This window comes from Microtus oregoni, unplaced genomic scaffold, assembly GCF_018167655.1.
Source record: "Microtus oregoni isolate MIOR12 unplaced genomic scaffold, Mior012 000071F_ref0000514, whole genome shotgun sequence".
NCBI classification, from domain to species: domain Eukaryota; kingdom Metazoa; phylum Chordata; class Mammalia; order Rodentia; family Cricetidae; genus Microtus; species Microtus oregoni.
The window spans coordinates 4956513-5078408 of NW_024543978.1; the positions used below are offsets into that span (position 1 = coordinate 4956513).

The following is a 121896-nucleotide window of genomic DNA, read 5'->3' on the forward strand; positions in this document are numbered from 1 at the left end:
TAGCACTGGCACTCCTCAAATTATTCCACAAAACAGAAACAGAAGGAACACTGCCCAGCCCATCCTGTGAGGCCACAGTCACCCTGATACCCATACCATACAAAACAGAAACAGGAGGAACACTGCCCAGCCCATCCTGTGAGGCCACAGTCACCCCTGATATCCACACCGCACAAAGATCCAACAAAGAATGAAAATCAAGAAACCATTTCCCTTATGAACATATACTGAAAGGACTCAATAAATACTTGCAAACCGAATCAAGAACCCACCAAAAAGATCGTCTACCATGATCAAGTAGGCTTCATTCCAGAGATGCAGGGATGGTTAAGTATATGAAAATCCATCAATGTAAACAAACTGAAAGACAAAAACACATGGTCATCTTATTATATACAGAAAAGGCCTTTGACAAAACCCAACACCCCTTCATGATAAAAGAATGCAAGGGACATACCTAAACATAATAAAGAGAGTTTACAGCAGGCTCATAGCCAACATCAACTTAAACAGAGAGAAATTCAAAGCAATTTCACCAAAATCAGGGGACAAGACAAGGTTGTCTACTCTCTCCGTATCTAGTCAGTATAGTACTTGAAGTCTTAGCTAGAGCAATAAGACATCTGAAGGAGATTAAGAGGATATAAATTGGAAAGGAAGAAGTCAAAGTCTGTTTATTTGCAGATGATATGATAGTATTACATAAGTGACCTTAAAAATTCCACTGGGGAGCTCCTTCAGCTGATAAACACTTTCCACAAAGAAGCTGGATACAAAGTTAACTCACAAAAATCAGTAGCTCTCCTGTATACAAATGACAAAGGGGCTGAGAAAGAAATCAGGGAAACAATATCCTTCACAAGGGCCTGGAATAACAAAAAATATCTTGGGGTAGCTCTAACCAAGCAAATGAAAGACTTGTATGACAAAAACCCAGAATGGCTAAAATCCTAACAATGAAAGAATTGGGAAATCTCACCATTCCTGATATCAAGTTATACTACAAAGCTATAGTCATTAAAAAAAAAAAAAAAAAGCATGTTGGCGTAAAAACAGGCATGCTGATCAATGGAACTGGAGACCCAGATAGAAACCATTTTATTTTTTAATTAGTATCAGATGAATAGGTCTGGCCATGATAGGCCCACACAAAAATATTTATTTTCTTTTGCTGAATGATCAAGTGGGAGCTGAGGAGACAGCTTAGTGAGTGAAATGCTTGCCTCGCAAGCATAAGGCCCTGAGTTGGATCAGAGCCCAGGCATGATGGCATAGACTTGTAATCTCTGCACTCAGGAGCCAAAGACAGGCGGATCCCTGGACCGTCTTGGCCAGTCGGCCTAGCCTAATTGGCAGTCATTACCAGGCCAGTGAGAGATTCTGTCTGGGGGGGGGGGGGGTGGCCAGTGCTTGAGGGCATAAGGAATGCTATCTAGGGAGAAGGGACCGTGGAGGTCCTCACTCTGCACACTCTGACCCCTGAGGATGTAAATTATATGATGCAGTGGCTGCAGAGCGGCCTTGGCAATCTGTTCGACCACACACAAGGATAATACAGCTTAGGTGAAAGAGATAAGAACCTCCTAAGGAGCTGCAGCCTATCCCAGGGCCATCATGGTCCAAGTCACACCTGGGGACTCTTCTCCAGTGACATTTAAAGGTAAGGAAAGTGGACTGAATGATGAAATGGCAGAGGTGGCAGCCATGAGAGGCAGCAGAAGGAGAGAAACAGAAGCTCGGCGTTATGTGAATAATGTCTCTTGGAGAGGCTCTTCTGGACTCACTAGGCCAGGACAAGGCAGAGAAACTGAGGGACACCTCCCAGTGTCTGCTTCCCTCCTCTCCCAGGCTTCCAGAAACCCTGTCTTTAGTTACTGTTATTTATTTCTAGCTGCTCTTGCAGCTAGAGGCCCAGTGGTCCAGCCCACTAGAAGGACTACATGCGTCTCTCTTCCCTAAGAGAAGTGTGAACGCAGCAACCCTGGTGGGCCATGGAGATGAAGGTTGGGTCCAGGGATGCCACAGACAGAGGCCCCTAGAGAGGGAAGAATCCCACTTACACCCTCTGCAAGGGTGCTGTGGGAAACCCTGCCACCACAGTCGGGTTCATTCCCAGGGAGCTGAAGGACATGGGCATTTGGAGAGCCCCAAAGCCAAGGGGATGACAGGACACTCAGGTAGCCATGGGTAGAGGCGAGACTCCCAGAAAGGGAGCAGAAGGGAAGGGTCTCTGAAGGCTTTGAGTAGTAGAGGCGGACTGTGCATGAGGTCCGGGGTGGAGACGACTGGGAAAGAGTTCAGAGGACTAGGGACAATGACATAAAGAAAGAACATCACTGTGCAGGAGCTGCCCTGCCTTAACTCCCCTGGCATAGAAGACAGTGTGGCACTGGAAATTGCGGTTCCCAGGGCAGAGTTTGAGGCCCAACAGAACTCAGGGGCCAGTTTAGACACACCGTCTCCAAGCTCCTTCAGCCCTCCCTCCACTCTGCACCTCCTTTCCACCATATGCATCCCCACCCGCTTTCCCTAAAGCAGCAACATTTCCTCCTGCACAAAAGCCAGCTCAAAAAAGCCAAGGAGAGCAGCAGAATCCTTTTTTCCCCTGCTTTAAGAAATTATATCTTTGTTAATCGAGAAACATGACATCATCCCACCGCCACCCTCAGGGAAGCATCCTCTCCTGGCTTCCCAGTGCCCCGAGGGTCGGGTTAGAGAGGCTAACCGTTCAGCCTCGAGCCAGCAGCCCACCCCATGACTCTGATGGCAATGCAACCTGCTGAACAAATTTCCTCACTGAGCGACTGCATTTGAAGCTGGTTTACATTGTCTTTGCTTGGCTGACCTTGTATGCTATTGAATTGAAAAATGTGGTTTGTATTGTAAGGCCTCTTAATAATGTATTTTTAAAAAAAAAATACAAGAGACTTTTCCATTGCAAATGAGATATGGAACTCCATACTTAGCATGGAGAATGCCTCAGTCTGTTTTGAAACATATTTTTCATTAGCTAGACTTTTCACCGTAACAGAGATTTAAATTTTATTTTAAAAACAACCTGCCATCCCCTTCATGCTCATGTATTTATGTGTACTCTTTGAAGAAAACCATCTAGAAAGGTGCACAAGCCAACAGTGGCGGCGGCTGTGAAGGGAATGAGAAAACATGCTTCTGGCTACTGGCTTATTCTTTCAATATGAAAATTGTTCCTGGGTCTGGTGGCACATGTCTATAATCCTACACTTGAAAGGCTGAGGCAGGAGGATTTTAAGAGTTCAAGACCAAGCTGCACCACTGACTGAAGCAAATTCAAGGCTAGTCTAGGTTATAGAGTGGGACATTGTCTCAGAGAGAGGAGAAACAGATGGGAGAGAATCACTCAATAACTCTGTCGTTTGGCGGTAATACCATGGCTGGAAAAAAGCTCAGTGGACCTTCCCAAACTAGCAGGGTATGACTTCACTAGACAACAGAATTTCATGTCCCTGTCACCAAAGACTATGTGTGTGACTGTGTGGCAAGAGAGGCTGCCTGGAGCCACTCCCCACTAGCCGTGTGACCTTCACTAAATGAGCTGTCCCTGCCCTGGAATTCACAGGTGAAGGTTCTGACCCCAGGACTACAGGATGTGACATTGTTAGGAGAAGGTGGCTGTGTAGAAGCCAGAGCCATACTGGGTGGAACTCAAGAGTTCAGAATGATTCCACTGATCCCTTGACCTCCCCCTCAAACCTCTGCCTCCAGAACATGGGAAAAGCTATGTCTGTTGTTCTGTGGACACCAGGAAAGACTAATTCCCTGAGTCAAGCTGGCCTCTTCCCTGGCTGTGGGTTAACTTGGGGTAGCCCCGAGGCACCAGCATCCCTTAGCAACACTCTACCCTTCTACCTCCATCTTTCAACCAAGTGGTCCAGGTGCCTCTGATCAACCCCAGCTGCTGCAGCAGCTTCCTTCTCCCTCTGCCCTTTGCCTTTGGCCTCCTGCTCCTGAAGTCTGTTTGCTCCAACTTTCCACCTCCTAGGTCTCCTTCCTCTTGGGGTCAGGTTGACACTTGTAAGTTTAGACACACAAATATGCATAGTGACCTTTCTCTCTGTCCTGGTTTGGGAAAAACTGACTCTACATTTTACTTATCATAGGAGCAAACTCTCCTTCCTCAGCATGGCCAACTGCTCCCTCCTTGGTGCCAAGTCCAGACCTCTCACACTCTGGGTGACCACCAAGAGCCTCCAGTAGTCCCCCTGATACTATAACCCTCTGTCTACCACCCAGTCTATGCTCCTTCCCAGCTTCCATACACCCAGAGTCTCCCTGAATAAAGTCTGAATTTCCCCCACAATCGTTGGGACCCAGGTGAGAGTCACCAGGCTCAGGTGCTGCCCCTGGACTGCTGAGCTTGGCTCTCGCTGGGACCTTTGCCTCGGCTGCTTCTTAGTCCCACCAGACCGGTTACAAACAGTCTCCCTCCCAACCGTGTGCATGGACATCCGTGCCTTCCTCAATAGCTCTCCACCTTCTGCTTTTTGAGACAAGATCTCTCACTGAGCCTGAAGCTCACAGACTGAGCAAGGCTGACTTGCCAATGAGCTCCAGGGATCCCCTGTCTCCGCCTCCCATCCCTGGCATTACAGATACACACTGTCATGTGTGACTTTTCTGTGTGAGTGTTGGAGGTCAAACTCAGGTCCTCAAACTTCCAGTCCACGAGCTGTCTCCTCAGCCCTGAGTGAGGTCCATTACTCTCACCTGCCACGTCCCACATCCGTTCCCTGAGCCCCCACCTGTCTTAGTCAGGGTTTCTAGTGCTGTGAAGAGACACCGTGACCACAACAACTCTCGTAAAGGAAAATATTTCATGTGAAAGCTTTTTCTTACAGTTCAGAAGCACGGCAGCATGCAGACAGAGAAGGTGCTAGAAGAGCTGAGAGTTCTTATATCTTGACCCTCGGGCAACAGGAAGTGGTCTGAGAAGCTTGGGTGTGGCTTGAGCACCTCCACAATAATGCGGCACTTCCTCCAACAAGGCCACACCCACTCCAACAAACCACACCTCCTGATAGTGCCACTCCCTGTGGGCATGTGGAGGTCAATTACTTTCAGACTACCTCATTCCAACCACCACACCACCCTTGGGAGCCACCTTGTAGGTTGGCTCGAAGGACTCGGTTTTCAACCGTGAGATGCTAGACTAGGGACAAACACTTGACTTTCTTTCTTTTCTTTCCTTCCTTTCTTTCTTTCTTTCTTTCTTTCTTTCTTTCTTTCTTTGCAATACCCTTACACCCCACACAGTGCCTACCTGTGACAGAGGCTGGCTCAGCATGTGATAAACCAAGGTACCCACCCCACTGTGTCTGTGCGCTTGGGGTCGTGAACCCATCCTGGGCTTCAGGCCCCTCGCCTCTTTGGGTCCCTCCCACACCTGCCCCGGGCTCTGTAGAGGTTGCTGCTAAATAAAAGCACTAATTGCATCTGATAGAGTTCTCTTTCAGGATTCAGAAACCCAGGCTGCACTCATTAACCCTGGGAAAGCAGGGCTAACACAAGTGTGCCCTGCCCTCCTCTCCACATCCAAATGATGTGTGAGAACCCAACCCCTCCCCAGCCAGCAGTCTGCACTTCTGCTTTGGCCTCAGCAGAGCTAGGGAGGGAAGCCTGGTGCATCAGGCAAATCCAAGGCTGGGGAGACAGAGGCCTGGAAAGGTGAGATCAGGGTCACAGCGATGCAGCCATGATCTCCAACCCAGGATAATGGGGCACAAGGTCGTCTGCTCTGTCAGTGGCTGGGAGACTAGGGTGTGGGGACCCCAACTAAGGCAGCATGTCACACGCCAGGTAATGGGTGCATCTGATTCTCATTCTAAGTCATAACAAGGGAAAACGTAGGAGCTTTTCCTGTTGCCTGTTGGCTGTCCTCATATTAAGCCTCTGACCCCACTCTTTACAAAGAAGGAAACTGAGGATCCCAGAAGCGTGGGGGTAGGGCACTAATGTATCATACAGATTCTGCAAGGCAACTTCCCACCCGGACTAAGACCAGTCACAGGACCTAAGAGCCTATTCCCTAGAGAAGCCTGGGGCATGGAAAGAAAGGCAAGCAGACAGGGGAGGGACATGGGAAGTTAGCAAGTCTTTAACCCGGAAGCTTATGCACGCTGACAATCAGGCAGCCCTCCACTCATCCTGTCTATATGGCCCATTCTCAATTCACTGCCATTGCATTCCTGACGTATCCTGAGCCAGCGCTGGCGTTATCAGTGTGGCCTGGCTTCTTAGAGCATATGGTTGGCCCTGGTTACCACGATGGGCGTGTGACTCTAGAGACAGGGATGCCAGGCATGGAGGATCGTGAGTGGCCGGGCACGCACAAGGATCCCGTCAGCACTGGTGGCTAGAAGGAAGGTGGAAATTGGCCATACTCTCAGTATTCTCTGCAGGGAGGCCCTCAGGGGAGGCCAGGAGACCCACCTCATATGAAAAAGACCACGAGAGAGGTCTCTCTAAGTAGGTGACCCTTCAGACCAAGCATGAAGACGAACAAGAAAATTTAAAAACCATTTTCTAGCTGAGGGGACCACAAATGCCAAGCTCCGTGGTGAGTCACCTGCAGGTGACTTTAAACTGACAGCAGTCACAGGTTCCCAGATGTGAAGGGCAAGAAAGGAGTGCAAAATCAAATCATCTTTTCTCTTCCTTCTTTGAGACTCTCATACACGTTCAGTTACGGTGACCACATTTGTTGTGCCCCCCCCCACCCACCACCGTCTCCAAACCTCCCCGCAGCCCACACATTATCCCTGCACTCCCAACTTTACGGCCTCTTTCTTCTTTTTGTTTTTTTAACAACCCACTGAGTCTAATTAGCGCTGCCCACATGAGCATGAGTGTATCAAACGGATTTTAAAAAAATGTTTGCTGGGACTAGAGAAATGGCTCAGGGGTTTAGAGTATCGGCTTCTCTCATAGAGGACCTGGGTTCAGATTCTCAGTCCAGACGTGGTGGCTCACAACCATCTGTAATCCCAGTTCCAGGGCACCCAACACCCTCATCTCATCGCCATAGACACCAGGCACACATGTGGTGCACAGATGTACATGCAGACAAAGAAGCCATACACATGAAGTAAAATAAATAAATCTAAGTATACATACTCCACCACATGTCTGTTTGCTCACTACAACAACATACACTTTGCAGTACAACATGCAGAGACACGGTGAGCCCACCAAGAACTGCAGCCCCGCCTGGGCTCTGTTTGCCCACAGGTTCAGCCTTCCTGAATGCATGTTGCTTCCCCCACCCTTTCTTTTGTGGGTTTAGTGCTCTCTGTATGATGTTTTGGTCTTTTTTCTTTCGTTCTTTTTTTTTTTAGTAGTACACATTCTTGAGCTTCGTAACCATGGAAACTTCGGTGCTTACAGGCATGCACCTCTTTCCGGAGCTTGCTCTTCCTGCTTATCTCTTATATCTCAGAGGTGAGCTGCTGCTGGGTGTGGCTGCACAAAGGCCATCCCCTTTTAACCGCTGGGTAATATTCTGAAGTGGGGGGTAAGCTTTTCATTTTTCTGTCTACAACCACTCTGCAACGTTCTGGTTTCTGCTAGAATCATAAGCAAGACCATTAGGACCCTCTCATTCTTGCCACAGGGTGCACATGGGCAAGTTACCAAAACTGAAATCACCATCTATTAAGGAGGCATGAGATTACATTAACAGGGCCAAGGGTCTTTTTTTTTTTTTTTTTTTTGGTAGGAGACAGAGTACTTGAGAGTGGTTAGCTAGCTCCTACTGAGAGTTAACATTGGTTCCTGACACTTCTGCTCTCATCTTAGGCATGACCATGTGTGTGTGTGTGCGTGTGTGTGTGTGTCTATCTGTCTGTCTGTCTGCCTGTCTGTAAATGTTCATACAGCAGGTGATTCAAAACCTTCTTGCAGCTGAATGGCAGCAGGTGTTTGCAAGCTACTGGCCTCGCACTGTGAAACGACATAAAGTTAATTATCAAAAGTTGTTCTTCAATGCCATTGTCCCCATTGTCCCCACTTAGGCTCTCACCAGCAGGGCCCCACATACATCCTCCACACACATGCTATTTTGGGAATTCTGAACTTTTGTTTACCCAATGAGCATGAAGTACTATCTCACTGATTCTTAATTTGCATATATTAATAAACACAAAGGTATCTACCCTCTACTCTCTGACTTCCTCTCCTGGGCGTATCTTGGGCCTGTTTTTCTATCATATGCTTGGCCTTTCCTTGAAGATCTGGAGGGCTTCTGGCTAAGTCCTGTATGGAACACATTCTCTGCTGCATCTGTGCTGTGGAACTGCTACAGCTTGGGGCTGGGGACAGGGATCAGCTGGAAGAATTCTAGCACAGCAGGCATGGAGCCCTGGGTATGATCCTCAATGCCACATAAACCAAGTTTAAGTGTGGTAACTCTCCCCTGAATTTCCAGCTCTCTGGAGGTAAAATGGGGGGGGGGGGGAGGTCAGGAATTCAAGGTCATTCTTGGCTACGGGGAGAGTTCAAGGCCAGGCTGAGATACGTGAGATCTTGTCTCAAAAAAAAAAAAAAGTAATAATAGAAAAAAACAGTATGTGGTTATTCTCCTCGTCTTTTTTCCAGTGTCTCTGGACAACAGAGCAGCATGTGCCAGCTTGTCCTTCGGAATATGGGCACTCGACGCACTCTGTTTAAGGGATCTTGCCGTCCTGAGGTCAGAAAGACACTGTCTGACTCAACACGTTGCCTTCTACATTTCATCCCTTTATCCTTTGGAGATCGATATGGAACGTGAGCGAGGAGTGCAATCCCTTCCTCCCTTTGTTTCTCTCCCTTCCTTTGTTCCAAACATGGAGAGCCAGGTGTCTCGGCCCTCTTCGGTGGGCATCCTCCCTCGTCCCCTCCCCCATCACTGAAGCTGCACGGGCACGCTTCCTCTGGTTCCTTTGTTTCTGCCTTTGCAGAATCTGCTCTATGACAACTGCTACATTGTTCAGGCGCTCTTGGTCAGCTGTGCAGCAAACAGACGCTGCATCTTATTTCCCTTCAAATGTTGACGTCTCTGCTCTTTCATGTTTTATAATCATCTTGTCAGAATCTTAAAAAATAATAATAATAAAACAAGACGATCTTCGGGCTTATTTTACTGGAATCTATTGTATCTTGGTAGAGAACAGACGTCTCTCTTGGGATTTTATTTTCTGCCCCTGAATATATCTCCTTTCATTTATTTATATCTTCTTTAATGTCTTTCAATAAATTTTTATAATCTCCTCCAACTATGTCTTGCATATTTCCTTGCAATACATTCCTAGGCATCCGATACCCCTTCCTGCTGCTGTGAATGTCTTTCCCCCTAACTATTTGTTGCTGTTATGGAATGTAATTGTTTTCCATGCGCTGCTCTCTTTCATTCGTCTATCTTGCTAAACCCCTATTATTTCTAATAATTTGTCTATAGATAGTGAATTTTTACACAGACAATCATATCATCTCCAAATAGTGTCAATTCCATTCTTTTCCAATCTCTATGCCTCTGATTTCTCGTCCTCGCTCTGCTGCAGGGACCGTCCCTAAAACGTCTAACATAATTGGCATTCATTTCAGTGATATAGCAACCCCTGTCTTACTCTGCTCTCCAAAGTTCAGGATTTCACCATTAAAAAAACAGCATTCAGTGTGGGGATTTTTGATAATGTCCCTAATCAGCCTAAGGACACAGCGAACTCTTTTCTGTGACAAGGGCTTTTGATTGTGAATGCGTGTGGAATTTTACCAGATGCTCTCTCTGCATTTGCGAAGGAGCCTTTGAATCTGGGATGTGGTGAGTGCATTGACAGATTTCTCTGTCGCCACCACTTAAACCTGACACAGACATGGCTCGCTGTCTTTGCTGTATAGGATGGCACTCTACTAGCTGGCATTTTATGTAAGATTTTGGCAGCCTCCTCCATGAAAGAGACTCTTCTCTCAGGCTCTCCGTCATGATCCTTTGTCACCCCATCCTCCAGTGGCTTTAAGGTCTTTCTCGTCCAAGTGTCCCTTCCAAAGGAGCAGGGCAGGCCTGTGAAAACCCTAGCAATCTGTTCACATAGATAATGCAGACATGTCCAACCTGTGACCCACTGGATGCCCATGGCCAAAAACAGCTGCAAATGCCATACAACACAAAATCATCATTTACTTTAAAAACATTATGACATTCTTTAAAAATGTATGTGTATGTGTGTGTGTGGTATATGTGGTGCATGTGGTGTGTGTGTGTGTGGTACGTGTGTGTTCATATGTGTATGTGGTGCGTGTGTGTGGTATGTGAGTGTGTGAGTGTGTTGTGTGTAATGTGTGTATGTGTGTGTGGTGCATGTGGTATGTATGTGTGGTGTGTGTGTGCGTGCAGGCATGTGTATGTGTCTGTATGTGTGTCTATGTGTGTGTGTGTGTGAATGCAGGCATATGCATGCCATAGTCCTCATGCAGAGATCAGAATACAACACACAGGAGCTGGTATTCTCCTGTCTTGTTTATGAAGCAGGGTTTCTTTCATTTTTGCTACACACTGCATAGCCAGGTTAGCTGTTCCCTGAGCTTCTGGGGGACCCCCCTGTCTCGGCCTCTCATAGGATCATAATGGAAAATTCCATCTGGGGTGCTGGAATGACAGATGCTCACCACCACGTCCAGCTTTTATAAAACTTGTATTTGAGTATTTCATGTGTGAGTACACTTCGTTTGCATCATTCCCAAGCCTTCCACTCCCCTTCCAATTCTTCCGTGTCCTTCCAACCACCCCCTCCTGAATTTGTGATCTCTTCTTCTGCAATATTTTGTTATATATGTATACAGATAAAATCTACTGAGTCCAATTATTACTGTCCTTATTTGTACGTGTTTAGGGCTGACCACTTACGACTGGGGTCCTATCCTGAAAAAACAAATGAACAAAGTGGTTCTCCCTCCCTCGGCAGCTATCAGCCTGCAGCTCTTCCTCTCTGAGTAGAGCCTCCGGAGGTTTTCATGTCCCCTGCTGTGGCTCTGCTGGGCTTGTGCAGGTCACAGTCCTGCTGCTGAGAGCTCAGGGACAGCTTCCCTGTCCTGCGCAGAGGACACCATCACAAGGCCACCCTGGTCCTCGGGCTCTTACATCTTTCCACCCCCTCTTCCGTGATGTTCTCCAAGCCTTAAGAGCAGGGCTTGTGTTACAGAGGTTCCATTTGGGACTGGATACCCCGCGGTTCTTTATCTTCTGCATTTTGACCCATTTTGGATCTCTCTAGTAGCCTCTGTTCTGCAAAAAAGAAGCTTCCTTGGTAAGGAGTGCTTATCTCTGAGTAGAAAAATAAGTGTTTCAGGAAGCAGTATTTAAAATGTTCCTATATTCATTTAGGAACATGATAGCAGTATGTTCTCCTCTAGGATCTACATCCTGTCCAGCTGCAGGTTCTTGGTGAGATTTTCAGTACCAGGCATGAGTTCCTTCCAACTGAATGGGCTTTATGTCAGATTAGATAGTTGTTGGTTACCCCCAAGATGGAAGAACCACTATTGCACCAGTGGGGATAGTTTGCCGGTATCGTCTTGCATCCAGTGTTTCAGTGTGGGTTCCAGGGAACCAACTCAGATCGTCAGGCTTTAGCAGTTGGTGAGTGCTTCTACTCACTGAGATATCTATCTCCCCAGCACAAAGAATCATGGAAGAACTAAAGTATGGAGAGGAAGGAGGGGAAATGTTGCAACTGAAGTGTATTCGCACATAGAATCCCAAAATAAAAGTTTTTAAAAGCTGGACGTGGTGGTGAGCATCTGTTATTCCAGCGCCCCTCAGGTGGGATATTCCATTATGATGCCATGAGAGGCTGAGACAGAGGGTCCCCAGAAGCTCAGGGGACAGCAGGCCTGGCTACACAGTGTACAGCACATATCAAGATAACACACACACACTTACACAGTTCTCGAGGAAGTCTCCTGCGTTACAGTACCAAAGGTTGGACATACCTGATGTTTTGTAAACAGTGAAGATGTGCAATGGTCAGACATTCAATACTATGTCCGTTTCCTGCTGCTCTTCACTTTTTCTACTCTGACCTCTTTGCAGTCACACTTTGCCTTTTGCTATAGGTTTATGAAGTGACTCTAGGCACCCTAGTATTGCTGTAGGTTGATGAGGATTGCTACATGTTGATAGAGTGATAGTGATGTCGGACATTGGGGGATTACTATAGGTTGATAGGGTGATGTCAGGCATTGAGGGGGTGCTATAGGTTGATAGGGTGATGTCAGGCATTGAGGGGGTGCTATAGGTTGGTAGGGTGATGTCAGGTATTGAGGGAGTGCTCTATAGGTTGATGGAGTGATGTCAGGCATTGGGGAATCCCATTCAAGGAGTCACCGAGTTGAGAATCTGCCACCAGGATTTGCTAATGTGTTTGGCAGCCACTCCTTGCATGTGTTGAATCCGTGGTAGCTGAGACCAGCTGCCTCCCTTCTGTCGTGCTAAGATGGCAGCTAGGAGCTTATCCTCTGGTTCCAGGTCAATGGAGCACAAACGGCCAGAAGTACACTGAGTGGAAGGCATTGTATGTGACGTTTCTACTCGTATCTTACCACTCCGGGTGAGAGGAACTACATCGTGGCTGTGCAGACTGTAATAAGAGCCCCGCCTACCACAACATCACATCGTAACGAGCTGTATCTCAGAGAGCTTTCTCCTTCATCAATAACAGTAAAGTATTTTAAGTTGGGTGGCTCTTATCCCAGACGGATCTAACTTGTTAGAGCAAACACCAGTTGTGAATGTTTTTGTTAAGTGTGCCTGCTTTCTGGTGAGAGGACTCCCCACCAAACTGAATCAACCTGAGGCTTCATAGCTCCCACGTCTGCCCTTGGTCATAAGACCCTAGACCAAATGACAGGTTGTTCCTTCCCCTAACTCTTGGGAAGAGGTCACGTCAAATCAAGGGGCTCTGTGTCTGTTGTTTGATAGAGGTCATCCATAAACATCCTGTGACCTTTGGGGGGTGGGCGGTTGAAGTAATAAGGGCGGCAGGGCTGCGTTCTCAGCACCCCCGGCCGCCTGCCCGGCTAGCTTATGCCCAAAATAATTACACAGACACTGTATTCTTTTAATCACTGCTTGGCCCTTTAGCCCTAGCCCTTACTGGCTAATTCTCACATCCTGATCAACCCATCTCTAATAATCTGTGAGAACCGGTCTTACCGGGAAGATTCTAGCCTAGTCCATCCTGGGTCGGAGCTTCATCCCGGGAGCGGGGCATGGCGTCTTTCTCAGGCGTCTGCTCCTGAGAGGAAAGCTGTTGAGACTCTGCGCTCACTTCCTCTTCCTCCCAGCGTCCTGTTCTGTTTACTCCTCCCACCTATTCTCTAACCAATAAAATGGGCCAGGGCAGTGCCTTTATTAGCCAATGACCTTCCTCCATCATTTCCCCTTTTTCGGTTTAAACAAAAAGAAGGCTTTAACATAGCAAAATTACATATAAGAAAACAGTTATCAAGTAAAAGTTACAATAATCTTTATCATAACTAAGGAAAACTATAACTATAACTAACTATTCTTAACTCCATCAAAGACTCCAGAAAGATATATTACCTAAGTAATATACTACCTTAGTAATATACTAAGAAACTTCAAACTCTAGAAATGACAAAGACATCTCGCTGCCTGGACAGTCACCCAAAGTTCTTTTGTACCGTTGGGGCATCATCTTCAGCCTTCAGGCCCATGGTATCCAGCAGACATTTCCATAAAGCAGGAAAATTCAAAGTCAGTTCAGTCACTATCTGTTGTGTCCTGCAGAATGTCTCGCAGACTCTTTCATGAATCAGGAACCCCGAAAGATCATCTCACCTTAGGCAAGTTCAGTAGTCCTCTCTCTGCGGGTTCTCTGTGTCCAGTTTATTCAATAGTCCAGGCAAGAGCAGTTTCTTGCCCAAATGGCTATCAAACTCCATAACGAGCCTCTTCGACGCCCATCTTCCTCTTGAAGTACATTGGTGCTGCCAGGAGCAGAGTGTCTCATTGTCATGAAAAGTCCTCAGTTATTAAAACATTAAATGTCCTATTCTGTAATCTTTGAAAGACATGAAGAATGTCTATCTAAAATATATCTCTATATATCTAGAAAATCTAACTAACATGACTACAATGATTATCCATTAACAACCTATATTTCTTAATTATACATTACATATTTAAATGAACTACACAATCACAATACCTTAATCAAAATCAGAAACACTTATACATATAACAAAATTGACCTTAAATCTCTATCACTAAAGCAAAATCTATACTAATGCAAATTATTCATATCTATATCATATCCCCCTTAAAATGTAAAAGAACATTTATAAACCATATTTGGGAACATGGGCGTAGTTTTTTCTCTCCAAACTGCTTCCTGCTGAATGGGGGCGTCGTTAATTAGGTCTTTCATGGTATAACCTGTGTGCTAGTTTCATCTCAGTTGGCAGTTGAGCGAAGCAATTTTTTGAAGGCGTGCACAGGAACCATTCAGGAGGACGTGGTCCATCATACCAAATCGGAATAGAAGAAATGAACAGCGTCTCATCCTCTGTGAAAACAAAATAAGAAACTCTTTTCCAAAGTATCATATCCTTAGATACAAATTCAAAATATCTATGTTGGATTAGTTCAGCAGCATTTATAAACAAATATCTTTTAGCAGCTGTTGCTCCTTCCTCAGCATTCAAATAATTCAAAGAGAGCATAATAGCATACAGTGTCAAAATTCTCTGTGTATTTTCCATCTTTGTTCGTTTTATTTTAACCTCTATTTTATTTTTACTTTTAACTCTTTGCTTTTTGAGACAGGTTCTCTGTATCTTTGACCTGAAGTAACTCTGTAGACCAGGTTGTCTTTGAACTCTCAGAGATCCGCCTGTCTCTGCCTCCCAGGCATTTGGGATTAAAGGTGTACACTACTACACCTTGAACTCACAGAGATCTGTTTGTCTCTGACTTCTAGGCAGTGGGATTAAAGGCGTGTGCTACCACACACAACAACTCTCTTCCTTTTTTTTTGTTACTATAAGAACTTTAAATTTTAGTCTGCATATATTTTTAACACACTTCAAACCATTCAGAAATTTTCTCTGTCTTTGAATCTCTCTTTACTGTATATCTCTCTTTTTCTGACCACCACACGAGTCTTTAATTTACCAAGCAATATCAGTAGGATTAAAGGAGTGGCTTTGCCAGCTAGATCCAGTCCATTCCTTAGCTTTCCAGCCTCATGGCTGAGGTACTGGCTGTAGCCAGCAAGCGAGCTTCAGCAGCCTGTGCTAACAAACCGCACAAACCGCCTGCGTAAAAGAGTCAGAGTTTGTCCTGGCAGGACAGCCCAGAAAGCCGGCATTTTTAAATGGCGCAGCTTTTTTCCTGCTACGGCTGAAAACCGAAAAGCATGCATTCAACTTTTCGTCAACACCATTTAAGTGTTTCGTGGCAGGACCTCTTAATGAGCTGCAGGATTTTGCAGCTGAAGCTGAGTCAGGAAGCCTCTCTTAGATGAGGTGTTTTCTTGCCTCTAGCAGGCAGAGTAGAACCGAGAAATTGCTGCTACCAAGAAACCAGGCACAATGCTTTCATTTTGTTCTAGAATTATTTCCCAAGCTGTCTCAGGCTTTATGTGGAAGCAGTTGCCCACGTTGGGCACCATATGAAGTAATAAGGGCGGCGGGGCCGCTTCCCCAGCACCCCAGCCGCCCGCTCACATCCCGATCAACCCATCTCTAATCATCTGTGTATGGCACCCCAAGGTGCGCTTACCTGGGAGATTGTAGCCTATGTCCATCCTGGGTCGGAGCTTCATCCCGGGAGCGGGGCATGGCATCTCTCTGAGGCATCTGCTCCGGAGAGGAGAGCTGTTGAGACTCTGCGCTCACTTCCTCTTCCTCCCAGCGTCCTGTTCTGTTTACTCCTCCCACCTATCCTCTAACCAATAAAATGGGCCAGGGCAGTGCCTTTATTAGCCAATGACCTTCCTCCATCAGGCGGTGGTGATGCACACCTTTAATCCCAGTACTCGGGAAGCAGAGGAGGCAGATCTCTGAGTCTGAGGCCAGCCTAGTCTACAGAATGAGCTCCATAGACAGCTAGGTTACACAGAGGAGCAGCCCTGTCTTGAATAAATAAATAATAAAAACATCCCTTAGCCTGGTTTTTGTTTGTTTGTGTTTTTGTGCCTAAGAGGGATATTGGAAAGTACCTTGCCAAATCTTTTGCAGCTGTAGGATGATTTAGAATGGCTGTAGTCAGATATTACTTACAAACTGTGTTTTTGATCCCCCTTGAGGTGCAGAGCGGCCCCCCTTTCTCCCCAGTGCTTCTGCTCTCTCCTCCTCCTCTTCCCCCTCTTTGCCCATCTCTGTCCCTTCCGTTTGTTTTTGATGAGTCAGAGAACCAACATAGATCCCGCTCTTCAGAAATGTATTTCCTACTTTATTGCTATCTGACTTCCTTTCTTATTATCTTTTTCATTTCCACTTTCTCTGTTGTACTCTCTTTTCCTAACTCTTTATATTAGAAGATAATTGTCAGCCTTCCTCCTTGTACATAAGTACCTCAGCCCACAGGCTCACTTGAAAACGCCGCTCTCCACTCCCTCTGCATCCCACAAGGGTTGGTGGATGCTGACGTCTTTCCTGCTTCTACAGTCTGCCATCATTTTCTTTAGATTTGGATTTCTTCACTGATGCACTTCGGGTTTGGAACATTTTTTTACATTCCAAAGCACTTAAAATTTTCTGAATGTTTAATTTTTTTATATGTGTATTTTTATCTTGCCCACATGTCCACATGTATGTGTGTGCACCACATGTGTGCCTGGTGTCCATGGAAGCCAGAAGAGAGCATCTGATCCCCTGGTACTAGAGTTGCTAATGTTTGTGGACTGCCATATTGGTTCTAGAAACCAGAAAGCAGCTCTTAATCACCGAGCTATCTCTCCTGCTCATGTAAAAAAAAATAAATAAAATATCTTCCTTACCAACTTTTCACTGGCTTGTGCTATGACCAGAAAGGTATCCTGCATGAGTCTACCAATTCTTCAAGTCTGTGGGGACTTATTTCATGGCCTTTTGTGGGGTTGTTATTCATAAATGTTGTACAGTTTCAAATGCAGGAGAACTATGCACATTCTGAATAATGGGCACTGAGATCGTCTACCTGCCCATGCATATTGTCTTCACACTTTTTCCTGCTTCCCTGACAAAGGACCAGCAAGCTAAGGCAAGCAGGACTTGTAGAGGGGTAACAGATTCAGGTTACAGTCTGCCATGGTGAGAGGGCGTGGCAGCAGGAGCATGAGGTGGCTGGTCACATCCACAGTCAGGAAGCTTGCCTTCTCCTTTGAGCTCAGCCTAGGGAATGGTCCCGCCCACAGTGGGAGGGTCTTCTCACCTCAGTGAATCTATTCAAGATAACCCCTCACAGACTGTAACCTCACTAGTCTCTGACAGGTGTGCCTACAGGCTAACTAACATCCTAGGTGACTGTAGCCTTTGTCAAGTTGAGAATCAACACCGGCCATCCCACAGGCGCAACACATGGAGACAGACACAGAATAAAGTAAATTATTCTTTTCTCGTGTTTTAACACCTTTTATGTTGTTGTCAATCTTTTGTCTACTTGTTGTACACATAATTAAGAAGCTAGCCTTTCAGACCTATGGTAAGTGCCTGGTTTGTGTGAAGCCCCGGGTTAAATCCTCCCCCTTGAAATTAAGTGTTTGTTCTGAAATCTTCCTTGACAAGGACAGACTTGTTAAGATCTCCCTAGACCTGCAGTGATCCTCGTGTTGTATATTCTGATAATGTTTATGGCTTTATCTTCCTGGTAGATTGGACCTTTGGTCCAGAGACTACCACATGCCCGATAAAGCTGTTAGTTGTACAACTTACTTCCTCTGATGTTGATGCAGTCGCCTGCTCGCCCTTATGAGTGTTCAGTGTGTCTCTTTACTTTCTACTATTCTGGTCTCATGCGTGCCTGTTGTAAACATCACCAAACTGGTATGAGGAGGGAGGTGAATCTAATTTCATCGTCTCCTTAATAGCTGATCAAAACCATTTTCATTTATTTGATTTGTTTTCAAATAGCTTTTATCTTCTGCAAATTGAACCTTATACAATTTACATCTTTCTCCTCGATCTGGGGGCCACCTCCCCAACAGACTCTTTTAACTTTTTATTTTGAGACAAAGTCCCACTGAGTTATCCAAAGTGGCCTCAAACTCATTCTTTACCCCAGGCTGACCTTGAACCCAGGATCCCTCTGCCTTAGCTTCACGAGTAGCTGGGATGACAAGATGGAGTTCAGGCTCAGCACGAACAGCTTTTTTCTTCCTTTCTTATCTTTTATTTTTAATTGTGTAATATTTGAGGGGTTGGCTTCATTGTCGCCATTCCTTTTGTTTGTTTCTCTGAGTTCTGGGAGTCTAACTGAAGGCCTTATGCACACACAGCAGGTGCTGTAGCACTGAGCTGTAACTCTGGACTCTCTTTTTATCTTTTACTTTTTTATTATTGATTTTTATTGAGCTCTACATTTTTCTCTGCTCCCCTCCCTGCCTCTCCCCTCCTCCCTTCAGCTCTCCCCCAAGGTTCCCACACTCCCAGTTTACTCAGGAGATCTTGTCTTTTTCTACTTCCCATGTAGATTAGATATATGTATGTCTCTCTTAGTGTCCTCATTGTTGTCTAGGTTCTCTGGGATTGTGATTTGTGGGCTGGTTTTCTTTGCTTAATGTTTAAAAACCACTTATGAGTGAGTATATGTGATAATTGTTCTTCTGTGTCTGGGTTACCTCACTCAGAATAATGTTTTCTAGCTCCATCCATTTTCCTGCAAATTTCAAGATGTCGTTATTTTTTTCTGCTGTGTAGTACTCCATTATGTAAATGTACCACATTTTCCTTTTCCATTCTTCAGTCAAGGGACATTTAGGTTGTTTCCAGGTTCTGGCTATGACAAACAAAGCTGCTATGAACATAGTTGAGCACATATCCTTGTGGCACGGTTGAGTATCCTTTGGATATATACCCAAAAGTGGTATTGCTGGGTCTTGAGGAAGGTTATTTCCTAATTTTCTGAGAAATCACCACACTAACATCCAAAGGGGTTGTACCAGCTTGCATTCCCACCAGCAATGCAAAAGTGTTCCCTTTTCCCCACAACCTCTCCAGCATAAGTTGTCATCAATGTTTTTGATCTTGGCTATTCTTATAGATGCAAGATGGAATCTCAGAGTTGTTTTGATTTGCATTTCTCTGATGACTAAGGATTTTACCTTTTACTTTGAGACAAGATCTCACCAAGTTGCTCAAGCTCGTCTTGGATTTTCTAACCCCCTGCCTTTACCTCCTAAGTGCCTGGAACAGCAGTCCCAACACCCATTACCACCAGAACTGTCCTTTCTGTCTTCTTTCTTCTGGTGTGGGGGTGACACAATGATTGTGTGTAGTTTGTGTTTTATTTTTGTTTTGTTTTGAACATGATCTCACTGTATAACCCTGGCTGGCCTACACCTTGTTATGTAGACCAGGCTGGCCTCGAATTCAGAGATTCCCCTGCCACGGCCTCCTGTGTGCTGCAGGGAAGGTCATGCACAACTATATCCCGTTTACTTACATTTTAAAATTATTTGCCCATTAGCCTGCCTTAAAAATCAATCTTTTCACTCTATTCTAACTCTGACCTCTTAAAAGCCTCCCCTCAGCTCCTTATTTACTCCCTGGCTCAGGGGTATTCCAAATGAAGCACATGTGTGTGAGGATTCACAGCCGTCTCTGGGTCTGAGTTCTGTCACTCAGAATGTCACTCAGAATGACCGTCTCTAAATCCTCTGTTTACCTCGGGATTTCATACTTTTGTTTATATTATTTCTATTTTTAGACTTTTTAATTTTATTCTACGTGTACAGATGTTTTGCCCGTATGCATATATGTGCACCATTGTGTGTCTGGTGCCTGCAGAGGTTAGAACAGGGTGCTGGATCCCTGAGACTAGAGTGGCAGATGGTTTTCAGCCACCAAGTGGGTGTTGGGAATCAAACCCGAGTCCTCTACAAGAGCAAGTGCTTCCAGTTCCCAAGCCATGCCTCAAGACCCAATGTTGTTGTTCTTACTAACTGAAAATAGACCACACTTTCATTATCCATTCCTCAGCTGACAGGCATTCAAATTGGTTCCAGTTTCTGGATGCTGTGAACAGAACAGCAGCGGGCATGGATGAGCAAGGGTCCCTGTAGTGCGACAGAGTCCTCTGGATGCATGCCTAGGAGAACGGCCACACTGACTTGCACTGTGGTTGGAACAGTTTGCACCCAACCCCCCACTGCCAGAGGACACACATCCACTTTCCCCACGTTCACCTCAGAATTTATTAACATTTATTTGGGGGAAGATGATTTTGTTTGGTTGGTTGGTTTGTCTGTTGTTTGTTATCTTCACCATTCCGACTGGGAAAAGATGAAATCTCAAAGCAGTTTTGATTTGCGTTTCCCTTTTGGCTAAGAAGGACGAACATTTTTTAAAGTATTCCTGAGCCATTTGCATTTCATCTCTTGAGAGGCCTCTGTTTAGTTCTAGGCCTGTTTTTAAATTGGGCTGTTTTCATGGTTTTAAGTGTGTGAGTCCTTCGTGTATTCTAGATGCTGACCCTCTGCCAGAGGTAAAGGTGGAGTTTGCCCACATTCTGCAAGCTTGCTCTCCACGTGAATGATGGTGTCCCTTGCTATGCAGAAGCTTCCTAGTTTCATGAGGTCCCATTTATTAATTGTTAATTTTAATACTTATCATATCCTATTCAGAATTTTTTTTTTCCTGTGCCAAGGACTTCAGGTATATTCCTGATTTCTCCTCTATCAGATTCAGGGTCCTTGATCCATTTGGAGTTCAACTGGACCCAGTTTCATTCTTCCACATGTAGCTAAAGGTTGGAGGGGAATAATGGATCAGAAAGGGTTAAATTGGGTGGTGAATTGGAGGCCAGGGTAGAGGAGGAAATACAGAGAGGGATAAATAGCACTAAAGACCTTTCTAAAAATTTATATAAAAACCTACTCCCACAGAATATAGATAGATAGATAGATAGATAGATAGATAGATAGATAGATAGATAGCACTAAAATAGAGTTAGCTATAATGGTGCAACAATGAGCCTACTAGAAAACACGTTAACAAATAAAATGCCCAGGGCTAGGAAGGAGTTAATTCTTTTGGGAGTTGTTGACTAGCAAGGTTCAATAAACCTCCAAACATTTCAGACTATTGCCAATGTGCTGTGGAACCATGGTCTGCACCCTGTCACTTGTATTTTAATAAAATGCTGATTGGCCAGTAGCCAGGCAGGAAGTAGAGGCAGGGTGAGGAGAACAGGAGAATTCTTGGAAGAGGAAAGATGCAGTCTGCAGTCATCACCCAAACACAGAGGAAGCAAGATGAGAATGCCTCACTGATGAAAGGTACCAAGCCATGTGGCTAACATAGACAGAATAATGGGATAATTTAAGATGTAAAAATTAATTAATAGGAAGCCTGCACTAATAGGCCAACCAATTTATGATTAATGTAGACCTCTGTGTATTTCTTTGGGACTGAATGACTGCAAGACCAGGCAGGACAAAAACCTTGGTCAACACCAATGTTCCTGGTTACCCTCCAGAAGTTGATGGTAAGACCCTGTTAATGAAGGCACCATATGCTTGAGTCATAAGAACATGAATGTATCAAACTAGCTCTGACCTGGAAGCTTCATCTTAACTGGCTAGCTCTCATCATGCTGTAAGGGGCCGTGCAAGACCCCAGGGAAGAAAAGCAATCACCAATTTTATCCAGCCATGAACCTTGTAAACTCCAAATGGCGTGCCAATGTAGAACAACTACATCCACATAAAAACTGAGAGAGCTTGGGAAGGCATTCCAGACACAAAAGAACAGAGTTAAGCACAGCTTCTTGGTAGCTGCATGTTTTCAGATAGACTCTATGTTTGTTGGCAGCAAGCAGAGGCATGGCTCCTTTAAGAGAAATCTTCCTACTCAGTGTTAGCTGCAAAAAAACTTACATGGCTTCTTTAAGATTCAGCTTCCTGGTTTGTGCTGGTAGAACAAACTCTGGCTCTTTCGGGAGGTCCTGCACTTAAACGGATCTGTAAGCAGCATGTTACAAATTGCTTAATGGTAACATAGACCTGCTGTGTCCCTCCCTGGAGCTGAGGTGGTGTGCAAGGCTCACAGAGCGGTGAACACACCTCTGCCATGTTGGATGGGGTGTAGAAACTGACAGGGTCATGGAGCTGGTCCTAGCCATGCCCATTTAGCATTAAAAAAAATAAAAAGGGGCTCCTAGTCAGAAAATGATTACAGCTACACAATAAAGACAGATTCAGACAAAAATAAACCTCTAAATGGGTCATGGTATGTTTTTTAAATGTACAAAGGCTTGGGAGAGTAAGGAAAAGAGCATAGACAGTTATAAAAAGAAGTAAATAGTTTTAAAGAGACAGTAAAAGTAATATAAAAGAGTATAGGCAGTCATAGATTAAAGGAATAAAGAAAAATAAGCCACATAAAAATATAAAATATAGAGAGTCTGGATTATGTATATTATTGTATTTTCTTTGAATTTTTTGACTATGAAGGAGCTAAATACAGAGAGACATTTCATTGTATGGACTGCTAAGCTAAACTAACACAAATATTTTAAAGGTATCTTGACTTTAAAATTTGAGTCCTAGGATATATTACTTTGGAAAAGAGGTTCTGCTTTTGTTTCCACAGAATATGAAATCCTATAAATTCCTTCCAGACTAATGTGGTTTGATGGAATAAGAACCCCCTGAAAGGTCTTCATGAACCCTAAGAATACTTCGCCTAACAATCAGCAGGGAGTAGTCTCAAAAACTACTACCAAATTCCCAAAATGATTGTTTATAAATGTTTGTTTTCATTTAAAGAGTGATATGATATAGAAATGAATACTTTACATTGGTATGGCTCTTTTGGTCTATTGATAAAAATTTAAGGTCAATTTTGTTACACTGTGTATATGTCCTCTTGTTTAAGATATTGTGTTTGTGCAGCTCATTTAAAATATAATATATAGTTAAGAAATACAGATTAATAGATAGTTATCTATAATAATCAAACTTATAGTCATGTTGGTCAGGTTTTCTAGATATACAGAAATATATTTCAGATGGATAGGTATTCTTCAACTCTTTAAAAGACCTATATAATATGGCATTTAAAATGTTTTAAGATCTTAGACTTTTCTCAATAATGAGACATATCTGCTTCTGGCAACACCAATTACTTCAGAGAGGTTGATGGGCATTGAAGAAACTTGTTATGAAATTTGTCTTCAATGTGACAAGGTTAGGCATTTGGGTAAGAAACTGTTCTTGCCTGAACTGCTTGATAGTATTTGTATGAACTGGGTAGGCAAGATCCACAGAAAAGTGACTGCTGAACTTTCCAAAAGATGGGATTATCCTTCAGGGTTCCTGCTTCACAGAAGAAACTGCCAGACATTCTGCAGAACACAGAAGAAAGCAACTGATGAACTTTGCCATTACAAGGCAGAACAGATCTTTAAATTTCCTGCTTCATGGAAAAGTCTGCTGGACACTATGGGCCTGTAGGCTGAAAATGGATGCCCCAACATTACAGAGCTTTGGGTGACTGACCAGGCAGCAAAATGTCTCTGTCGATTCTAGAACTTTGGAAGTTACTTACAGTGCACTTCCTGTTTACTTAGGTAATATTATATCTTTCTGGGGTCTTTGATAGAGTTGAAGAATAGACAGTTATAATTATAGTTTTCCATAGTTATGATAAAAGATAAATTAGATATAAAACTTTAGACTCAAAAAGTAGGATAGATGATAGAGTATTTTCCTTAATTTGCCAAATAAATTATCTCAATATTGTCACTATAATTCTTGTTTGATAGCTGTTTTGTGTATGTAATTTTACTCTGTTAAAGTTAAAAACTTTCCTTTTTAATTGGACAGAAAAGGGGAGATGATGTAGGATGTCCTTCTGTGTAAGTGTTGCTTTTATTTGTTGATGAATAAAGCTTTTTGGGCCAATGGTTTAGCAGTAAAGACAGGCAGAAAATCAGAACAGAGATAGAGAGAGAGTAGGTAGAGTTAAGGAGACACTTTGTAGCTGTTGAAAGAGACAGATGCCCCAGAAACATTCCTGTAAGCCACAGCATCATGGCGATACACTGATTAATAGAAATGGGTTGATTTAAGATGTAAGAATTAGCCAATAAGAAGCCTGAGCTAATAGGCCAAGCGGTTTTGTAATTAATATAGTTTCTATGTGATTATTCGGGTCTGAGCAGTTGGGAAATGAGTGAGCAGTCTCCGCCTACACAGACCTTCCCTCTAGTTAAGTTTCTTTAATCATGAATTTCTTTGACTAGAGCAGCAATTCTCAGCCTGTGGGCCACAACCCCTTTGGGAATGAATGATCCTTTTACAGGGGTTGCAGATCAGATTTTCTGTATATCAGATATTTACATTATGATTCATAATAGCAGCAAAATTACAGTTGTGAAGTAGCAATGAAAATAAGTTTATGGTTGGGGTCACCACAGCACAAAGAACTGTATTAAGGGGTTGCAACATAAAGAAGATTGAGAACCACAGGTCTGGTGTAGGAGGGTCTTCTTTCTATGTGTTGCTTTCATTGGTCAAATAAAGAAACTGTCTTGGCCTTTTGATAGAATAGCAGCTTAGATAGGCAGAGTAGACAGAACTGAATTCTGGGAGGAAGAAGATAGTGTGGCAGATGCCATGGCTCTCCTCTCTGAGACAGACACTGGTTAGACTCATGCCGGTAAGCCACAGTCAAGTGGCAATATAGATTATTAAAAATGGGTTAGATCAATATGTGAGAGTTAGCAATAAGGGGCTGGAGATAATGGGCCTGACAGTGTTTAATGAATACAATTTGTGTGCAGTTATTTTGGGGGGTTAAGCTAGCCAGGCCGGGAACACCACTGCTCCTTTTACTACACAGGTCTAGGGGCAAGGTGCTAGGTTCTTGTCGTTTGGCCCCTGTCCTTAGGAAGATTATTTTAGTGGGCATGCAAGTCTGTGAAGATGATCTTCTTATCCCTCCTGTTTTCAGAGTTCTACAGATTCAAGTACTGATTTCTTTTCATTAACTTTGCTTGGTGCTCACTGCAGCAGTAGCTTCATGTCCTTTGTCACTGCCCTTTGCCATTGGGGGAATTTATCAGACTTTTCCCTCACCTGTTGCTCATCTGCTTTCCCTCCTTCCCTTCTGAGAGGCATCACCTAATCCTTCTTAATGTCTATCCTATGTCTTTCATCCCTCTTTGTTTACTTTTCTGTCCTACTATTTCTTTTCTGACCTTAAGGTCATTCCTTTATACCAATCTGCCATTGTAATGATCTCCTTTTCAACAGCATCTAATCTGCTGTAGCATGCAGTTACATTTATACTTTTATTTATTCAAGATCATTGGTTGCTTTTCATACTTTCTTATATTTATAGCCTTGTGATTTTTATAGCCTTGTGTTGCTTGCTCAGTTTTCAAATTCTCATACCTTATTTCATTAGGCGTTTCATATATATCTTTTTGTGTTCTGTGATAAAGAATTCCAGTAGCTGGTGTTCTTTGGATATAAGCCTTTTGTTTCTGCTACCCTTTGCTCCATATAAGATGCTGACCTGTGTCTTTGGTGATCTTTAATTGCAAATTCATATTTCTTGCTTTTCTTAGAAAATCTGAAATGACGATGCTTTCCTAAGAGGCCATTTATGTTTGTTTCTTCCAGGAGCCAAGAGACATCAGGAACCTAAGACTAGTCTGGTCCCATACCCCACCATCACCACATGGGCAAGGCCAACATTTCCATTTACCCCCAGAAAGGTTTCCACTGGTCCCATTTCAGTATTCTTTGGGGTCTAGAGTGTTCTGACGATTCCCTGCTCTTTAGATTATGTCTCACTGTGTACTGTGAAATCCCTCTGACTATTCAGATCACTTTTGCAGAGATAGAATGCCACACTTCTTAGCACTCTAAGAGAACAAATTACAGGTGCCTGTGTGCAAGCCTATGGGAGAGCAAGAGGCCGTCGCTACCCTCCAGCTAGGACACAGTAGAGTTAGAGCAGTGTCTGGTAAGGTACACAGAGGGGTGGGTGGGCTCCCAGACACAAAGCAGCTGTTTATTATTATTATTATTATTATTATTATTATTATTATTATTACTATCTGCTGCTGCCCTTACATAGAACAAAATGTATGGCTAACCAGGGGCTGTAGTTTCTTTTCTACCTTCATCTGTTAGATCAGCAGAAACCAAAGCACCATTTTCATGTGTGATGGTCCACGCCTCTCATCCTGGTACCTGGGGATCTGAAACAGAGTTCAGATAGAGTTCGAAGCCACCCTCAGAAACTCACTAAGATCTCCTTTCAAACATATGTACACATCGTGTTTACATTTGATGGTTTCTGCTGTAGCTATTCTCACGCATCTCCCGTAGAGAAGAAATTAAAACAGCATTCTTAGAGGCCAGTGTGGCCACACTCACTAATGGTCATTGCACACATAGCTTCTTTGTGAGAGGGATAATAACGACATAGGCAAACTTCACACCAAGAAACACTGAAAAGGCTATCCTTTTGTATTGTTCTTCATAGAAAAAAAAAAAGCAAGAGTCGGGGGTAGGAATGGCCCACAGTCTAACAGCCATCAACAGAGGAACAGTTCATTAAATCACGGTTCATCCAGATGTTACAATTTTGCCTTTTCCACGCAGAGATAAGTCTAAAATGAAAGGCTGTCTCTGATAATTTAAGTATAAAAAGCAAAGGGTAGAACGATGTGTATGAAAAGATTGCATGCATAAAAATATTTTAATAGCCAAATAAAAAACACATGCATATATATAGGCAAGGATGGGGCAGAGAGGCTGTTTCCTGAGAGAATGGATGAGAAACAGTGAATGTGATTCACTGTGTGCGAAGCCACCAGGGCTTCAGGGAAAGGCACAAGGTATGCGACTCACTTCAAACCTATTTCATAGCTTTGGAAAAATTCCTCGGCAAAGCACATATTGCTTTTGTTTGGAGAGTTCAGTCCATTTTTACAGGGTTCTTCCTGATGAGGGTTCCTATTTCCCTCAGTTACTCCATCCCCCAGTTCTGCTGCTTCATTGCTTCAGATTCCCCCTCACAGACCAAAAATGAATATACATTAGTCCCTCTAGCCAAAAACAAATTTTAAAAACTAAAATAAAAAATAAACTTCTGCAAAGATATCTAAAATCTATTATTAGATTAAGACAGGAGATTTCAGGATGACCCATTTTGTAAAATTATATATGTGTATGAAAAAGAAAACACTAGAAAGACTTATTCACTCCATCACAGCAAATGGCATGCTTTCCAAGAGCGTCACGGCAGAAACAGGACTCAGAGATGGCCTGACACCCTCATGACAGGCTCTAGGAGAAACAAGCCCATGTTATAGGTTTTTTTTTTTTTTCTGTATTTTCTGATTGCCCCCGATATGGAGCATAAAATAGCTTGAGTGAAAATAGCAAGCCACAGAACACTATGTCTCCTTCGGGTGCCTCTGCTCTGGCCTGGCTCCTCTATCTCCCAGAACACGGCAGCCCTCACCTATGCACACGAGGCACAACAAGACCAGACGGTTTTCCAGTCGGGCCTAAGTAAATACCCTGTGTGTCATCTGCAGTCCAGTTTCCAAAGCACTTTCTCTTCACGTCTGCTCTTTCTTGACTGCCTCAGCTCCCTCCAGAGCCCTCAGCCTAAGGATGATGTCCCCAGCTGCTTGCCCACACTCTGTTCTCACCTGGGATGTCTTGGGGTGAGAACTGGCCCCAGCCTGTACCTCCTCAAATAGTACATCCCCAAAACAGAACTTGTCCCCAGTTAATTTGAGGAAAAGCACCCCATGTTCCCTGACTAACAACCCACATGCACGCCACACCCTTGCTCAGGTTGTTTTCCTATCTGCTGCCTCTGCCTCTCTGTTCTTTGATGGCCTGGACCCCGACAGATAAACCACATCATCCTTAACACAAGCAACAGGGGCCTTAGAGCCTTGGCCTCCAACCACCTGTGGCTGTGGACCATCAAGCCAATGTGATATTTTCTGATCATTGTGGTCCTAAAATTGAATTATCGTTTCTCTTCCAATCATAGAACTCATTTTCACTTAACTTATTTTTAAAAATGATCTATCGGTCTCCACCTTCACTTCGTCCTAACACCACCGCAGGCTGAATGTGGCAATTATTGAATAGAGTCAAAATAGACAAGAAAGTAATCAAATGTACTATGTCCATCCTGGTTCCCTGGAGGCATAGGCGTGTGCGCATGCACACACACCCACATACACACACATGCACGCACACCATGGGCATAATGTCCTCTAGAAGACATTTGAACTTCCTCTATAGCAGTTGCTCTGCCCAGAAACACTTCAGAGCCCTGGCTCCCAGCAGCCCCTCATCTCTGTACCTTACCATGACAACGTCTAGAACTAATTACATTGTCTTCCATTCCTATGCTCTTCACACCTTCCTATCACCTTCACAACTCTGCCCAGAGAGCCCATTACCTGGTCCTCCATCTGTCGAGCAGTTTCCATTTATGTAAGACCCTAAAGGAACAGGCAGTCTCCAAATCCAGACCCGTAGAACCCATTCTCTACCTCCCTTTGGTGAACTGGACATGTACCAGACAGAAGGCTCCAAGAGAATGGTCTGCCACTTGACTGGGCTCCCTAAACCCTGCCAGAAACACGTCCACAACTTTGTAGACATACACGCACATGCACAACAGGAACCGAATCAATGCCAAGTCAAGACCATGGGCAGCAAGCATAAATGAAAAGAGGCTGTGGTTCCCAGTGGCCTAGATTTGAGTTGGGGCCTTTCCGTTGACATTTCAATGAGAAAAGTCAGATATCATCAGGCTCTTCTTTCTGATCTGTAAAACGATAGCAGACAGAGTCCGTAAGTTGACCTGGGCCGTGCAGAGTAGAGCTGTCTAAAATTATGCACCATTTTGTTGTGAAGGCAGCCATTCTGTCTCTGACTACTAACCCACCCTGGTTATCTATCTAATCATTGTATGTTGTCCCCTTAGCCAGCCATGAGTCCTATTCCCCGAGATGACAATCATCCAGGGTCACAAGGGAAGGCAAGAGTGAAAGGCCTGTTTATTGAATATTTAGGAAGCCAGCGTATTTCCCAGTACTGCGTCTGCAACATTCAAAGCCAATATTTGTGTCTTAAGGATTCTATTTGTATGGTAATTTTAAAAACAAGGTTCAGACACTCTCCTGAAATTGAAAAACATATTAATTTTCTAGATGGTAAAATAATACCATAATTAAATATTACTATTTCTCTTAAAAATCTGGTAACTCCTAACAAAATGGATTTCTCAAGCATAATGTAGGTTTTCCCACAAATTTGTACTCTAGGGATATTCTTTATTTTGAATATACGAAAGAGACCACGAACTTAATCTCAACACAATGCAAGAAAATTTGATTTGCTAGAATCACCATAATTTTCTTGCATTAAAAATCTCTGTGTTTCCTGACCCAAAGCCCCCACCTCCACCGCTTTCTACACATCCTTGGGGAAAGACTGAGGGCGGGGGGGGGGGGGGGGGGGTTTGTTTCACTGTGTATGGAACTTACTGGATGTTCTTTCCTGTTCCATTTGCGGCTTTTGTTCTGAGTTGCCCATGTGTCTCAAAGAAGACGGGGCTGGGTAATCCCATTAACCTTCCCCCCCAATCTCAAACTATGCCCTCCATGCTGTCTCACGTGACAACCCTTAGTGTGGGCGAGAGCATCAACCCCCAAGGTGGCCTTCCGTAGGTCTTACCCAAAGTCCGGGAGGGACAAAGGGAGGCCTATGGCCCTCAGCTGGAGGCCAACTTTGGAGGAGGCGAGTTCTGGGTTTCCACCCCGACTCCCAACCACCCCAACCGAAGCTCAAGAGGTCCCCCTTGTGTTTACTCCCAAGAACAGCCCAGCCTGTGGGATGCTTTCCCCCAACGCTGGCGCAGCTCCCTACCACCCCCCTTGGTCTTTGAGAGCTCTCAGGATCCAAGATGCTCCAAGAAGACCTCCAATCTCCATGTACTCATGAAGACCTCCAACCTTCTAAATATTCCTGGTAGATGAAAAGGTTCTTGGTCCTTTTGGAGAAGACCAGATGGCCACCAAGGTTCCGAGTCTTTAAGAAAAACTCAGCTCTGAGAGATGCTTGCCCAAGGTTCCTTCTCAAGCACTCACTCACTCATGGTTCATTGGGAACCTTTCGCCATCATTCACTTAGATGGATGTCTTGTTTCTTATGGAATGCACCACAACCTTGTGACACTTGCACCAAATTCCTTTTCTACAGAACAATGGATCTGAGCTCTTCTGCCAAGAACTCCAACAAGGATGTGTTGGTGCCATGGAGACTTCCAGGCATAGATCTGGTCAGCAAACACCGTCACAGATCTCCACCCCTCAGGGCCTAGCTAGTGTCCATCAAGCATGGCCATCGAGAACCATTTCTACCGTCCCACCTCTGTGTCCATGCCGAAGGCTGGTTTGGGCAGCAGATTATGGATATCCAAAGACCTACCTAGAGACTGGGAACGCGGCACTGACGAGGCAGAGGAAGCCAGGCTGACAGGGCCTTGTCTCCTAGACTCCACATCTGGGTGGAGAGGGGAAAGCTCCCATCAATCACCCTGAGGCCTGGGCTATTTTGAAACAGCTGGGCTCTAGCTAGAATTTTCCAGTTTTCATCTTGGAGGGGGGGAAGCCCCAGCCCGTGCAGAATAATTAACATTACCATGGGGCCAAGGGAGAATTTTGATGGGAAGTTTTTGTACTGGAACATTCTTAAACAAACAAACAGAAAAACCTGGCGGACAGGCTAGCTGAGTGGGCCAAATCTTGTCTCCCCAAGCCCCTCATTCCTTTCCCATCCCAGGAGCCATGAGCTTCCTCTTCCCTTAGCAGGAAATACTAAACACAGGAAAGATGTCCCAACGGCAAACCCCTCCCCTTGACAAAGGGCTTCCCACGCATAGGAGCTCATGGCCACAGAGCAGCGCCAATGACAAGGCCAAGCTTCATAGCTGGTGCCTGAGTTCTGGGGTGCACGCAAAGCTGAGAGGACTTTGGGGAGTCATGCCGTTCCTTGCTAGCCTGCTTGTGCGGGCCTGTATCTGAAGGTCCCCATGCTCCTTCCATCTGGGAATCAGCTGTTGCAGGTGTCCCATTCCTCCGGCGGTCCTCAGGGCAGCCATCCACTCTGAGGTCACCCAGCAGAGAAGGACACATTCCAAAAGGCCTGAGAAACTGCCAGGAGTGGGAAGTGGGATATGCTCATTCGAGAACATACTATTTCTGAGTTTCCCAGGGTTGAGATGTATACACACACACACACACATACACACACACACACACACACACACACACACACACACACACCGCTCCCCAAGCACAAAGGCCTTGGATTAGGTGGATAACGAGGCGCTAAGACCATGAGCAAATGAGAGACATGTGAGTGGCTGAAGCAGAGCCAAGCACAGCAGAGGGGCCCACAGGCTCTGGGGTGTCCAACTTAGCCTTCCTTCTTCAGTGACTTGTTGGAGTGGTCATTATAGGGCCATCTTGAGGCCTTCTCCAGAGAGATCTGCTGGACTCTCTTCATGCCTTGTGTGTGGTGATCTCATCCCAAAGCACAAGTTTTCTGTAGCCTCTGTGAGGGCCGCCCCTCTGACAGCCAGATTCTGGGACTTTCTGAGCATCATCTGCCAGCACATCCGAGTGTGTGCAGGCAGGCCTCCTCTAATCAAGAGCTTATTGTTTGGGTGGGACCTGTTGTTGACACTTTTATTTAAAATGTGCTCAAGAGTCCAAGCCGAAACCATTCCAGGTGAATTACTTCAGGATGAGCATTTGAAAGAAACCAGAGATGTTCTGACTTTCTGTTGGTTTCCTTTTTAATCAAGTACATCTTTAAAAGCAAATCAGCACTTAGGAGTTGGGTGCAGGAAGATTAGTAGTCCAAGGTCATCCTTGACTACCCTAGTGTGTTCAAGGTCAGCCTGCGGACGCGTGAGACCCAACCTTCAAAAAAAAAAAAAGAGCCACAAGAAGGAAGGAGGGAGGGGAAGGAGGGAATGAGGAAGGGGGGAAAGGAAAGAAAGAAGGAAGGAAGGAGAGAGGTTGGGAGGGAAGGAGGGAGGGAGGGAGGGAGAGAGAGAGGGGAACGAGTGAAGGAGAAGGGAGAAAGGAAGGAAGGAAGGAAGGAAGGAAGGAAGGAAGGAAGGAAGGAAATCTGATTTATACACTGAGCACAGGATGGACTGCTGGACCAAAGTCTGAGTAAGAGACTAGACCCCATTCATTGGTCCTCCTATTGCCCAACATGACCAATACTGCATTCCTAAGCTGGGGTTCTGGGACAGAACCAACCTAAATGGAACAGAGCTATGGAGTGGGAAGCACATACCACCCAACTTTGACATCAGGCTGTAAAACCTATGCAAGGGGAGCACATCGGATGTCTCTTTCATCCTTTGTATGTAACGTTGGGGGCTGGGTAAAAGATGCTAAAATTAGTTTCACCTGTTTCTTTTTAGCTTTTTGACTGTAGCTATTAGAATGCATCAGGAACCCATGATATTGTATCGGTGACCTGACATGTATGGTGCATAGGCCATACTGTATTGAGCCATACAGTAGGGCTATAACTGAGAGAGGTTAAGGTTGGAGGCCGCTTAAGCCAGTGCACGTCTCTGGGCACAGCAGGCGCTGATGCAGGCAGTGAGTCTTGGGCTTGGAGCCTGATCCAGCCCTTAGCCTGGTCGCATGCTCCCATGTCATCTCCTTCCAGCTGCCTCTTTTTGCTCTGCACTTGCCAGGGCCTCAGATCCTGGGAATGCCATTATGACCTGCCCTTTCCCACCAGCCTGAACAATCCCAACAGCTGCAAATCTACCTCCAGCCTAACCCTGACAGCCATTTCCTGAGAGGAGGGAGAGGTGTCTGCAAGGCAATGGGCGGTGCTCAAAGTGAGTAGCAGTCACTCCTGGATTGAACTAAGAGGAGTCGTGGGAAGGAGGACTGGGGCCATGTTGCTCAAAGAACTTTCCAGGATTATTTTTAGAGACATCAGGAAATGAGCAGGGCATTGTGCTGGAAGGGACTCCAAGAGCAAGAAAAGAGAACCAGGTCCTAGTGGGGCAGGAAGACTAGTAGAGAGACACTGTGGAAGGAAGGAAGAAGGGGAGGGAGGGGAGGAAAGGGAGGGGGAAATAAAGATAGAGAAGGAACGAGGAAAAAAGAAAGGAGTCAGTGGAAGAAATGAGAGAGAGAGAGAGTGAGAGAGAGAGGAAGGAAGCAAAGAGAGAGAGGGAACGGAAGGGAGGAAAGGGAGAAGAGAAGTTGGGGGAGAGGGAGAGATAAGCAGGGAGCCCATAGCAGTTTCCACCAACCGTGGACACCCAGGCCCTGAGTACTGATGTCCACACATTCCCATTAAAAGAACATAAGGACTGACTCTAGGCTTAGTCTAAGAAAATTCAAAGTGAATCCAAAAGATCTTTTGCCACCTGGGAAAAGTAAGAAAAAAAAAGAGAGGAAGAAAGAAAAAACATCTCAAAACCTGAGAAGCACATGTGGAAAAAGTGTTGGTGATGAACTATAACACACTTAATGTCCAAATCAGTGGGAAACTGGGGGCAAAACACTGATAATAATGGCCTACAGCCTGAAAACTAAGCCCCTATCCAGGAGCAGGTGTGAGCGGACACAATCACTGCACTGGCATTTGAAGAAGGGACAATAATTCTTCCTTACAGCACAAGCCAGTTCATAAACCCAAAGCAAGCCATGGCCTCCAGGAGGACATCAGGAAGTGAGCAGGGCAGGACTTACTGCAACAGGCAAGAGTCTCCTAGAGTCAATTGATAACAAAAGCAAGAATGCTCCCAAGTCTCCATGACGATCTCCAGGAGACCTTGAGGCCATTAGTAACCACCAAGACAACATCCTCATCTTAGTCATGGCTTGACAATGGGCAAACCTGGCAGGAATAGTAATGAAGTTCCAAACTGTAGACTGACTGACTCGGAGCCTCCTGACAGAGTGAACTGGAGTTACTCATTACAGGTCAAACTCAGTCATAGGAAACTCTAGTCCCAGACCAAGTATTCTCCAAATATGTCAAGGTTGGGAAAGATTAAAAGCCAAAGGCATGTGGAAGAGACATGACACTTATATTCCTGGACCCAAAACAGTCATAAACTAGACAGTGAGTGAACCTTGGACAGGTGTTGACTACATTCTCCTTCCTGGTTTTGACCTTCGTTGGGTGTCTGAGTAGATGGCAGCCCTCAGAGAGCTAGCCAGAGGCTATACCAGGACACTACTCCTGCAACATTTTCTAAAATTGTTCCATGATGAAAAATAAAAGCACAAAAGTAAATAGAAAGCAGATAAATGATTGCTGGTGTGGAAGGGCAGAGAGCGGGGCTGCTGCACAGGAATGGAGGACAGGGCAGAGAGCGGGGCTGCAGAGGATGGCTCTTCCAGCAGATGTTGGGGGGCGGGGGAGATGCAATGCCAGCCTGTGGGCCAGCACCAGAACAGATAAAAGAAGAGGCTATATGACGACCTTTCCTCTTTGGGAATACCCTAAAAGCGACTGGTCTTGTGGGATCTGGTGGGTGACAGGAAATGGGGAAGTCCATATGCCTCATGGGCAAGGAAGAAAGCTAGGATGAACCCAGAAGGACACCAGGGAAGCCTGGGAGGTAAGGGGCCATTGCGTGTCTTCTTCCTTGAAGACACTCAGGATCATGGCAGCTCTGTGTAGCGGAATCAGTATCTCCAAGAAGGGATTCTAACCCTCATGGGCAGCCTTAGAAATCAAGAACCTGTCTCTCTCTCTCTCTCTCTCTCTCTCTCTCTCTCTCTCTCTCTCTCTGTGTGTGTGTGTGTGTGTGTGTGTGTGTGTGTGTGTGTGTGTGTGTGATGTGCATGTTGGGTATGCATGTCTACAAATGTCTGCACACAATCACATGCATCCATACCCATGAAAAACAGGATGTCAGTTCTCTTCCTCAGTGTTCCACTCTATTCCCTTGAGGAATGGTCTCTCACTGAACCTAAAGCTCACTCAATTTTTACTAGACTGACTGGCCAGTGAACTCAAGCCAACTTCCTCTCTCCACTACCACCACCACCACCACTAATTGCATTCACAGAAACACCAAGCCATATCTGGCTTTTCACATAGGTTCTGGGCATCCAAACTCAGATTGATTGATTGATTGATTGATTGATTGATTTTGGTTTTTCGAAACAGGGTTTCTCTGTGGCTTTGGAGCCTGTCCTGGAACTAGCTCTTACAGACCAGGCTGGCCTTGAACTCACAGAGATCTTCCTGCCTCTGCCTCCCAAGTGCTGGGATTAAAGGCGTGTGCCACCACCACCCGGCCCAAACTCAGATTTTTAAGTGCACTTAACTCACCAAACCTCCTCTTCAGTCTTCTGCTTTTCTGGTGATTAGACAGCCAGAGCAGATACCATCCCCACCCTCACACACACGCACACACACACACACACACACACGCACACACACACACACACACACACACGCACACACAATCCCCGCCCTCACACACACGCACACACACACACACACACACACACACACACACACAATCCCCGCCCTCATACACACAGCCATCTCTCATCCTACCCGCCTAGGTCTGTTCTCTGGAAAGGATTCCAGTCTCAGGGCTGGACGTGCACCCTCTCCAGGCCTCCGCTGCATATCTGCATAGTGACCTCGGGGTCCAGGGACAACGATGGTGAGAAGCAGGCAAGCCCAGTGGATCCCATCCATGGGAAATACACGGATGAGGCCTATCTACAGTAACAGTGAGATTGGCAGATTGGCAGTTGCAGGCTTGAGGAAAGAAGAGTGAGAAATGCTGAGTGCAAGCTTCCTTACATAGTGATTGAATATTCTGGAACTAGACAGAGATCATAGCTGCCCAGCATTGGGATATTCTAAATGTCACTAAATGGTGAGCTTAAAAATGCCTAAAGGATTAAACTTTAAGTGGGGTGTGCAGGTTTTGCTTATTCATGGAGTCTCACTACTAGTCCAGGCTGGCCTTGAACTAGTGATAAGAAGTGCTTATGCCAAGGTAGCTAACCCTGACTATTGTATTAGATAGGTTTTACTGCATTTTTAAAGGTTCTCTAATTCCTTAGCACCCATATTTTAAAAAGAACACCTAGCTACTTGGTGAATTCCCAGCTAAGAGACATGCCGAAAGAAAGGAAGGACAATGCCTAAAGAATTACAGCCAAGGTTCCCTCTGTCCTGCGCATGTATGTCCACACATGTGCACATACACATGTGTACACACACACATCGAAGAGCTGGCTCTCAAACACACATCTACCTACCCAACACTTGGGAGGCAGAAGAACAAAGATTCTGAGTTCCAGGTCATTCTGTGCTCCAGGGGAAGATCGCACCCCAGAATCCCACAAAAACAGGCTAGGGATATAGCTCAAGTGGAGCGCTTGCCTGGCATGTGGGGGTTGGTACTGTGTTCAGTTCTTGGTACCACAAACAGACAAGGTTCTTTAGGAGACATCCTGGAAATGATAGCATCTCAGTCTCTCTACCCCTCAGAGTCTCTCTGTTTCCTCAACTGTAGGATGTGGCTGGCCCTGAACTGCAATTGGCAGTCCCTAGCAACGGCCAGGCAGAGGATACCGTGGCTCCCAGGGCATGACACAGCATGACACAGCGGACTCCCAAGGCAAAGGCTCTGTAGATGTGGGAACCCCAGTGCCTCTCTGGAGCTCCATAGCTAGAACTCAGCAAGCATCCACGCTCCCCAAGGCCACAGACATGCCCCATATGGTGTTTGTGCAAGCAGCCTGTCCCTGGTGTTCTAACTTCTGCTAACACGTCGGGCCACGGCGGATCATATTTTCGGCTCTGGGAGCCTGGTCTGAGCAGTTGGGTACTCTAAATTTAATTCTGCAGGTAATTTGAACGATGCTATCTAATTTCAAATGTCCCCACTCTTATGAGTGCACAAGCAGCATAATTTTTAATTAGTGGGTAAACAGTAAATACTGAACGGCAGTAAAGTGGACAGCACTGTTAATTAAAAATCCATGGTTGATAAAAATCAATTTGGTCCTTACATTCAGGTCCCTGCAAAGAGTTGTATGACCCAGCCATGGCCCCATCTGCCAGCAGTGGTTCATCTAGTTAAGACTTTCCTGAGGGGAGAGAAAGAAAGCCAGGAGAAGAAAGAAAAGAAAATCGAGGTCTGTCCCAAAGCTGTGAGGGGCAACACCATGAAGAGACTAACTATTAAGTTGGATTGTTGTTGAATTTAAAAAAAAAAAAAAGACAACCTTTACATTGAGGCTATGGGAAGACAGCATGGCTGGGCCCTCGGGCTTTCTTTAAGGTCTTTACCGTGCTGGTGTGTGTGTGTGTGTGTGTGTGTGTGTGTGTGTGTGTTCGTGTTCTGAAGACAAAGAGGCCTGACTGTATCTCACAGTCTCCTAATGAAATTGAATCCTAATTTCTCATAGAAAAACAACATAAACAAAAACACACTTGGGGGAAATAACACCTGAGGCCTCTTGACAGATAGTGACATCTCTCCTTAGTGCCTTCAGGGACGGGGCTCAGGAAACAAAAAGATGGCTTCCCTCCCAACAGAGAGACCATCTCTTCAAGAACCAGAGATTCATGGAGACAATAACACTCTCATTTTCAGAGCCCGTGTGCTGTTTCACTGCAAAATGTGAGCTTTATTTCCCAACCAGGCAAATAAGGCTGACCCCTCCTGATTCTTCTTTGCTTCCATCTGTTCGCCAAATCAACACTTTGCGACAGGTTTCATTGACACCGGTGATGTTCAAATTAACCTGCAGAATTGAATCTGGAGAATCCAGCAGCTTTGGACCACAACGGTGGCTCCAGACTGTGTTCAGGTTGACAGCTAGGGAGAGTCTGTCTCTGTTCTGGGCGCGGGGGCTCAACGTGGACACCCACCCGCCCACCACAGTGATGTGGCTCAAGTTCCTTTGTCTTATTGACATTGCACCAGATTAATTCTGAAAAACTCACCATCTATCTTGTGAGTCTTCCGTTAGCCTTGCTCCCCCAGTGACCAACAGTGATGTCATAGATGCTTTGCCCTAGTTAGCTATTGAAATCTGTTTCTCCTTCTTGTCTGACCATGAGCAACAGATCCATTGACCAGTGGGGCCAAGGACCACTCTGCACATGTGTGTCCTATACTCTGGGTCTCCAAATTGTCCCCATTGTTCTCAGTGGTGACCCAAACGAGCGATAGTCAGTCTGTCAGGCTTGAATCCGGCCACCCTAGGCTCTAGCTCTTGCTTTTCTTGCCGAGTGCTACAAACCGAGCCATAACCAACTCCTGGGGTGGCTGCAAAGATCGCATATCCTAGAATATGCTTGCTATGAAGCCACCTGTGTCCCTGACTTGACTAAGGACACTATCATCACCAGCTACACCTCTCATCCAGTAATAGGGCCCCCAGGGACTCTAGATATGACGCCAGATGCCAGGAATGGAAGTTTTCCTGAGACTGCTGGGAACAGAGAGTCTTGGGTCTAAGTGTGAACCAGATAGAGCTCCAACAGGCAAAACGGGCTTTCCCTGGCCTCCCGTCAAGCCCAGCTGGGAACCTGTGAATGGGCAGTGGGGAACAGATGGGAATACACCATGAGAGAGTTTCTCCACTCCATCCATAGCCTTCCCTGGAGGCCCTGGCTGTTAGAGCTCTCTGAGTCCCTCCTGACCCACTGCAGCCCCAGGCTCAGTGGGAAGGGCTGGGTTGGAAAGCCTGCTGCAGTGGCCAGCATTCGGGGTCAGGGGCCACGATGACGACAGTCAGTGCTGTAAAACTTGGACGCTGCTCACACTAGCATTCTGCCGTCTGGGCTGTGTCAGCTGTCCAGAGTGGGGCGACAGCTCAAGGCGATTGCAGTTCTTTAGCAGCTGCAGATTTTGCTACTCCGTTCTGAGCAGCAGCTGGGAGCTGAGGAAAGCTGTCCCACGCCCTTGCCAGGCTCTCCTGGGCTTAGGGAAGAGAGCCAGGCAGGATGTGGTCTATGTGGCTGATCTCTTGCTCAGCTCTAGGTACCCACCAGGCACTCGGTGAGCACTGGCTGAGTGCTAACTGTATGTTGGACTCTGGTAATGTGTCTCATGTACAGGGGAGGGGACAGTGGCAAGCCTGCTGTATGCAGTCAACAAACATCTGGGTGCTCTCGGGCCTGAGGTGAGCTGGGTGCAGCCTGCCTGAGCCGCTGGCATGCGGAGAGCAGGAGAGCCAGGCAGGATGCATGAAGTCTGTGGAGCTCTGACTGGGGTCTTTCTCCTTTGCAGCTAGCATCATAGAAACAGTTGGAATTTCAGGAGGGAGCCCCAGTGCCAGCAGCCAGTGCCTAAGGGTATGTCCACCACTGTGGTCCTGCCCCCACACCTCAGAGGAACCTGGATCTCCACTAGGTGAGACTCCCCTAAGCTCCCAACCCTACACTCCTGGGCTGCGAGATAAGTGCAGGCATCGACCTCTATGAAGCTGAGGCAATGCTCCCAATTCCCCAGAAGCTGCCTGCAAAACTCAAGGCTTGCTTTCTCCCCTATGGGGGTGGCATCTGGAGCAGGGAACAGCCAGGCATCGCATCCAACCAATACAGTTAAGCTGAACGATACACATGATACACACGTGGAAACCCGTGGCAGACACCCAAGCTTCCCTCTTGTGCGCTGGCACACGGGGTGCAGTCAGACGTGCTAAACAGGCACACAGGGAAGTGTGTAATGTAGATTTGCCACAGCAGTGAACTGCCAAGCAAAACTCCATGGAGTGGCAACATGTTCTAGAAGGTTTCTGGAGATGGTGGCATCTACAGAGAAGCCCCATTCTTGGATCCGCAGGAAGAGTCAGGCACGGGGCACAACTTGGTGCAAAGAAGACAGGAAGTAACTGGCTGGAGAGAGTCTGAGTCCCCACCCAGTTCTCCTAGCAGGGCTGCTCTGTGCCCCTCATTTCTGGCAACCATCTGGTCACTCTTCCTCCCAGGGTGGGAGCTGAAGGGGAGTTCTGGCTTCCCTCAGTTACCCCCTCAGGTCTCCCCAATCCACTCCATTGTGGGGTCAAGGACTAGATTTTCCATGTCCCCCACGTGCCTCCTGAGCTCATGGAGAAATCTGCCTGCCAAACATCTGCTAGCACTTTGGGTGCTGGGAGGGGGCAGGACTGAGGCTCTCAGAATTGCTTCTAGCACTTTTCCCAGGCTCTGGGGCTGCAGCCTTACCTCATTCATCCAACTGGGACCTAGGCAGCTCCTGGCAGGGTCACTGAGTGCACACAGGGGAATGCTGAGCTGTGCTGCTCCTGCCTCCAGCAGCAACACTCTGGAGCAGTTCTAAGAAACTTCTAGAACTTTCTTCCTAGAAAGTCCTCTCTGTACTCGTTGCTTTCTGAGAGGCGGCAGAAAAGGGTCAGTAGTCTGGGACTATGAGGTGACACCCTGCACGCCCTGGGAAAGCAGTCTTTGTACTGTAGGCCCCGTCTGAGGTCCTTGGGTGCGCAGGCTGCCTGGCCTCACCCTAGTCACAGCCTGGCCTATTCACCACTTACTGTTTCTTTCAGACCAACTCACTTCTATTTACTTAAACACATTCATGCATTTTTACAGCCTTATTGGGATATAATTGGCATACAGTAAACAGCACACATTTATAGGGTAGTATAATTATTTTTTAAAGATGCCTACCATTGCTCTGGGTGCAGAGAACAGCCACTCGCCATAAATAAGAAGTAACTGTGAAGAGATTCAGTGGAACAAAACCACATAATTGGGTTCTCTTTAGATTCACGGCCCATCTCAGGCTCAGCGTCTGCTCTCTCTGGGAGACAAGGAAGCTGCGGCTTAAGACTCATTAGGTCTCAGCCAAGGCCTTCTCCTTCATGTTAGCAGAAAGCCTGGAGGGAAAAAATGAGCGCCTTCTGGCTGGATGATACCAACCTAAGTACGAGATATATATTAATCCAGGTGGGCACCAGGGAATGAGGGGCGTCCTCCAACACCCACCACAATGAGCCCTCCACAGGGATGCTCTACTCTTGGCCATGACCGTAGGGTCAGGAGCCACTCCTTTGCCTTCTATATACCCCTGGACCTGTTTACATTATTAAAAGACTAGATCCTGAAGGCCAGGTCAGTTGACCACCTCTGTGTACAGGAATGCGTGCGTGTGTCTACAGTGGTACAGGTAGGTGCCTTCCTCAATTCTTCAATTGTTCTCCACCTTATTTTTTTAAGGTAGTGTCTCTCACTGGGACCTGGGAGTCTCCATCAATCCTTAGAGATCCTCCTGTCTCTACCTCCCCAGAGCAAGGATTATAGGCAGCTACCACAAGTGCTATTATTGTTTGGCTACTAGAGCTCCAACTTGGAGGGCATCAAGCTCGTGTGAAACACTCTTCCCACTGAGCTATCCTCCCAGTCTTGCTTGGGGGCAGTCATCTTCCCTGATGGCGATGCTGAGTGGCCACAATAGATTCCCCATCACCCTTCAACCCACAAAGTGTGTTTGTCCACGGTCCAGCCCCTTTATGGAAATAGCTCGCTATTGTGTAATAAAGCAGTGGAAGGAAACAGCTCACTGGAGGGGAGACACTTAAGAAATGTCTCTCTGCACTCCTTCTTCTACCCCCTTCACTCAACAAGAAGTCCAGGACAGAGCAAGGGGGCGCTGGATCTTGGTGGGGAAGAAGCCAGGGTTCCTGGGAAACTAAGAGTCCATTGAGTGGTAGATGGTAGGAGCAGCCCCAGTTAGGAGATGAGATTGGCCAGAAGGAGACTGGAGAGCTTTTATGAGGATCACAAGACTGAGAAGGCCCCCAACTGGGGAAACAGACCATAGGGCTCAGGCTCGCGTGATGGAGGTTGGAAACAAGGGAGCCCAGGCCAGAGGGAAGGGGACACCCAGGTAGGTTTTCATTTCTCCATCCAAAACCCATCTCTTCCCAGCAGCTGTGAGGTACGTCCAGGGCCAGAATTCAGAATTCCTCACCCCCTCCTATACTTTGTATTCCAACCGTCTCTTCCGAGCCTACCAGTTCTACTACAGGGACTCCTCCTGCCAGGAGCCTGCCCACTCGCTGCTCATCAAGGGCAAAGTTCATCTGCGCCGGACCTCCTGGATCACCCAGGGTGCCACCGAGGCCGACTATCATCTTCACAAGGTGGGCATAGTCTTCCACAGCCACCACGCCCTGCTCGACATTGTCAGGTTCCTCAACCAGACCCAGGCTGGCCAGGACTGTACAGGACGGCTGCCCCCAGACCGGGCCTGGCTGCCGGGGACACCGTATGAGCTGCTGAGCTCCCGGGTACCAGGTGACTGCATGGCCACACTGGGCTTCAGCATGCATGAACTCAGTCTGCTCCGCCTGCAGCATCACATGCAACAGCTGCCTGGGGAGGCACCCCATCTAGTCAAGGAGTTGTTCCTTGGGGACATCCACACCGACTGGGCGGAGAGGCAGCACCACCATCCCACTGGCTACCAGTGCCCCCTGCAAAGTGTTCTGGTGAGTATGGGCCCCTCTGGGTGTGTTCTGGTGTCTAGTTTGGCAGGTCCTTTACAATCTGGTCCAGCTAAGGATCTCTGCCCAACTCTCTTCCCTGCCCTCACCTCTGGTCAGCTCACCTCGGGACATTGGCACATTCTATTACATTTTATCTTTATAATCTGCTGTATATTTATATTATATACAGCAGATTATATCCTCTCCTTGGGCCATCTTTCCCCAGCTTTTGCAAGGCTAGATGGTATTTTGTAGAGAACAACACAATTCACCCTCCCTCACCTAGTCATTCTCAGCATGCGTCTTCTAGATTTGGCCTTCATAATTTTTGTAAGGCTCCATACCTTTCCCTGCAGGGCACAGTGGTTCCAGCTGGTTGTCCCCTCCTTGGTTCTCATTTCCTGGTCCTTCTCTCCCACCTCCCCACTTGACACACCTCCCAACACCCAGGACACACCGCCAGTAGGGAGCCCACCTGTTCCCTCCTCACATGGGCAACATTAAGCACCCCATCAGGAGAGGTCTGAGGCTTCACCCAGCATGGGGTCTGGCATCTGGCTACAGGCAGCCTAACTCTGGCACATGCACCGAGACAGTCTGCCGAGGCTGCAGTACCCTCTTAATGACCTCCTTCAGGAGCTCAGGGGGCTTCCTGCTGACCAGGGAATAAACTGCCGGTGCGTGTGTGCACACAAGCTGACACTGGAGCGTGCTGCACCAAAGCCCACGGATATTATGGAGTCAGTATAATGAACACAGGAGACCTTGGGACATGGGCCCTCACTCTGACTACTTATAGCTCAGTGCGAACAACAGTGGGGTCCTTGGGGGAAACAAAGGACTCTGGGTTAGGACCTGGGCCTCTCTTAACGAGGGGATCTAGGGTGAGGCCTGCAGTCTTCATTTCTTTTTTTGTTTTGTTTTGTTTTGTTTCCTTTTTTGGTTTTTCGAGACAGGGTTTCTCTGTGTAGCTTTGGAGCCTGTCCTGGATCACCCTGTAGACCAGGCTGGCCTCAAACTCACAGAGATCTGCCTGCCTCTGCCTCCCAAGTGCTGGGGTTAAAGGTGGGCACCACCACAGGGACTTGTGGACTTTGGGGTATTCTGACCAGTAGCTGGTAACGCACGAGCACACCTTCTCAGAAAAACGTTGAGAAAAAAATTAAAGTCATAAAAGGCATCAGCTTTAAGTGGAAGCCAACCCCACTAAAACAGCCCGAGGAGGGGAAGCTGTGACATTCGATGGCTGGGAACAGGGTCTTCACCCTCAAGTGATGAGTGCAAACAATGTCCCCAGTGTCTGGCACACTGACAGTGGGATGGGGGTGACACACAGGAATAGCGGTGACGCTGTTTCTTGTAAGTGGAGATGGAAGAGGGTTAAGACTCTATATTAGGAACTTCTAACCAGTGAACTTCATACATATTTCCTGATAATCAAGTTGAGGACGGTAGCTCTCACATCTGTAATTCCAGCACTTTGGAGGCAGATGCAGGGAGACTTCTTTGAGTTTGAGGCCAGTGTAGTAAAAAGAGCGGCAGGGCTGCGTCCCCAGCACCCCGGCCACCTGCTAGCTTATGCCTCGAAATAATTACATGGACCCTGTATTCTTTTAAACACTGCTTGGCCCATTAACTCTAGCCCTTACAGGATAATTCTCATATCCCGATCAACCCATCTCTAATAATCTGTGTAGCATCAGTCTTACCAGGAAAGATTCTAGCCTACATCCATCCTGGGTCTGAGCTTCATGCGTCTGCCTCAGAGAGCAGAGCTATTGCGTCTGCCCGGGAGAGGGGAGCATGGCGTCTCTGAGCTCACTTCCTCTTCCTCCCAGCATTCTGTTCTGTTTACTCCACCCATCAGGGCCAAGGCAGTTTATTTAACCAATGACCTTCCTCCATCAGGCCAGTCTTGAAGAAGAAGATGAAGGAGGAGGAGGAGGAGGAGGAGGAGGAGGAGGAGGAGGAGGAGGAAGAGGAAGAGGAAGAAGAAGAAGAAGAAGAAGAAGAAGAAGAAGAAGAAGAAGAAGAAGAAGAAGAAGAAATAATAATCAAATCAAGACAGGGAGGAATAAGTTCTGCCATCTTTATCAGTGCTGTTTGAACTTAGCCATCCTCCCATCGTGTAGCAAACATTGAGAGCCTACTGAATACTGTACGCTCAAGCAGTCAAATGGTGCCACTTCTCATCTTTGGTAGCTACTGCTTGTCAGATTCCCAAGGGGTGGGTACTAGTGATGAGAGCTAGGCCACACCCATATGCTCACCCTACACTTTCCAGCTGCCCCCAAAACCCAGGATATAGGAGGCAGAGAAGGAACATGCCAAGGTTCTCCTGAAAGGGGCCTGCTTTGGTTTTTCAGGACAGAGTATCTCTGTGTAGTCCTGGCTGTCCTGGAACTCTCTCTGCAGACTGTAAACCAGGCTGGCATGGAACTTACAAAGATCTGCCTGTCTCTGCCTCCCAAGTGCTAGGATTAAAGGTGTGTGCCACCACTGCCCAGTGCCCGGCTCCACAGGGTTCCTTTCAATTGACCTCAAAATCAATCCCTTTTGACAAGTGTCCATGATGCTCAGAACTCAGTCCTGAGGAGGAAGGCACACGTGGTGAGTAGATTACAGCCCCCACCTTCTTGTTCCAGTGGACACCATGAGGGCTGACAGCCTCCTGTCTCCTGGGCAGAGCTCAGGGGCCACTATTACTTCCTTCCACCCCACCAGACCTAATGGCCTACACAGGCTGGAAGAGTGATTGGGAAACAAGACGCATAGAAAGATGTCATTGCAGACCAGCACCAGATGCACAGACATTAAATTAAAGGTCTGCTCAGCAACTCCCCTCTTGGGGAGGGGAGGAAGATCGTTCGAGAGAAGGAAATGCTGCTGCAGTCGAATCCCCATCCCCGAACAGCTCCTCGCTCTCCTCACCTTCTGCTCTCAGGAGCCTGAGCCTTGCCTGCGACCCGAACCAGATGGTAAACACGAACATTTTTAGAGTTAATTTAAAACCAATTTGATCCCCAAATTTATTGCCTGGATATAGAATAGTAATCAATCAGCCTGTTCTCCACCGCAGTCATCCGGGCAGGCATCACCTCTGGAGCCTAATTAGAAACCGGTGTGGGCCATGGGGGAAACGGCTCGGCGAATAGGCTCACGTGAAGTTAGCAAGTGTGAGGTGGGGGCTTTGTCTATTAACACATGGGCCTCTGGTCTCTGTTGAGGACACCCAGGAGGTGGTTCGTGGGGACAGAAGCTTTGTGTCACCTCCTTTAACTGACCCTGAGCGGGAAATGCCTTTCCTATCCCCTCAACCACCTTCAAAACTTGGGAATGCCCCAAAAGACCAGCCAGCCCCTGCAACATCCCTCTGCGCAGGGGATGATGCACGAGTAAGGCCGTGAGTGTGTTTCTGCGCGTGTGGCAGGAAAGAGCCACTCTGGGACTGTTTCAATGCTGTGCATTTGGTCCTGTCAATACACATTAGTGTGAGCATAGTTCAGAATGTGGGTTAAAAGGCCTAAATTAGAGGGAACTCTTATCAGCTGGCCTCCCAATTACTGACACTCCAGCTAACTGCCATTGCTTCCTCCATCACAAACAAGTCTGCCACCATTTACCAGGGTTTCAAAGTGCCTTCGCGTCCTCCAGGTCAGAATCCCCTGAACAGCTAGGTATGATAGTGCTTGCCTGTTATTTGAGCCCTTTGGAAGCCGAGGCAAAATGGATTGCCTGGAGTTTGAACCCAGCCTTGGCTATACAACATGACTCTCTCTCACACACACACAATAATAACAATAATAAGAATAATATCCAGAAATGAAACATGATATAGGATCATGTGTTGTAGAAATAGAAGTTCAGTTCCCTCAGAGGAATAAATATTAATAGTAAAGGCTTTGAAAGTGTGACAATCCAAACAAAAGAAAAAAAACCTCCCCCTTGTCTCTTCTGCTTGGACCCCAGTCCCCAAGTTTCCCTCAGGGACAACGGGAACAGAGTTGTCAGCTGGCTCTCAGGTCAGTGCTGACCGGTGCCTATTCCAAGGCCATCATAGGTAGAGAAGGTTCTGTGTTGACTTCTGGCAGCAACTCCCTTTAAGGAAAGAAGAAGAGGGAAGGGAAGGAAGGAGAGGGAAAGGAAAGGGAAGGGACAGGGAGATGGGAGGTCATGCCTCATTCTTTCCTGGCCTCTACTAAGTATTTTCAGTCTGAAATGTAGACCAATTAGATTTCATTGGGTCTTAATCATCTTAGCAAAGCCTAACCTGGATTCCTTCAAGTAATCCAAAACCGGAAAAAAAAAAAAAGTGCACACCTTGGGGCAGTGGGGGAGGGGTCTGTAAACCCCAGGACTCCAATGCAACTGGTTTTGTCTGTTACAATGATGCTGAAGGCTAGGCAGGGTGGTACATGCTCAAAATCCCGGCACTTCAGGGACACAGAAGGAGAATCAGGAACACAAGTCCTGTCCAAGCTAAAAAGCAAGTTCAAGGTTTGCTTGGGCTACATAGCATAAATGTATCTCAAACAAGGCCAGTGGGGAAGAGGGCTGGGGAGAAGCTCACTGTTTAATGCAATTGCAGAGGAAGGTCGAGGACTGGAATCTGGATCCCCAGATGTTACTTAAATGCTGGGCAGGTGTGGCAGCCTGCCTGTAATTTCAGTGTTCAGAAAGCAGAGGCAAGGGATGTCCAGGGCTAGCTGGCTAGGAAACTTAGTCCTATTGGCAAGCTCAGGTTCAACTGGGAGACTCTGTCTCATAGAATAAAGAGGAGCATGATAAGAGAAAGACCCCTTTGTCAACCTCCAGCCTTCACATGTGGCTGACACACAGGAACACACCTCCACACCCACATTCCCCGCCCCTACACACACACATACATACAGAACAGAAACCACCACAGTAGCCTTGGTCCTCCCCCTTGCAGAGGACGTGCTAACTGCAGTGAGGTTTGGGCACAAGTTCTGCAGTGCTGTGTTCAATGATGGACAACTGTGGCAAGCCACCTGGCCTCTGAGTTCCGCTGCCCTTGGTTGAACAGTTGCAGGAGGGCTTCAACCTAGCTGTTGTAAGAGAAGCTGTTTGTTTGTTTCCCAGCTGCCCAGCAGCTCAGACCTGAAATGGTCACACAGAAACTATATTATTTAAATCACTACTTGGCCCATTAGCTCTAGCTTCTTATTGGCTAACTCCTATATCTTAATTTAACCCATTTGTAGTAATCTGTATATTGCCACAAGGCTGTGGCTTACTGGGTAAAGTTTCGGCATCTGTGTCAGGCAGGGCTCCATGGCTTCTCTAGGACTCTGCCTCCTTTCTCCCAGCATTCAGCTTAGTTTTCCCCACCTGAGTTCTACCTTACTATAGGCCAAGCCAGTTTCTTTATTCATCAACCAATAAAAGAAACACATAGACAGAAGGACCTGCCACACCAGCCAGCAAGTGAGGATGCTGCAGAAGTGAAGGGACATTGGTGGTGTGCCTTTAGCAAACAGGGCATGGACTTCTTCTAAATCTGGAGACCTAAGACCAATCTGTGCTTCAGCCCACTCTCATTCATTCAACAGTGATGGAGGAAGGTCATTGGCTAATAAAGGCACTGCCCTAGCCCATTTTATTGGTTAGAGGATAGGTGGGAGGAGTAAACAGAACAGAACGCTGGGAGGAAGAGGAGGTGAGCTCAGAGATTCCACAGCTCTGCTCTCTGGAGCAGACGCCTCAGCAGAGACGTCATGCCCCGATCCCAGCATGAAGCTCCGACCCAGGATGGACATAGGCTAGAATCTCCCCGGTAAGCGCACCCTGGGGTGCTACACACAGATGATTAGAAATGAGCTAAATTAATATGTGAGAATTAGCCTAGAAGAGAATGGGCCAAGCAGTGCTTAAAAGAATACAGTGTCTGTGTAATTATTTCGGGGCATAAGCTAGCTGGGCAGGCGGCTGGGGTGCTGGGGACGCAGCCCTGCCGCCCCATATTACTACATTTGGCGCCCAGACGTGTGGACAGCCTAAACCCACTTAAAAAACCTGAGAAGGCTTAAAAATAAGGGAGAGAGAGTTTAACACAGATTTTTGCTGTTTGTTGGTGGCGTGCTGTAGAGAGATTTCCTGATTCGGCAACAGTAGCAGAAAAACCACTGTGTCATTTTAAAGCGCGACTTCCTGGGGCTGTGCCGCCATTGCGATCTCTGTCTGGCTCCTGCAGGAGACAGAGCTTTTGAATAGAGCATTTGGAGTAAAGTGCTACGATTTGTTTGATGGCAACTAGACTCGCTGTGTTCTCGGGTCTGCTCTGCTTGTTAGAGGCAAGCAAGCGCTTCATCTAAGAGAGGCTTCCTGACTCAGCTTTAGTTGCAAAGCCTGCAGCTCATTAAGAGGTCCTGCCACGAAACACTTAAACGGTGTTGACGAAAAGCTGAACGCATGCTTTTCGGTTTTCAGTTGTAGCAGGAAAAAAGCTGCGCCATTTAAAAATGCCGGCTTTCTGGGCTGTCCTGCCAGGACAAACTCTGACTCTTTTACGCAGGCGGTTTGTGCGGTTTGCTAGCACAGGCTGCTGAAGCTCGCTTGCTGGCTACAGCCAGTACCTCAGCCATGAGGCTGGAAAGCTAAGGATTGGGCTGGATCCAGCCGGCAAAGCCACGCCTTTAATCCTACTGATATTGCTTGGTAAATTAAAGACTCGTCAGAAAAAGAGAGATATACAGTAAAGAGAGATTCAAAGACAAAGAAAATTTCTAAATGGTTTGAAGTGTGTTAAAAATATATGCAGACTAAAAGTTGAAGTTCTTAAAGTAAAAAACAAAAAAAGGAAGAGAGTTGTGTGTGGTAGCACACGCCTTTAATCCCAGTGCCTAGAAGGCAGAGACAAACAGATCTCTGTGAGTTCAAGGTGTAGTAGTGTACACCTTTAATCCCGAATGCCTGGGAGGCAGAGACAGGCGGATCTCTGAGAGTTCAAAGACAGCCTGGTTTACAGAGTTACTTCAGGTCAAAGATACAGAGAACCTGTCTCAAAAAGCAAAGAGTTAAAAGTAAAAATAAATGAAATAGAGGTTAAAACAAAGCTGTACAAAGATGGAAAATACACAGAGAATCTTGATACTGTATGCTATTATGCTCTCTTTGAATTATTTGAATGCTGAGGAAGGAGCAACAGCTGCTAAAAGATATTTATTTATAAATGCTGCTGAACTAATCCAACATAGATATTTTGAATTTGGATCTAAGGATGTGATACTTTGGAAAAAAAATTCTTCTTTTGTTTCCACAGAGGATCAGATCTTGTGGATTGCATTTATCCCAATATGGTATGATGGACCACGCCCTCCTGAAGGGTTGTTGTGAACATCTCCAAAAAATTGCTTCGCTCAACTGCCAACTGAGATGAAACTAGCACACAGGTTATACCGTGAAAGACCTAATTAACGACGCCCCCATTCAGCAGGAAGCAGTTTAGAGAGAAAAAACTGTGCCCATGTTCCCAAATATGGTTTATAAACGTCCTTTTACATTTAAAGGGGGATATGATATAGATATGAATAATTTACATTAGTATAAAATCTATACTTTATTGATAGAGATTTAAGGTCAATTTTGTTATATGTATAAGTGTTTCTGATTTTGATTAAGGTATTGTGATTGTGTAGTTCATTTAAATATGTACTGTATAATTAAGAAATATAGGTTGTTAATGGATAATCATCGATAATAGTAAAGCTTGTAGTCATGTTAATTAGATTTTCTAGATATATAGAGATATATTTTAGATAGACATTCTTCATGTCTTTCAAAGATTACAGAATAGGACATTTAATGTTTTAATAACTGAGGACTTTTCATGACAATGAGACACTCTGCTCCTGGCAGCACCAATCTACTTCAAGAGGAAGATGGGCATCGAAGAGGATCCTTATGGAGTTTGATAGCCATTTGGGCAAGAAACTGCTCTTGCCTAGACTATTGCATAAACTGGACACAGAGAACCCGCAGAGAGAGGACTACTGAACTTGCCTAAGGTGAGATGATCTTTCGGGGTTCCTGATTCATGAAAGAGTCTGCGAGACATTCTGCAGGACACAACAGATAGTGACTGAACTGACTTTGAATTTTCCTGCTTTATGGAAATGTCTGCTGGAAACCATGGGCCTGAAGGCTGAAGATGGATGCCCCAATGGTACAGAGGAACCTTGGGTGACTGTCCAGGCAGCGAGATGTCTCTGTCATTTCTAGAGTTTTAAAAGTTGCTTTTTTTCTTGTTTACTTAGGTAATATTATATCTTTCTGGTGTCTTTGATGAAGTTAAGAATAGTTAGTTATAGTTTTCCTTAGTTATGATAAAGATTATTGTAACTTTTACTTGATAACTGTTTTGTTATATGTAATTTTGCTATGTTAAAGTTAAAGCTTTTTTTTTGTTTAAACCGAAAAAGGGGAAATGATGGAGGAAGGTCATTGGCTAATAAAGGAACTGCCCTGGCCCATTTTATTGGTTAGAGGATAGGTGGGAGGAGTAAACAGAACAGAACGCTGGGAGGAAGAGGAAGTGAGCTCAGAGATTCCACAGCTCTGCTCTCCGGAGCAGACGCCTCAGCAGAGACGTCATGCCCCGATCCCAGCATGAAGCTCCGACCCAGGATGGACATAGGCTAGAATCTCCCCGGTAAGCGCACCCTGGGGTGCTACACACAGATGATTAGAAATGGGCTAAATTAATATGTGAGAATTAGCCTAGAAGAGAATGGGCCAAGCAGTGCTTAAAAGAATACAGTGTCTGTGTAATTATTTCGGGGCATAAGCTAGCTGGGCAGGCGGCTGGGGTGCTGGGGACGCAGCCCTGCCGCCCCATATTACTACACAACAGGAGTGTGTTTGCTGGGAGCCTAGGGTTGGGAGTAGTCAAGGCCACTGCCTAGAAAGTTTCTGCTACTTCCAGTCTAATGCGGAAGGGATAGAGGAAAGGGGGGGGGGGGATATCTATGAGGAAGGGATGGGACAGGTCTTGAGCCTGCTTTATAAGTGCAAGCCTTTATTAGAGTGAGGACCAGAGGAAGAGGCCTTGGGCCTTCCTGGAGGAAGGTTACCTGGTGTGGGATGTCCTTCTGTATACGTGTTGCTTTATTGGTTGATGAATAAAGCTGTTTTGGCCAATGGCTTAGTAAAGTCAGGCAGGAAATTCAAACAGAGATATAGAGAAAAATATAGATATAGGTGGAGTCAGAGAAATGCCACTTAGCTGCCGATGAAGAAAGATGCCAGCTGCCAGTCAGAACTTTATCAGTAGGCCACAGCCTATTAATAGAAATGGGTTAATTTAAAATGTAAAAGTAAACTAAAAATATGCCTAAGCTATAGGCCAAACAGTGTTGTAATTAATATAGTTTCCCTGTGATTATTTGTGTCTGGGAAGCAGGGAAACGGACAAGCAGTGTCAGCCTAAAGGCACCTTTCCTTCTAAACCCAAGTACACCAAGAGGCCCACCTGCTAGTGAACAGGAGGGCAAAGAGAGCTGAACAACCAGGAAAGGGGGTCTCAGGCCCTGCACTGTGAGTCCATTCTAGTTGCAAGTGTGGCTCTGCCTGGCGCCTGACCCCTCTGCTTCAACTTTGGCAGCACCACACTTGGCCCTGCCTGGCCTGCAGTCGCATTGCCTGCTCCGACGCGCACCACCCACCTGTGCTGCCTTCCCGGCCAGCTCTGCCACTGCACCTGGGTGGTCACTGGGTCAGCACGGGCTGCGAGGCAAGGCTTGCTGTGTTGTTCCTCATTCGGCTCTTCACCTTCGATGACCACAACCAGTTGCTCCTGGGAAGGGCACTACCACCATTTCTCTGATCCCGCTGGCCGCCAGCCCACCTTCACCGTGTTTGCAGCTGGCCACTACTCCGGAGGCACCCCATCCCCCAGGGTCCACGGTGGCACTGAACTGATGTTTGAGGTGACACAGGCCTATGTGACCCCCATGAACCAGGTCACTACAGCCATACTCAACTTCTCCAAACCAAGCAGCTGTGGAGGCCCAGGGCTCTGGTCAGTAGGCATGGAGAGGGATGTCACAGCCACCAACGGGTGCCTCCCATTGGGTATAAAGCTTCCACATATAGAGTATGAGCTGTTCAGAATGGAACAAGACCCCCATGGGCAAAGTCTGCTTTTCACTGGGCAGAGGCCCACAGACGGGTCCAGTCCCGACACTCCTGGGAAGCGCCCCACCTCCTTCCAGGCACCCCTGGTGCTCTGCAAGAGCCTTCTCCACTGCTCTGCTTTGGATGGACATATGGTTCAGCCTGTCTGTGTTCCACAGGGCTCAAGAGTACTGCAAAGCCAGGGGTCCCAGACCACAGGCCTGGATGTGGCTGCAAAATCTGCTGTTTCTAAAACCCTGCTGCTAGTTTTAATCCTGTCATTGTGGTTGGTGTTAGCCTCCTTGCCCTTCCCTGCCTGGGGTGTTGAGACAGGGAGGATGTCCTATGATCCTATGATGGTGTTCAAGGATGCTTCCTGCTTGGCCAGGTTCTGGGTTGTGGTGTAGAGATCATTAATTTGAATTTAGCAATACAAACTCAGCCAGGGCATGAATTAAAGATGCCACTTGGGGCTTTCAGACTGTCTCAGTTCTCTGGCAGAGGGCTTGTCTCTCCGGGGGCAGTCGGCTTTCTTGAGTTCTGCCTGTTGGCATCTTTGGAAACCTGTTTGTGCTTCTCGATCAGACCTCATGCTGGCAACACAGCACATGGGTAAATCCGGTCCCCCAGGGCCACAGAGCACGAAAAGAGGGCTCGATCTGAGCTGAGACCTTGGCCTTTCCCTGCAGCCTGCAGCCTCTAAGTCTCCCGCGCCCACGCATGGCACCCGCAAGCTCAGGTCTAGCCAAGCGGGGCGCAGTCCACGGAGGAAAGCGCATTTCTGCCTTTGGAAACTAATTAATACTAATGATGGCTGCAGCACGATGTGCTCTGTAATTAGCCCCGAATATTCTTCCAGAAGCCTCTTCTGTCGACAGACAGGGATGGGGAGGCCCCATCTGGAGGTAGGACCCTGCAAGCCTGACCTCCCCAAGTCCCCACACGGTGACACTAATATGTCAAGTTCTTGTCTGCTCGGGCAGGCTGTCATCACGGTGGGGACCCTGCTCATAGGCCTAGGGCCTCATCTGCACACTGAGAGATTAACTGGAGTCCTGATGGGCTCAAGGGTTTTCAGGACTGTGAGCAACTTGTTCCCAGTTCCTTCCTCCTCCCACCATGCCTCTTATCGCAGATCTTGAACAATCCTATATGAGGCTAATGATGCATACAGAGGAAAGCCCTTGGCCTCCCTGAGACTGTGTGGGGGCTCAATCAGTCCAAGAAGATTGCTCTAACTTATTATCCAGTCTCCTCAAAAAAAAAAAAAAAGCACCAAGTTAATATTCTCTGTGGGTCTCAGACAGCTACGAGTGATCCTGGCATATTTACTAAAGTACAAGAAATAATTAGATTATTTACAGTCTTGGGCTACATGGCAGTGGGGAGGGAGCTAACATGTAGGGATGGCAGTAGGCACCGAGAACACAGCCATGACTGAGTGGGCCTTCTATCAGAAGCTTGAAGCAGCCAAGCTGATGTTCAGCATCAAATTCAAATCTTTTAATAAAGTTAAACAGCCTGAAAAATATTCTCATTGGTTATTAAAGTCAATCAACGGGATTACAGTTCCAAAGAAAAGACACACGTGCAGAAAATAAGGCAGAGATTGGTAAAGCCCAAGCCGCTGCCCCTCCAGCTGCCCTGCAACCTCGTCCCTCCACTGTGCCCACTGCTCAGAGCACTCCAGCTCTGGCTCCCACTGTCAGCAGAGGTCAGCTGGAGTGCCCACACCCTGGATGCACCTGCCTTTTTGGTTCTTGACCACACTGAGCGGGTCTGCAGGGGACCTTTGTTATATGTCCTCCTCCAGACCAGAAAAGAGCCAACTCTTTCCTATTCATTTAAGTCTCAGACAGAACCTCCTCAGGAAGGGCCACCATTGGTATGGTCCCCAAAGGGTCCTCCCTGTTGCTCTCTTCCCTCCATCGTTGGTACCGCCCCCGATGGACCACCCCCTTGCTCTCTTCCACCATTGGTACCGCCCCCGATGGGCCATCTCTTTGCTCTCCTCCACTAATGGTACCGCCCCCAATGGACCACCCCTTTGCTCTCTTCCCTCCACCATTGGTACCGCCCCAATGGACCATCTCCTTGCTCTCTTCCCTCCACCATTGGTACCGCCCCAATGGACCACCTCGACCACCTCCTTGCTCTCGTGCATCCACCGTTGGTACCGCCCCCAATGGACCACCCCCTTACTCTCCTCCACCGTTGGTACCGCCCCCAATGGACCATCTCTTTGCTCTTCTCCACCAATGGTACCGCCCCTAATGGACCACCCCCTTGCTCTCATCCGTCCACCATTGGTACCGCCCCAATGGACCACCCCCTTGCTCTCATCCGTCCACCATTGGTACCGCCCCTAATGGACCACCCCCTTGCTCTCATCCGTCCACCATTGTCACATGTTGCTCAGTGTTTGAAAGGCTTTCATTTTTTTCATGTTTATTCTCTGGCCCCTCTAGAGAATGCAACTCCCAGGGAAAGGGCAGGGCCCCTCTCTGCATCTTCCTCATGGGGTCAGAAGTGCCTGGTGCCGGGTGGAAAGGAACTCAGCACACAGAAGACTCTCAAAGGTACAGAAACTGGTGAAAGTCACAGGTCACACGTGCCGTCCCTGGGTTGGGGAGACTGAATCAGAGATGGGGTCGGTCATCTGTACCTTCCACATGGACACATGGAGGCACAGAGAGGGGCTGGCTGACAGGAGGTCACACAGTAAGCAAAGTCTTGGGTCCAAATGGGGGCAGCTGGACCCAGAAGCCAGAGATCAGGGTTTTCTGAAGGAAGTGTGGGGGCTCCTTGCTGCAACAAGGAAGGTAATTTGGAACTGCTCGGCAAGTTGTGAACCACCTGATTAGGTATGCTGAGTAAGAGAGGAGCTTCTGCTGGCTGAGTTAGGCCCCTATGGAGACAACTGACAGAAGAAAGCTAAGAGCCCCGTCTCCTTCGGTGAGGGGATTAGGCAGAAGCTGAGGCCTCAGAACCCCCAGGCCCTTCCACCCTTACGGAGACCCAAGAGTGCTCTCCTTAGCAGAAGGGAAGAGCCTACTCCTGGCTGTGAGCAAAAACAAAACAAAATTAATGTTCTCCACTGTATGTGCAGTCACGCTGAAAGGGGGGCAAAGCCCGTGGCGGTTGATAATTTCACAGTGTAAGTCCCGGGAGAGCAAAGGAGCTTTTTTTTTTCTTTTTAATAAAAAGTTTAAATTGTACACAGCTCTCGGAGGCCCATTAACTACCAGGCACTGCTTATCAGAAGTTATTTCTTTGCTTTTTTTCTAAGCGAATGTGTTTAATCTCCCAGCGGTACCACCGTGCTGAGAAGCAGCCTGTGCCGGTGAAGCGAGGCTGCTCGGTGTGTCCTCTCTTGGGAGCTAGGGTGACTCAGGCGCTGGCTGGAGCCTCTGAGCAGGTAGAATTGCATTAGGGCCCTGGCAGGGGCCGATGCACGGCCATTAGTGTCACTGATGAGGGCTGAGGCTGGGAGTTGTTACCATTTACAGAGGTGGGCTCTGGGCAGCAACCATCCACCTCCCTATCTGCCCAGAGCTGGTCACCCACTGCCACCGAAGACAGAAATCATCTGTGCACACTGAAGACCCCACTCTTTGGTCGTTGCTGCTTTCCCTGTAGTCAGTGCTCAGCCCACGCCTTCCATAGCCTCGGCCCTTGCTCAGCTGGGCACACACCCCCATCTTCATCACGTATTTATCAGTAACATCCTGTTTATTCATGTCCTCTTTCAATCCAGCTTCAGAATAGCAGGCCTCCTGTCAGGGTCCCTGCTGGGCCTCCAGTAGGCAGTGTCACCTGGCCCAGTGGGAGTGTAGTAAACACTGGCTGTGTCCTGTTTGGGGGTCCCCGAATGCAGCTATTAAGTATCAACTACGCCCCCCTCATGCTGGCTTCAAGTACGTATGCGTTGCACTTTCTAATAAGATGGGCAGAGCCAAACTCAAGACATGGGAACTGAAGGACACTCTGCTTTCTCTGGACAATTGTTTCTATGGTATCAAGAGTAAACCTGCCTCTGAAGAGGTCACGCCAACTTCTCATAACAAAACCCAAGGGTACTGAAAGGCCCTGAACCCCATGAAGGAGTCATAAGCCAAACTTCCTTCAGTCTCACCCTACAGCTCCTCAATGGTGGTGCCTGGCCGAGGACTTCAGGCCATCCATCTGAGTTTATGTCCTAGAAAGAGCAACAGTACAGACTCACTGAGGTGGATCTCCTCCCAGTGCTGCGGCACTTCCCTGGGGCATTTAGTAACGGATACATCTTAGTTCTGTATCCTTGTTATCTCTTTAATCTTTTAGACGAAGAAAGAAGGTAACAAACGAAGGTGGCCGCCCTGTCTGTTAAAACTAATTGTGCCACTTTTATAAAGAAATAAAGGCCTGAGGAGGAAGGCTGGCTCTCCAACTCTGAACTCAAGAGAGTCATGACCGTGTTCCTTTCCCTCTGCTTCTTTCAGAAATTCTGATAAATTATGGGGAAATGATTAAAAGAAACAGAGTCTCACGGCTAAATAAAAAAAGGAGAGTGTGGCCAGCAAGATGAGAGAAAGACTAAGCTGTAGTGGATGGAGGCTCATCCCTGGCACGAGGCCTCAGAGAGTAGGAGCTAATAGGTGGCCAGGGGGAGGCTCAAAGCATGCTCATGTACCACAGTCAGGGCTTAGAGAACTGGCCGCCTGGCCGGCTCAGGAGCCAACAGAGCAGAAGGGCTGGCGGGCACATTTGTGCAGTGTTTCTACGTCTGTAAAAGGGACGAAACCCTCTCAAGCCACTCCCCGACCCAGCAAAAAACCAAAAGTTCCGTCTCAGGATCTTTGGATTCAGCGACAGCCAGGAGCAGAGGATCATGCTCGAAAAAACATGGGCTGTGACCAAAACCCTGCGTGCTAAAGGGCGAGCGCACGGGCTCCTGCTGTCCTTGGCTTCCACAGAGGCCGTAGCCAAAAGCAGCCAGGCAGCAGATGTAAGATTAACCTCTTAAACACTGCACAGGTCTGCTAGACCACAAAAAGCACTGGGTTTGACCCTTAGCATCACAGAAAACAGACCAAACCCTTTCTTTCCCCAGCTCCTCTGGCAGGGTGGGGAGGGGGGAGAGTAACAACTATTATGTCTCTAGTGGGAAAAAAATCTCTATCTGCTAAGCTTGTTGATGAGGCAGGAGGGGCAGAAGTTCAAGGCCAACCTTTGCCATGTAGTGAGCTGAAGATTACCCAAACACCACACACACTATAAACTCAAATGTATATGCATATAGCCAATGGTACATGTGCACAGGTGTGTGTATTCAAGACTACACACACACAAATATGTTACTACTCACAAATAAGAACTGGGAAATAAAGAAATCTTGAAATTCTAATATGCAAGAGGCAAAGGCAGGTAGAGTTCTATGAGTTTGAGACCACCTTTTTTTTTTTTTTTTTTTTTTTTGGTTTTTTCGAGACAAGGTTTCTCTGTGGTTTTGGAGCCTGTCCTGGAACTAGCTCTTGTAGACCAGGCTGGTCTCGAACTCACAGAGATCCGCCTGCCTCTGCCTCCCGAGTGCTGGGATTACAGGCGTGCGCCACCACCGCCCGGCTTGAGACCACCTTAATCTATATAAAGAGTTCCAGGTCAATCAGGGCTACATAGCAAGACCTGTTTCAGAGAGAGAGAGAGAGAGAGAGAGAGAGAGAGAGAGAGAGAGAGAGAGAGATAAAAAAATGCAGAAAAGTCAAAAGTTTTAGATATTGAAGTCAAAAATTTTCCCAGAAATAAACACCAGAATTTGAGGTGGCATTAGATTTTGTAAGGGGACCATTAGAAGTGAAATGATGTCTTCAGAATTCTCACATGCACTTTCAGCCTTGTCTTTTATAGCCAGAACAACTATCTCATCATGTGGGAGGACAGACTAGAGCAGTTTCAGGCATTTGTCCCCGAAAAATGGTGTTCCTCGTATGCCTTTCTCAGATAGGGATGTGCAAAACAAAAAGACACAAAGTAAGAAGGATCCAGCTATTCCACTCCTTAAGAACTCCATCTCCTACCATGGGATACCTGCACATCCATGTTTCTGCTGCTCTATTTACTATAGCAAAGAACATGGACTCAATTTAGATGTCCATCGACAGACGAATGTGTAATAAAAACATGATACACATATGCAATATTCGGCTATATAGAGAAATGAAATCTGCGGGGAATGGATGGACTTGGGAAGCACAATAAGGGGAAAGAAAAACTGTTGGCTCTCTCTCATGCGCAAATCCTAGCCTAAACTGTATACAAGAATATATGTAAACAGGGGTAAGCATGGATATAATACAAAATTTAGAAAGGAGACCAAGGGGGTAATAAGTGATGAGGACAGATGGAATGCAGGCAAAAGGACACGAGTCACGACAGAGGATGTACAGCTAATATTTTTTTAGTTTCAATTTATGTGTGTGTTGCATAAGTTAACAAAGACGAACACACGAAGCTGTGACTTGGGAACAGCTCTCCGAACTGTACAGAAGCTGGCTGGCGAGAAAAACAGAGGTGGGGACTACAGTTTGAGAAGTGTTTTTGAACCCTGCTGGGCTCAGTTTTCATCTGTGAGTCATTAGAATAAAGTCTTTTGATTTAAAAAAATATCATAAGGAAATAAATCGAAAGAGGAAAATGAAGAGTTAAAAAAGAGATCTAGCCCAAAAGAGAGCAAAGGAGATCTAACGATGACGATGACGGCAAAGGAAGTGCCTGTGCAGCCGTCAGCACCGAGAAGGGGTGGGGATGAGGACCTCTCAAGCCATTGGTGGGAACAGTCACCGTGTGCAAGGACAGGGCTTGGCTCCCAACTCATTATCCGGAGAAACCTAAACAAGAAAGACTCCAGTGAGAACCGTGGGCTGGGAGAGGTTAATCAGTGTTCCTAGCATAGCTGCCAGCAGTGTTGTCAACTGTCAATACTCAGTCATGGAACAGGACACAGGGACGGCCAAGCTCCAGGGCATAATTCTGCGAAACGGAAGCTGCGCTTGGGACAGGGTTGAGACTGTTCAACTCCTTGATTTCCATAGGGGGACGTCAGACAATAATATCTCGGCCCAAAAGCCCTGCACATAGCATGTTATTTGGAACTGTAAGGGCAAACAGGAGCAAGAGCAACCTGGCTGAGAGGCATGGAGGTCCAGGGGCACACTGACTGCTGATGTTCATTGTGAGGTCATCAGGCAACTAGAACTTCTGGTATTATGTACACAAAATGACTTGGCATAAAACCAAACCAAACTACATGTCTGTCTCTCCACACACATGTATGTATATGCAGTTCCAATTGCTACTGATGATGCAAACAGCAGATCCTGGTGAGAAGGGTTTCAAACGCTCTGAAGAAGCCAGACATTGGACTCATGGTTTGCAGAGAAGGGGCCCTGCAAAAGGGACTTGGCCTCCACCCTGAGTTGATGGGAAACACAGAGGAAGGAAAAATGGGCCAAAGACAGGACCTGGCCCTGGGCCACCAACCCTTCCTCACACGTTGACTGGCCCAATATTGGTGGCTGGTTTTACCATTACTAATGGAAACTATTTCCCCTGGTCAGGAGCCACTCTTAGGAGCAGCCACGTGACTGCTGGGCGGGGGAGGATATAGTGGGACTTGGCTTTGAAGAGCTTCCTGCCTTCCTACACATCACAACATTTTGAAGTAGCAGAGAGGTCCATTTTTCAAAAAGTCCATAATGCAGATTTTGTATTTCTCCACATTTTTGCTCTTTCTTTTCTTCTTTGAAGTGATTTTAGTGGTCAAACATTGCTGGGGAAAACAGCCACAGAAGTTCTACTTGAAAAAAGAAAGCCCGGATTGCAAATGCAATTCTGTGTTTTCAGTGCCTGATGGGCACCTCGCTCCCATTAGAGCGGCCCAGAGAGTTCTAGTTCGAGCAGCTTCATCTAAAGCACTAACAAAAGCCCCTGAGAGCAGGGGCGGTGACTCACACAGGACAGCTTCACTCACCAGCTCCTATCCTGCCAGGCCTCCATCAGCAGGGTGGATAGGAAATTGCCTTCAATCTTCAATCTTACTGAACACCATGGGGAGAGAGACCCAAAAGGATGTGGGGGGCACAGACAGGTCTGGACTGATGCTGTCACCAAGTTCTGGGTATCGGTAGAGGTCAGAGTATTCATCACCCCCACACCCACCCACCCACCCTTACACACAAACACACACACACAGATACTCACTCTATGGCCTGGGTTGCAGTCGTCTTGTGAGAATAATGAACTTCTTCCTGTACTCAGAAGCTTCGCTTACTGCTCCTGCCTGTCTAGATGGCCTTTGTTCTCCACCCCCCCAACCTGGCTTCCCGGCAGTCTTCACTCACAGGCACCCCAGGTAAATACAGGCAAAAGAGACCTCGAATGCACATGCATAGTGAGGCGCGTGCACAACTGCGTGCTCACCTGCAGCCCCATGTGTGACTGACAGCACGGATGGGCCTGGTTGACAAGAACCAGGCCCCCTGCTGGGTTACGACAGCAAGGGGTAGGCAAGCAAGTGGCTCAGGAAGACTGAGCCAGCAGCAATGCCTTCCTGGAGCCAGTGGAGCCCAATTTCAAAATGCAGATGTCCCGTGCCCATTTTTACCTTCTAGGGGTTGATCCCATGACATCAGGGCCTGTTTGCACAGCTGGATACGGTGGCAAGGGCAGAAACTGCTTGACGATACCTCAGCTGGCTGAGTTCTGGGAGCACTAGACTGAGGGAAAGTACCGAGTAATGACAGTAATGCTGTGTATGCTGACCCAAAAAGGTCTCCAAGATACATTTCCAAGAGGCCAGCTCCATGGCAGGGCAGGCGGAAAACTTCAGCCTGTTTCCAGGGGGAGGGGGCAGGTGAACTGCCTTGGCACTGTGTCTTCTGGTCTGGTAGGACCTGTGCTACTCTCCCAAGAGGTTGAAACAGTCTTGGTGAAGGCTTTCACATAACACTGTGAGACAGGGAACTGTCCAACGGGCTTAGGACATAGAGGCCAGATCATCTACACTGGCAGGATGGGCTCTCCCTCTGCAAGTCAGCAACACCTGCCTCCCCCAACGGGAACCGCAGAGGTCCCCATGCGGAGCCCCCACCCCCACACCTCTGCTCCTGGAAAGTTCCTCAGTGGCAAAATGAGGACATTGATCTAAATCATCTTTAAATCTGGCTTCTGGTACAAAGACCCATGATTTTCATTTAATCCAATTTCCTTCCCATAAGAAGCACAGAATGCGACGGTTCTTGGTGTCTTCTCCGCAGCACACCGAACACTCTCAAGCCCTCCACTCACAATGATTTTACACGGAAGCATCCTTTAAATATATTCAGAGCAGAGAATTTATTGAACATTGTATGGAGACAGCTCATATGAAAGTTTCTACCCCGGCAGGACGGGTCTCATCAGACCGACACAGAACAGGTGAGAACTCGCTGTGCAGGGCTCTTTCAGTATGGACACTGCAGAAATACGCCTCCTTCCCTCTGGGAAACGTAAAGTCAGCCATAAAACCATGGATTTATCACACATCAGATAACCAAAGTGCATGGAGAAGAAGTCCTTTTCTGCTTCGATTCTGTAAATGAGTTCCGCATCAGAACAGGAAATACACCTTAAATGCATAGAGGAGAGATTATGAAAACAACGGCATTCTAAAATGTCTCTTGACATACGCAGTCCCTAAAATGTTGACGTACACCGAGGTCGGAGTGAACACAGTCACGGCTGCAGAGATCTTTGAGATGAGAAAGGATGTTAGGCCGGATGGGAATGGCATGCATTGCTGAGACTGTTCTCAGATGGGGAGGGGGCGGTGACAGGAACATTAGCTTGTGTTTGTTATAGGAAGTTCCAAATGCCAGCAGTTCATATATTTTATTAAAACAAAACAAACAAAACAGAACAACAAAAGGTACGTTAGCCACAAAAATAAGCCCGTTGCATCTTGCATTTTTCTACATAAGAGCGCAGATCACCACACGTAGGCCGCTTACCAGTGATACACATGCCAAATGACTCCTACAGATTCCTTCCTCAGCACTTCATCCAGTGTGGAAAATAGAGAGAGCGCTTTAGAAACATCTGCCAGATGGGTCGTGAACAGAAGACAGTTTTGTGCACATGGTTTCAGCATCACAGACAATAAATTCTGACCTTTGACGCCATCTCAGACTCGATGGGAAGGCTTTTTTTTTTCTCTTAAATAAATGCCGCACTAAAGGGCTAGCAGCCGAATTTAGTTTACTTCTAAAAAGCAAAGAAATGGGAATGCAGGCAACCCGTCCATAAAAAAGATGGAGCCTTGTTGTGTTAAAGGGGGAAATGGCGAGTCGATGTGTGGAGCGTGCGTGCTAATTCATCATCTTTGTACGTCATGGAAGCTCTGCATTCTTGTTAGCACGGAGCCTTAATGGGATTGTGTTAAAAGATCTGATTTGTCTCCCATAGACGGTGCTTTCTGGAGGGAGGTGGAAAGTAACGCGTAATCTGTTTTATTTTGGCCAGACGTGGCTTTTGAGCATCAGGGAAACAGAACTGTGGCTGCAGCTCCACTGTGCAATGGCCCTGCCAGCTCCTGGGGCTCATCAGGATGCAGGTGGAATGCAAGCGGGAATGCAAGGCAGAGCATCCATCCTACACCCACATCCATTAGCGAGATGATTAAACCCGCATCAGCCCCTCGCTGCAATACAGCAACTGTAATAGGGCATTGTTACAGGATCAATGCTTCCCGGTTCAGAATAAACATCAGCATTTGTGCGGCGGCAGCCCCTGGTGCCCCACAGCTGTGCTTCTTCCCACTGACATCTTTTCATCAGTGTAACCCACACCGTGGCAACATTCCAAGGTGTCATAACTGCAAATATCTACGGCAAGTTGGATAATGGCTATGTTTCTGTTGCTAGTTTTCCTTCCTTCCTCTTCTGAAGAGCGAATGCACATATATTCTAATAAATTAATCCCATTAAGGAAAGAAAAAAAATCTAAGGGAATTATTACATTCATCGAAACCACCTTTCCTCCACCTTCCCCAGATCTCCTAACATAATACTCAGATGCTGGTGTGTGCTGTACCTCTAAGGTTGTTCACGTGTACCTCTGTAAGGGGATAAATGAACTGGGCTGACAACTACCAGCATGCTGCTGTGGAAATGGCTCTCACCCCCTTCCTTAGGGGTTCGGTTCCCTCAGGCACCCCAAATAGTCAATACTCCCGGTGGCTGATCCTCAAGTTCTGAGCATGCAGTGGCCATCAGGTGGCTGGGAGCCGGGCAGAGGGCAGCGATGCACCCGACGCTCCTGTAACTGTTGCCTGTCACTGGCTCATGTATTTCTCCACAGGTTCAGAGAGAGCCCAGACACGATCTCAGCTGCTTTCAAACCTCAATAGGCCACTTCTATAATGCCAATTTTAATGAACTTCTCTCATTCACATTTAATTTACAAGTTATAAGGAGCCTCCAGATAAAGCAACCTTACCTCACCGAGACACAGTGGTAATTTTCTTTCTAAAGCTCCCAGTTATTCCCCAGGCACACGGGCAGTGAGAGAAGCGGAAACAGCCACATGTATCCAAAATGTGGGGTGTGCTCGGGCCATGCCAGAGCCCTGGCTCTCCCAGCTCAGCCTGGAAACACTGGCTGGGTAAAAGTGACAGACAAGACAGTGCTGGTGAGCCGAGGTACAGGGCAGCAAATACCTCTCTCCTCCTTGAACCCTTCCTGATCCCCACATCTCCAGCAAGCAGTGTCTTAGCAAGTACATGCAGGCTGCACACACAGGCTGGGACTCATTTAGCTCTAAACCAAAAGGTTGCCCAGCTTAATGCACTGAGCTTTCGCATCCCTGTGTGTAGGACGGAGCCTGGCATGAGGTTCTATGGAGGTGCTCTGCAGCCAGCATGGCGTTGACAAAGGTTCCTATCACAGGAGGCTCCATCTGGGGAGGGGAAAGGCCTTCTCCACATCCAATCAGGCCAAGGAACCCTGAGGGAGCCGGTGGGCCATGATCTCAGCGCTGCCCTTTGCGTTCTCAGAGAGTGATGGCAGGGCCTCGCTGTGCTGCAAACGGCACCCATCCATCTACACAATTGCATTTCTGGTTGGCTCTGAAAAGCATTCCCTCTCAGTAACATCAAACACGGCCAAGTGTAATTAGGATGAGGCTGTTGCCTTCCTGTTACGCAAAGTTTTACTCATCCCTCCCGTCACAGTGGACAGGCTCCAAAGGAGACATGGCTATCACTGCAAGCAAAGGAACACTGGCCTCTTATACTGAAGAAGGTCTGGAAAGCAGAATGTCACTCCGGTATACAGGATGACCTAAGTCACAGAACCAGCTCTCTCTGTGTTCAGGTCTCTCCCTTACAAGAATTTTGCAAACCGTAACCAGTAATCTGCACTTGGGCCAGTTATTCTGAGGAACTGGAAATGCCAAATGACACTGCATTTTGGCATGGACTCTGAGTTTGAAAACACCAAGATTTGTGTACAAAAAATAAGAGGCACCATTTGGGAACTGTCAAGCTACTACACACAGCACATATGCCACACACAAACATACACGTGCACATGTAATTTGAAAACAGGGTTTGTTTTCAAATTAATCTGAAGGGCCATTTAGCTCGGAGCTCTCACTCCATTCGGTTCTGTCTGACTCAACACAGCCTGCAGGCTGGGCACTGCTATCTTCACACGGCAATGCTGTTCCTAGGATTTGTTTGAAAGCGGTTCGGTTTTCACGGCTCACTGGAGGTTCTTCATTCCCCTTGCTGTGTTATGTAGGTATAAGCCGTCTCTCTAGGCATAAACTGTCCACTGGTAAAAATCAATTTTGATTTTATCAGTATTTATTACTGCTGGTGCCAGCAGTTTAAAAGACCAGAGAGGGAAAACATGCAAAGCAGGAGGAGAAAAAAATGAAAGCCAGAGCCTCACCCCGACAGATAATAGTGCCTGCTGTCTTTAAGAGGTGCTCTGTATCATTCCAAGCTGAAATTATCAACTTAGAAATCCAATCAATAGTAATTGATGGGACTCTGCTACTGAGTCCCTCTGTGAGCACTGTGACTCGTGTTCCCAAAGCCAGGACACCCACCAGGCCTGCCCAGGCTGCTTCACGACTGCCATCCCACAGGGTCTCAGCTTTACACCGTCCAAAACATCTGACTCTGCTCTCTGGAGAGAGCCACGTTCACCTCCTTTTTGCCTTACTCAATTTTTTTTTGCTTTTTTTTCTCTGAAAATTTCAAAAAAGGCATCCCAAATGTGCACGCCTCTCTTCAGGGCTCCAAATGTAAAAGCACTCTCTCATCAGACACCTCTCTCTTCCAGCACGTTCTTTACTGATGGGTTGATCTGGAGAATTACTGTGCTGCCTAGTTTCCATCCTCTCCTCAGTCAGGCCCCACGAACTACCATGCCCAGACAGTCCTCGTCTCTCCAAGGAAAGGCTTCCAAGGGCTGCAGAAAGGACGGACATCCGTGCATCTTGAGACTTGTTGCCGCCCCTGCAGCAAGAGTGCCCACAATCTCCGGCCAGCTAAACACACTCTCACAGCACGCAAACAATCACCTTCCAAGGCCCCACCGTGGCAGCTTCCAGACCAGCTTTAATCTCGACATCTGGCTGTGCCTCTGAAGGTTTTTTTCTAGCACACATGGCCGTCCTGTAAGAACACTTGCAAACCTTGGCTCTGGTGTCACAGAGCTAGATGACCCCATCAGGTACTGGTGGAGGCCCTGAGTTACTCTGCTCTCAAAGCCAGGAAGGGCCGACCTCTCGGTTCAACCCCCCCTTTCTCAGGTACACAGAAATGCACTGGTGAGTGGGATGATCACAGCTCCTGAGCATTTCTTGAGAACACCTGGGGTCACTCAGAGAGAGGAAGCTACATACTCCGGCCACCCAGACCCCCATTTCACCATCTCAAAGTGCCAGCTGGCCAGTCATGTACAGTCCAGGCCAGTCTTCCTTTAGACGGCCTTGTTCTGTCAGACCCAAGCCTGTCACTGAAGGGCCAAGGTCACAGAAGAGAAAGGACAGCGGGCCTGAGACAGCAGGAGTTTTATTTTCTGTACTGTTAGCTGAAGCCAACTAAAAATATAATAATAAAATAGTAGTGTGTGTGTATGTGTGTGTGCGTGTGTGTACACAGATGTGTGTATAGTCAAATCATTAAACATGTGCTTCCCACTGATAGAGCTCATTTTAAAATCAACCTTCCATGGCACGCTAACGATGATTAATAATAATAATCCCACACACAGCAAATGTGACAAAATGACAAAAGAACTCTTAATTTGGGACTTTATTTTAATTTCTTCTTTTAAGATGCTACATAGAGTTGAGCAGAACTGGATTGGTCTTTTAGGGCATGAAATTAATTCACAGTCCAGACTCTTCATTACCAGCAGATGGATTTGCTGAGGCGCTCTCCTCCCCAGCTCCACGCCCTGCACCCTCGGGCAGCCTGACTCATTCATCCTGAGACGGGCAGGTCAGACCTGGCCTATGTTCTAGAAGGATGAGCCGTAGCGGAGAGTGAGGAGAGAACAATCTAGAGACTGGGTAACCCAGAGCTGACTGTCACTACAAAGAGTGTTCCTCTTCGGGACAGTTGCTACTGATCCACAACAAAACACTTCCTGGCAGCTGTCTCCTGACTCAGACTCTCCCCATCCCTTGGACCTCCAGAGACCAGGAGCCACGGTGCCACCAGCGGCAACGCCCTCACTGGTTTGGTACTCCATGGTATTCCCAGCACAGGTGAGGTGCAGGCCGCAGCACTGCCTGCACTCGGCGACAGCAGAGTGGAACACACGAGATGGAACACACTGAGTAAGCCAGATGTGCAGCACACATCTCTGGTAACAGCTCAGTGTCACTACACGAACCAACAGACTGAGTTTGGTCCCTTTAAGAGAGCAGAACACAGAGACTCGTGTCTCTCACTCATGACCTACAAGTACACAAGATGTGGCCACCATGCAAGGTGTTTTGGCTTCTGTAGCTCTGCATGCCTGAGGAGCCGATGACTTGGACAGAACAGCAGGCCTGGGGAAGCCACCTGGGTGAGACTAGGCAGCACGAGGTGGCTGTGGAGGGGACAGCACACCCCACCTCACAGGACTCCTGCTCCTACAGGCCAGCTCCAACATGTGAGAAAGAGCTTCTGCTTTAAGAGAGGTGACTAGGAACATGTGCCAAGGCCTACCCGAGTTTAATGTGACAGCTACAATAAGCCACTGTGGAAATCACGGCGTCCCTCAGTAACAGACCGTTCTTCCCCCGTCCATTTACTATACATTTTTAACTTCCTAAAAGATCATTATATTATGCTATATTTGTGTGCGCATTTGTGTGTGCATGGGGAGGGGTATTTAAAGGCAAGACCTGTGAGATGTCATCATACATTAATTTCTTTTTACGCATGGTTATGATAAATTTAGATCCCATGATGCAGTAGATCCATCAATCCAATCTGCCCTCCTTCGCATGCGGCCTCTACAAGGCAATCTTCCCTATAATGACGCCAACAATGAAGAACAAGACCACCAGAGCCAGCAGCCGAGCGCTGAGGCCATCCTCCTTGCCGGGGGCAGCCAGAGCTGCCATGGGGCTGTTGCTCTGCAGCGCCTTCCTCACCCGAAGCCCGTCTTCTTCCTAGGGGGATAAGTGCATATTTCAAAAGCAGATCATGGCTTGGCAGACATGATCCAGCCACAACGCAAAGGCACACGGAAGCCTACAGAGAAGCCGTTGCTAGGCCCCTCAGTGTTCCTCCTACCAGAGCCGCTGGATCACTCCTAACACCAAGTTGGAGTGCACCCTCAGCTTTCTGTGAACTACAAGAAAAGCTCTTGGTGGGAGCTGGGGTTGCAGCACAGGCTCTTTGGCCATGTTTTGGCCTCTTCTCTGCCTACCTCCAGATCTGACCTCTGGTCCTGTCCTGAACCTACAAGTTTGTCCAATCAACTCATCTCTGCCTGAAATTCCAGGTACTTCCCAAGACACAAACCACAGCCAACTATTCAGTGGGAACCTGCATAAGCCTGGCGAGAGACCTAGGTAGACTGCTGAATCTAATAACCCTTCGAATTTGAAACACATACTATGTGCGACCGCTGCCACAGTTGGTGAAAAGAAAACCTTCATTTGCCCAGCACAAATACCTTCTAACTAACTCATGGCTTCCTTCTCTCGCTTCCAAAGAGAGTCACCAGGCCACACCCACCACACCCCCAGGTTAGGTAAGAAAAGATGTGTATCTGATTTCTACCCCTCGCCTGAAGAATCTGTAGGTTCCTCCAGTCCCCTCCCAAGTCCCACTACTGCGCAGGGGCAGGGGGGCAGGGGCAGGGGCAGGCTACTCCATTCTGAGGTCTCGCATAGAGCTGACACTCTCCACCCTTTTCCTCAGCTTCCTTCTTATCTGCCAAGTACCAAGGGCAGTCTTCCCATGATCTGCAGCTCTCTATGGTCCCACTAAGGACATGGGCTGTAACCATCACTGTCTGATCGCTCCCTCAGCCCCACTAACAGGGAGCTCCCCAGGGCAGCCTGCTCATAGCTGAGCCTGCAAGGCCTGGCACACAGATCTCACTAAACAAGAAGCCATGTGTGGCAGGATAAAGCATACCCCGTCAAGATGGCTCTGGTATTATTTTAGAGATACTGTGCTCAGGGCAAGGCCAGCGCCACAGCACAGTGATGGATGAGCTGCAGCGTTCGATTAACTTTACAAAAAATGGGCACAGCAAAACCCAGCATTTATTTTATTGGGTTTACATTGAAGCTAACCCAACCTATAGATCACCGTAAATGGTGCAGAACTCTATTTCTGAGGAGAGTCTCACTGACAGAGAAGCTTCTGCAAAGGAAGATGCTGAGGCCACTTCTACACTGCCATCCTCCGACATCTGCCTCAGAGCCGGGATGCAGGGGAGTCGGCTTACGAGTGCGTTATGTGCATCTGCCGCCACAGCCAGCAAAGAGGGGAAACCTATTACATGCTTGGCTGGCATCATCAAGATTAAGAACAAATAGGCCTCAAAGTTTAAGCTGTAACAAAAGCTCCTATAATCAGATGTTCAGGTCTATCCACATCCAAGACAGACAGATCCACAGGGTTTGAGCCACAGTCAGTCAGAGACGGTCAACAAACAGGCCTGAGAAATGGGCCTGGAGTGGACAAGACTATGAAAACCGTGTGGGCAGCAAAGTGAGCTGCTAGGCCGAGCCTGCTCTGGCCTCCCCAATGCCTAGCCAGGTGCCCCAAGCTGCAGCCCTGGTTTCTCCTTTGTGCCTCCACCTCCCTACTGGGCCAGTACTGTGCTTTCTTCTCAGCACAAGAGCAGCCTGAGAAGCTCCCACTGCCGGGGCGCACTTAAGACTTCCTAAGACTCCTGTGCCCACATCAGAACAGGACAGGACGAGCAGGAGATGGCCTCCAAGTAAGGTCACCTGAGGGACAGGCTGCAGCAGGGCCAGACAGACCAATGGGAGCGGGGCTGGGTTTGGTTCCTCAAGTGAAAACCCATTTAGCAGGTGTGGTTCAAACACCCTTTCAGGAACCCCCTGGGGAGAGAAAGCAAGCACCACTCACCCACGAGGGCAGCAAGGGCCTTACCTTGAGTTGTCGGCCCTCCTCCCGCAGCCTCTGCACCTCCCCCTGCAACCGCCTGCACTCCTCCATCACCTTCTTCACTTCGGTGTCATCAAGGGACGACGGCAGGGACTTAGCAGCCGCCGGTGCTTCTGTCTTGGATGCACTTGTAGGTATAATTTTATTTATTTCTACATCATGCTGTTCAGAAATAAATGAAAGCCCAAGGGTCACCAACTATGTAAGAAAGGATTTTATGCAAAGCAGTTCTCAGTACACAGTACATGAGGCAGCGTTCCATCCACACGGTAAAATGTCACATTTATTTTTTAAATGCATCACTTTATCTAATATCTTGATAATCTAAAGCTACCGGGCCCTAGAAATTATGAATAAGGGCAAATAATGAAGTTGGGCTGAGGCTAACCCTTCAAGGAGGAGAAAAGGGCTGTGCACATTGCACTATCAAATTCCTGCCATGCAAAAATTAGCATACTGCAATTGTGCAAGCTCAGGAATTATCAGCTGCAAATTACCTCTGCAGGAGAGCTGAGCCTCCCAGGCCTCTGGGGGTGGGGGTGGAGGTGGGATGCGGGGGATCCAGAGAGTGGATGAGGACCAGCCAGCTCTGAGTCAGCCATGCCTCTGTCTGGGGAGGTCACATGCTCCTGTGTACCCCTGCATAAAACAGGTCATGGTACCCTCTTGGAGGATGAGCTGGCCAGTGGAAGCAGGGCTAGGAGTACTCAGAATGGTAGCCTGGGGGTCTGTGTAACAATCTGAAAATCAGGCATCTAGCTCCAACTCCCTTCACTTCCCACAGAAGGGAGAGCCCAGGCCTGAGCCCCACTCATCACAGGGCTGGGGTCAGCATCCTCATCTCCCTGCTTCTGTGTTAACTTTCCCAGAACAGGATGCTGTTCTTTCTCCACTAGAAGGATCAGGGTGACAGTAGCTGATGGCAGAGCAGAAGAAAACAGGCAGTGCTGACCAATCACAGCAGAGCACTTCCCCTTCCCAGCTCCTCCATCACTGGCAGGGGTCTGCAAACCATGCAAGGCTTTTACTTTTTAACACAATTTTAACTTCTCTGGCCGGTTTGAAGGAAGTGCACATCAGTATTTAAGATGCCACCTGTCTTCTACTGTTCCAGTGAGGGCCCAGATGAAGTCAGCACAGGGAAAGACAGGGCAGACAGGGAAGTATGGGACACAGGGTCTCACAATGGGGCAGTGGGCGGCACACAACAACCACCATGAAAACGTGGGGGTACTGCTAGTGTCTAAGAAGTGGGTGCTCAATGCTGGATATCCCACAGAGCACAGGATGCAAAAGCCACCAGCACTGAAGCCAAGAGAATCTCATCTTAGGGCCGACCTGGCACTGAAGTAGTCAGTGGGGAGCAGAAGCCGAGGGAGCGCACTGACAAGGACACTCGGGGACTTCACCACCTGTCTAAGCACCATGAGAAAGAGCAAATTATTCCATGTTGGTCTCCCCACTTTGCCAAGCAAAGGCTCCCTAGAACTCATGACCTCAGGAGCCAACAGGTTGCTCTTGGGTGGCCGTTCTCCACAAGTCTTTCCCAAGGCTGACCGTATAACGCGGTCGATCTGTTGACTTCAGCTTATTTTTTCCTTCATACGTTAGAGGAAGGAAAATAATTTGCCAGCTTGGATCTCTGTCTCACAGGCGATGGCATGCACAGAAGCACCAGCTTGCAACATTCGATTACTGGGAACTAGAGACGTACTTACTGGTTTAGCGTTTTCTGCTGGCAATTCAAACACACATCTAAGTTTTGAATCCATAAGGTCTTCCGGTTTTGCCTCCTTCCACTAAAACAATTTAAATTTAATAATCAGGGTATTATCAAGCTGCTGGAAGAATAATTCTCCTCCTATAACTGACAATTTCAGAAAAATACTCTTAATGAGAAAGCCCTGATGTATATCAAATAAAGAACTTAAGTCTGCTGAGATTTCAATATTTTTAACATGACAAGATTAAATGCACTAGCTCTCCTGAATATTTATCACGCTTTGCAAACCCTGCAGGCTCGCTGCTCCTTAGAGCCTGCCCAAGCTTGCCCATTGCTACTTCACAGACAGCACAGGCCTGGGAAGTGCCCATCCTCCCCAAAGGCAACCAAGCTCTCCTTAAGGAACTGGAATCTACATGGCAGGGCATACACTCCCTAGAGAGCTGTAGGATGAGGGTTTAGCCCACCCTGCCAACCACCAGTGGGGCACATCCACCACATAGCCATTTCACTACTGTGGCTGCATCAGAATGGCCCTGCCCAAGTGACCTCACCCACCAGTGAAGCATATGCCCCTCACTAATATCTCCTTTCAGATGTGGAGGAAGGGTTAAGAAGGACAGGTCAGTAAAGCAGCAAGGTGACAGCCAAGAAGAGAGGCACCCACCCTCACCCTCCCAACCACACAGCAGCTAGGCAATCGCTCTGTCTGGCACCAGAGCGCAGCCACCCTAACTATGGCAGAAGCAGCCAACAGGACAACACACTGACACTCACAGGACACCTGGGAGCACCGAGCACCCAGGAAGACACCAACACACACAGGTTGCTCTGTGCATATGTGTGCCCATGTGTGAGGCAGACAGGATCATGCAAGGGCCAGCTCTGGGTTCTTAATGCTGGTGACAACAGGACGCTCAAGTAGTCTCCAAGAACTGCCTACAAACTACAGGGAAGACAGACTCCATAGCACCTGCGCCAACTCATCCAACTGCACCAAGAGCAAGAGAGCCTGCAAGCAGTGGCATCACCTAAGTACAGCCACTCTTGTCCCCAAATTTGAATCTGAATTTAATGATGATGATCTGAGATTTAAGACTCTCCCTCCAAGCTGAATGACCTGAACCCTAAGGTCCTCTGCTGAAATATTCAACGGGCACTCTGAGTGCTCAGAGAGCACTGGAGGGGAGTTACCCTCTTTAGACTACCAACAACCCCAGCTCACTGTCCACTGCGCACAGCACTACGTCAGTAAAGAGCGCCTGTGCTCTATAGGGCTCCTCCCCCCTACAGGCAGCTAGCACAGACAGTACATGGAAGCAAAGGTGATCAGGTACGGCTCTGTCTGCTCCACACTGTCAGCTCAAAAGCAACACAGCTCTCCTAGCAGCTGGGCCTGCTGTGGGAGAACTGGCAGTCACCTCCATCCATTCAGCCTCCACTCAGGAGGGGAAGCCCACAGCGTCCTACAAAATGTGCTGCCCAAACACTTCAAACAGTTATAAAACCAACCCACTGACAAGTAGAAGGCCCCTTTGTCAACCTGCAGTGCCTGGCCCCTAGTTACTCAGGTGACAAGTCAGACATGGGCATATTCTCCTCAAAACCCTGTATTTTTATTCCCAATTCACAGGTGGCTAAAACCTCAAGAAGAATCAAGAAAACCTGTCCAAGACAGACCAAAGCATTAGTAGAGGCAGGGCTCCACCAGAGATCAAGACGGCCAAGCCCCCGCCCTTTCAGCTACACCACAGCGGAAGCCAGACCAAAAGCACAGCCTGCAGACATCCACCTTCCGTGCCTGTCATGTGCTCCCTTCATCACACAGATTAACACAACACAAGTCAGGAAATGAAAGGGCAGAGAAATGTCTCCAGGGTCAGTCTTATGACAAGGTCTCATTCCAGCTCAATACTTGACTTAACCTTCCCTTTCTGCCCCCAAGGTACGCACCAATGAAGGCAGCTAGTTCTGCTTTCCCAAGCCCAAAGTAAAGGCTACATGGTTGACATGGGCAAGAGACAAGCTTGACACAGAACATCCCTGCCACCCTCGCCGTCTCTGGGCTGGCCAGATCCTGAGGACCACTGCCTGCTGTGCTGCAGATGTCCACAGGCAGCACCACCTTTGGGAGAATTGACATCCTAATCTCTCTTCTTCCAGAAAAGTGAATACTATAAAATACTGTTTATTTATAAAAAAACAAAGGCATCCTAATTTTACCAAAACTAGAGGCATTGTTAAACATGTACTCGTGTGGGGGAAGAAGGGATGAAAAGGAAGGCAATTAGAGAATATGGTGAGGAGCAGGCTATGGGTATGGAGCAGGCTGTGGTGTGAAGCAGACTGTGGGTGTGGAGCAGGCTGTGGTGTGAAGCAGGCTGTGGTATGGAGCAGGCTCTGGATGTGGAGCAGGCTGTGGGTATGGAACAGGCTGGGGGTGTGAAGCAGGCTGGGGGTGTGAAGCAGGCTGTGGTATGGAGCAGGCTCTGGATGTGGAGCAGGCTGTGGGTATGGAACAGGCTGTGGGTATAAAGCAGGCTGGGGGTGTGAAGCAGGCTGTGGTACAGAGCAGGCTGTGGTGTGAAGCAGGCTGTGGTGTGAATCAGGCTGTGGTGTGGATAAGGCTGTGGTGTGAAGCAGACTGTAGTGTGAAGCAGGCTATGGATGTAGAGCAGGCTGTGGTGTGAAGCAGGCTGTGGGTGTGGAGCAGGCTCTGGGTGTGGAGCAGGCTGTGGATATGGAGCAGGCTGTGGTGTGGAGCAGGCTGTGGGTGTGGAGCAGGCTGTGGGTGTGGATAAGGCTGTGGTGTGAAGCAGGCTGTTGGTATGGAACAGGCTGTGGTATGGAGCAGGCTGTGGTGTGAAGCAGGCTGTTGGTGTGGAGCAGGCTGTGGGTGTGGATAAGGCTGTGGTGTGGAGCAGGCTGTGGGTGTGGATAAGGCTGTGGTGTGAAGCAGGCTGTGGGTGTGGATAAGGCTGTGGTGTGAAGCAGGCTGTTGGTATGGAACAGGCTGTGGTATGGAGCAGGCTGTGGTGTGGAGCAGGCTGTGGGTGTGAAGCAGGCTGTGGTGTGGAGCAGGCTGTGGGTATGGAGCAAACTGGGTCTGGAGCAGGCCTTGGTGTGAAGCAGGCTGTGGGTGTGGAGCAGGCTATGGGTGTGAAGCAGGCTGTGGTGTGAAGCAGGCTCCGGGTGTGAAGCAGGTTGCGGGTATGGAGCAGACTGTGGTATGGAGCAGGCTGTGGTGTGGAGCAGGCTGTGGTATGGAGCAGGCTGTGGTGTGAAGCAGGCTGTTGGTGTGGAGCAGGCTGTGGGTGTGGATAAGGCTGTGGTGTGGAGCAGGCTGTGGTGTGGAGCAGGCTGTGGGTGTGGATAAGGCTGTGGTGTGAAGCAGGCTGTGGGTGTGGATAAGGCTGTGGTGTGAAGCAGGCTGTTGGTATGGAACAGGCTGTGGTATGGAGCAGGCTGTGGTGTGGAGCAGGCTGTGGGTGTGAAGCAGGCTGTGGTGTGGAGCAGGCTGTGGTGTGGAGCAGGCTGTGGGTATGGAGCAAACTGGGTCTGGAGCAGGCCTTGGTGTGAAGCAGGCTGTGGGTGTGGAGCAGGCTATGGAATAGAGCAGGCTGTGGTGTGGAACAGGCTGTAGGTGTGGAGCAGGCTGTGGTGTGAAGCAGGCTGTGGGTGTGGAGCAGGCTATGGAATAGAGCAGGCTGTGGTGTGAAGCAGGCTGTGGGTGTGGAGCAGGCTATGGGTGTGAAGCAGGCTGTGGTGTGAAGCAGGCTCCGGGTGTGAAGCAGGCTGCGGGTATGGAGCAGACTGTGGTATGGAGCAGGCTATGGTGTGGAGCAGGCTGTGGTATGGAGCAGGCTGTGGTGTGAAGCAGGCTGTTGGTGTGGAGCAGGCTGTGGGTGTGAATCAGGCTGTGATGTGGAGCATGCTGTAGTGTGGAGCAGGCTGTGGGTATGGAGCAGGCTGTGATGTGAGCAGGCTGTGGTGTGAAGCAGGCTATGGACTAGAGCAGGCTGTGAGTGTGAAGCAGGCTGTGCGTGTGGAGCAGGCTGTGGTGTGAAGCAGGCTGTGGTGTGAATTAGGCTGTAGATATGGAACAGGCTGTGATGTGAATCAGGCTGTGGTATGGAGCAGGCTGTAGGTATGGAGCTGGCTGTGTTGTGGAGCAGGCTGTGGTTGTGAAGCAAGCTGTGGTGTGAATTAGGCTGTAGGTATGAAGCAAGCTGTGGTGTGAAGCAGGTTGTGGTGTGAAGCAGGCTGTGGGTGTGGAACAGGTTGTGGTGTGAAGCAGGCTGTTGGTATGGAACAGGTTGTGGTGTGAAGCAGGCTGTTGGTATGGAACAGGTTGTGGTGTGAAGCAGGCTGTTGGTGTGGAGCAGGCTGTGGGTGTGAAGCAGGCTGTGGTGTGGATCAGGCTGTAGTGTGAAGCAGGCTGTGGTTGTAGCTCAGAGACAGAGCAACTGCTTAGTGAGCTCAAGATCAGAGTTCAGTCCTCAGCAAAGACCCCGAAGAACTGTGTGGACCAGAAAACAAGCAAAAAGAGCATGCAATACAGATGAATGTCAGTGGGAAGGAGGCTAAACGTTTAGTATTCAACACAAGCACATCCTTCTGGGTTTGAGGGGCTGGAGACAGGTCAGAAACATCCTAGCAACGGGGAAGCACTCCCCTGCAGTGCAGGAGAGAGGGAGGAAGGGTCCATGGGAGCAGAGAATTGCAGCAAGTTCAGTTCATCAAGTCAGAAAAGAACAGCCATGGAAATGTTAAAGCTACTCGTCAAAGTTGGGGAAGCCATCCAGGGAGCAGAGTGCACACCTCCCTAGCAGCACACTCCCCGTCAAGAGTGGAAAGGCATGCACCCGCCACGCCTGCCTAGCAGACTGCAGAAGAGAAGAAGCTTTCGTACTTACTACCGCCTCCATATCAGAAGTGTCGGGTGGCGCGAACATAGACTGAACCATAAACTTGTGTTTACTTTTCTCATTGGGATCATAGTCGAAAGGCTGTAACATCACTGAGAAAGAAAATATTTCATTAGGAGAGTCAGAACGTGGTCACCCGAGTCATTTGTCACCCTAATACAATGCGGAGTAGAGCTACTTTCCAGTTCTCCCATCTGGATCCTGAGGAAGGACATGAGCCAGCAGGATGGACAGCCTTCCCCCAATTCTGCAGGTCAGCAGCTAAGGCCAGAGAAGTTGGGGGCTGCCAACAGCCTGACAGCAGGTCCCAGCTGAACTCGGGCTCTGCTAGGACTTGGGTACCAGAACCCTGCTAACCGTGCCCAGGCATTCCCACAAAGCCACCCTACCCTCACTGAGCCCTTACTGAAGACATGAAATGGGAGAAACACCAAAGGCCTATTTTTCCTAGGAAAACATTGCCAAATGATCTTCTTGAGAAGGAAAACAGAATAACTCAGAACCATTCGGGATGGCTTTCGCTGCTCTACACCCCATTTCCCACACAGCTCATCAAGGTAAGGCTTGAAATATGATTTTGCCAATAGAATTCTGGAGACGGCTTACAAGCTGGATTTCCCACAGCAGGAAAAAACAATTCTGGCTCCTGCTCCATCCCGCAGCCAGAACTGAGAGAAAACTCACCAAAGGACCCTGTTGACCAGACGCTCTGCTATACAGAGTCTTCTATTCTAATTCGCTTCCTTGGCGCTATTTCCCAGATGACCTGGACCAAACCTTGTTACAAGAGGGCTGACCTGCAATATGCTCTTTGCTGTACAGCTTTACTAAGCCTCACGCCGAGAGACCTTCCCTGAAACCCAAGTTCACAGAAGCGGGGGATGCTGCAGGATCAGTGTGGGCCTAGCCCCTCCATGGTATCGTCGGCAACTGGACTTCTGCTCTTCAGCACCATCCACCTCAGTCTGGAAGACGGAAGGGCTGGGGGGGGGCAGTATTATTCGGTTGTGTGTTCTCAGAGGGGAAAACTAGAAACAGCACCTAGCTTGCCTCAGTCCACAAAGGCACACACTCAAACCCAACGAGCGCCAGTCCTGTCCTCCCAGGTGGTCCCGAAAGGCGTCCACCTTCTAGATGAGAAGTCAAAGGCTGTGAGTGCCGCGCTGACAAGAAAGCCAGGGTGCCACCCTAGCCACAGTCCCACACTATGGTTCCTCTCTGATCCCCTGCAGATGATGGCCCACACCTTTAATCCTAGTACTCGGAGGCAGAGGCAGGTGGATCTCAATTTGAGGCCAGCCTGGTCTACATAGCATGCGCAAAGCCTGGGTTAACCCCGGCACTGAAAACAATGAAAACGAAGGAGGTACTACCTGTCTGCCACAGAAGCAGGCTACAGACTCTATTAACTTCCTGTCTGGTGACACAGCCGCCAACACAGCACCACAACACGCTGAATGAAGCAGACATGAGAACTGAGTCTATTAAGATGTCAAATCTGCAGAAGCTGTCAACAATGTGAGCCTTCTAATTTCTGGAGAAAAGCTACTTTCATAAAAAATATTACCACAAACATATAATTGATGGATTGTAATTTTTAAAGAAATTAGTCATTTTTAAATTTATAATATAATAAATACCACTATATCTTACAAAGACTCAGACTCCCGGGATCTTCAACTGTCAGGAGCACAGAAGTTCAAAGATTGCACAGAGGGAGTACAGCCACCACCTATAGTGCCTTCCTGGTCCTGCTGACACAATCTAAGAGGAAAGAGCTGGCTGAGGCCATGCTGGAGCCTAAAGCCAGCATGGCAGATGGAGGGTCCCAAGTCCCTGTGCTCCTCTGACCAAGCACATACTTCAAGGCCCACTGCAGCTTTGCCTACAGCCATCACCAGCCCTACCCCTGGCCTACATCATCCTACCTACTCAGCCCCCACAGTGGAGAGCTGAAAGAACCACCTAATGGCAGGACACAGAACAGGGCTAGTGGTAGCCAATCACACTTCTGTACACACACACGCACACACACACACACGTACAGGTATGTTCAGGGCCATGATGGGACTGACCAGAGAACCTCAGCTAGGAAGGGGAACCAGGACCTCTGGAGGGGTCGTCTGAGAAGCGTTAGGCATAAGGTGGGGACTTGCCCCTCCTCCACTGCAGAGAAGCAGCTGCCTGCCTCCCACTGGCTGTCCTTTGTGTAGGACACTCTACAGACCTTTGGCACACCTCAGGACCCACACCCTGCTTCACACTGCCCCTCACGTACACCACCAAGTTCCTGTCCCTCAGCTGCCACCTTCTCATGCCAAATCCAGTTTCCGCTGAAGCTTTATGAGAATATGACGGAATAAATGCTGGTCAGTGCTAGTTCATTGCAAATTGTGGCACAAATTATGTACTTTTTCCATGACAGGCTATAAAAGAGCTTCCCATTAACTTAATTTATTTCATTTAAATACCAGAGACACTGATGATAAAACCCTAAGTGAATCGTCCCTTCTTTCAGAACGCATCTGCTGACAGAACGTTAAAGAGGCCTGTTACCAAGAGATGACCTGGGCTCGGTCACCCTCACCCACACAGTGCTCAGGACACAGAGCCTGCTGCATTAGACACAAAAGTAGGACCCTTATGAAGAACCTTCAGGGTCATGATCGATCAGGCCAGACTTCCTTCAAAAGAGAAGAAAACAGGCAGCTTAAGACACACACTGGCTTGGAGAATGACGACCCGATTAAATGCAGCATAAAAGCTGCTTCCAGGGCACTGGGCAACCACAGACCACTTTCATCTGCACCACAGTGGGAGGGGGCGAATAAAGATTCTAAAGAGGAATGCTGCTCTGCCCCAATTCTCACCTAGAAACGTCTCCACGTTCAACAAGCCACAACCCCAGCTGTGACCCCCACCCACTCACTCACTCACATCCTCCCAACCAGAGGCTCTGCCAACTTTCTCCCTGTTTCTTTCCCACCAGACTAGTCCATGCATCCCTTCTAGACCCAAGGAGGACACAAGTCCCCTACAACACTCAGATCATAACTTCCTGTAACAGCAGCTACTACCCAAGCAGAAGACAGCCAGCTCATTTCCTCATACCCTCTGGGCCTCCTCCTTCACACCGCGTCTTTCCAGACCGGCAGACCTGCTTCTGGACCAGCAGGCATGCAGTCCTACACCTTGAGACATTCCCCACCAACCCCCAAACCTCCCCTCATTCCTACGGTGCCCCTCACACACTCAGACCCTATCACGCCGCCTAAAGAAAGATCAGCCAACTCCAGCATGTACCAGAATTGCAAAGGAGCCAATTAAAGAGAATCTGCTGGAGGGGTCCCACTGAGAACCTGTACCTGGAGAACTGGGCTGTACTCTTTTCTGAAAGTCAAAGGCATGGCTGGAAGGTGCCATGCCTGTTCCTGCCAAGGGAAGCTCACTCGCTGCCGCCACTTTCTACAGACCCCATGTGCACCCTCTTGCCAACTTGCCTCCTCTAGTTCAACTGAATTGACAACTGGGTGTTTATGGAACTTACTCGGATGTTAGGACACCCCACTGGCTGGTGGTGTGGACCCTCTTCCCCTCCTAACTTCAAAGCACCCTACATCACACTCCCTTTAGAAATGATCAAGGGAGCTCAGTGGTGGTGGCACAGGCCTTTAATCCCAGTAATTGGGAGGCAGAGTAACTGTGAGTTCGAGGCCAACCTGGTCTACAGAGAGAGTCCCAAGACAGTCAAGGCTACGCAGAGAAACCCTGTCTTGAAAAAAACCAAAACAACAACAATAATTAATGGTAATAATAAATTAAAAAAATAGAAATGTTCAAGGGAAGACATTTCCCTGCCCTCCCCAAGGGGCTCCCCTTTCCTTTCCTGCATCTCTTCTTGCCACTCTCCCTCCTCCCACAGTCCACACATCAGAAGACTACGATCCACAGACCAAACTGCACTTATGAATGATGGCACCGCTGCTCCTTTTTTAAACAACCAAAACCCAGCGTGAGCTTCTTATCGGCTAAAGGGGATCAGCAAGACTGTAAATGATGAACCACTCACCCGAAACAAAGGGATGGACACTGCAGCTGACCCTCACCCTCACCCTGAGTAAGTTCGTTATTTCATTCAGGGGTCTCACAATGCTGACCCCGAGACTACTTTCCTGGGCCTCAGGTCTAGCAGGTGAATAATTAACGCCACCTGGTTGTGAGAGTACTGCCGCTCCAACTCTGCGTGCTCTGTGGGCCTCTCAGCTCAGGTAGCGAGCACCTGGCAGCCTGCTCCACTTGGCTGTGCAGAAGCCACAGGGCACACACTTCACCCTTCCTTCAGGATCAATAGAAAGGAGGCATGCAACAGGCTGTTTGGGCCAAACGCCAAGGTTCTTTCAGTCCTCGTTATGAAGGCTTTCTCAACTGACTTCCTGTGCTGTAAATAACAGCAGGGCTCAGCCTGGCCTCTCTTTGGGCTTCCCAGTATAACTGCGCACCCCATCACCTCCATCTCCTCCTCAGTAAGCCTTGTGAGCAAAGCCTCTGAAGACTGACCATCTGAAACAGAGACCAGTGTGTCCTACGCACAGGGGATGGACTTCCTATACCTGGCAACTTCTATTTCACCTGCTCTGAGTGCCCATGACCAGTCTGCCAAGTACTCTTGCTACTTTCTCTCCCAAGGCTGATCTCAAGCCTTCTCCCTGTGTTCTGCAGTGAGCTGGAGACCAGAATGGAATAGTGAGATTAGAAAGAGCAGGATGGGACTTCCAGCCAAAGGACCAGTCTGGGGAGCACTTACCACTTCACTCCTGAATCACCTTATAGAAGCAAAAGGTACCTTCCAGCTAAGTATCCCCTACCCAGTGTTCTGGGTCCTGCCCTTTGATCATATTCATTTAGCATGGGGACAGTCTTCCTAAGAAACCTGCATCCTAAGGCAAGCTTCAAAAGGCTTTAAGCACAATTAAGCTGAATTCTTGTTGGTAAAATATTTTAAGCCATAATCTAATCTGGTGAGAAGATTAGGGATTTATCTTAAGCAGCAGTATAGCCAGTTCTTATCTCAGAGTAGTGAAGACTTCTAGTTAAAAGTCTGCACTTATCAGAGCCTTCCAAAGCAATGATCGGCTCCCTGTGTTAAAGCCCCAAGGCAGTCTCTCTATGCACTCTGGAAGATGCACGGCAGGCTTCTTTGTCAGCAGGCTGGGAGCACTTTTACCCTGAGGTTCAGCACCTGAATGCTGCAGCCCACAGTTGGCTAGTCCAATGCCAGTAAACAGCAACATCCACCCAAGCCAGTACCATCCTAAACGGATTAATAATCAATTCCAATATTGCCCAATTACATTAATTGAGCAACATCTTCATCCCAGAAGATGCTGATATTCGTTCTGTTACTGGAAGAACTTTATGGTTTAAATGTGATTTAAAAAAAAGAGTCCTGAAGGGGCTGTCAATAGAGATTCAGATACTGGGAGACCCATGTTTGGCTTTCATCCATCTCCAGCCCCAAGGCACACAGAGTAAAGGGAATCTGGACCTAAGTGCTGGGGTCTTTAATGACTCCATCCACACCCATAGACACTCATCGTGTGTAATGTGCTTGGCACAGGGGCAGGCAATGGGAATAACTGCCCTGCAAAGGAAAGCACTCCCCACTTCGTGGGATGAGAATTCAGAGGTTGCACAAATACTAAACTTAATGTCATATTACAGGAAGCCTAAGTATTTTTGATGGGCCCATAATTCTACCACTTCACCTGCTGTACGTGCTGCAAGCATGGTTTGGAATATTAATGGAAAGGCCCCTCATTATTAAACTGCAGCATTAAAAACAAGATCTGCCACCACTAACAGTCTTCCACAAAGACATCTTCAGAATTTACATGCATTAAAAATATTTCCCTACCATACAATTTGAAAGAGACTTAGCTCTGTGAAGCGAGAGCAGGGCTGGCTACTCCCACCTGCTTCAGACGGACCATGAGGGCAAAGGTCCTAGCTTCCCTATGACGGAAGTCTCTGGAATCACCTTCCCTCCTACAAGCTCATCTCCACAGGGTCTGGGCTGCCAACGTGCAGAGCCACGTGTACAAGCCCAGCTCAGAAGGCCAGTGCTCATCAGAGGCACATGCCCACTCTGGCACTCTGGGAGTGACCGCTAGCTATGCTGCGGATTGCTGCAAGCAGACTATTGAGCTATACAGATGTAAAGACAAAGGAAGGCCCGGAGTACCTCTATGGGAATGTCCACATGTCACACTTCACTGACACAAAACCTTAGGCTGTGCCTCTGCCCAACTGTGATGAGGCTGCCTAGGTTAATGAAAGAAACCTTACAGACGCAGATTCACTGTGTTATTAAAAAAAACAGCATGGCAGGTCAGAGCCTGAGCTTTTGAAGCATGAGGTAAGGTACCTTGAACGTCAGGGTCACTGGAAAGGCAGGCAGAGCACCAGAGTGTGGCTGAGGATCACTGCCTGTGCCTGTCACAGCCAAGATGCAAGATACAAAAGCCTTTCAGACCCTGGCCCTATCATGACCACCCCCATCCCCTCCAACTCTCTCACTCCATGTGCCCCTCCTCCCTCCGTCCCTCCCCTGTCTTTACAGGGATGATTTATAGCCTGCTCTAATAGCCTCCCAAGGGTCTTCAGAAAAGGAAGGATGCACTGGTCCTGTCCTTCCTAGGTATCCTGTGACATTCTGGGTGCTAAACACAACCATGCTGATATGAAGTTCATTTGACGGTCACCATTTTGTAAATTATATGCAAAAATTCACTCATAAATGTATGTTTGATAAGAATTCAGGAGGCAGCCGGGCGGTGGTGGCACACGCCTTTAATCCCAGCACTCGGGAAGCAGAGGCAGGCGGATCTCTGGGAGTTCGAGGCCAGCCTGGTCTACAAGAGCTAGTTCCAGGACAGGAACCAAAAAAGCTACGGAGAAACCCTGTCTCAAAAATCAAAAAAAAAAAAAAGAATTCAGGAGGCCACACATTTATAAAAAGGCACAGACCTTTGCTTCATGAAGGCAATGCAAACAGTATACAATCTGTCCCCACCCAGGCCGGCTGCCTTTGTGCATTTACACTGGGAACACTAGAATGTGCACAGGTGACCATGCTGGCCAATGTCAGTCATAGGCTCAAGGACAAACCATGTGAAGCAGCAGGTGGGTGTGAGCACCCCGAGGACAGTCATCTGCCTGTGAACGAGCCTTCTCCAAGGACTCTGACTCACCATGTTGTCACCCCAGGAGCTGCGCCCCTCGAGGAACCAGGTCTAGACAAAAACAGTGCTTCCCAAGCCAAGATGTGCACGTGTACAGTGTGACATCTGCGCACCTAGAACCGAAGGCTGCACAGAGTGTACGGCTTTCCTGGCCTTCTCAGGCCACCAACAGACAGACACCCAGTGTCTCCACAGAATCTTCTCTCGTGTGCCACCCTATCTCACCAAGAGGAAGCTGCAAACTTCTCTTTATTCCCCGACCCCTGTGATGGATTACATTTCAGATTCATCCTCAGGCAGCCACCCCTAACCTGGGGAGGCTGCAGCACAGTAGCATAGAAAGAACATCTGCCTCTAGCCCGAGCTCTGTCTGTCATGTGACAGGGAAGGATCACATTCATGCTGGTTCCTTACTTTCTGATCTGCAGAGAAAGCCACAGCAACAAAAGCAGCCTTCCCCGAAGAGCCTGATCACTCTCAGAACATTCCCGAGACTGGTAAAAGACACACACGTATGCATGTGCACGCACACCACACAATCACCTGTAACATCAGGAGGCACACCCACACTGCATAGTTATATGCTGAGATTATTTTACTCAGAAAGCCAGGTTGCTATTTTCCTATGAAAATTGGAGATTTTCATCTGCTGATAAACTCAAATTTTCTAAAATGTGTTATGGATAAGGAAATTGAGGGTTGGGGGCTAAAAAAGGAATGGGGTTTACATAGTTCAACTACACAAGACCCTCTGGCACCACACAAAACAGGAACAGGACAGAAGAATCCAGCTGCACTAATCTCAGCAAACACTTAAGACACATGGAGGAAGCAGAAATCCACCCCCTGACCACTCCTTTCTTCCAGCACGCCAGCCACAGAGCCCTGGCACTGTCCCACACCAGTCTAATGACTCGAGATGGACACAGAACGGCAGTGACAAAGCAGCAGGCACAGTGTGTGCCGGGTGTGTGTGAGGTCCAGCAGGGGAGGCCTTCCGTCGGTGTTCCGTCAGTGCTAGCTACCAGTTAACTGCTCCCAACTGAAAATCTGACTCAGGAGTCCAGATCAGACCTTGCACACTCAGAGAAGAGCACGCAGGGGGAGCTGGGGCAGGTGCACCATAATGAGAGACACCAACGGGGGCGAGGAATCAGAGCCTGAGATAATGAAACACCTTGTATCTTTCCAAAGAGGTGAATCATTTTCTTTTAGGTGTCAAATGAATAGCCAAATGTATCACAATCAAAATCTATCACGGAAAAACCCAGACAGGCACTTACTTCAAATGAGAGGTGGCCTTAACGATGCTGAAGCTAGGGACACTGAGTCACTGGTGTATAAAGGACACACACTCCCCCACAGCTTCTCTGAGCATTACGAGTCCTAATGAGCTGCAAGTTCACCAGTTTCTAAACACATTTAAGCTCTAGCACATCACTCAGACCTCCTTAACTCTGAAAACCAGTTTTCAGCTTGGGCACTTTATCAGCCTCTTTGCAGAAGCTAGGCTCTGGGAAATGAACCCTGATAGAGCCTATGCTCCCATCTCCTCAGCCCCACCTTTGCTTTCAGTAGGCAGAGTGCACCTCCAGTAGCTGGGTGACATGGGCACCGTCAGAAGTCCTTTCAGGAAGATAACTACCCAGTGGTCTCCCACAAAGTAAGACTGAGTTTACCTGTCTCTTTCTACCTATCGTCAAAGTGCAGACTGAACTCCAAAGCACAGAGGCACCAGCTCTGAGGTCAAGGCTAAAGCCACGGCTTTACTTTTGCTCCAGCTACTAAGGTGCAGAGGCTGCAGGCATTAAAACAGAGAGACATGGATTATGGAAAGCCAGAGGTGGGAGAACTAAGCTTTTACCCTGGGGGAGCAATGGGAGAGGTGAAGAGAAGTCCGCAGCCCCCTGCACAACCCTGAACATACCCACTCTGACGAAGGCCTAGGCTTGGGCCCTTTGGAACCCACCCATGACCTCCAGACCCAGAACTTACCAGACACATTGAGAGAGGCCCCGGCATCAATGACCCCACTGTTAGGCCGCACGCAGTACCTGCGCGGCGCTGTGGTCTTCACTTTAAAACACACATTTCTGTCTGTTGGGTTGCCAAGTTTCAGGTTGGTGGTGACGACATCAGTGAAGGGACCTAAGTGGAGAGAGAGAGACAAGAGGTTATGGTCCTGTGAGGAAAGTGCAGGGTACAGAATGGTTTGGCAGCAGTGATGAGAGCAAGGGTATGCGAGGAGCCATTGCTGCTGTGTTACAGAAAGGAACACAGCTCAGAAGACAGGAGGCCTGTATGAATGACAGGCTCTAGGACCAGATGGTCCAAACCCAACGACAGTTACTTGTGCTCAATGTGCGCTTCCACAGAAGCCCAAAGAAATCTGGCAGAAACTATATGACGGCCCAGGCATGGGTCCCCAGTGTACCAGGTGGCAGGTGGCAAGTGACCTCTGGAGGGTAGGGCTCTGTAAAGAGGAAACTCCCAACAGGGTAACTGCAAAGACAGCTGGCCTCGTTCCGAGCCCTGCTAGCAGCTCTACGCACCAGGCTCCTGAGAAGCCTGGAGTGGAGTTCTGTGGCCCTGGGCTACTGTTTATTACTATTACTTATTCATTTCCTCCTTTATTAGATTTTTTAATTAAAGAAGTAAAACATGCTTCTTAAAACAAACCAAACAATGAAAGATGTATGCAGAGAAGTTAATAAGCTTCATCTGTGCCTGTGGTAACTAATATCAACCATGTGGGAGCTCATACCACCGTCTAGACTTAGTAGCAATGTACATGGTGCGGTCCGCACAACTGCTTCTCACTGGCTAATCAGTGGGCACGTGATCACTAGGCTTACGGGGGTGGGGGGTGTCAGATCAGGAGAGGTGAACTGCAAGACCTCTTGTCATGTGCACATGCACGTCTGTGTTGATGCCTGTGTGTTGCTATGGAGCAAATCCAGGGACCTGTACATGTCCAGCCCCTGAATTATATCCTCAGCCCTCCATCATTTCAAGTTCACCTATTTTCAACACAAGTGCTACATCTTTGTTTCCTATAGGCAGGCTTTTCGGTTCCACCTTCATGTTTATATGGGAGCAGAGGAGGGAAGTGTGTTTCCGTGGTTACAAAGAATATCTACTAGCTCACCTGTCATGTCAGGAGACCCAACAGACTCTCAAAGGTATGCTCCCCCATGCTTCCTCTGCTGCTGAGGGTAGGATCATCCTTTGTCCATCTCCGCTCCTCGCACCGTGTCTGGACAAAGTAAAGCTCTCAAGACACATGCACCAAGAGGAAAACTACTCACAGATTATTTCCAGAAAAATAACTGCCTTAGGCTGGCTTCCTCTGAGGTACTCCAAGTATGAAAGAACAACTAAATACAAGCTTAGCTTAAACACAAATGGTGGACGGAGAGGGAGAGGCTCGAGTCCAAAACCAAGCATACTGCAGCAGTGCACCTACAAGGGAGCACTGATCGTCCATGTGGGACAGATGTGCACATTGGGGACACTCTGAACATCGGACACTTTTCACATTTGCTGATGCACATTCTGAAATCCCAGATACCTGCTGAATCTCATTGTGCAAAACACACCCTCCCTATCAGCCTCCTGACATGGCTCCTCAGCTCAACTCCCTTCACATGTGGTCACCAGCCACAGTCATCCAACTTCAGGTCCCTCAACCATATAGTAACTGCGGGCTGGAAGCCGAGCGCCATCTCAATACAGGGACCCAGGTAGGTGCCCTTGGCTGTAGCACCTGCTGTCCCATCAGTCCCTCCTCCACTGACCCTGCTCTCCATAGCATGGGGACCACGGGGATGCATGCCTATGCTGCAGCAATGCAGCAAGACGACTGTGCCACCCTCTTCTCATTTCACAGGCAACATCTTTATATCCAAAGGCCTGAAGAGGATGTCTCCCTCTACCTACCTTTCAGGAGGCCCTGCTCTGGCTCTAGGAACCAGGCTGAAAGCCAGGAGGGGGAACTAACCACCTCGCTACCCAGCTAGGAAAGCATGGGAGGCAGCTAACCTGTGCCCAAAAGGTTGACAGCCACAGGGAGTCACAGCTGGGTGCTGACAAGACACCACCCTTGCAGCCAGTTCTTGGCCTCTAGGGAGAAATGAGACACTTAGTGCTGAGAACGTCCAGGGGCTTACGGGAATTCTACCTTACTCCACCTCTGTTACACGCTGGCTGACTCATGGAAAGATGGGAAGGTTGATCCCCCTTTACTTAAGGTGGGAATCACTGCAAGTAAGCAAAGTCTATAAAAAGGAGAGCTAAAAACAGCTTTGGTTTTCTAGAGCCAAAGAAAGTGGTAAGCCTTAGAAGCCTGCATGGGTACAACTTGCCAGGCATGAACTTCACAAAACACACCAACACTGCTCTCCAAGTGCAGGTGTTCAGACAGCCAGGGTCCTGGGGGACAAAGTCACCCCTGAAAGGGCCCGTTTCCAACACCAATAGGCCTACAGGAAAAGGGCCAGACATAGTGGGTATTTGGGAGGACAGAGGCAGGATCAGAAGTTGAAGGTTATCACCTTTTGGTACATGGCAGGTTCTAAGCCAATCTGGGATGAGTCCTGTCTCAAAAACAAAAAAAGGCAGACATACAGAGTGGTCATCTGAGCATAACCCAGTCACTTCCAAAGAGTGGGCTGCAAAACTTTCTGAAGAGCTCTGCCACAAGAGCACCCCAAACACAGGCAGATCAGACACGTAACAAACCCTAACACACACAGAGACCTCAAGGAGAACAAAATACTTAAGATGATTGCCCCAGCTCCTACTGTCTTCCCCCTCTGCTCCCATAAAGCTGGGCCGAGGAGCCCAGGTGCAGAACTCATCGACCTCTTCTAGGACTCTATCCACGAGCCATGTCCCAGTGAGCAGCACGCTGTAGCGAGCTCTCTGGGCCCGCCTATTATGTGGCAATCTAAATGGTGTTTCAATTTACACGAATCACATAAAAGACGGTCTAAATTATTAAAAGACAAGCAATATTGGTAACAGTGAGTGGGATAAAACAAGCAGTATTTCTCCCTCAACACCCTGCCTTGGGTCTGGGCGTTAATTTGTAGCACTCTAGAGGGAGCCATGCTGGAGACAGATGCAGCGCAGACATCACTGCACTGCTAGAGCAGCAAAGTCTCATGGGTAAAAACCAAGGCATTCTGTAAAAAAAAACAGGCCAATCCTCCTCACCCCACTCTGGGCAATTTACTCCAAGAATTTTATTGAAAATAAATTCGATTTAAGTAATTACAGGAGATAAACCATGTTAGTGTTCTCCTTTCTCCTGTACTAATGAATTAGAACACACAAAAACCTCAATAAAAATGACGTGAAGGCTTGTGAGCGTCACTCAGATTTTCCTAGTCACTTCCATTTCATCAAACTGCCATTCCCATTAAAGCATTATGTAAAAAATGGGATTTACTCCACAAACATGCATAGTTATTAAGAATGAATTTAAACATTGCTTATAAAATACAAAGCCAATTTTACAAACAAAACCTTCAAAAGTTAAGGTTTTTCTTTTCCTTTTAAGAGATGAAAAAATAATGTGTCTCTAGGGCTGAACACACCGCCTCCTTTAATTACTTTCTTCCGGGTCACCCATCCCTTGGTCCAGATGTCTGTGTGAGATTAGGAATGACACATCTCCAGCATGAATGAGCAGAGAAGCAACCCCAGCCTGAAGTAAATTCCCGAAGTGCTTTGACATTTTTCCTTCTATGTCACAGGTGGAATGGGTTCTTCCTTCCCGTTACAGCTGTGTGCACCTGCAAGCATTTATTAAGGTTGATGAAGATGCTCATGAGACAGCATTAACTAACAGAATATGAACTCCTCCACTGGTTCTTGGAGGGACTAGATCCAGCAAAGTACAACATAAACCACCCCGCACCCTCCCGAGGCCCTGCAGCTTGCCTTGCTGTCTTTGAAGTTACTTAAGAATGAAAGGTCTGGATTCCATTTGTTTGAAAAAGCAAAGAACACAGACACAAAAGAAATACGTGTGTTCACAAAAGTAAACAGTGAGGAGGGGGGTCCTTCTGTTGCAGGTCACAGGATACAAGCTCAGACTTACAGTCCTATCTTCAAGTTCAAGGGAGAAGGTAAGTCACAGTTCCAGGTACTGAGATCTCCCCAGAGACAGCGAGATTCAAGTCAGGTAGCGGAGGTTCACATGTGCAATCCCAGAGGCTGAGGCAGAAGGACGATGAGCTCAAGCCAGCCCGAGCTACAGGACGGGATGCACAAAAAGAAAATTCCAGGCTAGAATGAGGTGAAGTCCTGTTTCAGAAAAAAACAGGACAAGACAAGTAAGCTGGACAATCGGGAAATGTCCAGGGAAGAGCTAAGCGCTCCCCCAACCTTTGCAAGGTCTGAGCACTTTGCAGTGCCCAGTTCCCAGAGAGCATCACTGACACAGAACTCCTCCTGTCTGACCCAAACTCCAACTTCACAACACAGCAGCTGAAGAGTTCTTATCTGGCACCTGTAAAGGCCACAGTGAAAAGTTCAGGAACTCGGGGCCCAGCCTGGGTCTTTCTCATCTGCAGATTTAAGCATGTCTCAGGATTCTGTCTGCTAAGTGGCAAGATTGTGTGTTGAAGAGGCAAAGAAGGCATTTTATTTTTAACCCACAATTCACTTGTACTAGAAAATAAAGATTAACAATGTCTAAAACAGCCAGGTATAATGGCTCACATCTTTAGTCCCAGCACTCGGGAGGCAGAGGCAGGAGAATCTCTTTGAGTAAGTTCAATCAAGGCCATCCTGGTCTACAGAGTTAAGTTCCAGGCCAGCCAACACTATATAGTGAGATCCTGTTTCTCAATGAATGAAATAAGTAGATACTAAATAAGAGTCCTAGAAGGTAACACCTGGGACTTGGGAGACTTTTCAGGGAAATGAGTGTGGTGGAATCCATGGAAGAAAGAAGTGCTAAGCTGGGTTCATTAACATGTCAAACCTGTGGGCTGGGCTGAGGTTCTGCAGAAGTGCACTATTGTCTAACACTCAAAAAGTCCTGAGTCCCATCCCCAGCACTAAAAATTCAAATAAATAAAAACATCTGCTCTGCCAAAGGCATTCCAACAGGCTGGAAGGACAATCCTGCTTCGGAGCTATTTACAGAAGGGCTATCTACAGAAGATACACCTGATAAAGGATCGTCTGTCGACTGTACGGAAAACTGAAACCCAACAATCAGAAAATGTGTCACATGGTTTAAAACTGGACAGAAGAGATGCAGACATCTCACCAAAGACAGGCAGAGGGCAAGGGGTACATGGGACAATGCTCACCACTCACTCTTAGGAAAACGCAGGCTGAAAACACAATGGCAGGTCGCCACCTTGCTTCCCAACACAGCTGAAGTCAGTGCAGCCACTCTGAGAGGCAGCCAGGTTGTTTCTTTTCTTCTCGTGGTGCTATTCAAAACTGAACTGAGGGCCTCACACATGCTAGGCAAGGGCTCTTGCATGGAGCTGTAACCCCCGCCCTGGTCCAGTAGGTGTTTCTTACAAAACCAACCACAGTCTCCTTATCCGAGCCAGGCATCACTCTCCTTGGTGAAGTGGAGACTCAACAGCCTCACCAGAGACAAAACCAAGCCCTTCAGAAGGTAGAGACAGTAAAACGTGGAGCATCCAGACAGAGGGATAACAGTCACTAAAATATAAGTAATCGAGCCATGAAAAGGTATGGCAGGACCCTAAATTCATATTCTAAGTGATGGTCACCACGTGGCATTCTAGAAAGGGCAAAAACACAGAGATGACCCTCTAAACAATAAGCGGCCACATTCACTTCAACCCTACAGAGAGCCTTCAGGCAGAAGCAAAGACTTTTGATGGACGCTGCTGGGAAAATAAAACAGTCCTTGAGGTCTCAATACAATAGATTCTATACATGTGAAATATATTACAATTGGGAGACACAGATCTTCTGAAGTCAAATTTGCTGCTTCTACTTATTCTGTCCCAGTCTATTCACACCGGGGACCAAGGCCTGCCACCTGCATTCCCTTCCTGACTGTAATGCCATACTTGTTCCTATAGAATGGAAACCACAGATCACATGACTCTGTCCCTTGATCATAGCTGGTAGTCAGTACATAGTGTAGTTCCAGGAGCAGGGTACTCCACTCAGCAAGGCTTGAAGAAGAGCACGCAGAGACCGAAAGGCTGAACTCTTTACCAGATGTCGCCTGGAGTGTGGCTTGCTCTTCAACCTCAGCATCTCCCCACAGGACCACTGTGCATGTTTGTTTCCATTTCCACGGACTGACTACATCAGCTGTCACACCCACGCCTAAAACAGGGGACCACCAGTAGCAAAAGGGTTGGAGAAATGGACAGGCCAGCGTGAGCTTTTCCATGCTGCTGAGTATGCTACTAACAGCACCAAATCTGAAGCCCCTCTAAGTGTGCGCTGCTCTCGCAAACGGGTTTCCATCAATAATGCTCTGGTTTAGAGCTGTTCCGTTTTTTAAACTTCCCTTGCTTCAAAAAAACAAAGAGTGAGCAGGCTTAGTGGATTATGGAGCAGATGCCTATAATCACAGCTCAAGGGAGGCCGAGGCAGAAGGATCAAGAGCTTAAGGTCAGCCTGGGCTGCACAGTAAGACCTCGCTCAGAGTTGAGAGCATAGGGAGGAAGGTCAAGAGGTCATATAACATGTTCAGAGAAGACCAGCTCTTCAACAACCATGAACCCTCCAGGAAGGACACAAGAAGTTCTTGTTTTTCCCAAGTCTATCCTCCTAATCTCACACATTAACTCAGTGCTTTGGAAACAAAACCAAATCATTGTAACCAGTATGTTTTTAACAGCACAGGCTGAAGCCCAATCCTATGGCTCTCATTTTGAAATAATCACAAGAAAATTACAAGAAAAAATAAAGAATCCTGCATATAGACAAAAGATTGTTCCAAAGAAGTTTTAGACCCAAAGTATTCTAAACTAATAAAGCATCCTCTCGTGGCTGCGGAGAAAATCACACCCATTATTACAGCCGAGGAATCAACCCAGGACTGTCACCGACAGCAACATCAAAGAGGCCAAAGGCCAGCTTGGCAGAAGATGACAACCCCCTACTGGCAGCTCACTGATTCCTAGCTTCTGAGCCCCTTAAACTGCCTGTCAAGGAGTCCTCCACAGGTGGGAAAAGTGGCCAGCACTCTCCTAGCTTAAGAATCCAATGACCAGAGATGCTAAGGCATGCTGTGGGACAATGGTCTGTATCCTGTCACTTGTATTTTAACAAAACATTGATTGTTTTGTTAGCCAGGCAAGAAGTATAGGCAGGGCAACCAGGCAGGAAGTAGAGGCAGGGCGACAAGAACAGAAGAATTCTGGGAAGAGGAAAGATGCAGTCTGCAGTCATCACCTAGACACAAAGCAAGCAAGATGAGAATGCCTCACTGATAAAGGTACCAAGCCACGTGGCTAGTATAGACAAGAATTACAGGCTAATTTAAGATGTAAGAAAGAGTTAATAAGAAGCCTGAGCTAATAGGCCAACCAGTTTATGATTAATGTAGACCTTTGTGTGTTTCTTTGGGACTGAACGGTTGCAGAACCGAGCAAGACAGAAACCTCTGTCAACAAGAACAGGCCTGAGATCAATCTCAGGAAGGCACCTAGAAAACATGGGATGCTATGCAGGAAGGACAGCCCAGGAAACACTCTAGGAGGGTTCTCGTGTATAACATGTACTACATTTCTTGAAGGGATATGACACAGTGATAGAAAAGGATGAACCGGATCCGTATTGCAACTGCTATGTCTGAAAAGCATGAAGGGCACGTGGCTCATAGCTCACTGATACAGAGAACATGGAAAGAGACCATACTAAACTCCGGTGAGTAAGGAAAAGCAGGAAGTACAGACTGGCAGACAGAGAGCAAAAGCACACCTAAATTACTCATTAAGTTTCACCTATCTCATTACAGAAAGGTTTAAATTAAGGTTGGTACCCACTAATGTCTACCTATGCTATGTCTGGCGCTTATTCAACTATGTGGCTATTTCTGTTTCTACATAAAGAAAGCTCCTGTAGCCAGACATGATAGCACACACCTTTAATCCCAACACTTGGGAGGCAGAAGCAGGTAGACCTCTTGTGAGTCCAAGGCCAGCCTGGGCTACACAGTGAAACCCAGAATCATAGGGAAGACTGTACCCAGCTCTGCAAGCTGGCTCTTGCCCAGAACACCCTGTGGGCACTGTCCTAATCCATGAGCTGTCAGTTATATAATTTATACAAATCAAAGTTACAGCTTAGAATATGCTCAGCCCGGCACTGGTCTCAGGAACTCAACTGTGACAGAAGTTGTTTTCAGATCAGGAAACTCCATCACTTACCAAACAGGACGCTGCTCAGAGGATGTGGCAGGTCACTCCAGTAATCATAGCACTTGGGAGGCTGAAGCAGGATAATTGCTATGAGTTCCAAGCTAACCTTGGCTACAAATGACACACACACACAGAACCTTTCTGTGATATTCTGGGTTTTCTTAAATGTAAAACTCACTGCCCATATACAGCACAGCCTTTTACACTTCCTTATGACATCCAGCAGGGCAGATCCGATGCAAGCAGAATTTTATATACCTATCCCAAAGGGAGCTTAGAAACCAAATGCTCCTGTCCACAATCTTTACCACATCAACTAACAAACACCCTGCAAGCTTTCTCTACCTAAAAGACCAAAATCCATGTTCACAGTGACCACAGAGAGCAAGCCATTTTCCATAAAAACAGTCTATGTACACAGAGAAGCCAGCTGAGGGGCAGGAGTGACCCCAAGGCAGGGGCCCCAACTTCTCTGGGTTGCAGCTACTGCAATGCAAATAATGCTTCACAGCAGCATCAAGCTCAGTTACAGGACTCCTCCATGTGGCCCCCTCTTTGGTACAGATGACACAGCCCGTGGAGGACATGGGTGGCCTCTGTGTCTCTGTTCATCTCACCACTGTGAAGAAGGGCCGCACATAGTTGGTGGCTTAGGGTAGACTATAGTCTGGTTTCCCTGACACTGAAGACCCTCCATAGCCACTCCAATGAGAGGAGATTCAGATGGAAATACCATCCCTACTTTGGGAGGCAAGCGCATTCTTCAAGGCTCTGCTCAAACACCCGCTATTTTAGAAGGCATAGGGAATTACTACAGCCAGGGATTACTCCTTTCTACTTCACCGTAACAACGAGCTGACTTCTGCAGATATGTCTACGCCCAGCCCTAGCTTCCAGGTCTCCAGGCCCACTATCCATTTCCCATCTCTCCTGGCTTATTTCCTTACATTTGCACTTGCCACACCTACCCACTCTCCCCACGCTGCCCCTCTGCCAAGTCAGCTCTTAGCTTCCCTATTTAGTGGGCAGCAGATCCTAGGGCTCCACCCTCAAGATGGTCAGAACCCAGGTACCTCTCATCTTTTTCTCATTGTTGCTACTCTGGTCCACCATACCTGTCTTTCTTGTTCAGAAGTCTAGATCACCATAAGAGCCATGGAGTTCCCATGTATAGTCCAAACTACCAGATACATCAGCCAGGCCATTTTAATAATAAATTTTTAAAAGCCCTCCTCATTCCCACCACAGCACAACCCCAACTCTCAGGTAGTCTCCCTGTCTGTGCCCTTACGAGCTCATCTTGCCTCGCTATCACTCAAGGCACAGGGCTGCTGCCCTTGACCTCAGGGACTCATTGTCACCCACCTTGCACTTGTCATTCTCAGGGTCTAGAATGTTCTTCCTACAAATGGCTTATATTTACACATCAGTTGTATGCATTCAACCTCTCAGGTCATGTGTAACCAACCACAGTAAAGTGGCTCCCCAGTGCCCTATCTAAATTGGAGCCCAGGAGTCAGAATCCAGCTCAAGGAAAGAGCACATGCATAGACATGGCCCCAAATTCCATCCCCAGAACCACAAAATTTTTTAAATATTTTAAAGTGTAAAAATAAAACACATTTTTTAAATTTTTAAAATAAAACACATGAATAAAAATAAGTGATACATATAAATAAAAAGAGCTGTTCCTAAACCCTTTAACTCATGTCTGTCTTCACTCAGCATTAACTTCCACCTCGTTGGAAGGATTCCCAGTCTTTCCTCCCTCACAGCAGAGGCACACTGCAGACAGCAGGAAATGACTAGCAATGGTGCAGGCTCTAGACTCTCAGACGAGAGAGATAAGCACTGCTGCTTCCCGCCCAGAAGACTGGAGACAGTAAGCCCATGGGGGATCATTCCAGGGCTCACTCAGGCACACTGAAGGGCCATTCCAGAGCTTACCTGGAACAAAGAACAATGTCTGCAACTGAGACCAACATGATGTATCTCCTAAGCTCTTGTGGCACGAGCCTGAGTCTATTATAATAGCCTTAAGGCCTACAGTAAGCTCTTCTAACTAACTTACATTATTCTCCTATCACAGCTGGTGGGCAATGCAAGTTTGAGGGAGCCAAGGAATGTTTTTAAAACAGAGAAGTCTCAAGGTCACATTTCATTTAAGAAGAATTTTCTGTTAGCCCAGGCAAGTAATGACAGGCAACCTAGAAGGCTGAGGTAGGAGGGTAGAAAGTTCAAGACCTGCCTGGGCAGCTTAGTGACACTCTTGTCTCAAAATAAAGTCACCCTTCCCCCATAGCAAAGGGCTGGGTATGCAGCTCAGCGGTAGAGGACCTGCCTAGCAAGCGTGAGGTCCTGAGTTGAATCCCAGCACTAGAAAAATGAAAGTCCACCGATTGTATACACAACAGTTCAAAATATGACAGAGGCAGGTGGGGCGGGGGCATGCTACCGCATCAATCCTGCAGGGTGTGTGCAGTTAGCAGGCTAGAGAGTTAATGATTTAAATGGCTTCACAGGTGTGAGAACGAGAAGAAGGGAAATAAATGATGTTTGCCTAACTGGACAAAGGACACTCCCAAGACACAGGAACACGTTCAAGGGTGAGAGGTAAATCACTGAGGAAAGGGGGAACAAGTTGAATATAAGGTTTCCATGACAACAAGGTTGGCAGGAGGTCTAGCCAGCCAAAAGAGCCAAAGGGCCTCCTGGAGATGCATAGCAGGCAGGGTATTGTGTAAAAAGAGCTGAAGGTATTATTAATGGGTAACACAAGAAAGGCAGGACAAGGGAAGCCTAAAGCCAGAATCCTGATAAAGGGAACTAGAGGTACCAGTAAAAGACGAGGAAGAGGCAGCAAGCACGAGAAAAGCCAAGGACAGGTCAGGCATCGCAGAGAGAAACCTGATGATGGAGGAGGTCCTCAGAGGAGTAAAGACAGGAAGGCAGAGGCAAAGAGAAGACGTGAGGCTGCATCTCAGACTCACTGTATCCGCAGCTGGCGTGAGGATGGGGGAGGAAGGCTCTCTTCAGGGAAGAGCATGCCACAGGTGCCTCTGGGACAAGGATGGAGGAGACAGAAGAGAGGACAGGAGAGGCCAGGGGAAGTATCAGGGAGCTAACAGATGAGCAGGAAGTATATGTGTTGGTGAGGGGGCATCTTGTGCCCTTGAAGGAGGGAGAAGCCCCAGGCTTTCCTGAAAACACTGTGTCCAGTCAGTGGGCTGCACATAGCAGGAGGCTCAGGGAGGAGAGAGGCAGGCCCCCAACTGACATGCACATCAAGGAAAACACGTGGTAACCAAATAGTCTGGTGCTTTAGCGTCTGCAAGGGGACTGCGGAGCAGTGAAGCAGTTATAGAACCTCAGAACTGAGGAGGAAGGAGTGTTAGGGAGGAGGGAATGTGGTGTGTGCAAAAGTCCTGTGACCAAGGAGAACAAAGGCTGGAGAGGGAGACACCGGTCAGAGGGAGTGACAGCTGGGCATCTATCTCCCTGCTGAAGGATCTAATCTCTATCCTCCTGGCCATGGGTGACTGTAACACACTTAAGCAAGATATGGCCAGATCTGCATTTCTGGAAGCTGTACCAATGTGGACAAAAAGACAGGCCTCAGACTGTTGGGAGGCCATAGTCTGCCAGAGGAAAGCAAGCCCTCCACAAAGAGAACGGGATGAAGGGGGCCCATGGCAGTCAAAGCCTCTCTAGGCTGCTTGACCATGTAAACGTGACTGCTACTCCATGAGCTAGCAGGCAGAGAGGAGGGCAAGGAGAATCAACCCAGGGCATGAATGGTAGAGAGGAAGGAACACCCAAACAACAGTGGCTAAACACCCACTATACACGTGACACAACGGGGTGCACCTCAAGCTTCCCTGGACTTGCCAAATGCTTTCATCCACCCAGGACACACCTCAAACAGAACCTTAAGTTGCCCTCTACCCATAGGAGAGATGTCACTAGATACAAGGCGACTCACCCTGGCCAGTTTCTCTGCCCAAGGCTAGCACACAGGACAGAAAGCTCACGGCTCAGCCAAGAAAGGGCTGTGCAGCACCTGGAAGGACCATTTAGTCCAAACAATGTTTTCTGGGTACACTCACCTCTCCTGATTCACACTTCGCCAGTCTCTGCAAGCTGAGGCAACCTCTACCACGCATGAACTCTGCTGAGCCACCCAAGAAGTGGGCGGAACCACAGCTTGCTTCTGGGGAGGCAGAGCTATAAAATGCCACAGAACCTGAGAGATCACAAGAAAGCTACCAGCTTCCTCAGAGCCTAAGGGTCAAAAGATGAAATGACATTAGATTACCCTGGTCTCTTCCCTTGTTGGACATCTGAGGGCAGACAGGTCATCAGCCACTGCTGGAGTCACCTTGAAACTCTGGGTGGAGTCCCTGCTGTTACTCAGAATGCAGGTGGGATAAACTTGTGTCCGAAATACCCCCATCAGTACTCAAAGGACATGGACTTCATGGACTACACCCTTTCTTGAGCGGATTAGTCCAGACTATCTACCCAGTGAAGGCAAGCAGGCTAGTCTTTGTACATAAAAATTAAAAAGTGCTAGGAGCTTCAAGATGAAAGGAGGAAATCACCCTGCTGGTCACTCGCACTTCATATGGCTGTAAAACTGTCACCTCTCTCTGCAGGAACCAAGCCTGCTTGAAGCACTGAGGGTGGGGGATACATTTTAAATATCCCTTTAAATTTCAAATGAGACAATCAATTTTAAATAGTGGATATTTACTCTTAATATTTTATATAAATAGCAAGCATTTTCTTGTGAGATTATATAATTTTATCAGCAGCACTGACTCCAGACACCCCTTCCAAGGGGGGCGTCCAGAAGCACCCATGAGGATGTTCCCAGTCAATAACAGCTTCTCTTTAAAAAAAAAAAAAAAAAAGGTGCATTTAGCATTTTGAAGAAAATGGAAATTTCAGGAAGTATTTTATTACCACACCATTTTTTTTTTTAAAGATAATCTTGGAATGACTCAACTTCAGTGGCTCTGCTTCCAGAGCTCGGCTTCCTGAGCCACTCTTGTTTCTGAGGTAGCCGCCCAGGTCCTTAGGTAAGGGCTTCAAAGAACCGGTGAACAAGGGCCAAAGTCATCTGGGTGTGATGTACTGACAATGGCCTGAAAGGGCCTGAAATGACAGAAAACGAGGGGGCTGCTGAAAACCATAATGCAACTTTGTTTTAGCACAATTCAAGGCTTTTATTTTATGAAAGACTCCAAGGCAAGCTCATCCTGACTAATGGAACCCGTTCTCTGTGTTCATCTTCTGTCATCTTGCTGACAGCACTGTTCCTGCTGGACAGGGTCATCTTCAGATGGCAAGATTTTTACCAAGGAAAGGGACAGATGAAGCAGTCTTCACCTTAGAAGTCCAGTCTCTGTTCTGACACTCTCCGTAGCACCTGAGTGCCTACCAAGGGACTTACTCCCATGCTCCGTCCCTAATTTTCAACTACTTAGCCTAAGACTGCAGGCGCAAAATCCGTCTTTTTGGAAGAGAGACGCCATCTAAGAGTAATAAATAAAAGATGGTGTTAATGCCGCTTAGGAGCCATCTCTTAATAACCATCAGCTCAGACTAATCACTTCGATAAATCAACATGCGGATGAAAAGTTATTAGGGAATTACCAGGCCGCCCGCCACAAGTCCTCACGGAGACGCCGCCTTGCCTTCCAAGTGCAAGGCCAAGGACTGCCAAATGTTTTTAATAAAAAGAAGCAAAGAGAAAGTTACCTTCTAGTTCACACTTTTTCTCCTAGGGATAAGGTTTCACGAGTAAACAGTACTATCAATGAAGATTTAAGTCTGACTCAAGCCTAGGAACTAATGCCACTAGATTTTGATGAACAAGCCGGTTAATAATTAAACACATGAAAATCATCTATTCAGGATGGATTTAAACCACACGGCTGTCAGAAAGCCTTAACTAGGCTGCTGACATTTTGTTATGCTGTACAGGACAGTCTGAGGCCACAGCGGACAGGACCCACTGGATGGAGCCTGTTTTCAATCTCACCCATCTTGTATCACACAACAACCTGACCACCTGAATCTGTTCTCTCCACACAAAAGATAGTGTCTATCCACAAGTTTGGAATGCTCAAGTACCCAAGTCACAAACGGTGTTGCAACTAACTTCTCAGAGGTCACCAGCTTAGGGGCAGAACCAGGCAAGAAGGAGTCGAATCCACAAGCAGCTGGTGCCTCATCCCAGTGAGGTACTTAGCAGTCATTCCCAGCTACCACTAAGAATACAATGGGGTGGGGGAGGCTTGACTCCTGGACAATGACCCAAATGTACAAGACACCACTTACCAGAGGAGATCTGATGGGACAGGAAAGAGAGTCTTGAGAGGATGGATGCAGACACATGTCAGAGCTCCCAGAGAGATGTAAGTAGCATCAGGCCCTGGAAGGTCGGGCAGGGAGAAAGGGACCCTTCCACAGGCCTCTGAAGCCTTTCACTCTCTCAGGAGCTGTCCTGGCCTGAAGGAGCGTCTACAGACTTCATAAAAATCAGGGGTCTTGGAAAGCCCTACATACCCCATGTCTTCCCATCTTCCTGTCTCCTCTAACTGTTGAATGCAGGGCAGTGCAGCATGATCCACAGAACTATAGGAATCTGTGTGTACATGCCCATGTGTGGGCATATGCACATATATATACATATGTGTGTGTGTGTGTGTGTGTGCTATGAGATAACCTTCTATATGCTGTTAAGTTTTATTTCCATTGGTTAATGAAGGCGTTTCTTTGGTCTATAGCAAGGCAGAAAGAATAATGCTAGGTGGAAAAGACAAATTGAAAATACAGGGAGAAAGAAGGGCAGAATCGAGGGAAATGTGAGCGAGTTGCCCAAGAAGCAAGATGCCAGCAGACTGGTAAAAGCCACGTGGCAATACATAGATTAATAGAAATGGGCTAATTTAAAGGTAAGAGCTAGTTAGTAATAAGCCTGAACTATAGGCCAAGCAGTTTGTAATTAATATTAAGCCTCTGAGTGATTATTTAGAAGTGGCAGAGGAACGGGGCAGAACAGAGAAATCTCTATTTACATGCATGTATGCATATATGTATGTACATGTATGTGCACGTATGTATGTATACATGTATACATGCATACATGTGTGGTGCTGGAAATCAAACCAAAGGGTCTTATACCACTGACTGACATCACACTCCCGCCCTTTTGGGGTTTGGTTATGGGTTTGGTTATGGGTTTGGTTTTATTTTGTTTATATGTTTTCTTGAGATGTAGTCCAACTTGATCTTGAACCCGCAATCTCCCTGCCTTAGTTTCCAGGGTACTTGGATTATCGGTGTATGTCACCATGTCCAGTCTATAATGTATTTAAATTTAACATACCACACAAAATCCCGAGATAATGCAAATACTAAATACCACACCATCATCTTCAACTGAAGTAAAAGTCTGAGGATCCCCAGAAAACAAGGGCTTTGATTAGCTCACAAGTGTAATCTAGTAAGAGGAACTGCAGAAATCAGAGTCCTTATTCTCAACAACACGAAGGACACCAGCTAAATCTGAAGGCTCTCACCCTTAACACAAAGAGCTAACTACTGGGCCTCTCATTTTCTTGTCTCAGCACCCAGCTTAAAGCAAACAAACCAAGAAACTAAACACCCCAGCTGGCACCACCCACAATCCCAGCACCAGGGAGCTAAGGCAGAATATCCGCTCCCTCCAGATCTGCCTGAAGGGCACAGTAGGTAAGGCTTCATCTCCAAGAGACAAGGGCTCTGTGCTCACAAAGCCTGTCAGAAGCCCACACATCCCTGGATGTTTCCAGAGTGAGGACATTCGGACACCAAACTTCTGGACCATCTCCCTGGCAACTAGTGATGTTGGCTGAAGAGGTGTCACCTTCTTAGCACAGACATCCACTCAAAGACAAGAGGAGTAAGGTAGCTGTCCAAGGTCACACACAGGCAACTAAAAGAAGCGGAACATGATTGTCTCCTTCCCAGATCACACACCAGAGGACATGGTAGGGGCGCTTGGGGCTTCAAGGCTCAACCCAAGGGAGGCCCAACAAGTCATCACACAGTCTCAACCTGGTGGGTGTGCAGGCCCGACTCCTGTGGACTAGCCAATCCTGGCCTTTCAATCTGCGCCACACCTCCTACCCATGCCATTCCCAAGAAGCAAGCACCCCAGTTTTTGGATCTCTATGCATACCACCATCCACGTCTAGAACACACCCACCCACTTCCACCCTGCTGTTACTGGACCTCTGTAATCAGCTTCAGTGACACTTCCCATGCTCCAGGCTGCATTGCCCACCATGCTCTTCCATCTGGACCATCTCATCTGTCCCTTCTTTCCCGGGGTGGAAAGGGTGGGTGAGTGAATGCCGAGGAAGAACGGGTGAGCACAATCAACCAGACTTGGAATATTCCTGGGTCCCAACACATGGATGTGGACCAATGAGCCAAGTTAGGGGAGGCAGAGCTGGGCTCCTGAATGAAGAACTCCAGCCACTGACTTACCATATCCACTTTGACTATCTGGCTTTCAGTCTCTTCCAAGGAACCCAGAGACCACCACAGAAAGTCAAACAAAGATGTCCCTCAATGAAGTTAGAGCCTGATATCCCCTAAGTGGAAAATGTGCTTAAGTAAGAACGCATTCAATCTAACTCACCTTTCTGAACATCACAGCTGACCTCAACATGCTCCAGACTTACATCGGCCCAGAGGTGCATAACCAGCTAGCACAAAGCCCGTTTTATAATAATCTATTACTCAAATATTTGTGAGGTCGGTAATCCCAGCAGCCGAGAAGCAGGAGGGCCTTCTCAAGGTCAAGCCTGAACGAGAGCCAGCGGGATGGCCCAGCAGGTCAAAGCACTGACTGAACAAGACTGGAACTCAAAATTCAATCCCTGACACCCACATAATGGACAGAGAAATGGCTTCTGTGAGCTGTCCTGTGACCGCTACACGTTCACTACGGCACACATATCCCCACAAAGAATAAATAAAGGCAAAATAAAAAGTAACAACGCATGCTGACGATCTTACATGTGTGCACACACACCATACAGAGACGGACACCTTGTAGCGATGACAGGATTCAAACACACGGAAGCATTAACGGTCATAACTGGAGGCTGCAGCTCAATGCTGCATAGCCACAGAGAGGAGCACACACAGGGAGGAGCACACACAGGGAGGAGCACACGACACCAAATTCCAAATAGCTGCTATCAAACGACACCACCTCTCTCCAGCTCCAGGTAATCCTGGTAAGTGGGGGGCTTCCGGCAACTAGAATCCACATTGACAGGATATTTTTATTTGAAAATGTTTGTGTATGTTGTCTGTGTGTCTGTACAACTTGTAGGAGTCGGTTCTCTCCTTGCACAACATGGGTCTCAGGAACTGAACTCAAGTCATCAGCCTTGGTAGCAAGCGCCATTAGCTGCTGCGCCATCCCTACAGCCAGTGTTAGGCTTCCTGAAGTTGTTTTGGGCTTAACTGGACAGCCTCTGCTTCCTCAGCCGCAGCTCAGAAGCGTCTCCCGGGAGTCTGTGGCTACAATGGCTAAGTGTGGCAAACTTCTGAAAAGTCCATATGTGCCAACCGGGTAGCCGTGCTTCCCAACGGTAGAGAAATGGGTGACTCTCGGCACCCTAATCGTGAGCACCTGTTGTGGGCTACATACAGACAATACTGGGCGATCACACCAGCCAACCTAAAGTCCACCTTCATAGAGTCTAGCTTCATCCTTTCCTTCAGAGCACTTACCACCGCCTGCCACCACCATCTTGCACACTGGTGTGATGAGCTTTATAGGCCTCCAGTGTCCACTATGGTGGCTCAGAACATGCCAAGAAGGAAGGAACGGGCCAGACATGGCCCCTGTTGCCTCATATCATGACCCTTAGATTTGGTGAGTCTACATATACACGTATATAAATACGTGTGTGTTTGTATGTGTGTGTACACATACATACGTAAATGTATGTATACACACTATAACATGCATATTCTGTGCATATAGTTGTATAATGTGCACCTTTTTATTCACGTGTGCATGCTTACATGTGCAAAGTGCACCTTCACACACAAATGTATACAGAAAGTGTATGAACTACCCAAAAAGTGTGCACAGGACTCCTGGGCTGTTATTGGCTGCCCGGGGTGAGGTGGGGAGGCTGACAAGAAGGGAACTCAGGCAGACTCCGTGCACTGACTCCACAAGCATGAATTAGGCGCCTGGTGCATGCGGGCCTCCGGCGGACAGTGTCCTGCCCTCAGGGCGCGTCCCTTCCGGCGCCGGGCGCTGAGTGACAGCTCCCGGGCCGGCCGCCCGCTTACCTCGGAACTTGAGCTCGTGCTGTGGCTCGAGGCTCAGGACCTGCTCCACCTTCGCCATGATCCTCCCCGTCGGGGGCGGCGGCGCGGGCGGGGGGCGGCGGCCTGGGCGGCGGGGCGCAGGGGCGGAGGGCGAGGCCGCGGTGCCCGGCGAGTTTACGGCACGCACGCACGTATGCACGCACGCCCCGACGCACGCACGCACTACGCACGCACGCTGTAGCGGCCGGCCCGGCAGCGGCCAGAGGCTCCGGCGGCGAAAGGGAGACTGCGCATGCGCATGGTGTCTGAGGCGCAGCAAGGCCCTGCCCGGACGGGGGAGGGCGGAGCTTCCGCACCAGGGGGCGTGGCGTCATGCGGTTTGGGAGGAGGGGCAGTCTCCAGTGAGTCTGTTTAGTTAGCGCCTGCGGGGAGAACTGTTGTTAAGTGCTTTACTTAATAATAATAATTAACAAGAATAAACTTCCACTTTCTTCCCGCACGTGTGGTGCCAGACTCTGCTGAGCCTGAATATAATAAAGTACTTATTATTCTTACAAACACGATGTTTATGGGTTAGTGATATGTGCTAGGCCTTGTGACAGTTCATAAATAACAATTATAAATATAATAAACAGGCAATTATTGTTTGCTTATTTCGTGCCACTCTGCTGAATGCTTTCAGTAACTGTCATAAATAAAAGCTATTCTGCACTCATATTTCCAAGCAGCAAAGCACTACCCCGAACTGTTTGCTAATAGATACCATTATTTGTTTATGCAGGAAATATTTAGAAATACAATAACCGGAAAACGACCTGCTTCACACCTTGCTTGGACCTCATGGAGAGAATAAATTGGTTACACAAATAAATCACATGATTAAAAGAGTCTCAGAGCCTAGATCTGTCTAATGCCCAAAATAGGCACACTCTAAGCTCATATTAGCATGTGACTATTATTTCATTGTGTAACATATACTGTGTGAAATAGACCTTAACAGCCTCCTCCCCAAACATGCATAGATGAAGGAGACAGCACCTCCCCAGGCCCTGTTCTGTGTTCACCGTGCTCTCTGCCCTTCCCATGCGCTGGACCTTTGGGCTTTCTAAATTTGTTAAGAGTATCTTTCATCAAACTCAAGCTTTTCAGTCAACATTTTTCTTAATTTTACTCTTTTTGGTGCTGTTTTACTTTTGTTTCAAAGACAGGGTCTCATATCCCAGTCTGCCTTGAACTCACTATGTAGCTGAGGATAACCTTCATTGTCCTGCCTCCACCTCCCGAGGTCAGGGATTCCCATTCATGCTGGGCTGGAGCTGGTGCCAAGGCTGAATGCCAGCCAGCACCCTACCAGCTGCACTGACTCCCTGCTCTCTAATTTTGTTTTATTTTTGAAGTAGGGTTTCACTACGTAGCCCAGGCTAGCCTGGAACTCACTATGTAGAGGCCAAGCTGACCTCAAGTCTGATGATGATGGTGATGATGGTGGTGATGATGGTGACGTGGTGATGGTGATGATGATGGTGGTGATGATGATGGTGGTGGTGATGGTGACGTGATGATGGTGGTGGTGATGGTGATGGTGGTGGTGATGATGATGGTGATGATTGTAAATTATGCCTGAGAACTTTCTATGTGCCATTTTAAAGAGTGTGGCTCAGTAGTATGGACCACTTTCATGTTGCCTGCAGCTATCTAGCCCACCCATATCCAAAGCTTTCATCTTGCAAAGTTGAAGTTCATCATCGCTTAAACAGTAAGCCCGACTTTCCCTTCCCCGGCCCCAGCCCTTGGCGATCATCGTTCTATGTTCCGTCTCTGAATTTGAGTGTTCTGGTACCTGTGGAAGAGGCATCCTATTAAGTCCTTTGTGACTGGGTTACTTAGCACTGAGACAGGAAGGTATAGAAGCAGTGTGAAGGGGTGAGAAGGGAAGGGCCCCCCAACCACCCTGGCTCATAGTTTGCCTTTCTTTCTGGCTAATATTCAAGAACCTCAGTGCCACTGAATGTCACAGCCTCACTGCAGAGGGCTCAGAGACAATGACTCTTCTGAACCTAGCAGGGGTGACCGCTGACTGGGATTACAGATTGAGCTCTCCCCAAATCCCATGTTCCAGTGAAGTAGTAACCCCATGAATTTTTATAACAACAGGGCAAAGACAGTCATAAAATAGCATTTCTCATATACTTAGGGGGGAACCTGAGGTGGGCAGTTACAGAAGAAAGGGCAGCGCACTACTATAGGCCATAGATACCCCCGACAGCATTCTTAGCCCTTGATTGAAAGGAACTAGGGGTCGATCATACACTCCTAAGGATTTACCTGAGGTGACAGAAGCTGTTAGGCTGGGTACAGAAGAGGGCAAAAGATGGTTCTCCTGTGGTGAACTGGCTCTGGACTTGCAACATTCCAAACCCTCCACATCATTGCAGTTCTGTTCAGTCAATCAGCCTTGGACGAGACAGCTTCTATCCCAGAATTCTCATTCTCATGATAAAGCCAAAGTGCCTGGAGAGTTCATGTGCATCTCTCTAGAGGCACCTCAGACAAGGATTTGAAAACATGGGTGAGTTTCCCCATCTCAGCACACCTCTCTCATCCCTACACTGGAACATTGCACCTCAGGCAAACCCCTTACAGCTTTACTGACAACGCACAATCCTTTAAATAACCCAGCTTGAATATTGTTTTCACTTCATTTCAAACTCTACTTCATCTTTAAACTTTGTAATGATTTGCTTCCTTTGAGGGATGCAATTTAAAGCCACAGGACCGTGCGTGGAGCCATGGCGGAGGCGCCAAAGCGTTAGCAAATGTGGAGCACATGCTGAAAGCCAACACCCAGGAGGCAGAGGCACACAGATCTCCTATGAAGGCCTGTCTGCTCTGCATAGTGAGTTCCAGGCCATCAAAGAGAGCCCTCTTGAGAAGTTGACACCCGTGACTCAGGTGTGTGCTGTCTTTTTCCTATGTCTCTGTCTAAACACTTAGTGAACTCATTCAGTTTGCCTTGCGTCTGGCTCATCTTAAAATTCTTTTCTGTGCTATCGTCAAGCATATGGCCTCACCTGAGCAAAGGTCTCTAAGGGAAAAGAAGCTCTTCAGGCTGCTGGCAGTGGTGTTGGACTGTCTCCCTGCCACCACTGCTGACAGCGGGATGTCCCTCAGGGCCCATCTATTGTGTAACATGTGTGACAATATCGCTTTCAAATGCCACCTCAACCCATCCTCCCACTCGTAACACCTGGAGTTCTCCTTGGCATTTTAATTCATGATGTTTTGGAAACTGCAGGTTGTTTTCCAATAGCAGCTTAGAAAAGGAGTCCAGGGTGTTGTTCTGGGGTCTGCAAAGAAAGAACAGGGTGTGCTGGGCTGCCTTCTGCTCATCCAGAAACTCCTATTTGGCTTTGCTAACATGCTTGCACTCAAACCTATGCACAGTGTCACAAATATTAGCAAAATACCTTTATTACTGGTAATTGTTCTGCAGAGAAGAAAGAGGGAAGGGAGGAGTAGAGGGGGAAGGGGAGAGAGCGGGAGGAAAAAAATAGTCATATCTTCTCATACCAGTTCATGTCTCTTAAGAGAATCATCAGGTGGTGGCTCCCAGCACTAGGGAGGTAGAGACAGGAGGATCTCTGTGAGTTTGAGGCCAGCTTGGTCTACAAGAGCTAGCTCCAGGACAGGCTCCAAAGCTACAGAGAAACCCTGTCTCAGGAAGAGAGAGAGAAATCATCATCATCTTCTTCTTCATCATCATCATCTATTGGACTTAGTCTTGCTGTGTAACTCAGTTGGTTCAGAACTCACTTCCTAGTCCAGGTTGGCTTCCAATTTGCGATCCACCTGCCTCAGTCTTCTGAGAGCCAGCACTGTGGCCATGGACCACTACCATCAGGTCTATGTATCTGCTTAAATCACTTTTCTTTCCACCATCATTGGTGTAGGAGGCTTTTGCATGCTAGTAAGTGTCCTGTGACTTACAGCCCCAGTCCTCTGAAATCCACCTTGACCTGTCATCTTCATGTTCCATATTCTAGAAAGATCTAGACCTTTCTTTGGGTCACTTAGACTGCCAGTAAGCCTTTCGAGTAGTTTTCCATTGTTCACTGTTGGAGTCTACAGCTGTGCTTTGTGCCTTTATATACAAGCGTGGTCACATGGGTTTGCAGCTGACCTCAAGCCCCACCCCAGGCATGATGTCACACAGTTTTACTGTTAGTTTCTCTTTCTGGCTTTCTAGGTGCTCAGCAGTCACAGTACCCAGGTCAATTTGTTCATACAGAACCCCCACAACCTGCCACAAAAGCCACTTTGTGAATGAACCCACTGAGCAGGCAGCGACACAGCAAGGGAAGCAGGATATTATCCAAAGAGTGCACTGTCTGCTTAGTCACTACAGAACCTGCTGTGGGACAATGGCTTTACCCTGTAAACATTTGTTTCTTGTACTTGCTTAATAAAATGCTGATTGGCTGGTAGCAGGCAGGAAGTATAGGCGGGACAATGAGAACAGGAGAATTCTGGGAAGAGGATTCTACAGTCTGCAGTAATGACCCAGTCACAGAAGAAGCAAGATGTGACTGCTTTGCCAAATAAAGTACTGAGCCACGTGGCTAACATAGACAAGAATGATGGGCTCATATAAGTTATAAGAGTTAACAAGACGTCTGAGCTACTAGGCCAATCAGTTTATAACTAATGTAGACCTCTGTGTGATTTCTTTGGGACGAAATGACGGTGGGAACTGGGCAGGACAGAAACCTCAGTCAACAGAATGGTGCCCAACGTGGGGCAACTGCATCCATGTAAAGCCTGAGAGAACTTGAAAAGTAATTCTAGACAGAAAAGAATAGAGTTAAGCATGGCTTATTGATAGCAGCATTTTCTCAGATTGGCTCTGTTTACTAGAGGCAAATGCATCTCATTTAAGAAAGGCTTTCTGACTCAGCTTTAGCTGCAAAAACTTTGCAGCCCTTTTGAGAGGCTCTGCCACAAAACACTTCAATGATGTTTATGAATAGCCTACAGCATGCTTCTTGGTGGCATCACGGACCCTGAAACGCCATAGAGTTGTGGCAATAAACATGGTTCTGGCCGGTCACAGCTTTAATCCTAGCCACATTGCTTAGCAAATTAAAGACTCATGTGGTCAGAAAAAGAGAGATATACTGTAAAGATAGATTCAGACAAATAAAACCTCTAAATGGTTTACAGTGTGTTTAAAAATATATGTAGGCTTGGGAGAGAAAAGAAAAAAGGATAAAGTCCTTAAAATAAAGAGAGTAGTTGGGTATGGTGGGACACACCTTTAATCCCGGCACTTGGGAAGCAGAGGCAGGCAGATCTCTGTGAGTTCAAGAACAGCCTGGATACTATATGCTATCATGTTATCTTTGAATTGTTTGAATGCTGAGGAAAGAGCAACAGCTACCAAAAGATATTTGTTTATAAATCTGCTAAATTAATCCAAAATAGGTATTTTGAAAATACCTTGACTTCAGAATTGAAGTCAAAATGTATGTTCCTTTGAAGAAGAGGTTTTGCTTTTATTGCCACAGGAAATTAGAGACTGTAGATTCATTCTGAGTTAAGAAAAATCAGATTTGATCAAGGAAGACCACCTGAGAAATCTCCAATAGGAGCAGATGACCCAGATGTCTGAGTTCTACATCCAGAACAGATTCAAGACCTCTGCCTGAGATGATCAAGCCTCACAGGATACTCCAGTCATGACTTGATCATAATTCTAAATTTTCTTTAGGTACCCATAAGATTATCAGCACCCCCAACCAGCATGAAGTAGCCTGGAAAACTACTCCCACATTCCCAAAAAAATGGACTATGGATATTTTCCTTTGTTTAGAATGTTGGCTGTTATGGATACTGGTCAGGAGAAAAGCTAAACAAAGAATATTAGATTCAGAGTTCTTGTTCTTTTTTTAAAAAAAAAAGGGGGGGGTGGAATTGCAGTGAGACAATGGTTTTACTCTGTAAACATTTGTTTCTTGTACTTGTTTAATAAAATGCTGATTGGCTGGTATCCAGGCAGGAAATATAGGCAGGGAAATGAGAACAGAGGAATTCTGGAAAGAGGATTCTGCAGTCTGCAGTCATGACCCAAGAAGAAGCAAGATGTGACTGCCTTGCCAAATAAAGTACCGAGCCACGTGGCTAACATAGACAAGAATAATGGACTAATATAAGTTATAAGAGTTAACAAGAAGTCTGAGCTACTAGGCCAATCAGTTTATAACTAATGTAGACCTCTATGTGATTTCTCTGGGACTCAATGACTGTGGGAACTAGGCAGGTCAGAAACCTCGGTGAACAAGAACCATGGCTACAGAGGACACATTCTCATGGGAATGGTCCACCTTGAGAAGTGTCCCCAGATCTGGTGACCAGACTTCCCCATCTCTCCTCTCTGTCCCTGGCCATCCACTGCTGATGACCGTAAACATGCCTGTGCCCCTGCCCGTGCAGCTTTCCTTTTGCTCATGTTCCTATATTCCTGTTCCAAACCCCTGTGCTACCGCTCATCCATCTGTGCTCCTGACCCACGCACTTGTGCTCCTCTGTCTCATGCACCTGTGTTCTGGACTATGTACTTGTGTTCCTGACTATGCACCTATGTTCCTGACCACCTGTGCACCTATATGCACCTATGCTCCTGTTCCGTGAACCTATGCTTGTGGCTATGCACCTGTGCTCTTGTCCATGCACCTATGTTCCTGTCCCATGAATCTCCTGACCCATGCACATGTACTCCTGATCATGCACCTGTGCTTCTGCCCACGAACCTGTGCTTCTAATCCATGTACCTCTGCTCCTGCTAATGCAACTGTGCTCCTACCCATGCATGTGTGCTCCTGCCCATGCATCTCTACTTCTAATCCATGCACCTGTGCTCCTACCCATACACCTGTGCTCCTACCCATGCACCTGTGCTCCTACCCATGCACCTGTGCTCCTGCCCATGCATTTCTGCTCCTGGTCCATGTACCTCTGCTCCTAACCATGCACCTCTGCTTCTGACCCATGTACCTGTGCCTTGACCCATGCACCTCTGCTCCTGCCCACCTCTGCTCCTGCCCATGCACCTGTGCTCCTACCCATGCAGCTCTGCTTCTGACCCATATACCTGTGCTCCTGACCCATATAGCTTTGCTCCTAACCATGCACCTCTACTCCTGCGCATGCACCTGTGCTTCTGACCCATGCACCTCTGCTCCTGTCCATACACCTCTCCTTCTGGCCCATGCACCTCTTCTCCTGACCCATGAACCTGTGCTCCTGCCCATGTACCTGTGCTCCTGACCCATGCACCTGTGCTCCTGCCCATGTACCTGTGCTCCTGACCCATGCACCTGTGATCCTGCCCAATGCACCTGTGCTCCTGACCCATGCATCTGTGCTCCTGACCCATTCACCTCTGCTCCTGCCCAATGCACCTGTGCTCCTGACCCATGCACCTGTGCTCCTGACCCATGCACCTGTGCTCCTGACCCATGCACCTCTGCTCCTGGCCATGCACCTGTGCTCCTGACCCATGCACCTGTGCTCCTGACCCATGCACCTGTGCTCCTGCCCATGCACCTGTGCTTCTGCCCATGCACCTGTGCTCCTGACCCATTCACCTCTGCTCCTGCCCAATGCACCTGTGCTCCTGACCCATGCACCTGTGCTCCTGACCCATGCACCTGTGCTCCTGACCCATGCACCTGTGCTCCTGACCCATGCACCTCTGCTCCTGGCCATGCACCTGTGCTTCTGACCCATGCACCTGTGCTCCTGACCCATGCACCTGTGCTCCTGACCCATGCACCTCTGCTCCTGGCCATGCACCTGTGCTCCTGACCCATGCATCTGTGCTCCTGACCCATGCACCTGTGCTCCTGACCCATGCACCTCTGCTCCTGCCCATGCACCTGTGCTTCTGACCCATGCACCTCTGCTCCTGACCCATGCACCTGCATTTCTAATCGTGCACCTCTGCACATGACCATGCACCTATGGACTTGGTTGTTTCTGCTCCTTCCCATGAATTTTTACTCCTGATTGTGCATCTGTGCTTCTGGTCCTTTCTCCACCACATTAAGTAGATAATCACACTTATTTCTTGAGATTCTGACAAATGGTAATGTCCATTTGAGCTGTTACTATGCAATCTAGTTAAATCTTGGGTGTGATTTTCATCTAGGTTGAAAGGGTTGCTTTTCTATGAAAGCCCTGCTTCCCTGGCTGTGATTCGAGCTGAAACACAAAGGCTGGAGCATGTCATTTGCTTCTCATAGCTGCCCATGGCCTCAGTAGCAGCTGTTCCTCCCCAGGTTCTCTAGTTCTCACTGCTTCATCACCACAGCAGCTGCAGGGCTCAACACAGCTTCTGGGGCAGGTGACTATGTCATGCAATTGGCAGCCATGTCAGTACCAGCGTTGCACGGGAAACTGGCTTCCTAGGAGGCAGAATAACTATCATTTGTAGTGTTAAGATTTCTGTAGCATAAATATTCTTGCCATGACTTACTTTAAAACAACACCAATCAAAACAAGTAGAAAGCAGATGTGTGCGGTTGGTTCTCATGAGCTATGTGAGCTGCTGTTGCTGCTGCTCCACCGGTCCCTGTTCCTAAAGTCATACAGGAATCTGGAGGGATCCAAAGGTAGAACTCCAGGGGACCCTGAAATCCCAATGACAGGGAAACCCATAGAAAAGAGCTCAGAGGAGCCTCATGGAGATGGGCAGAGTCCCAAACAAGAAGCACTGGCTGAACAGGGTGCTATCACTTATTATGGGAACACCCTGAGGCTATGGTGAACACTTCCCCTGGGAAGATATGAACAAGCATACATTCATCCTAGCTAGCACACCAAAGACATTCTAAAGAAAGGATTCCACTCTCACAAGGCAAGTCTGGCCAATGACCCAGTGAGTTTACTGGGTTTCCTCACAGGAACATAGATGAGGGGTTACTTACAGACAGGGACATGCATGACTCAAGTTCACCCCAGAATGGGTGACAGCTCAAGAAAGCAGCATCTCTGGAGCTTCTTGTCCAAATTTCAGGCAACCTCAAATAAGAGGTTCCTCTCCCTCAGCAGTTTCTCCATGCTTCTATAACCTTAGGGAGGGGCCTTATGAATCATGCAATCTTCTGACTTTCCTGAGGTTTGTAAGTTTCATGGGCTTTCTGAGCCTTGTATGTTTCCTGCGAGTTATGGGCCTTACTCCTTCATCCAGAGGGGAGTGCTTCAATGTGGAGGAAAAAAAATCACACACTAGCTTACTTCTGGGATTGTAGGAAACATCCAGAGGCCGGGACAACTACAGTGCTGGATAAAGGGTCATCGTCAAGCAGGCAGTGACAGAGCATGAGCAGCAAGTCTTTCCTATGCCCCCCACCCCCCGCTTTGATGTCTTTCTTAAGTAGCTGTCCTGGTGGACCCTGGCCGGAGCCCTATCTGACAAGACACGGCAGTTACAAAGCCACAGAGAGATAACAGTCCCCTGTCTCCCACCCAGTCTTCCTTTCTTTAAAGATGGTAAGCACAGGTTTGTTTGGTTTTTAAATTTGAGAGTATGCCTTGCTATGGACGGTCTTGTGCTCTCCATCCTGCTGCCTCACCTCTGGAGCCCTAGAATTACAGGGGCAGACTTGGCACTGGAGTTACTGACTGCCATGTAATTAAGCAGCCGAGAACTTCACGCCTCAGCAACAGCCAGTTACACTCTTTCTCTCACGCTGGCAAAGGCCTGATGGTCTTTCTCACTCAAGGTCTCTCCTCACTGCAGTCCCTCGTATTGAGGAACCATGGTGGCAGAAACGTGAAGGAGCCTGTCTCATTGTGGTCTCATCATATCCATAGTGAGGAACCAGGTGGAGATGAATGCGGGTTCACAGCTCATGGAAGGAAAACACCCGAGAAGAAGGTGTCTCTGCAAAGACAAACCGGGTAGAGGGGTGGCAACGTAGCAGGTCCAAAGGCCAATAGTTCCAGCCCTTTGGAACAGCCATCCCTTGGTCATCGCTGTGTCAGAACTCACATCCCATGACTCACAGATTAGAGACTTTTGAAATCTAGTAATTTAGCAGACCACTATCTTCCACCAATCCAAGAGCTAAGAACATCATCAGATGGTATCATGAGCCTATAGGAAAAGCTTTCCATCTCGCTGGCCGGGCCTCACTAGTACACCCACCAATGGATTTTAAATTTGCCAAGATATATATGACTTTCTTTGTTTGGTAAAACTAGAAAAACTTCATGAAACTGCTTACACTGAATTCGGGGCACCCTAAATCTGTTCCAGGGCCATGGCCACACAAGATAGCTCCAAAATCATCTCTTATTCTCTTCTAGACGAGAGCTGTGGCTTTTGCTTTGACACTCACTTTCTCCTTTTTATTCAGTCCAGGACCCCAGCCTATGGGACAGTGCCCACATTAGTGTGGGTCCTACCTCAGCTGCCCAGTCTAGATGATCACTCAGAGGCTTGTCTTCTAGATGACTCCAGAGCCTGTCAAGTTGACAATATTAGCTGCATAGACCCCAGTGCAAGTTTGGTGGTTGTTTTGTTATTGCTGCTGATTTTTTTAATTTATTATTATTATTAGATATATGCGTGTGTGTGTGTGTGCGTGTGTGTGTGGTTTTATGTGCACGAGTGCCGATAGCTGCAGATGCCAGAGGCATCAGGTCTCCCTGGAGCTGGAGTTTAGGTGATTGTAAGCCTTCTGACGTGGGTTCTGGGAATTGAACTTGGGTCCTCTGCCAAAAAAAAAAAAAAAAAAAAAAAAAAAAAAAAAAAAATTGTTCTTAACTGCTGAGCTATCTTTCCAGTGCCTGGTGTTTTCCAAAAGACACCCATGGGCTTAAGCATTCTCTAGAAAGACAGAGTGAATTGAGTAATTTTTCTTTTGTTAACACGGTTACCATTTAGAATATGGAAAAAGGTTTAACATCAACCATGGGGCCAGGAAACTCGAATAGGACCCTGAGAAGGAAAGAAAGAAACATCGCAGGGAATTGAAAGCATAGGACACATCTGGCAATAGCAGGGGGAGCCAGGTATAGTGTGTGCTCCTTTGATCCCAGCACTCCACGGGCAGATACAAACAGACCTCTGCACATTTAAGGCCAGCCTGGTTTACATGGGGATTTTAAGCTCAGATGGACTACATGGTGAGACCCTGTCTCGAATAAATGGACAAATAAATAAATATGAAGAAAGCAGGAGGAAAAAGCTGGAAGTTGAACAGTTTAAGTGGAAAGGGGGAGAGGAAGTTCTTAGAGGGGACGATTTTAGCTGCTCGGCTAATTCTTGTGACATTTTCACTAAGAATGGGGCTGCTTTCTGTCATTGTCCTTCAAATTTGCCTGAGGTTAAATTGAAAAGTAATGGACTAATTCTCTTGATGGAGGATATTTTAAGACAGCCTAACATTGACTCTGTCTTGTCATTATTAGTAATCAGTCTTCTACAGGGCCACAGTGAAAAGTGGGTAAAAGGGAATTCAAATGTACATTTAGAGGAGAAAAAGAGCAGCAGAAAATTCTAGTGCTGTAGCTGAGGCTCCTGCTGACCAAGATCGCCTTATATCCTTAACCAAGGGTCCTGATTGAGATAGCCTTATCTTTTCAATCAAGGGTGCTGATTGAGGTAGCCTTATCTCCTTAATCAAGGGAGGCCTAACCTGCACCAAAGAACAGGCAGTGGAGCCCTGAGGGCAGGATCCCCCTCAGCTGAGCTCACTGAAGTTTGGACTTTTATACAGTGCTGGGACTGTGGAAGACGGAGTAACTGTGGAAGCTGAACTAAGTGCTTTCTTCACTAGGTAAGGCCAGGATCCTGTGGGGGCCAAGGAGTGGAATGTGAGGGGTTTTGAATGAGAACGGTCTCTGTAGAATCATGTTTGAATACTTGGTCCACAGTTGTAGGGTAGAACCGTCTGAGAAGGGTTTGGAGACACAGCCTTGTTGGAGAAGGTGTGTCACTGGGGTGGGCGGCTTTGAGGTTTCAAAAGGCTCCAACCATTCTCTCTCTCTTTCCCTTCCTCCCTCCCTCCCTCCCTAGTTGATCAAGATGAGAACTCTCAACTGTCCCACCACGATGGATGCTAACGCTCTGAAACTGGAAGCCAAACTGAACACTTTTAGCCAAGTTAAATATTCCCTTTATAAATTTCCCTGGCCATGGTGTTTTTCCTCAACAATAGAAAAGTAACTAAAATAGTGTTCATGGTAAAAACATTTTGTTGCACAAAGCCGGGCGGTGGTGGCTCACGCCTTTAATCTCAGCACTTGGGGGCAGAGACAGGTGGATCTCTGTGAGTTTGAGGCCAGCCTGGTCTACAAGAGCTACTTCCGGAAAAGGCTTCAAAGCTACAGAGAAACCCTGTCTCAAAAAAAACCAAAAACCAAAACAAACAAACAAAGAAAAAAAGCCCATTTTTTTTTGCTTTTAGGCCTCTGTTCAATGTTCCTTACACCATCCCATCACAAAAACAACCAAGGCTCTTGGGGAAAACGGATGAGTACAGAGGAAGAAATATAGTAGTCAAACCTGAGACTACAGACAGGACCAGGGAGCAAGGAGGCTCTTCAAAGCTCCAGCACAGCTGGAGACGACCCCAAGCGTCAAGCTTTGAGGACTCAAGAAACAAAATCACAAGACACAGCACTGGAGTTTACCAGGGAATGTAAAAGAAACAACCTTTTGTCAGCGTGAGGCCAGCCTAGACTACAGAGCAAGGCAGACCATGTCCCCGAAATAAAAGATATGACCAGGAGATGGTGACACAGAAAGGCACCCAGTGCCAGGCCTGATGAGCTGAGGTTAACTTTGGGACCCACTGAAGGAGACAAGGGACTTCAGTAAACTGGGCCCAAACCCCACCCCCACCCCTGCCCAACATTAAATAAATAAATACATGTTTCAAAGACAAAACAAAAAGTAAAAAAAAAAAAGAAAATAAATATATTTGCACATGTAACTTCAAAAATAAAAGACCGGACAGAGCCTGGCTTCTTCTATTCTAGCCTGTGACCTCATACAGGGCCATGGAGCTGAAGGTCGGGTTTATGAAAACTTTGGCAACAGTGAAGAATTTCTGAGTTCAGAATCAAATGCAAGCTGAATCCATCCGAGTTGTTTCTGGCACGCATGCTGACTCGTGTCCCACCACGGGGTCTCACTGGGGCCCCACTCCCAGGCTTTGGTCTTCACAGGCTGCCCATCACTCAGCACTGCTAAAATTACCTGAAACACAGTCCCTCCGATTCAAAACCATGAAATGCTACGAGTTTCCTTTTTTTTTTTTTTTTACTGTATGCACAAAATTGTCTATTCTTGTAGAAACAGAATGGCTTAATTAGGGAAAAAATACTTAATATTTTCTAATGTCATCCCTCAACCTTTAAGTGTCAAATTAGCATATGTTTGGATTGTATCATGGTAGAATGTATGTTTGATTTTAAGAATTGTTATCATGCTGGGGGTGGGGGGTGGGGGTGGCACACACCTTTAATCCCAGCACTTCAGAGGCAGAGGCAAGTGGATCTCTGTGAGTCTGAGGCCAGCCTGATCTACAGAGTGAGTTCCAGGACAGCCACAGCTATATAGTAAGGCTTTGTCTTAGAATAGAAAATATCAAGTGACGCCAGCTATGTGTATTGTACCAGTCTGAGGGAAGTTGAAACAGGGGTTTTGCCATGAGTTTAAGTGAGAATTGCAGACAAGTCTGGGCTCCAGAGTGAGATCTTGTCTCCAAGCAGACAGAGCCACAAACATTGCTAACTGGATTCTGACTTGAGATTAGGACAGAGTTTCCAACTGCTTCTGAAATGGCCTTAGACACACTTCCCCACTGATACTCTGCACAGAGGTCCTCTGGGCATTAACAATTATAAAATCAAAGCACCTCTCTACTCTGAAAAATACTCGACCACTCTTTCATGCTTTTTAAAAAATACGTGTGTGTGAGAGAGAGAGAAAGAAAGAGAGAGAGAGAGAGAGAGAGAGAGAGAGAGCGCATACACGCCTTGTCTCCTCTTTGGAAGTCAGAGGACAATATCTGGAGTTACCTTCTTCCATCACGTGGGTTCCGGGAAGGGAATGATCATCAGGCTTGGAGGCAAACACCTACATACACTGAACCAGCTCTCCAGCGCCACAATTTAATTCTTCATGTAAAAATACCTTAGAATCTAAGTTTGCTTCCATCTTTAATAAATGGTAAAAACAAACAAGCAAGATTCATGTGTACCAAAGAAGTTTTTAAACACATCTCCTTATGGTTTACTATCAAAGTTTGGCTTGCACACCGGTCTCACACACCTGTCCACCTAGGGTCACATAACATTTCCCAGGTAACAAGGGATTGTGAAAGAACATTTCAGGGGTACCTACATAAAAGGATTACAACCGTCTAAGTCAGGGGATTGTGAAAGAACATTTCAGGGGTACCTACATAAAAGGATTGCAACCGTCTAAGTCAGGGACTTCTCAGAGGAGGCAGTGGGTGGAACCTTCCTGTGGCTTCAGTCAGGGTTGAAACTAGCAACAAAGAAGCTTCCCAGCAGAGAAGCCTGAATCAAGGTCAAGATTAACCTCCTGTTGGTGGGCTGCACCCTTGATGACAGGGTGTGGACAAAAAGGCACCTTCTCTGAAGTCCTCCCACCTGCAGTCCTAGCTACTCGGAAGGCTGAGTGAGTTCAAGGATAGCTTGGCAATGAGGCCTCTGTCTCAAGAGAAAATATTAAAATGATGAGTAAGAAAAACCTCTATGAGTTCGAGGACAGCCTGGTCCACATAGTAAGCTCCAGGACAGCTAGTACTATATAGTATGACCCTGTGTCAGAAAAAAAAAAGAAAGCCTTAACTGAAGATCACCCTTCTAGCACCTGGGCAGGCCCCCTGAGGCTGCCAAGGTCATGAAAGAAAAGCTGAGGCGCTGAAGGCCCAGAGAATGGAAGGAGACGTGATAACTGATGACTGCAGGAGAAAAAGGACGTCCGGGGACAGCGGAGGAAATGGGTGTAAAATCTGGAGCTCAGAGAACAATAACACATTACCCGCGTTAATAAGGGCTCATTAATTGTGATAAATGAGCCGCGCTAAGGTAAGCGCCAACAACACGGGAAAGGGGGTGTTGGGTAGCAGATACTCTGTTATCTGGAACTTTTCTGTAACTCCAAATGCTCTCGAATTATATAGGTCTCATTTATTTTCTCACTTCAGGGACCGATGCATGCCGAGCCAGAACTCAACTGCTGAGCCAACCCCAAGGTGGGAGGAAAAAGCTGTTGGGACAAAGCCTCACTATGAAGCCAGACTGGCCTGAAGCTTGCAGTCCTCCCACCACAGCCCCTGAGGGGCTGGGACTGCAAACCAACACCCACACATTGCCCCCCACCACACACAAGTAGGCCAGAGGGCAATTTCAGGTGTCGCTCCTCAAGAACTGTCTACCTTCTCATAGGCTCGAAACTCACCAAGTCTGCTAGATGCAGGTCAGTGAATCCCAGGACTCTACCCCTGTATTCCTACCCAGAGCTGAGATTGCAAGCATACACCAATACACTTTGCTTTAATAAAACAAAGCAACAGCAAAAAAGCTATTTTATTTTTTCCAAATATACATATATATATATACACATATATATCAATCATACTCTGATCATATTTCCCCTGTGAGACTGTCATACCCAGCCCACTGAACTACTCTTCTTAAAGCCCCTTCTTACTTTCAAGTCTTCTAGCTATTGTGGGCTCTGCTTTTAATTACATGATTTCTTTCATGAGCCTAGCGTGGGGTTATTTACGTAAGCAAAGGAAACTTACCAGTGGCTAGGACACTGGAAAACAGGACTCTTTTCTTACAGCGACCATTAACAGCTCCTTGGGGAGAAGTGGCGCTCTGTGAACCCCTCCCCCATCTGCAGTGAGCTTCCGTGGGCCTAGTCTTGTGCAAGCAGCTGGTAGGATGTGAGTTTGCGTGTACAACAGCCATGTCCGTTCCATCCAGAAACTAGCCCCTCTCAGCACCCCTCCTATGGCCCGGCTCTCACTTTCTCTCTACTTCCTTTTCTTCAGTGTTCTCTGAGCCATGAAGGGGGTGATGGAGATACCTCATTTACAGCTGAGTCCTTAATCAGCCCTTAGTCTCTGCACTTGGCCAGTTGTGAGTCTCTACATTGTCTGCAGCTCACTATGCCCAGAAGCTTCTCCGGCTACCCGTGAACAGCAGCAATCTATGAAAGTACACATAAATATTTAGAAGACCGTTTGACACTGTGCCCATTTAGCAGAAGAGCAGTTGTAAGATGATCCCTGTCAGGGTTATGATTTTTCCAGCCCTGGATTTCGTTGGGGCTTGCAGTGCCAGGCACAGAGCCCTCCTTCAGAGCAGGCTTCAAATTTAATCAGCAGTGACAGTCACACCACGACCGCCCCAGTGGGCACATCTTAGCTGGCAGGTTGGTACGGTAGCCCACAGGGCTCACAGGTGTATAGGACCATTGCCTTCCCTTCTGGTGGATGGCACTGACTTCTTTGCCGCTACAGACACTCCAAGTTAGACACAGGTCTAAAAATTCAAAGCTAGGCTCCTCATACAAAAGAGAACACGTAGTTTCTGTCTTTCTGGGTCTGGGTAGTTCGCTCAGCAAAT

General features: G+C 47.6%; 2 protein-coding genes across 2 annotated transcripts; one reads left to right on the forward strand and one right to left on the reverse strand.

The window, feature by feature from the left end:
• The first annotated feature begins 39053 nt into the window (after positions 1-39053).
• Apcdd1l (APC down-regulated 1 like) lies at positions 39054-53319 on the forward strand. The gene is given in 6 exon segments (XM_041641699.1): positions 39054-39062; positions 39566-39684; positions 42222-42243; positions 42245-42781; positions 52401-52586; positions 52588-53319. Coding segments are annotated over 6 exon segments (1605 nt in total).
• An 8940-nt stretch (positions 53320-62259) lies between these two features.
• Positions 62260-105411, reverse strand: Vapb (VAMP associated protein B and C). Its single transcript, XM_041641716.1, has 6 exons — positions 105238-105411; positions 86477-86629; positions 77229-77332; positions 72308-72388; positions 70575-70751; positions 62260-68608 (listed from the first exon to the last, which is right to left on the reverse strand). The coding sequence occupies exons 1-6, from the start codon at positions 105293-105295 to the stop codon at positions 68450-68452; spliced, it is 732 nt and encodes a 243-aa protein (XP_041497650.1). The 5' UTR covers positions 105296-105411; the 3' UTR covers positions 62260-68449.
• Positions 105412-121896: the final 16485 nt, after the last annotated feature.

Bases quoted from the DNA above. Each gene is read 5' to 3' on its own strand.
- Vapb (XM_041641716.1), bottom strand. From the start codon at position 105,295: ATGGCGAAGGTGGAGCAGGTCCTGAGCCTCGAGCCACAGCACGAGCTC. The intron at 77,333-86,476 runs GTAAGTTCTGGG...TTTCTTTCTCAG, and splicing joins GGCCTCTCTCAATGTGTCTG to TGATGTTACAGCCTTTCGAC. The intron at 72,389-77,228 runs GTAAGTACGAAA...AAATTGTTTTAG, and splicing joins CTTCTGATATGGAGGCGGTA to TGGAAGGAGGCAAAACCGGA.